This window comes from Meriones unguiculatus, chromosome 16 (assembly GCF_030254825.1).
Source record: "Meriones unguiculatus strain TT.TT164.6M chromosome 16, Bangor_MerUng_6.1, whole genome shotgun sequence".
Taxonomy (NCBI): Eukaryota; Metazoa; Chordata; class Mammalia; order Rodentia; family Muridae; genus Meriones; species Meriones unguiculatus.
In genome coordinates this window covers 62,274,667-62,418,845 of record NC_083363.1, presented here as the reverse complement: position 1 = coordinate 62,418,845, position 144,179 = coordinate 62,274,667, and the positions used below count along the sequence as shown (strand labels likewise).

Here is a 144,179-nt window from a genome sequence, read left to right as displayed (position 1 = left end):
AAGATACTGATGCAGAAGGGAAATGGTGGTGCTTATTCAGTTAATAAAAGAAACAAAAAAAATCAAAAACAGAATATTTGGCCTAATGAGTTAACAGTGTGAGAAAGTCCTGAGGTGAGCAGACAAGAAAACCCCTTATCACAAATGAAACAACTGCTTACTAAAGAAAAACAAAAGCAACTTCTGATATATCTCTTTAAAACAAGAAAAGAAAGGGAATCTAGGGTATAATGACTCAAAAATCTCAATCTCTTTTTTTAATTGAAATTCACTGATTTGAAAGGGTCAAGTAAAACCAAATCTTTTCTAAATACAACTACCTAATTTACTAGTGATTTGTAACTGCACAAATCAAATTAATTGCATTATTTCTGGAATATTACAAGTGTAGAGAGAGAGAGAGAGCATTCACATTCATCAAACCCATTTAGGTCCATTTGAAACCTTTTTTGAGATGCATTAAAAAGATTTAGCTGTTTAAGAAGTACGTCAGGCTATTTGGACACAGTAATTTAAAAGTATTAAAACACATTCTGGCTTCCCCTAAATTTAATAGTACGATGCCCAGGACCTCTTCTAACACCCTCTTACACAGCAAATCCATCAGATGTTTGACATTGGCCTCAGTTGCTTCATTGTACCAAAGTCTCTGGCATCCTAAGAGCCCAGAGCACTTTCTCCTTCAAGAAATATATATTATTAAGTCTCTAATTAGAAAGGAATCAAGGAACAAGCTGTCAACTGAAATTTATGATTACTTATAAAATGTTAAGGGCCACAATGGTTCATGTTAAAATGCCGCCTGCCACCAACATTTCCTCCCTTTTGCAGCAACCACTTAACCAAAAAAAAAGAATTTCTGAGCCACAAAAATTATGTGTGAAAACTTGAAAGAATGATGTTCAGTGAGGTCCTTTGCAAGGCAGAAACTCATCATTATTAGGGGTTGGTTTTTAGGCTCAACCGCCAAGCTCCCATTTTAGGGGCCCCTGAAGATCCTTTTGGGGAAATAACACAGCCATTTTCTCAACTTCCAATCGTCCTGATTGAGTGTCATTAATGGACATGCACGGATGAGGCTGAGCAGGGGCAGAGCAGCTGAGAAGGGCCAGAGCCCAGTTCTGCAGATCCCAAGCATGAGTTCCAACATCCTTACCATTTGTCTTAATGAAAACCACGTGGTAATAGCCCCAGTCACCCAATGGATAGATATGGTACTCTGTCTGGTCTTATTCCAGCTTTCCATTGGGAAACAAACCCTACCTTCTCCCTTCTGCATCACAGTTCACAGACAGAAACACATGAGGTCCTGGCATGGTGACTTGGCTCCAGAAACAACTTTGTTCATCCCTTGGTGCAATGCGTTTCTGCTCTGTCAGAGGCTCACATATGCGGGCAATAGACAAGCCTACACCCACTTCTCACTGCCTGTCAGAAGGCCATCTCAACACTGAGTGGATCTCCTGGCCCGTTCCACCTGCTCCTAGGGACACACTCCGTCATTGCCTCAGCTATTTCTGGGATGTGAAAATGAAGGGGTCCAAGGCTTCTTGTTTTCAAATGAGTATTTCAAGATGTATATGAACCTGAACAAATCATACAGACACAAGTACCAACTTCAGCACTGCCTGCTGTCTATGCTTATCTTCTGATTTCAAGTTTCTCGGGAAATACCCTTATGTGTGTTGCCCCAAGTTCCATAAAAAGACGAGGCAGGAGATGTGGGGAAGTCAAGATGCCAGGTTAGACAGTGTTCCCAGTCTGGCATCTGGTTTCCCAGTCACTGGAACTTCAGGGTAAAGCTTCCAAATTAGCCTTAGTCTGCTCCCTGGCAGCTTTGTCCGTAGGAACAACATTTCTTAAGTGAGAAGTTTGTAATTTAGATGTCCAATAGCTTCCAGTAAAACCAGGAGTGCATCGCCAACTGTTCATCAAGGTGATAGTGTTTCCCCCTCTGAGCCGTGTCCTGATGGACTGGTTGGCCTCTGGAGGGCATGCACTCACTGTGCAGCTTAGGTCACTCACTTCCCTCGCTGAATCAGCTCAGGGGCATGAGGCTGCCATCTGCTCTGCCATGGAGCACAGATAAGCATTTAATGTCCTCTACCCCACCTTGAGTCTCATCCCTGTATTCTGTTGCTCTAGCCTCCTGGAGCCCTACCTGGAGTTTCCTTGTTTGTCCATCTGTTAGTTGATTATTCTTTCTTCTTCTTCTTCTTCTTCTTCTTCTTCTTCTTCTTCTTCTTCTTCTTCTTCTTCTTCCTCTTCCTCTTTTTCTTCACTTACTTCTCCTCTGGGCTCACAAAGATCCACCTGCCTTTGCCTCCCGAGTGCTGGGGTTAAAGGCACGCAACACTACCACCGGACCTCATTAGCTGACTTCTACAAACACTTAATAGTCCTCTTCCTCTCTTAAAGAATCACAGGATTCTAGAACCATTAGTAAAAGGGAAGTCATCTCACCCAAGTTCCCTGATGAGAAAAAGAAAGAATTTATTCATTAAATGAGCAGTCCACTGACTCTCTAAGCTGAAACTTGAGACCAAGGCAAGTACTTTCCATTTGCATGGATGAGTATTTCCCAAAGATTAGTTTTTCATATAGATAGATAGATGATAGATAGATACACATATATAGACATGTATATATATATGTATATACACATATATATGTATATGCATACATATGTATGTATGTATATAGTAACCCATGTGTCTCAAAACAGTGCCAGTCTGCTTTCCAGGAAGAGGTTCATTGCTGGTCTCTTTCCTGAGGAGGACAGGAGAGAAAACAGTAAAACTAAGGGGACACATAAGGAACGGAGGTCCTCGTTCTGGAATCTGGCTGAAGGCTTTTGCCAGAGAAGCCTCAACAAATCTAGCCCAACTAACAAAATTTACTGTAGAAGTATTTTACATGGACATATTTGTTTTACGCAGATATTTCAAGTAAAAATATTAAAATAACAACCAGGCAACCTATGGCCTGAGCGTATATAACAAAGGAAGGTCCTTGTCCAGGGATTTTCAAGGAATTTCACAAGAGCCTCCATTCATAGTAAAAAATAAATAAATAAATAAATAATAAATAAATAAATAAGCCTTAACCTCCTCCTGTGACCCACAATTTTACCTTATACGATTATAAAACTATCCAAAGCCTTGTGGGAACCATGATCTCATTAACTCCACTCCTCCCATGAGACATTCTTAGTCTCCCTTTGAGACGAAGCCTCAGATGCTACCAAAGTCATAACTGCCATTGTTAAGGTGTTACGTGTGGCTCTTCCCCTGAGGGACGGTGCCTGTGCTGAGGAGTGCTACCTGAGAACATTCCATCCTACCAAGCCTCTAGGTGAAACCGCTCCCTAGACTCCGCCTCTGTTCATACTGCCTTGTCGTCAAGTCTTCTCTTCAGGGAGTCCAGGAGCCGCGGCTTCACTTGAGGAGTGGGCTCTACACAGGACTAACTCTTCAGGCTGTGGCAGAGTATCACAGAGCTGAGTCCTTGGCTCACGCAGCGCTGTTTCTGACAGGGGTGAGGAAAATGCTACAAGCCAGGCGGCATCTTTCCTCCATCCTGCTTCTCCCGTTATCCCAGCAGCCTAGTCCCCTGGGACCACTGCTGACTCCAACAAGGGGAAGAGAGGTAGAACCCGCTCTGCATTCTCCGAGGCCTTCTGAACAGCAGATTTTCAGTGGCAATTATGGCTGGTTTCCAACCTACAGCTCAACCCTCAAAAATCTGACCCAACTCCACTGATAAAGAGAATGGGAATAAAAAAGGAATTTCTCACAAAATTCTGAAGAACTTACGGGCCCAGACACTGGCTACAAGGAAGGAGTCACCTAGGAAGAATCTCCCAGCACTAAGCATTAACCTAGCAATATGTGCTTTTCAAATGTATCAAAACAAAGCGTGTTGCTATTTCAATTTTATTTTAGGAACTAGGGAAATAAAATAATAGATACACTGGGAGGGAAAAAAATGAATCCTCTAAAATGTTCAGTAAGTTTTACTTTAAAACTACAAATCAAAATCTGCCTGAGGTCCCAGGCCCAATAACAGCAAATTAAAAGGTTCCCACCTTCCAGTCACCAGGTTTGCCTTCTCTCATTTTCTTCGGAGCTTTGGGTTGAACCCAGAGCCACACGCGTGCTAGGCAAGCGCTCTCTCCCTGACTACCGCTGCAGCCACACCTGCTGAAGAGGCAGACACCGATCTGTGTGTACAAGTACAAATTTGCCTCTGCACAGAAACTCACGTGTGAAAAGGGCTCTCAGCGTGCACAGAGACTCACGTGTGAAAAGGGCTCTCAGCGTGCACAGAGACTCACGTGTGAAAAGGGCTCTCAGCGTGCACAGAGACTCACGTGTGAAAAGGGCTCTCAGCGTGCACAGAGACTCACGTGTGAAAAGGGCTCTCAGCGTGCACAGAGACTCACGTGTGAAAAGGGCTCTCAGCGTGCACAGAGACTCACGTGTGAAAAGGGCTCTCAGCGTGCACAGAGACTCACGTGTGAAAAGGGCTCTCAGCGTGCACAGAGACTCACGTGTGAAAAGGGCTCTCAGCGTGCACACACACTGGCTGCTTCTGAACGTGGCCCTGCAAGCTGACTATATTTTGCCCCTGGCAGATGTTGTTTTTATCGTAGGAGACATCGGTATTTTTACACACTTCAGAAAGGATCGCTGAAATCACGAATGCTTTCAAAAACAAACTTAAAGCAATCATTTACATTCAGGGTCCAGAATAAGATAAAAGCAGGAGATGGTTTCGTATATTGGCACTTTAATGAGGTGTCCTTTCTTCAACGTCCTCAGCAAACGCACACCATATGTAATTTGCTTTCCAAGCCAGGTCACCTCTGAGAGCCCCAGGATGGCGGCCGCCCCAGAATTCGTCGCTAGCCCTCGCCAGAGATGTCTGCCTGTGCAAAACCTGTGACAAAGGACTGAAATGACAGCACTCTGACTCGCTCCTACATTGTGTTTGTTTAGGAAGGTCCTAGAAATTGTATTTCACCAACCACATTCGCTATCAACACACAATTATCTGGCTTAATCATGTGGAACAGTGGCAAATTCACCTGGGGCTTAAGAACTAATGACATTCTCGTCTGAGCTGCTTTAGTGAAATGGCCTCGCACCTGAAGCAGGAACAGCAAGATTGCTCAAGAAAATTTGGTTTTCTGTTTTCATTTCACAGCATAGGGCCTCTGCTCAAATCAACAAACACTCCTGATTAAATAGCTGTGGTCGCCGACTTCTCTGCACTCCTGCTCGTGGCTCGGAATGTGCATGGCGCACCCCAACCTTTACAGGAGAGGAATTGCTTCTCTCCCGCTGGCTGTGCATTGTCTTTTTGATGGTGGGAATAAGTAAATAAATCGGCATTGAATAATTTGGGTATGAACGTGGTCATTACTGCGGGTGACCCCTCTAGGGCTCAAGACAGCTCCAGGCCAGGGGCCCCCTCGAGGCACTTGTGAGCTCAGGTATATATTTTCATTTCCTCTGGCCATCTGCTACCAAGGCATTAACATTCTGCTTACTCCAGAAAAAATCCAGCAGCCCCTACCCTTGGCCTTAAACCCCCAAGGTGTGAGGCTTTGTGGAGTCACTGCTGACGTGGCCGCTAAATCCCATGGAGGGGAGAGGCCAATTTTCAAAAGCTGGTGGTGGCAAAAAAGAAAAAATTGAACGTGCAGATCGCTCCAAAGGCTTTAAAGGAAGGGTCAGGTGAAGTGCTCTTGCGAAGGGTACCGGAGGGCCTTTCCTTTGAATGTTAATGACCATTCTCATTAGGATGCCCAGGCAGACTGAAGAACTACCAGCTCCTGGCTGCCCTCTGGGTGGACACTGTACCAAAGGACTTTTTGCCTATCATTTTCTTTTCCTCATTGTTGTCGTAGTCCTCTTATTAGCAAGAGCGGTCGGTGGGCCCAAGACTGCCGGACAGAAAGGGTGCGTCGGCGCCTGGTAAGCCACTGGCCGTGGTGCATCCTGCGCTGGTGGAAAGTGTTCTGGACAGGGGCAAACCCTGCAGAGCCCACCGGGCTCCAGGTCCAGCTGGCACGCGTTCGCCTTTTGTCTAAGCACTCCTAGAGACTCCCCAGCACCACCGTCTCCCACCACTGAGCACGTCGGCCGGCACACGCGCAGTAGGATACTAACGCCGCTCTGCAATGCAGCCTGGGAGTCCTCATCTAAACATGTCTCCAGAGCGGACATCCGATGAAATGTGGAATACTTCAGGAACATTTCCTTCTTATTTATACTTACACTTTATTTGTCCTTGAACTACATGTATATGTTTGCTTGAAGCAAAAATGTACTTCCCCCTTGGGGTGGAGCCCCAGCCTTCACATACCTGCTACATAGAAGGAGCAGCCCAAAAATCTGAAGAAGCCTATGATCCTAAGCACCTCTTGTCCCAAGAGTTTTGGATAAGGCTATTGAATGAAACGCAAAACACGGAAAGGTCCAGACTAAGGAGAGAGTGAGAAAAACATAGTAAGGGTAAGGATTAAGGCTGTAATCCCAGACTTGTGAACCCAAGGCAGGAAGGCCACACGGCAAGGCACGCCTGAGCTACAGAGTGGGTTTTCAGAGACCACAGGTAGTGAGGATCCTGACAGGGTAGAAGATGGCTCCGCAGTAAGTGCTGGGCTAGTGTATTTGATCCCTAAATTGTGGGATTGCCCACATTGAACAAAACTGAAGATAAGCTGACATACGGACTCTGATGTCACACTTTAAGGAGGAGGCGTCTCACTAGGAGTCTCTTTGCTATAATGAGTTAAAGTGTTGTGTTTTTTTCTTATGTTTTTTGTTTTTGTTTCCCTTTAACCAAGCTCCAACATTAGCCCATCTTGTGGTAGAATGCCTGTGTGTACAGAAACTGACACTAGGCGGCTCCAGATCCAGAGGGAACAGGTTCCCATGGTCAGCTGTCACCAGTGTCAGGATCCCGCACCATTGTTACCGCCTGAACGCTCTGAAGGAAAACGCATCCAATACTCACAGTCCAGTTCTCAAGAAGTTATGCAAACACACCGACCAGAACAAGGCAGCGAGTCTGGCTGGTGGTAAGAGACAATGAGCTGCCAGGGTGCACCGAACTACCAGAAAATTTTCATAGCACGCCGGTGTTTGTGTGATGTGTGATAGTTTTCATGTGACTGCATGGAGCCAGAGGAAATGCTGCCAGTCAAAGCCAAATGTCCCGAGGAGCAAGTCTTCAGCCTGCACTGGCACCCTTCCGGGATGTCTCTGAGGTGTCTGCACAGAGAGCTATCTAGAAAAACTGAAACCGCCTCTTTCAAAACAGATTACCCTCTGCTAGCTGGAGATTTGACACTTTGCTCCTTTAGAATCTGCCCTCCCTCGTCACCTTTCCTCCAGTCCTCCTTCTCGTCCTTCCACAAAGATGATGCCTGTTTACCCACCACCCGTGAGGTAGGCATACAAGCTGCCGAGATGCAGTTCTTCCAGAAGAAGGAGTCTGCGGCTAGATTGTGTCCCTTAGAAATGTCAGAGGTAGAGGCTCACCAACATGGCTGCCTAAGAATGAACTGAACAAGAACAGCAATAGACAGGCCAAAGCAGACACGAGAAAGCTGAGGAGGCCTCAACCCAGCACAGGAATTACAGGTGAGAAAGGAATGCTGGGAGTGGGACACTTGGTCTTCTCCAGGGAAGAGCACACCAATGCTGACCTATCCAACACAAAATGTTCATCCCTGAAAACGCACAGATGCTATACAGAATAAGAATGCTTCCTTTAGGAATATGTCTGTGTGTGTGTGTCTGTGTGTGTGTGTGTGTGTATTTGCACGCAATAACAAGTAATGAAAACAGAAGCAATTAATTTGAAAGAGAGCAAGAAAGGGTATATAGAAGAGCATGGAGGGAGGAAGGGAAGGAGAAAATTATGTGCTTATATTATAATCTCAAAAAAAGAAAAATGTACTTGCAAAGGGTCTGATCATTACTAAGGGTTTTTTGTTTGTTTGTTTGTTTGTTTGCCTTGTCAGAAGGACAGAAACAATACCCAAGCAGAGGCAATAATTCATTCACACATCTACACATTTGTTCACCTTCTGACGAGCTCTGCTTCTAACCACTGAAGGTGGAGACTGAAGAACACTGTGGGCCCTGTTGGTGTGGACGAGAAATCCCCTGGAGGAAACACGTAGCTCCTCAGCTGGGAACTGCGCTGAGTAACAGGAAGGGGGCAGAGTGGGAGGTCTGTAATGGGAGGATGTCAGCCGCCTCTAAGCAGCCGGCCCTTGGTGGCAGAATTCTGGACGGAACCGTGAGAGCCATGCGCAGAAGGGGGTGAGAGCTTCCGAGGGGGAAAGACACTCCATGTTCTGTTATTCTTTATGTTGCAAAGGGAAATGGGCTTCCACAATTTTACGAGCTAAAGAGCACTTATGATAATTCCCAGTCCAACGAAACGCTCTGTTGTTAAAGAGTCTGCCTGCAAACCCACAGGACGAAGCCAGGACAGCAGCGACTCTCTCTGAATTCTGCCTGGACGCTTCCATCGCTAGACAGATGGGACAGAAAGAAAGAAAGAACCAGCCCAAATCATATTGTAAAATAACAAAAGAAAGCTAGAGGACAAAAAACGATCTCCCCAAACCTGCGTCTGTCTCTGGGCATGCTTCTCTTCTACAGAAACGATCCTTCATCCTCCTCAAAATGAAGGTGTCTGTCAGCTCCTGCAGAGAGCTGAATTATAACTCCCGCTCACCACTCAAACTTACACAAAGTACTTGTGTAAAATAATTAGCAAAGCAAGAAACTTTTTCCTTATATGTGAATTTTGTATCATTCTGGAAAGTTCCACAAATGACCTCTGATTTGTGGTAGGGGGGAAATAAGAAGACTGTATCTAACCATTGCTCAGAGAGCGCTTCACTCTGACTGCACTAACATTTCCACCTGCAGAAGGAAACCAGCACTGGTGGTTTGGCGAGCTAAGCCAGGCTGCCGGGAATAGTGGAGATAACTTGTACTTGAGAACGAGGGAGGGCCAATGTCTGCCAAGGGGGTAAAGTTCTGAAGTAAGAACACGGAGAGATTTAGGCTAGCTCATCAGGTGACCAGCCGGGCGGCGAGAGTGAATCATGAACGCTGTTTTCATTTTCCTCAAATTATCCATCAAATAGAGGTAGACGGTCTTCAGTTTTCTGGTTCCCTTGGGCAATGAGAATATCAAATGAACAGCTGTCATTTAAAAAACAACAACAACAACAACAACAAAAAACCCTTAAAGCAACCTCAGAGGATCTCAGCTTCTTCTACCATCATTGTAAGTGCGGTCCCTTAAATCATTAAGATGATTTCAAATGTCTTCATCCATCCAAATGGGAGCAAAGCTAAGAGAACATTTTACAGGAAATAAGTAAAAAGAGGCATTCTCAGGGAACTGTGGGGCTGCTGAGGAATCCATGCTTACTTTGTAAACTGTTCTTATGGTTAACCTCCAAAGCACTCAGCGTGTGTCCCCCAAACCTCACCCTCTCGCGTAAATAAACACTTGCTGTCTCCACACTGTTGGAAATTTTCCAGCCCAGAGATTATTAAAGGGACTCTGTGGTCTGTTTTGGAAATGTAATCCTTCTGGCCTGGCCTCAAGGACAATTAATGAAAGCAGACTGACAGGGTTTGGACACCATGGAAGGATGGAACCACCTTCTCTACATAACAGGAGAGGAAGTGCCCACGCCCTACATGTCACCTAAGTTAAAGAAGCTGAGCTGTCCAGCTGCTGAAGATCCTGATTCAGTTCATGAGAGAGAGTCCTATGGACCTGTGTTTCAGCAAGCACCCAGGTCGTTCTTACTGGTGGACAGATCTGAGGAACTGTGACCCGGGGACTAGAAGAGCTGCCAATGAGAATGAAGCCAGAGGTTAGCACTGCCAGAGCTACGGTGTCATAAAAAGTGTCACGCTGAAGTAAGAGACTGGCTTCCCGGAACCAGGGAGAGAACTGGTAAAATATCCTGTCCAAGCCAGTCTAGCCCAGGCCACAAGAACAGAACTCCAGGATTAGACCCAACGACCACAAAATGACATTCTTTGGGTATCTCCAGTGCCCAATGAAACTGATGAATTTTCTCTCTCAATGCCCCAGTCTGCTGGGCCACACAGCTGTTGCCTCTGGCAGGCTTTGGCCTCACATCATGACTAAAGCTCATGGGATTTGCTTTGAGTATCATCCGATGAGCTGCGTATTTCTCATATAACAACGCAGCCCAATGTTTCAACAACTGCAGTAATGTTTAAATGCTTTAAGTGGGAAGACAGTCTATCTTTTTTACAGTGTGTGTTTGATGAATCAGAACCTTCACTTGGAACTGTAGTATCCAGGATATGCTTTAAAATATTTTTTATGCTGTTATTAAACTTACATTACACTATATTAGCATTTCTCAGTCCTTTCTCAGGGGTCACCTGTGACTACCAGAAAACACAGATATCTACAGTACAACTCATAACGGTAGCAAAATTACAGTTTTGAAGTAGCAACGAAAATATTTTCCTGGTTGGGGGTCATCACAGTATGAGGAACTGTATTAAAGGGTCACAGCGTTAGGAAGATTGAGGGCCGCTGCTCTGTACAGTCGCAGAAGAAGATCATGTTATTATTGTGTCCACCGGAAAACTTTATCAAAGCTGGTAGCTTTTTCAGGATAAAATAGATAACCGTGTTCAAGCTACTGCTGAGGGATAGAGGGGTGGCACACTGGTTAAGAACACTCTGCTCTTCCAGAGGACACGGGTTCAATCCCAGCAGCCAGATGGTTTGTAAGCCCAGTGCTGGAGAATCTGCTGCCATCGTCTGGCTTCCCTGGCCTCTGCACACACGCGGTGCACAGACACACGAAGTTTAAACAACAATTTTAAGATATCGCTGGATAGGATAGCAGAGAACTTTTATATTCAGAGAGATACTGACTCTAAAGGTAGGCATAATATTAGTATTTATGACAAACTAGCATTGAACTCCTCACTTTCATAGAAAAATTCTCATCAATAGCTAAGCATTAATTCTTGCATTATTCCCATTTAAATAATGTGAATATCCAATTGCATTTACCATCCGTACTCACCATCTCTTACATTGTCACAGAACTCAATCCAAACATAAACAAAACCACAATGATAATTTAGTGTCACACTGTTGTATTTTGGAAGAAACAACAATGGCAGTTCCATATTTACTGATGAAGAGCTGTGTCTGTTTTTACATTTTAACTTATCTATTTAGTCCTTCTTGTGTTGAGCATGAGTGACATTATCTAAACCACCTTTACTGAAATATTGGCATTAATTTTAAAAAGTTCCACTTATATATATAATATGACCATTAATATTAATGAACACACAAACTTGCTGTTCTACTCCAAAATCCAGTGCTGGCAAAAGGTAAAATTCAAACAGAGTCTTCTGATATAAATTAGATATGGGTTGTTTCCTGCAGAGACTGGGTGTCCTATGTGGTAAAATGTTGCTTACAATGAGAACTTGGGTTTTTCAAAGGCACGAACATAGATATATGATATGCTTCTCTCTGCCTGCACAGACAAATAAATAAATCAATAAACAAATAAACAGCAAAAAGACATAAGTTATATGAAAGGCTGGGAGTAGTTATGCCTAGGAACTGAGATCAGAGGTAATTTGGAGACTAGTGCTTTTTAAAAAACAAATGTACATTGGTTGAATGATGAAGATTCCTTTTCATAAATTCATCCTTCAATAAGGGATTCCAGAAACATGCATATTATGAACTACAAATTATTCTTAAATAAAAGGTTACAGAAATACATATTATGAAGTCATTTTTGTAAGAAAAAGTAAAACAGTGTTTGAAAGCTAAATGTGTATGTACTGAAATGTTAATGGTAACTGTCCCTGGGCAACGAGATTGTAAATTACTTTCTCGTTGTTTCTCTTTGTTACATGTAATATGTACCCACTAAGCCGCAGGAGTCCAAAGCTGTCCTTCTCTGGCTCTGAGAAAAACTGCCTGATTTTCTGTCCAACCGCAGATGAATACAATGCAGTGCTTGACACTAGGTTTAAAAATGGTTTCTTCTATTTAAGTCTCTCTCTCTCTCTCTCTCTCTCTCTCTCTCTCGCTGTTTTGTGGAACTGCATTTCTTAGAAGGACTGGTGTCTTATTGTCACATGCATAGGCTATGTAGTAAAGGAGCTATGTTCCTGAATCTCAGACAAAGAAAAAAAGTTCCCTTCCCTCTTTCCCTCTGCTACCCCTGTAAGATTCTCATTTGGCCTACTGGCTGCCCCACGTCAGCTTGCCTGAAGCCCTGTAATGGGCTTTGAGCTAGACACACATGGCCCAGTAGCATTCAGTCTCCAGGTCCATATGAGAGGGATGGATGTGGGGGCGGGGGCACACTTGAATGATAGGATCAGGTGGAGACAAGGAAGAAAGAGGGAGAGAATAGCGATAGAGATGGATAAACGTAATTGAGGGCCATTTGAGAGGAAGTATGGAAACACAATGAAGCAGACACTTCCTAAAATATACACATTTCTGAAAGTGGTTTAAATGAAGTCACCAGAAAGTGGGGAAGACAGACCCAGCTTGAAACCTCCTGTTACCAGATGAAGTCTCCAGTGCCAGCAGGTTGCGTCTAATTGAGATGTTGGGCAACGGGGTCCCACGGGAACTCGCAAACAACCCAGACTGTGGCCAAGACCCAGATTGTTCTTCCCAAAATGACAGCAAGGCCCCACTGCAGGAGACAACGCAGACACAGCTCCCTGAAGATGCAGGAGTCGGGCGGGTTCAAACACAGAGCCTTCACCCCGTGTGCCAGTGTCCTTGGTACAGCACAGTATTTGTTCTCCATGCCCCCGAAGGAGAAGCAGCCTCAGACTCTCTGATCTACATGGTGTCCCGCCTGAAAGGCCTGCCAGGACAATGGTGGCACAAAGCTTGCGTGAGTAAACAACCCATTTCTGCTTTGACTTACAGCCAACTCCACAAGATGGAACCCATATGCAATACTACTCGGGAGAGCAAAAACCTAAAAGTAGGTAGCCTAGAGGTCTGGGGGGAGGGACCGAGGGACCGCAAATGCTACCGTTCTGAAAAACAAACAAATGAAAGATGTAGCAATGAAATGACCTCTAATGATATTCTGCCATTCTCATAGATCAGTGCCTTGTCACCGAGAGCCTTCCTCCTGAAGCAGATGGGGACAAATACAGAGACCCAGAGCCAGGCATTACAGAGACTGAGAGACTTTGGAACCCTCAGCCCAGTGATAATCAACCCCCCTAATGCTGTGACTCTTTAATATAGTTCCTCAAATTGCAGTGACGCTCAACCATAAAATTATTTTGTTGCTACTTCATAACTGTAATCCTGCTACTGTTATGAATTCTGATGTAAGTATCTGATATGCAAGATTTCTGATATGTGATTCACCAAGGGGGTTGTGTTCAAGAACCACCCACTCAGCCCTAAGCAGAATGTCTCCATCAATCCCTCCCCGCAGGGATTGGAGAACCCCAGGGAAGAGGAGGCAGAAGGAATAAAAAAATCAGAGGGGATGGAGGACACCAAGAAAACACGGCTTTCCACATCCACACGATGGATGTGCATAGGAACTCGCAGGGACAGACGCAGCTTGCTCAGGACCTGCAGGGGTTTGCCCAGGACGGAGTCCTAGAGCTGAAAGGAGAAGTGCACACGCGCCTCCGTCTGTAACCCAGAAGCTCTCTCCAATTGATAAGTACTCACAAAATTTAGTTTCCTCTAAGGTAGCCTCCCTGGGGAAACAAACTGCTCTTCAAGAGAGGCTGCAGACACCAACACAACATGAGTTCAGTGGTTCATGGCAGGGCTCTCTCTTAATTCTTCTTATTTTTATTTTCTTTATTTATTTCTCACTTCTGTTCTACAGGTCCTTCAGAGTATATCGTGACTCCTGGCTTAGTGGCTTTATGGGCTTTCTTAGCATGTGGACAAGTTGCTTTCTGGTGTGCCTTCTCTTGGGCTCCTTTCCTTCTGTTTGTTTTGTCCAGTTCCAAAGTGTTAGTTTTTGTCCTTATCTTACCTTATCTTACCTTACCTTACCTTACCTTACCTTACCTTACCTTACCTTACCTTACCTTACCTTACCTTGTCTTGCTTTTTTTTCCCACAGAAGCTTTGCTTTCTAATGAGAGACAGTAATGGTGTGTCTCTAGATGAGAAGTGAGGTGGGGAAGGGCTGTGAGGAATAGAGGGAAGGAAAACTGAATATATCATAAGTCAGAATATATCATAAGAAAATAATCTGTTTTCGACAGAGGGAAAATAAACATTAGTATTTGAAGACACTCACTGAATTGCGTGTTCCTATAAGGCAGGAGATAATGAATTGTGCCCACTGAAAATGAACATGTTTGTAATCATAGACGGACGTAGGGTTGATTTGTCAGTCTCGTCCCTGCTTCCTTTCCATTCGTTCTTAGCAGAATCGTAGAGCTGAGAATTACTCAGGATGCCAGGAGTCTGAGCTCAGTGGCCTTGTCTAGTAGGATACGCACCTCTGTCTTCTGCTTCTGGATTCATTAGACTCCCATAGTCGCTCCCTGGTGCAAATGCTTCTTAAGATCTAAACAGTACACTTTTTTTTTTGAGAGAGAGTCCATGCAAAGACAGGACCCTGTGCTTCTGGAAGTTTGCCTCCCCCTCTCCCCCCGGCATTGCTTCAACCATAAAACCCACCCTACCTTTGAGGGCATTATTGGAGTAAGTTAGAATTTTGCAAGAGATTTTTGTCTTGAAACTCATTATCATAATGATATGACAGCGGTGCAGTGGTGGTAGGCAGCTGTAACCCCAGCATTCTAGAGGCTGAAGAAGGGATTCAGGGTGAGTTTGAGATCAGCTGCACAAAAACACAACACACATATTTAATTATCTGTATGTATACAGATAGATAGGTAGATAGATAGATGATAGATAGATAGATAGATAGATAGATAGATAGATAGATAGATAGGTAGGTAGGTAGAGAAAAAGAGAGCATCAATTTCTTAGCAAGTCGTATAATAAATAGATTAGATTCCCCCAAACACCAGGTGAGTCATCTGGTCCTTGTTCAAGCTCTAGTCAGAGACACAGAACCGGGGTCTTAAGATGAGGAGGGAATGATGGGAAACAAGAGAGAGCCATGGGACTGGACATGCAAATAGAGGTATGCAGGCATGTCCAGTCCTGAACTCTCGGCTCTCTCTGCAGAACCATGCAGATACAGGCCTCATCACCGGCCCAGAGTCCTTAGGAACATGCCTGAATCGAGAATAATATGGTAATTCTCATGGTTACAGGGTGGAAAATATTTATGACATAGCAGCTGAAAGGGTCTTTATTTCATCTTCTGGGAATCACGCCATATGATGGAAGCAAAAACACTTTGAACAAGATGTGGTGAGCCCCAGAATCCCTGCCTCCGAAGCGAGATAGCTTTCTGATAGAAAACACTCTCCTTGTTCATCAGGGCTGCTAGCCTATGGTGAGCTTAATTAAAATCAATGGAGAAAAAAATTGACTAGTAAGAAGAACTATTTGGGCTTCATGAAATGTAAATTAGTTAAAATATGAAATACCCAAATGACCTTGGGTCGAGGACTTTGTTGGTGATCAACTTATTGATCCATTGAAGGACGCCCTTCTTTTTCTCTCTTCCACTGTCTCTGACAGAATTAAGATGCGGTGAAGCTTCCAGGCTGGAGCTGGGAATCCTACATTGCCTCCGTTGGCACACATGCTGTCCCTGTTCTTCGGTAACTTCCTCTTAGATTTCTCTATTAGTGTGCCTCCCCCCCCCCCGTCTCTGCCTCTGCAACTCTGTCTTCACACCTACACAGAGGAAAACAAGCCAGACACCTGGAGGAAAAGATTGTTCTCTCCAGTGGCCTGAAACTGAACTCACCCCTAAATTCTAAATGTGAGGAAAACACATTTCTTCTTTTTATAAAAATGAAGAAATGCGTGTGTAAGTCAAGGTCATGAAGGAGGAAGCTGAACTGAAATTGTGCTCAGTTCAAAGTGACCAGCCCTCCTCTATCTAAAGACATTTACTAGCAAACACACAATTAACAGAAATGGCGGACACTGTCTCCCCTGCTGCTGGGTGGTTTAGCATGTGACTGCATGGAGTGAGACACTTCCTTTACCCTTCTTCTGCTTTCATATCACGTGTCAGGTTCACCACGCGTGGGAGCCGAGGTTTGACCTTTCAGCATTACATGCTCTGGTCAAGTGAAGGTGCTCAGAATAGGTTGTGGAGGATGAGGGAGACACAGAGCAGGACCAGATGTCCCGTCAGTCCAAGTGGAAGCCTGCAAGACCCCACCCCTAAGCTGATGAGCCCAATCTATCAGAACCACTTAGCCAAGCCGCAACTGATCCCAGACTCATAAGCACCAAATGCCTCTATGTCAAGGCTACTGAGGGCTTTGCGGTTCCATTACATGGCATTATGATAGCAGTACATAACTGACACTCCCTGGAAAGATGACATCTTCAAGAAAATGATTCAGGAAATATGCCAGTGTCAATTTCACCAGGCTACATTAGTGCTCCTGTGTGTATGTGTGCGTGTGTGTGTGTGTGTGTGTGTGTGCGCGCGCGCACGCACAAAACACTCACATGTGCACACATGTATGATGAAAAGACCAAGTTGTTAATATTCTGTATGAACAATTAAATATGATATCTGTTTCTCTGCTTGCTGGGTAGCTTGCCCATAGAAATGCGTTTACATTTTCCCTAACAATTGTCTATGAAATAGCTATGGCATATCGACACCATGCACCTGAAGGAGAGTCAGCTGGAGAAGTACGGAGGACTGGAGTCTGCTCTGAAGGCCTCTTCCCACTTGCTAACACACTGTAAGATGTACTTGGTGACATGGTGACTGCTAAAGACACACAGTGGCATTTCACTGTAACCTTTAGCTATTACACTTTGTAAATACAATTCTCAGCTTAATCACCTATTAAACATGGTCCAAAAAAAATAGATGGGATTTTTGTATTCCCTAGTCCATAATGTCACATCTCAAGGGAAGATTTCCTTTGAAACATGAAACTCTTGACGTTGGCAGTGTGTTAAAGTGAAGCCCATGTCGCTCCGTGGGTGCCAGGAGCCTATATTATGTCCTACTGGTGGTTACAGAATTTTCAATATTCCCTTATCCTTTTCTGCTACTATGTATGGCAGCTTATAGCGGTGGTAATCATTTCCTGTGTTTGAAAAAGAGATGAAAGCATTCATGGATGAAAGCAAGTTGGATTTAATCTCCTTCTCTCTCATCCAGTGCACTGTACTGATCATTTTCAAAAAGAAAAAAAAAGAAAAAAAAAAACAAGACTTAAGCTCATTTTTGTCATGAAAAAACTAGTTTCATAATAATCAGATGGGCAATTCCTAGTGTATACAATTCTAATATAATTACCAGGAGGAAATGTAGAGGGAGTTGCAGGTTAGAGATAAAGAAAAGCCTGTGAATTTTGTATTAATGTCTCAGACTCTCTTATTTGTGCAAGTAATCAATCTTTCAGGGAGTAGAATAGTAATTCTTTGTGGAAAAAAATGACAAGAGTCAGAGGAAGGAAAAAGATAATCTGAGTTCCATTCGGTACCCAGCAGGTCAGCTGTGATTGACAAAGCTCATCACAGAACTCTCGCTCAGGGAGCGATCCCAGAAGCAGTGTCATTTACAGGCAGAGCAGCGTTAATGACATGTTTAACAGCTGCCTGTTGACGCTCGGAATCTGCATTAACCCGCAGAGCAGTGAACAGAGAAATGAGGGAAGGGATTGAAATCAAGCCTTCGTTACTCTGACAGGCCAGGTGAAAGGCTTGTCTGGAGGTCGCCATGAGCCAGTAAGAAGCCCAGAAGGTGGAGGGTTCAATTGCATGGAAGCACCATCTTGGAGATGACAGGGTCTGATCAATAAACACGGAGGGCTGCAGAGGAACCCCCACATGTCCGCTCAAACAATGAGCCAAGAAGGCGGGCAAGCAGAATGAGTCAGGGCTCCAGACACCAGATGCTATGCCGGCATTTGAGCCGCCAGAGCGGAGCTCAGCGTTGGACCCGATGGAGGCTATAGCAGTGGGAAGACAGAATGGTTCTGTATGTGCAAACTCTTTACCCTTGGGAATATTATTTACTCCTCTCAGGAGGAAAAACAATGGGGTACAGGAGTCATGGCTTCTTTTCTAGACTTTCTAAAGTCATATTGAGTTAGCACAAAGGGATGACTAAATGGTTTTCTCCAAGCATAGTCCTCAGTACTGGCTCATATGTTCTGTGGTGGAAGTGACCCTCCAGCCTGGCAATGGAAGAGGACAACTACCGTTTTGAGCAAAGAATGAAGACATAGAGAAAGAGGCAGGGATTTAGAGGTGGGGTTCCAGGTTCTCCACACCAAAAAGAAGTAATAATGACCTCAGGCATCTTATGCAAAGCTCTGTGCTCTTACTTATAAAACTGAAATAATACATATGTCATAAGGATTAAAATAAATGGCTAAAAACCCAGCATGAACAAACCCTCCACAAAATGAGCGTCATTCTTACAAGATGTGGCCGCTGTTAGAGACTAGAGGCTGCCCCAGTCTGCCTGGAGCGCCTCGCCAGCACACACCGCCACCAAAATGCCCTTGCCCCTTGGAACCTGGTGTATTTTTTGTCTTTATCCACTCATTTACCCCAAATACCAAAAATTCAGCATCCAGCACATAATAGCTTACTCAGAAAATATTTAGGAAGGAACACACTTTCTATACCAATTTGAAGAGTCTTCTTTTAGCTGGCTTTTCGCTTAAAAGAAAATAGCTGGGGTCCCTGGGTTTAGGGCTCCAGAACTAACCTCACTGCCCCATCATTTTGCAAATAATGGTGTGAGACCTGAGAGAGAGACAGTCTTGGTCTATGCAAAGCTCGTTGAAGAATAAGCATTTCACTGACGTTGCAGTTTCTCTCTGTGTGAGCTGCTCAGGCCAAGCACTCACTGGGCCATGGATGCTCTAGGTTCTCAAGTCACCACCACAGATTTCCTCAAGAACTGCTCATCCCCTAAGCCCACTTCACTGTTCAGCTCTTCATCTTCGCTATTCCAGAGAAGCGGGAGGTTGGAGAAGTCTCTGTCTCGCGCATCTGGCTGTGCAATTGAAGGTCTCAGGAGCGATCCTGCATAGGGACATGCCAAACCTATCCGTGTTTGTATCCCCACTCAGAAACAAGTAGCTCTCTCAAAGCTGGGCTTTGGTGCCCCATTTTCACACTAATTCATTTGGAAATAAAGTAGTTCCTGGAGCAAAATGGCAAGTTGCCTAAGCGACATCTGGAGGATTCACCCCTCTGTTCAGTAAGCATGATCAGAACAGGGTCACCTGGCTCTGGTGGTCCTTTCAGGGGGTCCTGGTCCTGCCAGAGAATTCAGGAGCCAGAGAGAAAGACAGAGGAATGTTAGACCAGAAAGGAGAGGGACAGGAAGAACAGGAGAGGGAGAAAACAGGTAATTCTGGAGCATTTTCAAATGTTGGTTTATCGTATTATTTAATACAAATGCATTGCAGTCATGCAGGGTTATATTCTGGAGTCCATCATCAGGTAGCTGAATTGTGTGAAAGTCACAGAATATGTTTACATACACCTAGGTGCTACCAATTACTGCGTGCCTTCGGCTCTGTAACAGCCAAGAGCTCCTAAGCTATGAAACCGAACCATGTGGCACTGTGCTGAGCTCTAAAGGTAACCGCGACGCTGTCCTAAGTATTCCTGTATCCAAACATGGCTACACATAGAAAAAACACAGTAAAATACCAGGAGATAGGGATGGTTCAGCTCCATTATAGTCTTATGGGTCCATCATCCCCTGAGACCATTGGCTGAAAACTCTGGTGCTTTTGACTATATTTCTCTGTGTTCTGAGGAAAAATAGAAATGCTCAGTGCAAAAATGAATGCCCCACGTTGATTATTCTCCCGGTGATTGCAGTATGGGGACAAATGTCATCTGAAATTCTTTTCTTCTAGGACACTAGTTTCCTCCAAAAGCAAAAAGTTTTGGTTTTAGAGATTTCACTTATCTATAGCCAACCATGCTCTGAAAATATTAAATGGAAAACTCTAGAAATAATGTTTAAGTTGTAAATAGAGTGCCATCTTACACAGATTGGTGGGATCTCCTGTGACCCACTCAGTCTCTCTGTGTCTCTGTATGACCTAACCACTTGCCAAATGGTATTATGTCAGCTGTTGTGGTAGCAAATGCTTATAATCAAGTAATCCTCATCTCATTAGTCATTATCTCCCAAAAGAACTAACAATAGCCATCGGGTTATGCCCAAAAACTTGTAACATGCTTCCTTTCAGTGATATGGGAAAAGTTCTCAACTTTGTAAGCAAAGAAAAAGAAAGCTTGAGGTTGGGATAAGAATAAACCTCTTATCCATGAAATTATGGAAAGGAAAAAGAAGCACATGCTAGTTTGGGTATCATACTTCAAATATTACAGCAAGAAGTCATGGCTGCAGAGTGTGCTAAGTGCTGAGAGATTCCCTTCACAGCGTCACATGAGCACAGCGTCATCACAGAGCCATAGGAGGCAGGCTATCCCGACAGGACTTGCCTTCACGCGCCTGTTTTCACAGTACTGCTGTATTTCACTGCTGGTGCTCAGTCTCCTGCCTAATCCATAGAATGACTTTATTGTTGGTACAGGTTTAAGAACAAACTGTTGTGCATAACTGATGCAACCCCAAGTTCCCGTCCTCACCAAGCATCATGGAACAAATCCCTGCAGAAAAGACAGACGGTTGATACTAATACAGCATCAGTTGCCTCAACTGCTAAGGCCTATTGGTATTAATATTCAGAAAGCAAGGACACTTATGGCTCAAAATATACACATGGAACTACTGTTCCCACAGACAGAACCAAATAACTGAAAACACCTCCATAGAACTTCACCACTGCAGCCGAGACAGCACGCATTTCTCTCTTCTGCACTTAGGTAAGAAGTTCAAAGATCTAGCCATGGTCTCTTTTGAACAGTTCACATAGCAGGAAACCACTCAACGCCTAAGTTCCAAGCCAGAATCTAAAGTGCTAAGACGCCCTCCTCTGACTCCATCACATCCAGGCTCATAAGATCTTTTCTGAAATTCTTAAAATGTTTTCAAATGTAAGCACATTTGATTTTTTTTTCACATGCATATACACATGTTGGTATATATGTAAACACTTCACACACACACACATTTGTATGTATTTCTTTTAAAATTTGTCCATGCAGTCCTGTTTCTCATTCTTTTATGAAAATCAAATATGGTGTAGATCCTGGGATGTGTGTTTGGGGTCTCCTGTGATCCCTCTGTGCTCCAGCACACTGCTGCTGATGAGCTGTGGCCTCTCAATCAGCATTAAAGTATGGGGTTCCTCCTTCTCTAGTATTTACAGAATGTTGATGACTTGACCCTGCTACACATTCTGTTCTCTTGGGATCCTCCCAGCAACGACTCACTCACTATTATGTAAGTTTTACAAGAAAAAATATTGGAGGCTAAATATTTTGGAGGCCAACAGAACCAACAAATTTGGGCCTAGAGTCGCGCTGCAGAATCTGATGCACCAGCCATGCACAGAGAGGACCTAGACGCCCTGCTCAAATGTAGTCCATTGGCAGCTCAGTCTCCATATGGGTGCCCTAGTAAGGGGAGCAGAGACTGTCTCTGACATGAACTCAGTTGTCTGCTCTTTGATCACTTCCCCCTGGTGGCACAGGCTTTCCAGGCCACTGAGGAAGAGGATCCATGCAGTCCTGATGAGACTTGATAGGGTAGGGTCAGGTAGTAGGGGAGGAGGACTCCCACACACTTCCTGTGGGTGGGAGAGCAGGAGAGGGGGTAAAGGAAGGAAGGGTAGGACAAGGGAAACATAGGAGAGAACTACAATCAGGATGCAAAGTGAATAAATTATAATAAATAAATAAAAGATATATCAATATAAAGGAAATGATTGATCTTTTAATTTTCTATTGCAAAACACGATGACCAAGGCAAATAATAAAAATAAGTATTTAGCTGGAAAGTTACAGTTCCAGAGGTTTAGAGTCCATGATCATCATGGTGTGGAGCAAGCAGGCAGCAGGTGGCAGGCAGGCATGGCACTAGAGTAGTATCTGAGTGCTTACGTTCCACAGACAGAAAGCAGAGAGAGAACACTAAGAACAGCATGGGGTTTGGGAACATCAAGGCCTCCTCCAACCAAGCCACGCCTCCTAATCCTTCCCAGATAGGTGCACCAACTATGGGCCAACCATTCAATTATAAAATGCTGTGTGGGCTGTTCTCTCTGAGCCTCCTTTTGAATGAATGTGATCTGAGTTCATTCAGCCAAGCTTTACTACCTGCCTCCTCCATGCCAGACTCTCATTCAGAATCAGCATCTCAGACTCAAGAACATATAACAGGAAGCCAAATGTCCCTACTCAAAGAGCTAGTGATCAGGTGGAGGAGACAAAAGCAGATTTCAGAGCTAGCGATCTAGTGGAGGAGACAAAAGCAGATCTCAAAAGAAGGAGCAACGCAGAGATGATAGGGCCCAGTTCTTACTTCACAGATCAGAGACAATTGCCTTTTCACACACCCTCCTGGAAGCCTCATACCTGATGAAATGTCTAGAGGAGAAGGTGGGTCCTAGGGAAACTCATGGAAGGCATGTTGGTCGGTTGGTTTGGGGACTCCAAAGAGCACAACAAATCATACCTACCAAAAAAAAACTAGCTTATGGCTAGTTCTTTCTTATTTTTTTTCATATGAAAGACAAGTTTAATCTTAGAATTTATCAAAACCTTAAAATACCTCACTAGTGCTCAAGCTTCTGTGGCCTTCAGGAGCTCTGATTCTTCAGCATGTATGGACGTAGTTATTTTGGAACATAGTTTCACTCATGAAGCAGTCATGGCCAAAATAGCTGTACCAAATTCCTCTCTAAATCGGATTTTTTTCAGTTCCTTTGGAAAGTGCACTGCTCACATAGACTCCCTAAGCATGCATGTTTTTACCCCCTCACTCTGGAAATATCTTTCTATGTATATGCATCGAGACTGAAAATCGCTATGAAAGTCATACACCAAAGCATACCTGCTCACCTGACTGAGTTGTATATTCAGTATGAGGAAAAATAAAAATAAGTTTTTCTCGAGGCAAAGTTCCGTGCTGGAATTTACCTCTCTTTGCTTGCTGTCATTGTTTCTGCTAGAACAAACTTCAGTTGCATATTTTTACTTTCATTTATTTTTAACATATTTTAAGGAAAACATAATTATAACTTTCTCCCTTCTCGTCCCTCCTCCCGACCTCTTCCATAACCCCCCTCGTTTCTTCTCAAATTCATGGCCTCTCTTTCTCTGATTGCTATTGTTATATAGAGATGCACAAATACAACAAATACATTTGGATGTTTGGCATGTATTGTTTCAGGTCTGACCATTGCACTGTGTAATGGGGACTCATTTCTGGGAGAGGCCAGTTCTCCCTCTTCCTGCATCATGGTTTCTTGTAGCTCTTTGTCTAGTAGTTGGACTCTGTGAGGCTCCCCTTTTTCCCTACTAGCATGTCTGTTGGTAGAGTCACTGTTGAGGTCTTGTTTAGGCAGCCATTTCTTAGAGACACGGTCTCCCAGCGCACTTCCTGGCTCTGATGATTACATTCTCTCTCCTCTCTCTTCTGAACCTCGGGTCCAGGAGTGGAGCTGTGTATTCATCCCTTCTGCCTGGGCTCCCCAAGATCTGTTGGCTTCTGCATTGTGACCAGTTTGTGTTTTCTATAATGTCCTCCATTACTAGTAAGGAAAGGCTTCTTTTGTTGTTGTTTTCTGTTTGTTTTGACTTTTGTTTTTGAGGCAGGGTCTCTCTCCATAGCTGGGTTGTCTGGGAACTCATTGTGTAGACCAGGCTAGTCTTGAACTTACTGATATCTGTCTGTTTCCATAGTGTTGGATTAAAGGCATGAGCCACCATGCCTGGCCATGAGAGAAGCCTCTTTAATGGGGGGTAAGAACTATACTTATCTGTAGACAAAATGATAATTCTTAGAATGAGGTTGGAATCATGCTGGTCTGGTAAAGTGGTGGTAGTAGGTTCTCTTTTAAGATCCACGACCTCACCTGTCCCAGGTAGATGGCTAGCTTTCTATTATTAGGCATGATTCCCTCGTGTTGACTAGATCTTGAGTCCAATTATAAAGTTATTGGTTACTGCCAAAATGTGATTGTCACTATTGCACCTTTACAGATACTGTGATGTGCTGGTCATTGTATCGACAGGTGTCACAGCTGTACAGAACTACCGATTGCTTCTCTCACTTGGCAGATTGTATTCTTGGCTGGTCCTACTTTGAAAGTTTGACATTCACTTTTCTTAGTGAGAATTCTGTGTCAAATGAGGACTTAGTGCAGGGCACTGAAGTGTTGAAGACTTGTTCGAAGTAAAAACTAAATACATGGGATACTAAGTGTTCTCAACCTAGACATATGTTGAGGAGAGGTGGTTGACCTATATAGGTTAGGATGAGGCACCTTTGAGTCATGGACAGGGCAAAGAGTCCTGGCCACTGTCCAAGTTCTGCTCAAGGACGTGACATAAATCTAAGGATCCTATAGATTAAGAAAGCACATAGCAGTCTTGATTTTAAAACATATCAATAGAGTAGCCATGAGATAACAGAAGGGGAGGAAGACAAAGCTGAGTTATTATGTTCTCAAAGAAAATTTCAATCACTTTGACACCCTAACCCACTCCTTGTCAAGAGAACTTTTGAGAATTTCTGAGGCTATCATACTGGCAAACAATGCTATTAGCTAAATAATGTTTCAAGGACATGGTCAGATTTTACTTCCTATTTATTGTGGTAGAAGCAATGATGGTGTGACTGGCTTTGGTCAATGAATATAACCATCAAAGTAATGTCTAGGTTGAAGCTCTAGGATTCCAAGGAAGGTTCAGCACCTCCCCACACACTTGCTGTGTCAATGCTGGGAGCAATGCTCACAGAGGAGTTGGCTCCATCACTGAGCACCTGAACTCAGGCCTCTCCCTCACTGATGCTCAAGGGATGAGCAGCCTCAGGGTGGCTAAGTCATTAAAATGTGAAGGCCCTCTGTTGCTACAGCACAGCCTTGCAGATCCTGCCTGGTTCATCTGGGAAACATCACATGCTCTTGAAGTACAAGCAAAAACTCCATAGGAATATTTTTTATTTTTTTATTATTTTCTGTAATCCTGGTGGGAATTTCTCCACCTTAGCAGTTATTCAAAATGGTAAGTGGATACCTGGGGCAAAGACATTGTGGATCCTCAAAATGCTAATTCAGAAAGTTCATTTTATGGCTCCCTTTAATATGTATGTCATGTGTTTTTGAGCCCACTTTATCCCTCCACCCATAAGAAAATATGGCAAAGAGTCTAACACTAATCCTAAAATGGAATATAAAACTTACATGGGGTAACATCCGACTTGAATGAAATAACTATAATGAAGTTAATCATAGACGATGTCGCTGCCCATTGTATGCATTATTATAGAGAACTGAAGAAATGTGTGCATAGGAGAAATATACAGGGTACTAGGAATTTGTGTGAAGTTGAGTGGGTTGAATTTATAATTCAGGGGTTTTAGAAAGATATTTCCTGAACATAAATGTAGGCTTTTAATTTCCTCTCTCTATAGCTCAATAAAATAGAGGGGTATTATGCATTAGAGTTAACATTTGGTTTTCTTTGAAGAGAGCTGTAGAGAATATTAATGGATATACTGCCTGCTCTCGGCCTTGTGCCCAGCGTCTCTCCACCTGTTGTGCGTCATGAATCATCAGGTGCTTTCAGTTTCTGGAGAGAAAGCAGGTGGCCATGTACTCACTAAGAAAGAGGAAGCTTGCAGCGTGGTGTTAAGTATGAAGTCCTGACTGAGGCCCCAAAGAGTGAAACAAAGTGATGGCAATCTCCTTCCTTGCTTTTCAAGATGTGGCTAAGAGATCTGTGTTGGTTTCTAATCCTGCCCTGACAGATCACCAGCAATTTATAAATACGAGGCAACAGGAGCACAGCGGCTCATAGCTCTGCCCAACCATCTCGGCACGTCGGAGGTTTTCCTTGGCTGCTGGCCCCCTGCCTCTGACCCTGACAGGCTGAATTGTCTAGTAGTCTCGTCTGTCTCATACCGTCCTCTCTCTCATCTGTTGAGACTCTGGTGGGAGCTGTAGCCCATCTTGGGATTTATAAGATGAGATTGGAGAAGATGAAGCAATCCAGGTTTGTGCCCCTAGCTTAAAGGCCATCACCTTAATTACAATTTGCAAGTCCTCATTGCCATAAGCTATTAAAGTATATGTTGTCTCTGGGCATCACAGAAGGGGAGAAGTCATTCTGCATGTACAAAACCATGGCATCTTGCAGTCACACCCCTAGCTGGTTTTCCAATCACCATCCACCAGCCACACGTTAGGACTAGAAGCTGATCAAAGAGAGGTTTACCTGAAGACATGCAGGGTTGATACGTACCTGCTTTTTGGAGATATTTACTCCTATAACATAGCAATCAAAGAGAATCAGTGGTCTAAAGAACTGGAAGAACCTTTGGGAGCATGTGGCCTGTGTCCTTGGAATTTGAGCATCACAGAAACCCTCAAACTCTGAAGACCAAAAGATTTCTTTAGGGACAGTGACATGAAGAGAACTGTAGCAAGAGGTGCTTGCACTCTCAATGCTGGACATATCATTTATAGGTTTTCTCAGATGCCAGGAATGTCTAGGCAGCAGAAAAAAGCACTAAGCCAGAGAGAGGGCAAGGTGCTGGCATCATGGAGATGAATGAAAAACCTGCCAGCCAAACCAGTGACTACAGTATGCAGGAACTCCTCCAACAGGAACCTGTGCGAGTGTCTCATGAGGGAAAATACCTGCATGTATCTATCCCACAAGGGATACCACAATTCAGTTGCAAAACCAAACAAAAAACCTTATTCACAAAGGACCATTCCATCTGGGAGGTCGGATCTGAGTCCAGAGATACTGTTTTCTAAGCAGGCGAAAGAGTTCGCCTTCCTTCAATGCCACTTCAAACTTGTGAGATGTGGGCATGTTCTCCCCGTGACATCTAATGTGCTTCTTGTCTGAGGACCACGTGCTCTCTGGCAGAGACCCGAGGAGGTGCAGGTCCTCCCCATTCTGCCAACCCATTCTGTCTGAAACTGCCAGAAGGTGCTCTCTAAATGCCCAGCGCCAGGGACCACTCCACAAGCAATGTCCATCCTTCTTGACAGAGGCGACCGCTGTTGGACACTGAGAAGCTCCAGTCTGCCTGGAGGACCTCACTGGCACCCATCATCACCCAGATGTCCCGCCCTTTGGGAGAATGCCATTCTGCACGCTTTGTTCATGGGGAGGCATCTGGAAACCAAGGTACTATCACATTTAAGACGCCGAGGATTCCAGCGTTTCCCCTTCTAACTGCTTTGTCTGTTTTTATAAATGTTTATGTAACTATCTGCTTATTGACTCTTTTGTTCAACTCCAAAAAGGGTGTCTTGGACAATATTAGTTGGAGCATTCCTGGTGGTCACAAAAGGGAAGATGTTTTTAAGCATGGAGCAACAGAATGTCTGATTCTACAAGTTATCACAGTTCATTTCATTTCATGTTCTTTTTAAAGATACTACAAAAGACAACAGTATTTGCAGACTCACGAATTCCCTAAATCCTGTCCTGTCTCCCTCGTCCTCAACGTTATTTATAATCAATACAACAAGAGCACTAATGCTGAGCTTACAAAAATGCCGTAGGATTACACAAAATAAAACAGCCCGTGTGAAGGATCAACCACTGTACACGACGAGCTATCAAGAAATGGCAGGCAATACTACAGACAAATCCTTGCTTGGGAATATGTGTGTATGTTCTTGGTGAATAGCTGAAAAGCAAAACCTGAAAGTTAACTAAATCCACAAACTATTATTAAAGCTCTAGATTCTAGGATTATAAGGTTAGGACAATATAAACTGTAGCTTAGGACATGATTTATCCAGAAAAGGCAAACAAATATCTGTTGAGCTCATTTGGGAAAAAAGATGAAAAAAGATAAAATGTGTCCATTTTCATATATAAATGTACAAACTACTTCAATTCACAAATAAAAAAATTCCTAAGCAACACGGTGTTGTAGAAATTTGGCTATTAGTGTTTACTATTAATCCATAGATTATTACAGTAATTAATTTTTAACCTGATATCATACCAGTAAAAGACACAGACACCTGTTAGATTTCAATGGTCTTGAACCCCTGGGGAAGGCAGCGATAAACCCTTCCACTCTTGTATCTTCCAGCCCCACATTCCAGGCCACTTGCTTTAATTATTCCTATCTGGGCTGCTTCCCGTCCATAATTCTCATAAATGCTTGCACTGGGTTTTCACCTGGCTGCTTCCCTCCATCACTGATCCTCAGAGCAAGCTCCTCCCCGCCACATGGTTCTTCTTAATACTAGCCCAGGGTGCTCTCCCCTTTCTCCTTCCTCCCCTGCTGTTCTCCTTCTCTTCCCGAGATCACCTTGTCCTCCAAGCCCGCCAACCTTTTCTCTGCCTGGCTCTCTTCTGCCCTGCCCAGGTGTAGGCTCTCTTCCACCCTGCCCAGGTGTAGGCTCTCTTCCGCCCTGCCCAGGTGTAGGTGTTTGTTGGCCAGTCAGGAATAATTTGGAGGCAAGGTTACACAACACCACTCGGTATCCTTGAGGGTTTGCTCAAAGATCAGTCAGAATCTCAGGGGTCGGGGAGAAGCATTTAATTAAATAGAAAGCACCAGACCATGCTGTAACAACATGGGACATTGTAAAGCAAGAAGAGGGGAGGACGTCAATACAAGGGGGACAAATGGGAAGTCCCCACTGAGTCCTGAAGGACAGGTGAGCGCCATCCATGACAGACCAGAACGACTGATCTCAGAAATTTGCACCGTGGAAGACAGAAAGAGAAGATGGGATCCATTTCTCTGTTTAGACCCTTGCCCGGGCTAAAGAAAAGTCTTCTTCTTTGTGGTGGTTTAAATAAGAACAGCCCCCATGGGCTCACAGATTTGAGTGCTTGGTCACCAGGGTGCAGTAGCTCTATGTGGAGTTGTGGCCTTGTTGGAGGAAGTGTGTCACTGGAGTGGGCTTTTGGGGTTGCAAATGCTCAAACCAGGACCCCCACCTCTCTCTCCCTCTCTCCCTGCTGCCTGCAGATCTGACTTAGATCTTCAGCACCCTGTCTTCCTTTGTGTCACCATGCCTCCCACAATGACGATAATGGAATGAACCACTGAACTGTAAGCCAGCCTCAAATAAATATTTGCCTTTATAAAAGTTGCCATTCTCATGGTATCTCTTCACAGTAATAGAACATTGACCAAAAAAAAAAAAAAAATCTTAGACTGTATTTGGATAGCAAATTCTCATTTCAAAAAAATTGACCACATGGAGGCCAAAAATGTGTTCTAAAGACAGGCAAGGACAGCGTTCTGCTATCGATCGTAGATATGGTGGAGCCTCAAAATTCCTCCAACTTGTCATCCCCTGATTTAGAACCCTGACTCCCCCACAGAGCTGGTCTGCAGTTGCTCTTTGGCCCCTTGCTGGGCTGGGTCCCTTCTGGCATGCTTTTCTGGCAAGTTCTATCCAGCACTCTTCCACTAAATTTGTTCTGCTTTGCTCTAGACATTTTATTTCAGATCCGTGTCATATGTAGGTGCTTAACACTGGGTTCCAGCTGGTCACATCTAGCCAGTTCTGCCTCTCCATGCAGAACTATTTCTCCCCCTCTGTTCAGCCGTCAAACAGGAGAGCTTCCATTTGAGGCCTTCTACACGCGGCACACTCCTCAGCTTTCCTTCTGAAGTTAAGTGGCATGTTCCTTGCCTACAGGGCTGTTTGCTAATTAAACAGATGCTGAACGGGTTCGTTTTCTTATTTTCTGCTACTCGCTAAGACAGTGGCTAGTTGTGGACGCACCGTCATTACTAATTGCTGCTTAGCTAGCTGTGGTAAAGTTGCATCACTGTTCTGAATGTTCTCTCCTTTCCTGGTGGGGAGACTTTACAGCTTCGGTCTGTAGCATCGGAGTTGGCCATGTGACTTAGAACGGATGCGAGTCTTGGCCTTAAGACTGCCTATAACCAAGTGAGCGCGGAGGCCGTGGCGGCACAAGGCGCTGGCATTAGCAGGCACTGGGTTCATTGGGCATCTGGGGGGGGGGGGGGCGGTCCGGGTGCTTGCATCCTGGAACAAAGATGAGATTGGGAAGCGTGGATAGAAGTGGAAACGAGGGCGGCTTATTAGAAGAAGACAGGTCTGAGGGGGGAGGCCACAGAGCAGGGAGAGAGCCGAGTGGAGGACGCAGGCTGCTGACAAGGACTTGGAGCTTTGGGGGCACCACGCGGGGCCGTTACCTGCACGCTCTGCCTGCTGCCTACAGCTCTTCACCCACCCACACATCTTCCGTCTCCAGCCGCATTCTACCGCCATAACGAGGCGCGGTCAGCTGCACACAGCTGAACCGCCTCTGCCTTGCCTTTGGCTGGTTTGGTCGGCTTCAGCTGGGAGATTTCTGTCCCTCCACTCTGAGGGACACCGTCGTTCTTAATGCCGTAGCTTTCTGCAAAGCATTCTGATCTTTGCTCTTCACTTGTTCTCCTGCCTCAGCACCACTGGGCAAAAGCTGTGGAAACTCGCGAATGCTATAGCCCTGTTCTCTTGATGCTGTCCTTTGAACCCGGCAGTGTCCAGAAAGAGGCTCTGAGAAAGGTAGTAGACTTGTAATGAACATACAGAAAGACCTTGGAATTAAAAATAATAATAACACGGCCTTTTATAAGCCTCTAAGAGTGCAAACATTCTAAATTACTAATACGTAATTCAGAACGCATTCCTTGCCGCCATGCTGACTTCGTCTCTCAACAGGATGCTAGTATGACTTTCAGAATGTACATCTCACTAAAGGTATAAAAATACTGGCCAGATCAAACTTTGTGACGTGACAAAGAAAAGGATTACCCCTTCTTTTGTGTAAGTGTATGTGTGTGGGTGTGTGCGCGTGTGCACGGGCATGTGAAAATTTGTTTTCACTAGTTTGTACCAGCACTGGGATCCTCCATGCAGAACACGGAAGTTCTGCCATGTTCACATTCAGTTAGAAACGCCAGGTTCAGCTACTGTACTAGCCTCCTCAAAATGTACCAGCAGGCTCCAAGAGGGACGTTATTCTAAGAGGAACTACATCCTGCTTCAAATAGCCTGGGAGTTGCCCGCCTGGACTGTTTTAAGGATCCTTCTGCCCTGCTGTTCAAATATTACCAAAGAATGAAATGTGTTACTTTCTTTCTAATCCATTCTGCGCTGTTCTTAGAAAGACATTTGTCCGTATTTAAATAATTATTTGTAAGGTGCTAACCCCACTATTCACGTAGGAGAACCGTGCTTTAACATTACTTGAATAAATCTCAGGGGTGTACTTTCAACAACAATGAGGGGTTTGTTTTGTTTTGTTTTGTTTTTAAGATTTAGAAATTTATTCATTTGCTTAAAGTTTTTTGTCATTTTAAAAAATTTACATGAGTGAGGTGGCTTCCAAGAGTCTTGTCAGGGTCTGCTGGTGGGCACTGATTTCTGGGCATATGGCTAGAAGAGGACTTAGCAAAGGTCGCACTCATGTTTTTGTTTTTTTTTTTGTTGTTGTTGTTGTTTTTTTTTTTTGAGACAGTGCTTCTCCGAGTAGCCCTGTCTGTCTGTCCTGAGATTTGCTTTGTAGACCAGGCTGGCCTCACACTCAGAGATCTACCTGCCTCTGCCTCCAGAGCGTTGAGATTAAAGGTGTGCGCCATGACTACCAGGGTAGAAATTTTCTTTTGAAATAGGTTCTCATTATGTAGTCCAGCCTGGCCCCAATCTCACCATTCCCTGCCTTACTGTGCCTGGCTCCCCAAACCATCAACGCACAGAATGTGGGTCTGCTATGGCGGTGCCTGTCTTTGATCCCATCATGGGATCCCACATGAGACGCAGGGGCAGCACATCTCCGTGAGTTTGAGGTCAGCCTGGTCTACATACTGAGTTCCAGGACAGCCAGAGCTATAGAGAGAGACCCTATCCTGACACACCCCTCAAAAAAAGCAGAATGTAGATCAAAGCAGCCTAACATCCTGTTTGCAGGACTGTCCCCATCTTAGGAAACTGTTGGGTAACAATGAGATTTTAAGGCAGACAAAACACAAAGCACACACACACATATGACTAAATATAGCTCCGAATATGTTAATAATCTTATAGAATTTGGTTTATTCACACATATAGAATAAGGCTCCATAATCACACATATGGGATTACTGTTTTCAAATCTGTAAAACTGAAACATAATAACTTATATAATTATAATATGGAAAATCCCAGACAGCCATGAGATGTGTTTGTCTGTTTATTCCCCTCTTTGTCCTAGCAGTGGCTTATTACTCATTCTGCAGGCTCAGTCCAGAGAGCATATCATGCCGAAGGAAACACTGTTGTGTGCTCACCAAGAACGGGGAACCTCACCGATCTGGATGCCTGAGGTTGACAGAAAGCTGAATAGGTTATTTTTTTGTCCACGTTGGTGATTTCCATAAAAATTATCAGCTGTGAGACTGGAGAGTGTATTGGTTTGCTGCACAGGTGTAAAGACTTGGATTTATGTCCCAGAACGCATGGAAAAGCCAGGCCCTTGTAAGCCAGGCACTGGGGTGGAGACAGGAGAATGCCACGGGCTTGCTGGCCACTCAGCCTAGATAAAATGGTGACTTTAAAGTTCAGGTTTCCAAATTAAGGTGGAGAAGAAACTGAAAAAAAAAAAATGCAACCATTCTGATAGGTTACCTATGACTTCCACAAATGCCTTCACAGGTGAGTACCCCCACACACACACACTTAAATCACACACTCACACACACACACACACACACACACATCTTATTATTAATCAGTTTACACTAAGATAGCAACAACATCTGATTCACAGCTGAGAGTTTCTTAATCCACAAGGCTAGAGCCTCAGCCGTCCGTACCTGGCACAAACAAACAAACAAAACCTGAAAATAAATTACTGGAAAGCTGCTAAAGCTTCGTCCGTGGTGGAAGTCTGGAAATGCAGGACCAAATCAAAAAGGAAACACGAGGAGCAGAGTGAAGCAAAAAAGCAAAGAGCAGAAGGCAGATGCTCTCCCTGTGGCCCCTTTATCTGAGAAACCACCTAAGGGTGCCAGAGTCTGGGTGGTGCTCCTGCAGCGGCGAAGGCCACCAGGACAGCTCTTCCCCCGGGGCTCCCCACTCAGGTGGTTCTAATCCATGAAAGATGTTAAAACCAGCCCAGTGGCCTGGCTCTTGCTATCAATGTGTGCCAGCTTGGATGGCATTGGCCCCATGGGCTCACATACTTTCATGCCTCCTTCTTGATGAGCTTTCAGGAAAGATGAGACATGGCCCTGTTGAACTGGGTGTGTCGTGGGGTGGGCTGTGGGGTTGAAAGCCTGGGCCAGGCTCTCCACTCTCTCTGTTTCTGCCTGCAGATCAGCACAGAGCTCTCTGCTAGTTCTCCGGTATCATGTCTGCCTGAGCACCACCAAGCTCCCACCACGACAATAATGAAACTGCAAGCAAGACTCCAATTAAATGCTTTTTCTTAATGAGTTGCCTTGGTCATGGTATTTTTTTACGGCAATAGAACAGCGACTAAGGCAAAAACTTGTTTCAGTTAAATTCTTACTAAAGAGATATAAAAGTGTAAGAGAGTCCTGTTTGGAAAAATTTTAAAGACTGATTTGCTGTGTCCTTAGCGGCTTCATGCTCGTGGTCTGGAAAGAACAACGGAGAGAGGGGATTCCATGAGATGGAAGGTTTCTGTTACGTACATCTATGAAATAAGGAATAAAATTACAGAAAAATTCACCATTGCAATAAAAGTAGCAATGTGTCCAGCATTAATATTTATCACCACACTGAAAGACCAAATTAAGGCATGTGCCCTCATAAAACTGAAACTTCTTAAAATTAAAAAATCCCCATTAGTGTTCAGCCTGTTTGTAGATTTTTTTTTTCAGTAAAAAGCATAACTTGGATCCCTTGAAGCCCCACTTAACACTTCCCATTGCACAAATGGCTAATTTAGAATCATTATCTACTTCTAGAATTTATTAATGTACCATGTCCCAAATAGGAAAAAAAAAAAAAAAGAAACATTGACTTTATGTACAAAAGTAACAGCCTAAAAACAAAAAGAATACTGTCAAAATCAGGAATGAAAATAATAATGAATGCCAAAGCAGGAAATAAGCTCAAATAAGAATTCTCGTGAGGATGCCATCAGCAACAGAAATAGGAATTCTCCCTGCCCTTCTGCACTCTCACAGGGCATGCTTTGCCACAGACTTCCCGGAACACTCTTTACCATTGCTCCAGCCTTGTTTTTCTTCTCTTCTGAGCTAAGGTCCTCCCAGTGGCAGGAACATGAGTAAAACCCCGAGCATCATCCAAAACGCTCAGCTTTGTCCTGGAAGCCAGAGGTCTGGTTACTTTACTCTGACAAACAGGACAGCAGCAGAATCCGGTCCTAGGGTGGGTGGGCGATAAAGGAACAGGCGTCTGTAAGGAGTTAGCGACTTTGTCATGAGAACTGCCTGCTCATACGCAGCGCTGTCTTGATGGGTCATAGACGGTCCGGCAGTAATGGCTGGTGTGTTGCTCTGCTGTTGATGACGATGATGCTGACGCTGCCCTACACGGTGTTGAGGGGTCATTTTCCTCACACTGCAGGGAAGGAGATTTCAGCAGTGGTCCATGTGCACAACTGAAGGTCAAAACTGTTGACATTAATTCAGAGCTAAAACCCCAATCTCATGTCTCACAGCGGCATGGTTGGTACCAGCTCCACCCCGCTCTTCCTGCACACATCGCCAGCCTACTCTCCCATGACGTCCCCTTGGGATGCTCTGCCTTGTCTCTGCTGCAGTCTGGAGAGGGGAAAGGCAATGGCAGTCCTGGGGCTCATGGTAGAGCCTGTAGGGAGGTCTTCAGGTCAGCAACAAGTGTCAGTGAAGGTGCTGTGGGTCTCTTCCTCTGTCTGTCGCTTTCTGGACACGAGTGAGAAGTTCTGCTCCACCTCTTGCCTCTGCAACGGTATGCTGTGTTTTAACAGGCCAAAAGCAACAGGGACAACTGACAGAAATGTTTTCTCTAAAAAGCTGGTTATCTCAGATCCTGGTTAAGCCAAAGTTGACCAACACACTCCCCAAATGCCCTATGGTGAAGCTCTGTCCCCAGTAAACCAGAATACAACTATATGTGAACATAAAAAAAGCAAAGAAGAAGTCTGGTTAAAGAAGGCCACTGGCGATGCTGTCTGGACAAGAGTGAGACGGTGAAACCTCAGTGTCTAAGGCAGCCAGCCAATGGAACGTGACCAAAGCAGCCCCAGACAGCCTCCTCTTCAAATGAATTTAATAATTCTCAAAGAATATTTTCTTTTTATTTTTGTTTCTAAGATTATAATTAAATCATTTCCTGTTTCCCTTTCCTTGCTCCTAATACTTCAAATACGCTTTTCTGTTCTTTTTCAAACTCATGGCTTCTTTCTTTGTTACGCGCGTGCGCACACACCCAAACACACACATACACACAAACCCACTCCTAAATAGAATATGACCTGGATGTATGTTGCCTGGATGTACGTTTTCAGAGATGACCTCTTGGCACTGGATCAGCAATTGCTGTGCTCTTTCCTCGGGAATACCGTCTCAGTTTTTCTCTACTTTTCTCGGTCGCCTGTAGTTCTTCAGGTACGATTGGCACCTCTTTCCCACTTGCACTTTTGCATGCCTAGTGTTGTCGTCCTCATCCAGCTGGTGTTTGGGCGGCCATGATGGTGAGCCTTTATGGGTAGATCTTCTGATACACAGAGCCTCACAACAAACTCCTGGTTCTCAGGCTCTGACAATTTTTTCAGCCCTCTTCTCAAGGTTCCTTGAGCCGTAGGTGAGGAATGTTCTGTAGACGCAGCATCCATTGGGTCAATGACCCACAACTCCACGCTTTGAGTGGGTGCCGTTTTCTATATTGCTCTCCATTTGTTGCAAAGATAAGGGTCCTAGATGGGGAGTGAAGACTACATCTGTGGGTGTGGGGACAAATATTTAGATCATGGAAATGGATTATGCTGGTTTAGCACAGTGGTGGTCATAGGTTTTCCTCCAAGCTTCACGGCTTTACTAGCTCCAGATAACTGGCCAGGTTTCTAGTACCAGGTGACTTCCCTTTTGTTGAGGGGCCTTTAGCCCAGTTAGAGAGCTGGTGGTCACTGCCAAAGAATGCACGCCGCTGCTTCACTCTTAGGCTTCTGTCACGCTGGGCTTGTTATGGTTCAGAGCAGTGTACTAGTGATCTGACTGGGGACCGGGAAAAAGAAAGGGAGTTCTAATTAAGGGGTGGGTAAATACAGAAGGGAGAAGATCAAATAACAGTGAGGATGCCCAAAACAATCACAAGAAACCATTCTATCAACAATCTACCAAAAATAAAACCCTACAATATATGTAAATCTGTGTATAAATATGCACATATAGTTGAAATAACACTTTCTCATCTGGGCTGATGCTGTTCTCTCCAAGAGTCAGGGACCAGCTAATAAAATCCCCTCTTTTGAATCGTTGGTCAGAGTTGTCTAAGAGTCTTCCAAAATATTACAGACCATCGCTAATGTCCTTGGTTGACCCTGAAAATGTCACCTCTTCCTGGTGACACCTCGCACTTCAGACGCAGAGCCAAGAGGCCCCTGAACTAACATGAGCACCACTTCCCTGAGAACTTGCTTTCATGGTAGCAGAAAGCAGCATGTAATCTTCTGAAGGAGGGAAGCAGCCAGTTGTCCTACCCGTCTATGATGTCTAGGAAGAATATTTTCTGGGTCAAAATTGAACAGGACCGCATAAGTGCTTTTCTGGTTAGTTTCTGTCACCTCATTAATCACCTCATAGAATCATTGGGGAAGAGGCAACCTCAGTTGAGAAATTGTCTCCTGATATCAGATTAGCCTGTGAGCATATCTGACAGATAGTTTCTTCATCTTCATTGCTGACTTCATTGCTAAGAAGGCTCCGCCCACTGTGAGTGGCGCCATCCTCAGGACAGTAGGTCTGAGCTATATGTAAGAAAAATGGTATTTATTTGTTTGTTTGATTGATTGGTTGGTGTTTTAGTTTTTTTTTTTTTTTGGTTTATCAAGACAGGGTTACTCCATGTAGCCTTGGGTGTCCTGGACTCACTTTGTAGACCATGCTGGCCTTGAACTCACAGAGATCCACCTGCCTCTGTCTCCCTGTGTGCTGGGATTGCAGGCATGCACCACCACTGCCCGGCTTGTAGATGAATCTTTTAGCTGAGGGGATATTTTAATTATATAATAATTATTAAGAGAGAGACAAAGGGATTTTTGATTTTTGAAGGAAAACTAAATGAAAATAACAATCCTCACCCTTACAGGAAATGCTAGGTGAGCAGGAGAGATGGCTCAGCGGTTACTGTCACGGGCTGCTCTTCCAGAGAATGTGGGTTCAATTCCCAGCATGGACATGGAAGCTTACAGCTGTCTAAAACTCCCATTCCAGGGGATGTAATACCCTCCCACAGACATGCATGCAGGAAAAAGGCACATGTACATAAAATAAAAGAAATAATTGTTTTTTAAAGGAGTATTTAAATAACAGTAATGTGATGACGTCACCCTGATCCCCTGTAGTCCCAGCAAATTTTACCTACGGATTGAGAATTGTTACAGATTCTTTAGAAGCGTTTTTAACCACAATAAAATGTTAACACATTATTGCAATCAGTTTGGTTAATGGGATAAGACTTATGCTAAAAAGTAACAAGTACTGTGCTGTTAGCTGCCAAATGCACCACACGATGCCATACTGAGTCTCAGAAGCAAAGGGCACACTGAAATGAAATCACGCTAAAGTGCTTTTGCATGTTTGTGCCCTACAAAAGCAATCACCACCTTGGTCCAGGCGTTTCTCAGGAAGTAGTGAGCAGCCGAGGTTAACTGCCTGGAGCCCAGCTGAAGGTCACAGCTCCTCACAGCTACTCATTAATCCCCAGGAAACCTCCTGCATTTTCGTGGTTATTGTTCAATCTTTAATAGACAATTTTGCAAGTACTCCAAGTACTTGCTCTCTCCTGGAACACCTGCAGCCAGCCAGATCCTGTTTGTACAGAGAAAAGAAAACTCTTTTTTTTTTTTTTTTTTCTTAAAAGGGGATTGAATTTCAGCTTCCCTATAAAGAACACTTATGGGCCAGTGGCTCAGAAAAAAAGGCCAATTTAATTGGGTTTTGGCTTTTCTTTCTTTCCTAATGGGAAAAGAGGATGAGGGGAGGGAAGTGAAGGAATGGAGAGGAAGGAGATGGATGAGGCAGAGGGACCCAGCTCTCGGGTTCTTCAGGGCTCCCCTCCAGGTTCCTGGAATGAGCACAGGACAGTAAGGCTTCTTGGGAGAAAGGGCAAACCCAGATGGATCCATGCTCTGGGTAGGGCGTGGTGAAGAACACCTTGGACAGGACCCGGACAGGACCCGGACAGCCTGGGCACAGACCGCAGCCAGAGGGCCTGGAGCCCAGGCGCAACGCCAACCACCTGCCTCTGAAAACCTGAACAGCCTCTACCAGTATAACCCGCAGATTCAGCCTGAGTCGTTTGTCAGTAGAGGGCACTGAAGCAGGCTGCGGTTTCATTCTCTCATTCATGTAAGATAGACCTTTGACCTCGGCACTTCAGGTCTTCTAAGTCAAGTTCTAAAACGTAAAAGCTGTGTGGAGAAGAGAAGTTACACCTGCTCCCCAGGACGGCTGCAGTTATACGGTGCTTGAACTCCTAGATTTAACTACCATGTCTGCCAGCCTGAAGCAGGGTGAGCGCCTCTCCTCATCGACCTTCCTCCCAAATGGCTTCCCTGACACTTACGGTTCCCATAAGAGAAAGGACATTCTCCAATTTTATTGAATGGTTTCCTGAATAAACACTATGAAAAGTCAATGTATCTCTATTCCGAATTCGAAGACTTAGAGTCTATCACTAGTCTCTTATAGTCTAAGATGAAATCTAGAGCCATGTGATGGGGGAAACTCATCATTTTGTGTATAAATAAGTCAGAGCTACTCCAAATTAGCCTAAGGCAGCAAATAAATATCAGCTGGAGGACCTCTTACATATGAGAAATTTAAAGTACAACTGAGGTGGTTAAATGCAGAGGGGATTGTGGGAGTTCCCTGCTTTAGCATGGTGGAGTCCGGTGAATTCTTTAAAGCATTCCCAAGCAAAACAAGATGCATTATTCCCACATTTTCGGTGTGGACAGAAACACAGTTCAGCCTGGCAACGTGCTGTTGGTCCCGGGCTCTGCAGAGCTGCATTAGCGTGCCTTTCTTCTCCAAACGGCACGGAGCTGCAGCTAAAGTCATGGTGTAAGACGTGCTTGCACCAGAAGCCTTTGTGATTCCTGAGGCAGAGCGCAGTGAGCAGTGCACCTCAAAAGCATTTCCTTTGCCCAGAACACCGCCTGAATCCCCGAGCTGGACAGAGGAACACTGTGATGACAGGCTTCCGTTTTCCATAGGCCACGTTTCCCTGACGGCTATCAGGCAACAGGCTGAACACGGAGACCCTGGTGAAGCCTGCACAGCTAGTATAAAAACAGATGGACCAGGACTGCACAGTTGCTGTTTCGGTGGGCAGGTATATAGCTAATTATTATGTTTTCATTCACCCTTTCAGAATTCATAAACTGCTTCTCAAGGTCATATCATGGTTGTTCTGTACTTTTTAACAGGTCATTTATTTCTAAAATGTTTTTTAGGCATTTTTTTTATAAGAGAAATAGCTTTATAGCTCTAAGGGAAACTCCAACAGCCCAGTAAGAAGAAACAGCGAGTTACAGAAAAAGTAAAAAAAAAGAAAGAAAATGCTGAAGAAAAAAAATCCTTTGCTTAAATATATAATTGTTTTGTCCATGCATAAGCTGTGTTTTGAATTATTACTGTATGCCAAGAACACTTTGGAGAGTCCTGCTTTTATGCTCTTTATTTTCACAGTAATCTTATGAAGCAGGTGGACATTTCATTGTCAATCTTGTCTCCTTTAAAAGTCAGAAAATCTCACAAGCTCTTACTGAGGTCAAAGAATGATTAAAAACAAAGGTAAATAGGTTGATGTGCCGGTGCGTGTTTTAATCGCAGCACTTGGGAGGCTGAGGCATGGGGATCAAGAGTTTGAAGCCAACCTAAAATAAACAGCAAGATCCTGTCTCAAAAACAAACAAAAGACCAAAGCTGAGATTTGAACTCAGGCTGCCTAGAGTCCTGATTTCTGCATCTTAACTGTTGTGGACTTTGGCAGCAGAACTTTATTTTCCAGGCAGATTGACTCGGACGACAAGACAGATTTGTATCCTCTCCCTAGGATCATGCTCAAACAGAAGGTGGATTCTAAATGCTGAAGCCTCCTCTATTCTGGTCTTTCGCACCTCAGTTCTATCAACCCTTGAAGGGAGAGATTTGTAATCGTGTGTTTGCCCAAGTAAAACTCCAGGACAACCAGCAGAGCTTCATAAAAACGTACTAAAATTATCCTAACTCTCTTCCCTTTTGGGGCTACTGTAGTACAAATGAGAAAATGCACGTTATCAGTGCTGAAGTTGAAACACATAGAATGACTAAACTGAACATGACTGTTTGCACCTTTGTAAGTAAGGCTTTTACTTTTTCCCTCCAGGACTCCTCCAAAAAAATTATATATATATTATATATTATCAAATCGCTGCTTCCAAAATACACATACACACACACATACAGCGAGAGAGAACTCATTCATAGAAAGGAAAAGTATAGCACTTGATTAAGCAGCAGCTAATTAAATGCTTTGAGCCTACACTCTTCGCAGCTCTCTGTTCAGCTTTAACATATGTTGCAATCAAGGACTGCACCTCAGGCTGTCAACACCTCAACCCAAATAATCAAAGAGTTTCCCACCCAATAAAGAAACAATATGCAAACAAAATATATCTCATAACCTCATGAATTTATGTATGGCTAGAAGTTTTCCAATATGAAGTTCTGACACTATCATTGTGGCCTTAAAAAGTACCTATGTGATATTTTATGGCAGTTATTAATAACACTCAAACGTTTACTTAGTAAGCTCCTTGTGTGTTTTTAAAGAGCCCTCATAACGAAATGTGGCAAAGCAGCCCATGCAGAGGAACAGAAGTGTCCTCCTCTTTTCCCAAAGGATGCCTTCAGAGGTAATGACCACTAAAATCACAGCCTCAGTTGTTTGAATGTTTTCACCGAAAACCTCTGTCTCTATTTGTTTTATAAATATAGTTTACGCTGATTAACAAATCCTGATCAGCCTAAAAGGTACTGTGCGGGCAAGCCTGGCAAAGGCCATTAGGGCTCAGGGCCTGCAGCAGACTCTTCTGCTGTGACGAAGGAAGTAGTTAGGCGGGCAGGAAGTACGTGACCTGGTGACCTTATGTTGGAGACTCCGCCCAGAGATGAACAACCAATGGCAGGCTTGGAGAGGGTGTGGAGGAACCTGATTGGTCGCCCCGAACTACATCACCTGCTCTCTCCTCCGGAATAAAGGACTCCGCATCCAGCGGGTCTCGGATTGCATTCTTCCGACTCCTGGGGTCTGTGTGGTGACTCCGCGACTCTCACCCCCTCTGCCTGGACCTCCCATCCTCATCCACATCCACGGGCTGGACCCTTAGGAGGAGGAGCTACAGCACTGTTTCACCCATCTGCAATAATCTTCAAGTTGACGCCATCCTTGAGAAATAAATGCATACTAGAAGGCATTTTGTAGCGTGACCTGAATGCAAGCTTGCTAATGGGCATGTGACTTGTGCACGTGTTTACATTTCAGTTGGCAGCAGATAGGACGGAAGTCTGTGAGCTGTGCCGTTCCTCGACCAAGCCCCAGATGCATGAGACAGAGCGAAGTGCCCACTGATGGAGCAGTGACCGCCACAGACACACTGTTGTCAGCGGCGAACAGGTCCTAGGAAAACTCCCTTCTTAGACAAGCAGGTTTCTATCTACGGGTTTACCAGTTCATAGGACAGGCTGTGGGTATGGGCATGGCAAGCACTCGGGGCGCACAGTCCTCTTAACAGACATGCTCTGCCCTGGGGCTTGGACAGCGATGTGAGGGCAAAGATCAGAGAAAGGTACTAATGCCCGAACAAGTGTAAAACAAAATCCTGAATTCTGATGTTTTACCTGAAATGATTGGTGACACAGGCTATCACAAAACCAACCTTGTAATCTCAAAAGGATCCAATCTCTCTCCTGGTCACACAGCATTTAAAAATGCGCCTGGTCTTACTGTATCTTCTTACCTTTGGGAGGTGTTCCTGGGAGGCTTGTTCTTTTCTGAAGGGAAATGGAGGAGGAGCAGAGCTGGTTGGTGGCGGGGGGGGGGGGGGGGGGGGAGGGGTAGAGAGAGGGAAAACTGCAGTCCGGATGTATTGAAAACCGAAAACAAAAGTAAATAAAAATAAAAATGCCAAAAAGATTGTGCTTTGAGACAACTAGAATAGACTATAAATCAAACTACCAAAATCACCCTTAGAAACTTCTCTTGTGAGTCTCTGTCAAGTTCACATTGCCCAAGGACCATCTGGAAACCTCTCCACTCAGTGACCTGTATTTTGAAACATTGGTCATGCCTTGCTGTGGGATGAGTCCTGAAGAGTAGAGCTTGGGGACTCGGTTTGCGTTGACTTAAAAGAACAAAGAGAACTGATTCACTGGGCTGGGATGAAATGTATCCATATCATGGCAATATTAGAGCGTTTTAATCGTCTTCTCGTGGACAAGATTAAAACGCCTTAGTTACGTGAGATTAAATGCTTATTCCGTAATTGCAATGGACAGTATGCTTTCAAGGTGGGAGAATTAAATTAAAAGAAAGACAACTCTAGAAAATGTACTAGTGGTAGAATTAGAGAATGTTTCATCAGCTCCTGATGTCTCTACAGTAATGAATCTGCCAAAAGATAATAATATTTTAGTGAAAGGTATGATTGGGTAAGTCACATTATTTATTAACTGTTACCCTAAAATATCACTTTTGTCTTATTATTAAGAATGGTTAGAGGGCAGTAGCGATGCCTGACACAAGGAATTAAAATGGATTGTGTCTATCAGAGATCCTGGAGTTGTGAATGACTGGGTGACAGCCAGCACACTCATGAGCCACAACTAGAAAGATCTGTTATGTTCAGGATCAGCCAGCAACCGCCTGGTCCTTCCCCAGTCTACCAAATGTGAGCTGATGTTAAATTTCTAATATTTTTTTAAAATATCAACTGAAGAGAAGTGCTTGAAAAATCAAATGACCAGATACATAAAGGTTATGAAAACTGGTGGGGAAAATCCCCTCAAAGCCATTTCCAGAAGTGGTTCATGCTCCCCTTCACAAACAGGTGCTGCTTGGATTCCCAAGAGTGTGTATCATAAGGACTACCATGGTGGAAAGCTGACCTGGGCGAAGAACAAAGACCACGTGTTACTTCACAGAAGGCCGAGGAAGCAGCAGACAGACAGTCCACCATCCCTCACGTTCCCAAGATCCCAATACTGATGGCACACATAAAGAGCTCTCCCTCTCTCTCCCTGACACACGTGAGCACACGCGCTCATACCCCACTCAGACCCCCCTTTTCTGAACTATTGGGTGGGACTTACATTCGCATAGGTCTCCCTTCAGTGTGGTGTCCCTTTCCCTAAGGTTTAGAAAGGTAACAAACAGCACAGGCCCAAATTCACAGTCCTTCCCTGCGTGTGCGCTGTGTGGATGGGGTAAAGGTCACCTTTACCCTGTGAGGAAAGGGTCCTCTCTCACGCTTTGCCTAGCTAGACACAGAGCAGGGTGACACGGCACCTACCCTCGATCCCACGCTACCAGTGTCACCACGCCGCCGCACGGCACAGCCACAGACCACAAGGCTGCTTTCGTCTCCCTGAGATTGCTCACAGCACTTTCTCCCGTTTTGCCCACACTGTGAAATGTGCCTCTCGCCCTCTTGGATCATTTTGTTAGTATGTCTCTAATTACATACTTCTTTCCTTCAGAGCACAAGTTCAAATACTGGCTCATACTTCAGACCAGGAGCTTCCTGCCTATGTGAGATGCTGACTGTCACGGGACAGAACCTTTTATGGTTACAGGTTGTCGCATCAAGAGCCAAGGTACTGAAACACTTACTGAGTTATCTGGCCACCAAACTAGAATGAAAAGCAGCTATCTCTCCCTCCCCAGCACCAACATTGTTTTGTGGCTTTTTGTGTTTTTTATTGTCTTTCCTAAGACAGCTGTTTTAATTTTAATTTTATTTTTTATGTGCATGTGTATTTCCTCTCCTTGTATATCTATGGTCTATTATGCATGCCTGGTTCCCACAGAGGACAAAAAAGGATTACATGAGATTGGGAGTAGAGAATATTAGGTGTCACCATGGGGTTGCTGGAACCCCAGCCCAGACCTTCTGGAAGAGCACCGGCACTCTTAACTGACGAGCTATCTCTATAGATCACAAACACAGCTGCTTTAGAACATGTCAGCACCAACGGCTCTCAACATTTCTATGTCAAAGTTTCACCTTTTCTGCATTGTCAGTGGGACAAATTTTTTCAAATTCAAACCCTGAGTCACGTTTCATTTTCAACAAATCTGCCTCGTAAACTACCTTTCTTTAAAAAAATTAAGTTTTCTGCAATTGTTTTCAAAGGAGCATTAATTTCAGTTGCAATGAAGCAGCTGATAGCAATGGCAGTTAAAACGAGAGAAGCCCCACCAATCCTCACCTCCAGGTCAGCAGCATACTCTCTAGAGATTGACACAGGGAAAAAAAAAGTGAAACCTTGGTTCAAAAACAAAGCCAACTTTGCCTTTCCTTCCACAGCCTTTATCTTTAAATTTTATTCGTTTTGGGTTTTTTTGGTTTTTGTTTTTGGTTAGGTTCTGTGATTGTTTTATTGTAACATGTTTAAAAAATCTAAAGTTTCAGAGATCCCTGAACATCTGTGAGTTGTGACACAATTTTTAAGTTTCTTTTGTTTATTTTCTTTGTTTTTTTTTATAATTTTTTTTTTTTTTATATTACTCACAGGTTATTTACTTTGTATCCCAGCTGTATCACCCTCCCTCATTCCCTCCCAGTCCCACCCTCCCTCCCTCATCTCCTCCCTGCCCCTTTCTGAGTCCACTGCTAGGGGAGGCCCTCCTCCCCTTATATCTGACCCTAGCTTATCAGGTATCATCAGGACTGGCTGCAATGTCCTCCTCTGTGGCCTAGCAAGGCTGCTCCTCCCTCGGGAGGGGGAGGGGAGGTCAAAGAGCCAGCCATTGAGTTCACGTCAGGAATAGCACAATTATTTTAACAGTGCTAAGGCAGCAATAGAGATTCTTGCCAGCTGAGTGTGAGCAAGTGTGTAGATTGCTCTGCAGTTCTGGGGCAACAAGAACTTGATGACCTGGGAGGCAAGAGGGTGGGATGAGGCCAGTGACAAGCCTTCCACAGTCACTAGAGGCAGGTGACGAAGAAAGGACAGACACACGTACAGTAAAGCGAGGTGTGGGTAGTCCGTGCTCACCCTGGTGGAGCAGCACCGCCTCCGTCAGGACAACCCAGAGCCTCTGCACACTGGTCATGTGATGTGGAGAAGGCAGGGTCGGCTGGTCTTGGCAGGAGGTCTGTGGAGAGCAGTCTCAGCTGCAGGCGTCCAGGAGGGTGTGGCTGGTGATTTATGTTCACCGTCAACATTTGCACACGGACAGCAGGAATGCTTTTCCGATTCCAGAGCAGCTTTCTCTACAGGACGAAGGAGGCCCTTGTCTCCTTGGGAATAGTACATCCGGTTTTTATGCAAGGGATGTTATGATACCCACATCACTGGCTGAGAATGAGTCCTAATTAGTCTGTAAGCAATTATCACCTCTGTGAAGAGCTTTAGACCATCGAAGAGGACATGAGTCTCTATGATGGAGCAACATGGCACCCACACAGGGACAAGAGCTGGAACTTGTCAGGTGTCATACATCCTGACATGCTCCTCACAGTACCATGGCGGCCACATCACTACAGCACCTGGGTGGTGCCCTCCTCAGAGAGGGTTGACCTTGTCCAACAGTGAAGAAATGGTCATGGCTCAAGATCCTGCTACATCCCTCAAGATACTTCAAAGCCTTCTCCATCTTAGGTTAGAAAAGCACAGGGTCACCGAGGGGGCAAGTGCTTGCTTTGGGGCAAGAAACATCCAGAAACCGAGAGTGGTAGGTGACACCCACATGGGTCCTAAATCTAAAGGCAGTGCTACTAACAGAATCATAAATGCATTTCATCCCAGATGACAATGAAAAGACCTTCCCACATCTAGCCACACAGCAGCAGCTGGAGTCATTCTGTAAATACTGCTAAACTTTCCAAGACCCCACTTCTTTCAGAGTTCTAAAAGAGCTAGAATCACGAGGGAAGAATGACGAGTCGAGTATTGGAGGAAAAGACAATGGGGAGGCATTGGTTAAAGGGGCCACACTTCAGTTGCTCAGGATGGGTAGGACGAACAAAGCCCGGCACATTGCTGTTAGGTAATGCCGACAGGCTCACCAAGTGGATGAAATAGCAGAAAGTGTGCTAACCATTCTCAGAAGCAAGAAGCAGTGACAGCAAATAAAGGAGGCAGAAACGAATTCAGGAGATAATATGTATGTAGAGATGGTGGATATTTGAAAAACGATGGTTATGTAGAAGACTACGGGTATATTTACAGCATACTGGTATCAACATATTTCAAACTTTCCAAGTAAGTATGTATTAAATATGTACATATTTTGTTTGCCAATCACAATTAAATGAAAAGGACACCCTGAGATCATTGGAAGTTTGGGGACAGACTGCAGGCTGTACTATATTTTAGATTTCCTCAAGTATGACCATGCTGTAGAGATTATGTGGAAAATCTTGGTGTGTTGTGTTTTACCGCCCCAGCAGCGAGGTCCTTTTCAATGATTTGATGAAAGATTGTGAGGGAAAGATGAAGGATGGCAGATGGGAAAGATGCCACCAGTGGCTGAATCCAGTTGAAGGGAATGGGGGGGGGGGTTCTCTGTGTTACACTGTCAAGATTCCTGTGTGCTTGAACGTCTTCAAAGTTTTAAAAAGTATAAATCAATGATACTGAAGCCTGTGTCAAATCAATTCCTAATTTCTTCATTAGGCACCAGCCAATTCGACCTCTGGCCTCATTGCCCTTCTCTGACCTGACCCTCTGCCCAGGCCTGTATGTGGAACACTCTCTTTCTGCGTAGCGCCCACCGCTTCCCTCCACCAGATGCTGTCCCAATACCCTCCCACCCTCCCTGTGACCCAGCATGAAGAACACATTCTTCGTACATGTTTTTGATGTTGGAAACCGGATGTGAGCTGCTGGTTGCTCTCTTCCACATCCAATGCTAGGTTTTCTTTCCTACAGCAGTCATTACACTCTGCTTTAAGAATCTTACAAACAGAGACACAGACCAAAAATGTATTCATCTTTCTTAACTCCTCACAACACTTCATGCGCAATACTTACGGAAAGTCCCAGTCAGCCACGAAATTCTCACAGGCCCCGTGTGGCCACGCTCTCAGGCCTATAGGTGGGTAGATCACTTCTCTCTGCTTGACAGATGTCTTGGTGCTAACTCCTCTGTAAGTCAAATCCAAAGTTCCAGGAAGTTCTGTCGGAGTATGAGCATGTCCGTCAGGAATCTTATCATGGGTTCCATGTTGGCTGGGGATATCTGAGCTGGTTCTCAGGAAGACTTGGGAAGCAGCATCCCTAGGACTCTGTCCGGTGATTGCTCTGAGCTAGCATGGACATCTCTCCTCTTCCTTAAGACACAAGCCTCCCACATGTGGTCATTAAAATATGTGGTGTTATATGAACAAAACTTTTCTTGAAACTAAAAGTTGTGGAGGAAAGAAAGAGGTAGTAAAAGCCACAGCCCCAGGAGAACAGAGACATAGAGAAAAAGACTAGAGCAAAGGAGAAAAAAGGTAGAATACATAGCAGCTGAGGTTTCATGAGGCCAGCAAGCATTCTGGAGCTAAAGTCTTCGTGAGAGGAAACCTGACTGTGTCTGTTTATTTCGCCAGGTCATTAGCAGAGACAGGTTCTGGAAGCAGATGGCAGCTCTGCCGCGATGGACAGCACACCAGCTGGTCCCGTTATCAAGGTCAAGTGAGCTCCTGTAGTGGGTATGTTATCATTGCCCTTGTGGTCTGGGTACCAGGTTCTTTCCCTGCTCTCAGCCTGAGCAGCCCTGCTATGGGTTACTCTTCCAAAAGGCCCACATTGCCGACATCATGCCTGCCCTTGGTATTTGGGCATGGCAGTATACACTCTGAGGGCCCCTGGACCCAAGCAATGCCTCTCCTTTCAGGGTCCAGCTTCATTGACACGAAAAACTGAAAACGGTCTCTGGCCTTAGATCAGTCCCCCTGAGCCCTAACTTTTGCTTTGTGGTTTTTTTTTTGTTGTTGTTGTTGTTGTTTGTTTGTGTTTTGTTTTGTTTTCTAAAACAGGGTCTTACTATGTAACCTTGGCTGGTCTAGAATGCACTAACTACATAGACCAGTCAGTTTCATAAAGATCCATCTCCCTCTGCCTACCAAGTGAGTGCTGGGATTAGAGGCATGCACAGCCACATGCAGCTATGGCTTTTTAGTAAAATTTTGCATGTATACAAAGAAAAATATCCTATGACAGATTTTAAAAAGTTTAAATCAGGGTGGCCTTGAACTCACATCCTTCTGTGTGAGCCTCCAAGTGCTGAGATTATTTAGTGAGCAACCAAGAGAGGTCCAACCATTCTTGAAGTCAACCAGCTTTGCTCATGGCTGCCAGTGGATATGCTTTGATCTTTGAAAAAGCCAAAGCAAAATAAAATAAGGACTCCTTGCAGAAATACCAATACCAAAAAACAAAACAAAACAAAACAAACAAACAAAAAAAACGGTTGTATATTTGGGTGCTACTGCACAGCTAAGCTGATACAGCAGTGAACCACCCAGCACTCAGACATGCCCATCGCTTATAAGTGTGGCTGAATACACAGAGCAGCAGCCTTCTGCTCAAAAGTAAAACTGAGTTAAAGTTAAATGAAGGGAAGAAAGTTAACTTCCAGATTAAGAACTCCTCTTAGTCTCCCAGCTGAAGAAAAGAAGGTACCAGAAGACCAGGGTCTTGGGAAGGTGGTTAGCAAGATGGCTCAATCTCGAAGAGCCCTGGCAGTTTTTCCAGAGGACCTCCGTGGCTCACAACTGCCTGTAATTCTAGTTCCAGGGGATCTGACACCTTCTTCTGGCCTTTGAAGGTACACACACACAAATTTTCTTTTAATTCTTTCAAAAAGATCTCTGAAAAATAGATATTTCACATAAAAAAATCACTTCAAGCTTTCTCAAGTTAGATCAAATAAGTAATGGAAAGAGAAAAAGAACATTTTGAAAGATATTAAATGAAACTCACATAAAAGTTTACAAGAGTTTGTAATAGTGATTTTGTTGTTGCTGCTGTTTTTGGCTGTGTGAGCCGTGGGCACACCACAGCCTGACATCTGCTGGAGTGTACAACTGCCGATAGTCCACACTAGCCAGGGCCGTGCCGCCCCTCCCCCACACAGAGGACGAGCCCCGTTCCTCTGGACAACTCCAGATAATACAGATGGAGGGCAATTTATGGCATATTTGGGCCCAGTATTCAAAATATTTTTCTTCCAAAATAGAAGTGCAGCTGGCTGTTTGAGAAGAAGTTAATTTCCTCCCATGTTATGTAATTTAGACATCGCAACTGACTAGCCTGCTCCAGGAGGAGAGCACTGAGGACCCGGATTCACACTCTCCACACACCGAGACCTTTCAGAGAGTCTGCACTTCACCCAGCAATGGCGTCTCTTGCTTCTTTATAGTCAAATCGCTCTGTCTGCTTTACACTGAAACTGTAACCCATTTACACAGCCTCCTATGTAGCCAACCAGTCGTGGGCTGCTGCTACAAAATGGGTAGGTGGTGGACATTCTCGAGCTGGAAAAGAAAAAAAAAATTAGAGCAATTTGGCCAACCCACTTGCCACCTGGCTCCACACTCCAAAAGCCAGCTTCAAACTCAAAATGATGGCGCCGAACATTCGAGCGGTCTCTAACTCGGCTGGCAGGGTGATGCAGGCAAATATATGCATACACAGAATTATTAAAGATTTGTTTATGTGGGACTCTGATGTTTGCCATGAAAATTCCTACAATTAAAATTTGATTAAAAAAATAGAAATATTTTCCCCTTTCAAAGTTAGTTTCAAGAAACCCTTGATAGGATCGGCTCATTAATTCCTGGCCTCTTTCACTAATACCTCATCTGAAGTCATGTGTTATAAATCAGTTTCAGTTGAGATATTAAAATCAGATTATAAGAGAAAAGCCTTGTAAATATTTGCCTCCAAATGAGTTTAAGAATAAATATATATTCAGTAATCCATCCATATTTAGCAGATATTAATAAGACAAAGCATAGCTTTAGGTTCACTTATCATTTAATACAAAAGAGGAAGTAGGAGCCTGGGCCTGATTAGCTTGTTTGTTCTTGAGCTTGGTAATACCTAATTAAAATTTGAACTTCAAAATTGATATAATCAGTCAAATGTCAGCAGAAGTATTTATTCTGTAAACGGAGCTTTAGTTAATAGAACATTAATGTGAAGTATTTCACATGCTCTTGCCTACAAGGAGAAGGACAAGAAGGGTGAGGGGCACTTATGGGAGAGGAAGCTGACTCCCACTTCAGACTGTCCTTCTAGGTGTGTGCCAGCGCCAGAGGCCAGCAACCATCCAGTATGACACAGGAGTCGGGCCCTCAGGGATTTGGGGCTAGAAAGCAGTTTTAATGCCCTGATTTTGTATCACCTTAGAGCTAAAGTGAGCTGCTGAGGTCTCTGGACGTGGCCATCTCACAGCTACCCAGGTGTAGGACTAAGCGTGTGACGTCCTTATTGATAATGCTCAGGAGAGAGGATTGCAGAGGCCCCCCGGATCCAGAGAAACTGAATGCAAAGCTCTGCTGTCAGGGAATAATCTGGAAAGTGTTTGAAGGGACAGACTCGGAGAGGCTTAGTCAAGTGTAGGCCTTGGAATGCACACGGGAATGAAAAGCGCTGAGATCATGCAAATGGCTTAGGATGCCCACGGTAGAGATGCCTTGCGCTCTTCTTTCCTGACCTCTTCTCCAGTGAGTCCCAGGGCTTAGACCCTAATCCCCTTATTTCCAAGTCCCAGATAAAAAAATTTCATGGTGACATTGACTCTAATTTCTGACTAGCTTAGATCTTCATGAGATTGATAGTACTGGATACTCAGGAGCTACCATGTGACCTTGAGGTATGGATTCTTGATGCACAGGAAGTTCTCTGGGAGATCAGCCCATCATAGGTGAGACCACACCCTCCTTTGCTGCATCACCACTCAGAGGCAGCATCTGTGAAGACGGAGAGATGGCTGTGCAGGGCTGCAGGAGCCCAGAGTCGAAACACTGCCCTGACTGTAGTTATGTAATTTCCCACACGTTACAGACATGTCCTATTGTATGGTCCCAAACGGCTCTATATATGTCACATAAAATGTTTGTTTACAATTAGAATATTCTGTACTCAAAATGTTTGGGACCAGAAACACTTCTGAGTTCATACTTGGGGATATTTTCATGTGCAAAATGAGATATTGAGTGGAGGAAACTCAAGTCTCAACCTGAAAGGTATTTACGTTTTGTGTCTTCCACGCCTGACTTGAAGATAGTCTTAGTCTCTGCCTTTAGTGCCTGTGCACTTCTGACTGCACCCTGGTGTACAAAGCCAGTGTGTCGTTTTCTGCTTGCACTGTCATCGCGTTGACAAACTTTGGGATGTTGGAGGGTTTTAAATTCATAATGGGTACTCAGCCTGGAGAACCGGCTTCTCTGTAACTTGAAAGAAAACTGATTCAAAGTTTCCTACTAAGTTAATACAAGAGTGAGGCGTAGGGGCACAGACGTGCTAGGAGAGGACAGCCCCGGAGCGTCCGCGCAGCAGCTAGCTCATTGTCCAGAATATTCTACAGTTGTTCCAAATGCACCATTCCTTGATGGACACCTGGGCAAAGAAGTGACAAGATTGGGATGTGTCTGCGAGTGACACACTAAGTCAATAGTCACCTCTAGTCTTTGCTGTTGCTGTCCTTACTCTGAGTCACACTTCCTGGCCTCCTGGCCATTCCACTGCAGAAAAGAAAACAGGTTCTTGTAAGTTAACGTTTGCATCCACGAGTAACACTGTAGATTTGTCCTTGAATTCTCCCAACCTTCCCATTTTGCTTAACATTCTTGTTATTTTCTCATCCACTTTCTTTTCAAACAAGTTTAAATGTAAGACTTCTGAAAACAAAAGTTAAATGCTATAAACTCGTACATTTGATGATGATTTTCAGAAGAAAATTATCCATTATCACAAGTCAATAAAGTCAAATGAGCCAATGCAAATAAAAGTTACTGTTTAGTTATGGAAGTGGATAAACTACAAGAAAGAGAAGTCATAAAATAAGCCACTTTCCAGAAAGATCCATTCATTGTACTTCCTGCATCACAACAGGAACACGGCTCAGCAGGTAAATGTGCTTACTACCCAAGTGTGAAGACCTGAGTTCAAATCCCCAAAAGCCACATAAACACCCACAAACACACAGTAAGGGCTCGGTGGACAGAAGGGTCACAGTGCTTTGCTGGTCATCACTCTAGTATCAGTCTAGTTCAATTTCAATGAGAAAAATGTTCTCCATGATTAAGTTAGAAAGTGATAGGACATGTCACCTGTGTCTTCCTCTGGCTTCTGTACTTGTGTATGGGTACATACACTCACACACATGTGGGCACACAGACACACAAATGTGCACACACACAATAATACACATGAAAGGGAAGAAGGAAGGAAGGAAGGAAGGAAGGAAGGAAGGAAGGAAGGAAGGAAGGAAGGAAGGAAGGAAGGCCAACTCTCAGCTTTCTCGATGGATAAGTGCTTTTATGAGACCAGGTGTCTTAAGATGCTTGCATATCACACACATTTATTGACATCTGTATTTAATTTTGCACCTCTGCAACCTTTCAGTAATACTATCAGTTGAACTTTCTTTATTGAAAAGAAAATTGAACTTTGAATAGAAGCAAGTTATATCACTTTTGTTTCTAATATCATTAATGAGGAAAGCAGAGATTTACATGTAGCAAATCAATGTCTCAGAATAAACATCACTTTGCAGAATTCTCAGACCCTTCCTTCTCCAGACACTGCACCCTTTAATGAGAATAGTGGTTGTTTCTGCTTCAGTGTCTGTAATGCTTCTTTGAAATAGGCATGTGTGAGTTATAAGTACACTGTTAGAAGTACACGGTACACTGCGAGTAATGGTTTAAGCCCATTTCTTACTGCTATCAAGGACCGCGGTGTACTGGCTAAAGAGGTCACAACCTTAACTTTCCATGCAGTCATCTCTGATATTCATAAATTTGCTGGATCATTATGTCAGCCACAGTGTTAAGTAAAGTGTGCTGAACTGGAGCAGACGGAGCTGGTTCAGAACAGCTGTGCAAAGCTCACGGGATGGACCCAGCACACTGTGGTGACGTTTGACTTAACATTTCTGTGGCTGTTGTTGCCAAGGCGGAGAGGAGCTCGCATTTGCCCTTTCCTGTATTGCTGCCTTCCCACTGAGCTTTCCTTAAAACAGAACAAAAATATAAACCCTTTAGTAATACTTCTTCCGTATATCAGTTGTCTTCAAGTGCGACGTGATTGTGTAGAATTCACTGCTCTTTAATGGTTTCCAGAGTACAAGGGTAGGAAAAATATTTTTCAACATGTCAGCCAAATGAGAGCTCAGCCCGGGACCAGGCAGCGCCCTGCTTGTTAATACTTAAACGGTGCTTGGGCTCTGCGTCTCGGCGCCTCGTCTGTGAAGCGGAGGCGGTAGAACTTACTGTACATAATTTGTGGGAGGGCTGCATTGTGTGTGCTTAGTGGTTGTGGTGGACTCACATGCTTTCCATGGACCAGCCATCATGTTTTTCTTCCAAGGCTCCTTAGAAACCAATGACTAGTTCATCCTGCAGGTCGCTTCTCAGCACTTATCTGCCACAGCCGTCGCCACAGAATCCAGATCTGACTCATGGCTGAGTGAGGAAGTTTCTCAGCTTGGATTCTACAAGCGCCTTTGCCGCTGTCGTGTACATTTGGCCTAACTTTTCCCTTCTTGGCCCGGCATACTGGTGAATGTGCCAAGGAGCATAAGCCAGTAGCAGCGGGCAGAGGCCTGTGAGGTGTGCACAGAGGCCTGTGAGGTGTGACAGTGAAGGAGGCCAGTGAGGTGTGACAGTGAGGAGCTGTGGGCAGAGGCCTGTGAAGTGTGACAGTGAGGAGCTGTGGGCAGAGGCCTGTGAGGTGTGACAGCGAGGGAGGCCTGTGAGGTGTGACAGGGAGGGAGGCCTGTGAAGTGTGCACAGTGAGGAGCCATGGGCAGAGGCCTGTGAGGTGTGCACAGCGAGGGAGGCCTGTGAGGTGTGACAGTGAGGGAGGCCTGTGAGGTGTGCACAGAGGCCTGTGAGGTGTGACAGTGAAGGAGGCCAGTGAGGTGTGACAGTGAGGAGCTGTGGGCAGAGGCCTGTGAAGTGTGACAGTGAGGAGCTGTGGGCAGAGGCCTGTGAGGTGTGACAGCGAGGGAGGCCTGTGAGGTGTGACAGCGAGGGAGGCCTGTGAAGTGTGCACAGCGAGGAGCCATGGGCAGAGGCCTGTGAGGTGTGCACAGCGAGGGAGGCCTGTGAGGTGTGACAGTGAGGGAGGCCTGTGAGGTGTGACAGCGAGGGAGGCCTGTGAAGTGTGCACAGCGAGGAGCCATGGGCAGAGGCCTGTGAGGTGTGACAGTGAGGGAGTCCTGTGAGGTGTGCATAGTGACTAGGGAGCTGAGAACCACTGCATCTCCCATGGCTCACAGAGTCTCCACGCCAGGCCTGCTCTGTCTATCCTCAGGCCTCTGTGTATCTGCAGAGAGCAGAACTCTTTCAGGTGTGAGGGGCTGGGTTTCTCAGACGAACCTTTTATTCTCCATTTATAGCTGGTAAGTTTCTTTCTGTGTGCACGGGTGTGCACGTACATGCAGATGCCCTTGGCGGCCAGAGAGGGCATCAGATCACCTGCAGGTAGAGTTGCACGTGTTGCTGAGCCACCCGGTACGGGTGCTGGGAACCAAACTCTGGTCCTCTGACAGAGCAGCAAGCGCTCTTACCCCTGAGCCTGCTCCCCAGCCCCAACACAACAATTCCAAAAGCATCCCATAATCATGGAAGCAATTAATAGTACACAAATGAAAAGCACCAGCCAAGAAACACAGGCCCCTGTCCTTTTCTGGAGGATAGGTCTTGAGAGAGACGGGAACTCAACACGCCGCATGCCTGTGAGCCAAGCACGCTAGGACTGAGACGCCTTCCCAGCCCCAAATCCATGTCCTTAGAACCATTCAGCTGCTTCGGCTAAATCCAGGTGCTCGGAAACACACAGCAGTAGCTGTCTACTGCTGAGTAACAAACCAGACACAACTGTGCTGGAAGGAGAGCATGTTCACTGCCACTCACTTCCTGTGAGCCGGAACCCGGGGAGCCGGGGAAGCACACAGAGCGGGAGTGATTCCTGGGCTGCAGACATCGCGTCACCAAGCTCCTGGAATCACTCACTCTGCTCCCGAGGTCTCCGTGAGTCAGTCTCCTACCAGGCCTTTCTGCGACAGGGCAGCCGGCTTCCCCAGATGGAGCAGCAGGATTGAGAAATGAAGAGATAGCGGGGAGGCCAGGAAGACGGTTCAGCATCGTTAAAGTGGCTGTCACACAGCTGCAAGGACTGAGTTCAGATCCCCAGAGCCCAAGCAAAGCTCTGGACTGGAACCCCAGCGTGAAGGGGATAGAGACAGATTTCTAGAGCTTATGAACCAGCCAGCAAAGCTGATTTGAAAGACTGTGCCTCAAAATGATAATTAATAAAGATACATGATAGATAGATGATAGAGAGAGGTGGACAGTGATTGAGGAAGACAACTAACATTGGCCTCTGCCTGAACATATATGTAACTATACCCACACACTCACATGTAAACCCAAACATACATACACACCGAAAAGAAAGAAGATTAATCCAAGACAGAGAGGTCACTGTGCTTTGATGGTACAATATCAGAAATAGCCTCCCACCACGTCAGTGTTCATCAGAAACGAGCCCTCAAGATCAGGAAACAAATTAAACCCAGGGTACATCTGAGTAGAAGAGATGGGTTAAAGTCCACTGACACTGGGATGTATAGTTCACATATTACCATCAGGGAGTCATTCCAGGGAGCAGAATGCCACTCCTGGATACTTCCAGAGCATAGCATCAGGGGTTAAGACTGAGAATTCCCCCTGGCTATTGTATCTCGGGTAAGGAGCGTCTCTGCAGACGTCCCATATGTGGCACGCTAACTCCCCAAAGCAGCGGTGTTCATAGCTGGGACTTTGGACGGACCGCGAGCTCTAACTTCATCATCGGAGTAACGCGCTGCCACCACGCCAGGAAATCACAGAACAGGGCGCGAGGCAGCTCAGCGGGACACCTGCCACACTGCTCTGCGGCAAAACCTCCTCAAAGGGGCTGCGGAGACGGCTCTGCAGTCAATATGCTTCCTGCTCTTGCGAGGACGCTGGCGCAGTTCCCAGCACTCATAGCTCACAGCCCCCTGTAACTGTAGCTCCGGGAGAAGTGATGCCCTCTTCTGGCCTCCTCAGAGATCTGCATACACGTGGTATAGATGAACCCATGCAAGCACACGGATATACGTATAAATAAATAGCCTGATTGGTTTTTAAAAAACTACCTAATAAATCACTCTTGTAGCATATGAAAGTTCATAGATTTTTCATCATTAAACATCAGTCAGAATCTGCTCTTACAACTCCTAAGAGGTTTTTTTTTTTTTTTTGTATTCCACAAAAAGGGGGAAGGGGGTTAAAAGGCCTGGCACTGGGGTATACATTCCATACCATCAGGCTTTTATTCCGGGGAGCAGCAATATCATTTTTTGATAACTCCAAGGTACAGCATTAAAGGCTAAGATTTAGAGTTCTTTCTGGCTGTGGCAGCTCAGAAACGAATTGTCTCCCCAAACACCTCTCGTGTGGCAAGCCCGTGTCTATAGCTGGGGTTTTGGAAGGGAGCGGATTTTGAGAACTCTAACTTCATCAGTGCATTAATGCACGGATAAATCCACAAGACACCGCCCTTAGGAAATCTCGGGAGCTTTACAGAGCACAGACGGTTGAAGGAAATCAGTCATGTGAGACACGCTTTTGAGGGCCCTGTCTTATGCTAGCTCTTTCCCCTCCCTCTCTATCTTTCTGCTCCTTGTCAAGTGAGCAGCAACACTGCATGCTATTCGTAGGATTCCTGAGAAAAAGTGAAAAAAAAAAATACAAACTATAAAACTGAAGCCAAGAAACGAAACTGAAGGTCTCTTTCTATCCTCCAGGCACACTGTGTTGCATCTAATTCCCACGTGGAAGAAACGCCCTCAAGTAGAGCACCGCATCTGCAGCCCGGCAGCTCCCCGTGGCTAGCCACTTCAATGCCAGCGCTCCACGGTGCACTCACACTCCGGGGAGGGAACTAGACCTCCAAGTCCACACGAGACCTCCTCAGCCCCCTTCTGCAACAAAACAGAACCCAGGAGGGACTGCCTGTCTGCCTCTCGGCAGCTGCCATCAATGCTCATTTGCGTCAGGCAGAAGGACGGAGCACTGCCTCCTACACCCTCTGTCATCTCTTATCACATTCGTGTGATATCACATTAGTCTATTAGAGTGTCGTGACAAAAAGGTGTGAGAGCTCGCAGCACCTGTCACGGTTGTGATTTGAAATGCCGGGTTTAGCGGGCGCCCGGTGGCATTAGGCTAGTGACTCACCTGTGCAGACTTAGTTCATTTATTTACACTACGTAAATGAAGGTGTCACAGACGGGCTGTCGTTGAAGGCAACTTTCCCCTTACGGAGTCGTTGGAGTCGGAAAATCCTCGGATTAGAGGCCCTGCCGTGGTGGTCCTCTGCAGAAGAGCCTGCACCTCCCTCCCCTGCCAGCGCTGAGCTCACCACCTCCTTCCCCATCGTCGCGTTCTGCATGTTTCTAGGGACTTGGGTAAAGATAGATACTGTCACTAGCTGCGAACAGGGATTTAAAGGTTTTCTTGTAACCCAGCCACATGTGCACTTGGTTCCTGAACATGGCTGGGTTACCTTGACAAGGTAGAAGGAGTCTTATCTTTCTGTTCACAACAGCGTCACCATCTGGACTTCCTTGGGCCAAGAGCATAGAGAAAACTACGCTCTTGCCTAATGACCTGGTACAATCTCTGCTCTACTGGATGAGGAGACCAGTCAGCAGAAACGTATTTGCAGGTGAAGGGACTGGGTAAGTCAATCGTCTCTACAGCACACATTCGCTCATAGCCTTGAGTCATGGTCTCACTCATGAAGATTGTTAAGGAAGCGAAGATTAGGCCTTTAAACAAACAGGAGTGGAAATAAAGTTACCAACCTAGATCCTGAACATCTGGATTGTAATTGATATTCCTAGGTCTCTGAATAATAAAGGTCTGTGTTATTTCTACACTGCTTGTTAAAGTGTGGTGAAACACTAGGAGGTAGCAGGTCCTCAAAATTGACAAGCTCTTTAGCTAACAACGCCATTGACGATGATGAGTACCGGGCGATGATGGTGGACAACTCAAGGCCTAGGGAAAAGCAGGGGCACAAGATACAGCCCAGCAGAGTGTAGCCACCGGGGACAGCCAGCCCTCTCCTATTTGGTCTTCATTTCCCCGTTCTGGGATGCTGAAATGCTTAGAAGGAATGAGAAGGTATTTCCTAGCTGTTAATTTCAGGAAGCTACTATTCTAGGTCAGTTTGAAAAAGCAGATGGATCTTCAAAACCAAACTCCATTCACTGCAATCTTCTTTAGATGCCTTATATACAATTTTATAGTTAGATGTTCAGGGAAATTCTTGTTTGATGAATGGTTATGTGGTATAGTCATAAATGGTGCTAGTGCCATAAGTGTACAGGTGATAAAATTCATTTAATGCTCTAATGAAATACTGTTGGTAACCTATAATTTATTTATGAATATATTACATACAGTAAGTTCACTTTTTGTGTTCTTATGTCTGTATGGTTTTATGGGCTGAATGACCCAACATCCACATAATGGGCCCCAATATTTATTGAGTATCTGAGGTACAATTTTAGAAATTAATTCTGTTTAGATTAATTCATGAACATCCTTATAATGGGATTAATGTCTTTTGACAAAGTGGGAGAGAGACTGCCCAGAAATGTTAGGGTGAAATGGCAGCTTTCAGGTCAGGGAGCTAAGTCAGCACTCACCGCGAACGATGTCTCCCCCCCCTCAATCCTGGACTCCCAACCTCTGGAACTGGGTAAATAAGTGATGTTTTTCAGGCCATCAGTCTATGGTGTCCTGCTGTAGCAGCCAAGACCGACTCAGGCATAAGTCCCCAAAAGCTGAGCTTACTTATTAAGCTTATTAATTATTATTTTATTAATCTCTCCACAGATTCTCCAGAGAGTCATGTAATTCTATCGTGGTACTATATGTGTTCTATATTCTATGTGTATCTGTTTCAACTACTATATCTCTGATTTACTCTCCATCCCCCACTCTGCTCTGCAAGTACACCCAGCACAATGCTGAACCAAAACAGAATCAGTAAAACTCTTGTCATTTTCTTGTCTCTGAGGAAAGCTTTTACACTTGACTCCTAAATATAGTACTTGCCATAGGCTTTTTATAGATCTTCTGCAAGTTAAGGAAGTTTTTCTATTCCAAGTTTGTTGAGTTGGTCTAAAATTATAAATGCATATTGATTTGATGTTAATACGCCTTCATCTACGCAGATGATCTTGTTATTTTTCTCTTCTATTCTATTAATATCACGAGTTGCATTGCTTTCTTTCTCCAATCTTAAGTAAACTTTACATTTCTGGAAAACGCCCAGCCTGGTGTACTTGATTCTCTCTTTTGTAATCGTCAAGGTTGGATTGCTCATTCACTCTCCCCTTGTTTAGAAATTTCTCTACTGCATCTGCAGCTGGAGAATGGCCTGTGCATCGCCTTCCTGACTGGAGATTCCTGAGTGGCCACAGGCCTGTGCAGGTGCTCCTGGACTCTTTCTCTCATCCTCCCTACTCATGAGCATTGGCGGGAAATGAACAGCCCCTGTTTCTTTGTTGCTGCTGTTGTTTGCCCTAGAGGGTCTTTGTACGCTGGGCAAGTGCTCTACCCTCAGCATCTCTTCTTTCAGTGTGGGTTAGCTGCTGTCAGACATCTGGATCTGGAGTTTTGTTGGGGGGAGGTTCATAATTACTCTTCAGCTTCCCTTAAAGATGGAGGGGTTTTAAGGTTTTACACATCTGCTTTAGTCATTTTGATCCCCTCCAGTTTCCCCACAGTTCAGCTATTTCACAAATTAATTCAAATTAATCGAGGTAAACATGTTTGGATGTTGTCCTGGGAGCTTGAGAGCTACAGACTAGTACCATGGTCTCTCTTGGTGCTCCTGTATGGCTCACTGTGCTCCCCCTTGGTGCTCCTGCACGGCTCACTGTGCTCCCTCTTGTTCTCTAGTTCCATCCCAACCAATGTTGATGTCAGTGAAAGCCCTTTTCAGAATAAACATTCATCATTAGCTGTACTATTTCAGTCAACTATTACCCTGTTTTAATTTTACGGTGATGGAGCTTCACGCTGTTGCCCTGGGTAACAGGGAGTCACTGTAAACTGGGCTAGCCTACAGCTTGCCTCTGCTTCCCACGTCCTGAGATTAAACACTTGCACCACCTCTCTTGGCCTATATTTTAAATTTTTAAATGCCTCCACTTCTATGTTCTTTGCTTCTCCATCCAAAATCACTTGGGTGTAAACTGTTATCGGATCCTGAGTGTTCAGCTGAAATGTCTAGTGTGTAGTTCTGGAAACCTACTGCAGGGGCTTAATGCTATAAATTTCCAAGTATGGCTTTAGTTGCATCCCATACAGAAATGTACTTATTTATTTTCTAATTTTGGAATTCTTTTTCTCTGATATATGAGTTATCCATAACGACATTTTTTTCTAAATTTCCAGACATATGGGAACTTTGCATTATATTTTGGCATTGCTTTGTGGCTTAATTGTATCATAGTAAATATAATTTATATGTATGAATTATATATCTATATGTATGCATGCACACACATATATTAAATGTCTGTCTTAAACTCTCCAAAGCTTGCTGGGGAAGACTGAATTAATGTTCAAAATATGCCCCTGTCTTTGTACTTAATGCCTCCCTCTGCAGGAGAATAACTATCCTTCCTGTCCCACTGATGTCGTCTTGAAATCACGTTGCCTGATGTGCTCAATTAATTGCAAGTGGAGAGAGTTCAAAACTCTTTCTGCCTGTCATTATCCCAGACAGCAGCAGCCCTGTCAGGCTAACCCACTGGGCGATGAACACACACAGAGGAGATTTTGGTGGCTCCTGAAATGGTGTCCCTACAGTCCAGAGTGGTGATGAGTGTTAGGACAAGTCTCCTTGATCTAGACCCATGCCACCACGCTCTGTGCGTCTCCCCTTAAGACCATCCCTCTTCCCCGGTGTTTCTCTCCTTTCTCTTCCCCTCCTCCTCCTCTCCTTTTACCCATCCCTCTGGTGGGCAGCACACTTCATACAGATGACCACACTGTGAGGGTGTTCGTCTGCCTTCTGATGATATAACACAGTGTCTGATGTCATTAACTTAGAGAGAGAAAGGTTACGGGGAAACTTGAACTTTTAGAGGGTTTAGTCCACGGTAAGTTGACACTGATGCTTTGGAATGAAGGCAAGTCAGTGCATCAGGGCATGAGTGCATGGGAGAGCAAGAGAGCGGGGGGGGGGGGATGGGAAAATACAGAGCCAGAGAGCACCAGTCCCTAAGGCGTAAGGAAGCTCACCAGGCCCCATGCCTACAGGTTAACCAGCTCTCATGTGGATGAAGCCTGGGTTTCCCTTGGAAACACTCAGCACTTGCTTCAGAAGTGTTTGCTGAACGTAACCCCAAACTCCACAGTGAGGTCACAGTTGCTGAGGATTTCCAAGGAAGTGACAAACTTTCAACACTTGGGCAAAATTTCCTGCTGTTCTGTGGCAGGTTGTAGCATTCTAACCTGAAGTGACAGGAGATGAGCAGGAGGTGAGATCCCCACGGCATCATCCAAGTCTCACTCCCATCCTTTTTGCCCATTATAGTGAAATGACAAAAAGAAGCAGGGGGGAGTAGGGAGAAGGGAAAGGAGAAGAGAGGAGAAGGAGGGAGGATGGAAAGAGGAGAAGGAGAGGGAGAGGAGCAGGAGGAACAGGAAACTGAAGAACCCTTGGCCACAGAGTAGCCCGGACTTCACTATCTAAAGCTTCTCAGCCCCTCAGTACTCCTGAGGGTCAAGTTAAGAAATGGCTGTGGAAAGAAAGTTGATAAAGGGCACAGGCAGTGAGAGTGATCTGGAGAGAAAGCTCATGGTGTGATCACAGTGTTTCCTGTGTGGAATGGGCCTGTTGCACAGATCCTGTGAGGAGAGTAATGGCCTCTAAAGGGCTGACAATACCTAGGAGAGGTTCAGAGGTTTGTCTTCATCTAAGCCACAAAGAAATTAGACTAATCCACAAAGAAATTCTGAGGCCAACAACCACCATTTGAGTCCGTGAATGTTATGTTTTGTTTTGTTTTGTTTTGTTTTGTTTTGTTTTGTTTTTTGAGACAGAGTTTCTCGGTGTAGCTTTGGCTGTCCTGGACTCCCCTCATAGGCCAGGCTGGCCTCGAACTCACAGCAACTGGCCTGCCTCTGCCTCCCTGAGTGCTGGGATTAAAAGTGTGCACCACCACACCCAGCTTGATTTTGTAACTGTTGTCACCCATCACAGAAGGAGAAACAGAACAGTAAGGGATCTGAGAGTGATGCCAAACGCTTCATTCACACTGACATTTATTACAGTGAATCGTTATCACTACATTGTGCTTATGAATATCAGCTGTACCTAGAAATTAAATGCTCGTGTGTGTGTGTGTGTGTGTGTGTGTGTGTGTGTGTGTGTGTACAGAGAAAAGCATAGTATATAGAAAGTTCAGTACTGGCTATGACTTTACTCATCTTCTTAGGGTTTTCTGTAGAGGAGTTTAAATTCAGAGCCTGGCTGCTCCAGCAAGAGATTATATCCAAAGACCTTCTAGGCCTGTGTGATCCAAACACACCTTTAATCCAGGAGGCAGAGGCTAGCAGATCTGAATTCAAGGCCAACCTGTTATTTGAGTTTCAGGTAAAGAAAATCTTAGGTTCGGGTGTGATGATACACGCCTTTAATCCCAAACAAGGAAGGTAAAGTTAGGAAGTGTCCACATTTGAAAGTGATGTCTAATTGAGGGGCAGAAACGGTGAAAGAGTGATGAATCAGGGACTAGGATGAGCCCAACTCTCATGAGAGGAAAGAGAAGCTACTTAAGGGAGCAACACAGAGAATGAAAGAGAGAGGAGGCAGCCTTACTGGGACAGTACAGACAGGGTTGCAGAAAGAAACACAGGTGAAGATGGAACAAGCCAGGGAACGAGGAGTCGGGAGAGTAGATTGGTGGAGTTGATTTGAGGCCAAGCAGAGCCATTGAAGAGAGAAACCAGGTTAAATCAGTCAGCTGGGAGAGGACTTTGAGCCAGGACAGCTGAGTTGCACCAGCCAGCCAAAGTTCAGAAAGAACAAGAAAGGGTGAGCTTATTCAGCAGTGAGGCTCAGACGCTGAAAACATTCTTGGAAGATTGTATGGAGGGTGGAAGCTTCTAGGACTAGGCCTAGGTTAGCAGACGAAGGTGATAAGCCTCCAAGGCGACAATTGAAACAGAGGAATAAACGTTCTTTGTAATACAGTTTCCAAATATGTTCTACATAGATTACAGTGAAATGGGATATTGCAAGCCACAAAGTTTTAAGAGTTTGTTCTGAATGGTAGGATAAACGTCTACTCTAAGCCAAGTTAACTGATAACATTGGTGTATGTCTCAAATGTAATTGTTTTTGCACATGTTATTTGCATGGTTAAAAACCACCCCAAATCTTCTTTAGCTTTGGAATGGAATTTTAAGGATTTCTTTTTATTTATAAGCACATATTTGCGTCTGTGTGGATACACATAATGAATGCAGGTGCCCACCGAGGCCAGGAAGGTGCACTGGGTCCCCTGAAGCAGGAGTGGGGATGGTGGGCTGCCCACTGTGGGTGCTGGGAACTGAACTCTGCTCAGCCTACAGAGCAGCAACCCCTCTTACCCACGAGCGCCCTCTCTCCAGCCCTACGGATGGCTTTTTAATCCATACAAAATTGTCACACATGAGCCAGCCCAGTTTTGTCCCTCCTCCATTTCTTCTTCCTTTCTTGTCAGGCACCAGTTCCCAATTCCAGACTTTATGGTACAAGTGCTATCTAATCTCTTTTTCTTTATCTTTTATCTTTCCCTGTGTGTCTCAGATAAGGGTCCATCCTGCCTCCCGACAAGTTTGTCAGGAGGAACACCATGCATCGTCCTGTTCCATTATCTTCTTTATGAGTTCTCATTTGTCCTGTGGAAAGAAAGAAAAAATGCTGAGCCAATGGGCTAGCCAGCTGTCAATCACTGGGTGAAACTCTCTACAGTCTCCTTAGAAGAAGCATCTATTTGTGTTCTCACATCTGAGGCATCCATTCCGCCCTGCGTGGTCCTGTTTGGGGCGGATGACGAGGCCGAGCAGTATGCGGGACAGTGGTGGATGGGCCCCGCTCACCTCAGGTGGCCAGAGAGCAGAGAGAAAGAAAGGACCGAATCCACATGCCCTCCCAGGCCAGCAGCAATGACCCAGCTGTCCCTCACTAAGCCACCCTGAGGCTTCCGCTTCCTCCGCTTTCCATAGACTGGGACCTAATCCTTTAGTACAGCTGCCTCTGCAGGGAATGAAGTCCAAATTGTAGCTACCGATGTCAACTTTTTGGATTTCCCCTTTCATGATCCCAGGTCATACTATGGATTAATAACCACCTGATTCTTCTCCTTGTTATGACAAGATCCCCTGACAAAAGCAACTGAAGGGAGAAAGGGCTCATATGGGCTCAGTTCCGCCTTGGACGGGCAGACACAGCAGGGAGGCAGGAGGCAGAGTCTGAAAGCTCACATTACTCACAGAGTCAGAGAAGACAAACAAGGTGAACAAGATGTGAGGCCCAACAGTGAAACCCTCCGTCCTTCCCACAGTCAGACCACAGCAGTAGCTCATGGCCAAGGCGTTGATACGATTCATTCAGCTCATACAGAAGAAAAGGATAGAAGCTGCAATCTGTGAGCAACTAACAGAAATCATGTGTTTATTCTATGACATCGCCTGTGTCCATCCATATTAAAGGTGCTTTGAGAGGTAGTTCGTTTATCCTTGGCTTTAAACATGAGAAGCCTGAAATTCCCAGGGAGTAGGGTCATGTATGTTATCATGTTTACCAGAAGCAGAATTTACAGTGTACTTCTGTCTGCAAAAATAGTTCCCTCTGTGTTAAGCTGCCATGGGCTTGCCTTGGCTGACATTAGGAAAAAGGAGTCTTGGAGCCTGTGATACACAAACAAGAAAGTGACAGCCCTGCCTGTCGGGACACTAGAACGCATTCGTCTTGTTCTACATACGAAAACCATCCACTGCACACCTCTTTGGATCTATTGATTACACACCTGTTTGTGACCGATTTATTACACACCTCTTTGCGACTCGTCCTTTCGAGCTGAGCCTTTGACTAACTGGCATTTCATTTGACATAGCGTTACCTTTATGCTCTTACGGTGAGGCGAGGTGACAAGTACAAACGTTGTCAAACACCATCTCTCCTCACGCTGCCAGTGGCACTCTGCCAACAAGCTGGCCGTGTGCTCTTCCTGGTGTTGAAAAGCGGGGTCTAGAGAGAAACGTGGCAGATCTCCAGGGGCTTCGGTGGCATGTCTGCATGCGTGACATAGGTCTGTGGGTGCTGACCCTCTTCAACAGGGTGGACTCATCCAGGTGTTTCCCTTAGCCATGCAGGAAGCACCTTGTGCCAGCCAAGCACAGCAGGACAACGGAGGCAGGCAGAGGGGAAAGGAACGCCTGTCACTCACAGCAAAGCACTGGCTGGCAGCGGGCTGCCCTGGTTGGGAGCTCTCGCTTTTCTCATCCTGGCAAAGTCGGTCTTCCCAGCACCCTGGACAGTCCCGCTGCTGCCAGTGCCTCACCTGCCTGTGAGCCGGACCCTGTCCGCGGAGACGGAAAAAGGAAGGCATGAAAGTGCAAGTAAGGAGGCCTGCTCCAGCGCCAGGTGGTGGCTGAAGACGGTGGAGCAGGGAGAGCAGGCAGACAAGTTGGTTTTTTCTGTCTTCTTCTCGGCAATCGGCGAGTGCACACAGAGCAAGGGCTATCTGCACAGCTCCCTAACTCTCCCAGTCGGTGTGCCCTGCTCACATGGCCCTTCTTACTCTGCTTCCCTTTCCTTGAGCTTGTACCTCACTGAGGCCTGTAGGACTGAGCTTCTCTGTGGGGTTTTGGTTTTTGTTGTTTTGTTTTGTTGTTTTTGTCTTTTGTTAGCTTGTTTTGGAAAAGCTGATAAAAACACATACATACCCTGGGAAGCAGACGGAGGGAGAATAGTTACGCTCCTGCTCTATACCAGTGCCCAGCATGACAGGTGTGGTGTCATCCACAAACTGTGAGAATTGCACGTCCCTGTGTGTCACCTGGTCAGGAACTCCGGGAACGGGACCCAGCAACCTGGGTCTTAGCAAGGTCTACATGCTTCTAGTTTTGCAGGTGTGAGAGTCAGGGCGTCACGATGCCTCTGAAAACTCCTAAACATGCGTTTGGGTTTTTACGTTGGGGATTGGACGTCTGACCTTCACGGACATTCCACAAGCCCCCTCTGCTGAGGTGCCAGCCCCTCCTCCCTTCTGTTTTACCGTGAGACCGGAATCCCTGAATGCCAAAGGCTGGCCGTGAATCGGCTACCCTCGTGCCTCACCTCCTGGCACGGGGCATTGCAGACCTGTACCAACAGACCAGCATGGTCACTTTGTAGTAGTGATAGGCGTTAGATGGACAATGGTCCGACTCTTGAGCGTGTTCACAGTGTTGGCGGACAGTCCGGTAATGGCGTTCTTGTCATATTACCAAACTAAGTGCCTAGCCGAGACTTCTTATTTTTCTTTTCTTTCTTTCTTTTTTTTTTATTTTGAAAGCCATTCTTTCCCCCACCCCCTTTTATTGAAAATAGACTTTTCATACCATACATTCTGGTTGTGTTCTCCTCCCTGACCCTGCCAGTCTCCTCACCTACCTTTCCACCTGGAGCCATCCCCATTAGTCTCTATTTCCCTGAACCATCTCTTTCATTCCTGCTATTTCTTCTTGACTTACACCCACACAGAGGGCGCCCAAGCCTGTAGATCACAGATCTTTTAGAACGGTTAAGGTTTGGTCCTGGTCTCATCTTTGTCCTGTGTGTTCCACACTTCCGGGGTGCTGTCTTAGGTGGAATTACTTTGTTTTTAGGAAAGCGTTATAAAGTTAATTTTAGACTTCGGCAATTCAGCTGGAGACCGCATGGATTTCCAAGAACATGCCCATCTCCAGACCCCGCCTGCAAGTTCAAATCAGCCCATCCTGGGGAAATTGATTTCGCCTCTGGGAAGAAGGTTTCCCAGTATTAGCTACTTCAGATCCCTGAAGTGATATTCTAACGTATAGCCAGGGACCGCAAACACTTTGAGGACAACTCCAGCTCGCTGCGTGTCGGAATTTTGCTCCTTGACCTCATAAACCCCAGAGCAAGCAGGAGCTGCTGCAGAAGTCACTGCCTTTCAAAGGCAATTTGAGAAGACAGCCGCCGTGCTCAGCACCTCGCAACAATCAGAGAGAAAGAAGAAAATTACACTCTGGAAGCCGAAGTCAAAGGACAAACCCAAGTCTATTTAAAGATACTCTCAGACTGCACCTGCAACAGACACGGGACTTTGGGTTACAGAGAAAATGGTTTGCAGCTTTCCTGTAGAATTTGGATCGCTTCCTTCTTCCCTATCCCCAGCTGCAGTCAGGGCAAACTCCTGTCTCCAATCATCAGAGCCCAAAGAGGGCTGCCCGGTGCGCTCTGGGGTCCGTGGCGCATGCTCAGAACTTGAGCTATCAAGCTGGCCGCCTTCTCAGAGGACCCCAGCCAATGCTCAGAAAGGCGCAAAGGAACATGGACTCCTGAGCCAGCTCTCGAAGCGCGGCACCCCAGCTTCCAGCCTCCTCCTGCAGCTGGCCTGTGCTGGAATTTCTGTTATTTGAGTCTCACCTTCTATTCCCTTAGTGAAAATTCCATTATCTCAAACAGCTGTGTGTCAAGAAAAGACATGAATTCTGTGCCACAACAAAGGATCTGATGCGTGTTTCTCCGGGTAGCCTTAGGCGAAAGAACCATTTTATCTCACTTTCTTTATTTATAATACAAAGACTTAACTTGCTGCTGAAAGGGGGTGGGTGCCTACGGCAGGGTGGGAAAAGTTTGAAGGTTCACTCAGATCTCCCCTCTGTGAGATTTATAATTACATGACATATGCATGTATTTAGTATAAGAAATGTAAGTAGCCAGACCCCCTAAAAAAGTTGTGCAAGTATGACATTAAAATATTATTTGAAATTGACCATTTTAAGATGAACAGATAAAGGGAAAGGCAAAGAGTAAGGTCACATGCCTACCACGTAAAGCTTGAAATTGATTTCAGAAGCATCAGAGCTCACCACGAAAGAACCTCGCTGTTAATTAGGATGGCTCGGATCCAGCGTCTATATTTAGGGAAAACGAGAATTTACAGTGTGGAAGAAAGAATCACCCAGCAGGAGTCTAAACTAAGGGACAGAGGACCGTAGTGGAAGAAGCACCACGGCTTTCCTCAAACCGTGAAATGTCTTAACTTTTGTATTTCACCAGACACAAGTCATTCCCAAGATCTCTCTTTCCCTCTCCCCTAAGGACTGTGTTCTGACTAAAATCCCCTGAGTGTTAACTTTTCAATTCGCCTTCATCTGCGTTTCTCACGGTTCCCCTCATACCTGAGACTGCAGTATAGACGGATTTGGCACCCCACCCGGAGCACATCAGAAGACGCTCATTAAGATTCCAAATGTATAGAAACATATTTTATAGCATTAATATTTTGGCTTCTTTTTGTAAGTGGTTGGCAGAGGACTCATGGCACCATATCATTAATTCCTTAAATATTCCTGTTTTCTTCTCATCATTGATGTATCATCAAATAAATTAGTTCAGACCCAAAATGTGACAGAGAGAAACATATGATTGATTTTTTTTTCAAGTTCAGAACGTGTACTGAATGATTTTGTACAACTTACCCTGGCTTACCATCCCATAATCTTACAGAGGATCTCATGGCCATCTGTGCTGAAAACTGATCTTCAGGTGTTGAGTAAGAGCCTTTTACATTTGCTCTTTCCTCGTCTTCCCCCTGACCTAGCTCTGAACTGAAATGTGCTTGTCCATTAGTTCACTAAACGCAATTGAAGCAACCCAGATAATAGACTGAACTGTGAGGAAAGCCAGTCACCAGCAACCACACCTTGTGAGGGAAAATGCTGTAATGTGCAGAACCACACAATCACGGACACACTTGGAGGACCCAGAGCTCCCAAAGTACAGTTTGAGCTTCCTTCAAATCACAGTTAGTTGCCTGGGCTGAAGATTTAATTTCCAATTACAAGGAAGAAAACAGGCCAAGTGCAATAGTTCTTACTGAACTTAACAAATGAATTGAAGATACACAATTTGGGGCTTGGGGCTTAATTCCTGTTTTACCAGGATGCAGTCCCCTCTGCTGTACTCCGAGACTCTGCCGTCAGGCCTCTCATTCAGGCTTCCAAAGAGTCACATGATCCTCCGTGGGCAGCCGCTGCTGACTTGATTGAGACCCTTACTGCTATAGTCTGTTCTGCTGCCCAACAGCCGAACGAGAGGGGCCCTGACCAAGCCTTCCGTCTCGGGCACTCCGTCTAATGCTTGCTACATGCATGCTCTTGACAAATAAGCTGAAGCAGGGTCCAGGGACTTGGTGCAGAGCCCTGTGCAGAGCTGAACTTCCCGAGCAGTCCCCACAGCCCTGGAGGCCATCTTGGGAAGGTGAAGTCCAGCCACTGTATAATATTCACATGCAGAACAAAAGGTGCCTTAGAGGGGAGGGGCATGGGGGAAAGAGGAAGGGAGGGTGGGATTGGGAGGAGACAAGGGAGAGGGACACAGCAGGGTTACAAAGTAAATAAATTGTAATAAATGATAATTAAAAAAACTAAAAAATATAGAAGTCTTTCAAAAGCCAAGCTCGTAGTCCACGGTTCTGTTCTGGGGGCGACAGTGGGCAGCGGTGAACACTGTATGCTGCTCTTAGTGTGACTTTTTAATCAAATTATCTGCTGTCTGAAAGCAAACACTGTGATTGTTTTAGTGCAAATTGAAAACCCCAACTCGTAAACAGAGCACCAACAATAAAGCCAGCTCTCTGGCATATTTTTTCACTAATAGAAAGGTGGGCAGGAAAGCAAACGAAGTCGCTGGGAGAGCACCCCGCCCCCAGCTGATCTGTGTGCCCATAAGAGCAGAGCCCTGGGGAGAACCCTGGGCACCAGCCCACAGGTTGGCTGGAAGCCCATTCCTGAGCCGGTGAGGTAGCCCTGCGCTCAGCAGGCCAAGAGCTCTAAGTCACAGGAAGGCAAGGTCTTTTCTAACAAACTCCAGAGAACAAAAACGTGACCAGCACTGCCACCAGGTGGTCGTGGCTGGGAGAGGCGTCCCACGTGAAAAGCAGAAAGCTCCTGAGAGGTTTCCTAACCTAATCAAGTCTCAGGTCTCCATCAGTGTTCTCTGCTAAAAGATGCCCGAGCAGCCAGTCAGCCAGTCAGCCAAGCCAGGAATTTGAAAACTTCAGAAAACTGTATTCCACTGTCTTCAGCAAATTAGTGGTGAGGAGGAAAAATGATGGATGGGCCGTGCTGGGAAGCAGAAGGGAAAAGTCCTGCTTAAAGGACACTTAAGGTGCATTCCCTCAAAGGACACAGATGTGGGGGTCTCCTCTGTGTCCTCACTCTAGCAAGCAAACCCTGAAACGGGGGGTTCTGAGGGGTGTGTGGAAACGGCTCCATACAATGTGCGCCCCACAGACATAGGCTGAGTTCAGACCCCCAGGACTCACGTGACGAAGCCGTCTGTAACGCCAGGCGGAGAAGGCTTGGGTGGTCGGGAGTTCTGGAGATCACTGGCCAGGCAGCCTACGCTAGTCGGTGAGGCCCAGGTTCAGTGAGAGACCCGGTCCTCGGAAATAAACCGACCGAGGAAGACACCCAACCCTGCCCTCTAGTCTACGCACATACCCAGAGGATCATGTACATATGTGCACACGCCATACCAGCCAAAACACTGCGCCAGCTAGATGCATCGTGATGTCTGATGAAAGGAGAAGGATGTCGATTTTGTGGTAAGGGTGCTGGGGATCCCTTTAGGAGAAGGCCTTGACTGCTAGATGTGCTCACACACCAGGGAGGGGCTTCAAAGCATTCCAGCAAGGAAAGGGCTTAAGAACAGGTTAGCGGAGACCAGACGAGTTTCACTGTCAGAGCTGCAGGTGCGTACCTGGAGATCCAACACACTTTCCTTTGGACTTGTGTAGCTGAACGCACCTCTAACATATATCATAACGTCTGGGACCTACACGGGAAACCACTGCTGATTTCAACCAAAATGCTGCGATAGACTCAAACATTTCCACCGCGCTGGAGGAAATTTCCTGAGCCTCTCACGCCGCTCCACGCGCAGACACAGGCGCGCCCCATCGCGGCGGCTGCTGTCCATGGTTCAGTATGTGGTGGTCATCCCTCCTCACGTCACACAAGGGAAGGTTGGCTTTGGGGTGATTAATAGTGTGGTCACGAGGCACCCACAAGTCCATCTCAAAAGCCTCGTGATGTCAAGAGTCTGTGTTGTTCTCTCTGCTTAAGGGCTTTTCCTTGACAGCAGGAAAATCCACATGGAGGTAGCATTGGTCCACAGCAGCTGGAGTGGGTTCCGACACGGGCTGAGACTTCCACAGCTGGACCCTCGTTGCTTTTTATATAGTAAGCAGACGGAGCAGTGGGTTCCTTTTACGGCATGATCTCACAGTCACCACATTTCCTCCCTTACCCTTGCCTCCCCCTCCCTTCTGCCAATAATCTATATCTCTCCTCCAACAGCTCTCGTCATTCACGGTTATACATAGACACAAGAACGAGTAATAGGCGGAGACGGCTAACCTTTCCAGGTCCAGGAAAAAGCAGGCCGTGCTTTTCTTTTTAAAGAAGCGTCTACAGGGCGAGCTGGGCTGCGAGCATACCCTGTTTCCCCCGAACGCCGACCTTCCCACGGGGCACACCACAGATGCCCAAGGCACGGGGCACACCAAGGCCTGGCTCACCCCTGCGCAAGGCGCTGATCCTCCCGAAAGACCCGGCGACTGAGGTGGCACCATCTCATTCTCACAAAGCCCCTCAGCCTTTTCTGTGCCTTAAACGTTTAAGTTACGCGTGTGAATGTGGGTCGGCGTGGGGCTGTGCACAAGTAAGTGGCGGTGTCTGGGAGTCCGTAAGAGGGTGTGAGGGCCGCGCTGCTGGCGTTACAGACGGCTGAGGGGATGTTGGAGAGGGACCCGGGCAGTGAACGCCCTGGTTGGCTGAGCCACCTCTCTAGTGCTCGCCTTGTGCTAGCGGCATCACAGCCCTGCGGAAAACACGGCGGCCTGCCGGTCTCTCCGCTTTAAGCTGTAAACGCGACCACCCTTCCTAAAATCCCAAGACACATTTGCGAGACGGAATGCACAGTGCCCTCATCCCAAGCAGACGTGATGTTCTTCCTTCTTACTGCGTTGTTTTCAGTTTTCGTTGACATCCTCTTTCAGAAAGACCCAAAAACAGACATGTGAGTGAGAAGTCTACTTCTCCTTTTTAAAAAATAGCCACTCCCTAGATTCATCCTAATGTATTCTGCTACTCCCTGGGGAGGCAAAAACCCTCTGAAAATCATTGATCTTCTGTATTTAAATTTCAAATATGTGGATGCCCGTGATCACCTCGGATTTATTGGTTCAGCACGTAAACCGAGGCAGAGTCTTTTCACTGGCACCGGTGTCCTCTGGTGTCATGACTGTATTCTGTGAGAAGATGGTGACCACATAGTGTGTAATCAATGGTTTATAATATGTTACAGATCTGAAGGCGGAAAATGTCCAAACAGGACAGTAATAAAGGTTTTTAACAGAGTTTTAAATTTTCCACTAATATAGCCATCTAATTACCTCTAATTTTTGCAAACTTCTTTGTGTTCTTTCTCGTATGGCTCGGTGGGGAAAGGTAAACGAACCGAATCCGGCAGCACCCTATAAACCCAGCATTTCATGTCTGAGTCAAGATGACTTCGGGGTGTGAGCTGGAAGACTGCGGCTGCTTTGATGATGGGCAGCAGTCCTTTCAGGCTGCCCTGGGGGTAAGGGGCGCTGTCCTGGAAGTGTCAGTGTCTTCTTGTTTGAAGCGTGCACCGAAGCCGCCATCAGCTGGGCGACACTGCTCTGCGGCCTGGGCGCGGGCCCCAGTCAGTCCTTACTAAGCTGGTGACCAGAGAAGTCAATTCCGCCTCTCAATTCCTCGTGTTTAAAACTGCCGTACATCCATCACCCCGGTGTGGGTACGATTCATGCAACAGCAGAGGTCCAGAGCACCTACAAAGGCCGACCAGCAGGGGGCACCCCTCCCGGTGTCACCTCCCAGCCTCCATACCTACCCAAGGAGGACTCAACTCTACCTAGAGTGAAAACGCAGGCAGGATGCCTCCCCCTACCTCATACCGCAGGCACCTTCCTATTTCAACCCTCTACACCTCCTCCTAACTCCTGGGCCGTTGGTGATCCTTGGCGGGTGACCAGCACTTGTTTTACTCTAGGTCCTGTGTCCAAGAGGTCAGGGACTTAGGCTCCTCTCCTCTCCTCTCCTCACAGAGGGCTGGGACTGCCGGTCACCCGCTGAACTGCGTGAGTCTGGAACATAGTAGGTCCAGAATAAACATGCAGAGCAGAAATTTACACTGTGCAGAGAACAGACACCAGCCGGAGCACCCAGCCGGAGCACCCAGCCGGAGCACCCAGCTGGAGCACCTGGCTTCTCTCCCACCTGAGTGGCGGGAGCAGGGGCCGTTGGGGCGGTTTCCAGAAGGCACGGAGTACTTCCCTTCAAGTGGAAGGCAGCTGTGCAAGACCAAAGGGGTATGGAAAGATGAAGGGGTTGGGACAGAGAGGCCTCTGCTGCTGACTCACTGTGTCCACGCCGCTCCTAGCAGCCCTTCCATGGTACGGTTCTGTCCCTTAAACAGCCAACTGAATTCGTAGTTACAACTGGCCCTTTCTACAGGTGGTATGATTGAGAGTCAGAGATCAGAAAGGCAAGGCGACATCGCTAATGGGTAGTGGACAATCCTGACCAGTTTGGGAACTGTTCTACCCGCCTGGACCTCCTCCACCCTGACGTCCACGTGTGTCCTACAGGTGTTGGAACTTCCAGCCACATGAAGACGAAGGAGGAAAAGGTCCTTCCCTCGCCTGGAAGCATCTGTTCACTTTCTGACGGGTTTCACCCAGCCTGTGAAGCTGGGCTCCCCAGTGATAAATGCTCAGGAGAGAACTCTGGGTTGACAAGGCCTACAACCTAACAGTGGTGAGCCGGGTCCTGAAGGGTAACTGTGGTTTGTGTCCTCCCTAGAGAAGGGCTGGTTAGGCAGAGGACTTGCAGGACTCGGGCATTACTCTTGTAAGGGTGCTTGGAGGAACAGATCCCTTGAGGCTGTGGGCGAGTCATGTCTGTCGTCATGTTATACCATCTCATCCATGTGCACTGGTATGATGTGTTAGCTCCCCTGTGTGAGCACATGTCTCAGGTAGGGTTTCCATTGCTGCAATGAAACACCACCACCGAAAAGCAATTGGGGTAGAAAAGGGCTTGTTTGGCTTATACTTCTACCATTGGAGGAAGTCAGGACAGGAACCTGGAGATAGAGCTGATGCAGAGGCCATGGAGAGTGCTGCTCACTGGCTTGCTCCCCATGGCTTGCTCAGCCTGCTTTCTTACAGACCCAGGACCACCAGCCCAGTGATGGCACTGCCCACCACGAGCTGGGCCCTCTCCCATTGATCACTAATTGAGAAAACGCCTTACTGCTGGATCTCATGGAGGCATTTCCGCAGCTGTGGCTCCTTTCTCTCTATGACTCTAGGTTGTGTCCAGTTGACACACAAAACCAACCAGTACAGCACACCCATTCAAGCACACCTCCTCCGGCTCCTGAGGACCAGGGACATTGCCGGGGAGGAAGTACGGATACAACAAGAGAAGCTTCCCCTGGCTCAGATCAAAGTCCTTTATCGCCATACGTGAGCTTCCTCCCAACTCATGGCCCAGGCATTGCTGTTTTCCAAGGACCCCGAGAAGATCACAGCAGAGTGACTTTGGAGTTTTAGGGAAGGGGAGGCAGGACACACACCACAGACTCACAAGAAGGTGAGTTAGGGGAGAGACAGGCCTGTTTGCCTTAGTGTGGCTCCAAGTCGCTGTAGGAAAGGATAGGCCCCCTCTGTTGTTGCCATGCTAGCTCTGGAGAGACATTCTCAGTCCGGGATGTCAGGAGAGATTATAGCAGGCCCAGCCAGAAGGCAGACAGCCTCAAGGAGCACAAAACATTTGGCCCAAAGCTCTGGCCTGGAGTGACCATCCCTTCCCCAGCCATCCCCAGCCAGGAGGGATTGGCAGGCAAATTGGGCTTCCCGCCTGGATGCAATTAGCTGTGGACGGCCTCCAGAACTCCACATGCAAAGATGCCCATAACGTAACCTCAGCTCCTCTGCAAAGCCATCTTTTTTTTTTAAAGCCTCATATGGGGATAGAAATATCTGAGACAAGGCGGCCTCAGCTGACCACTGGGTCACCACGAAGGCTCCTGGTTACAAACCACTATCCATTAATCACTCTGACAGGGGTGGTCACAAAGCATGCATTGTGCAAAGAGAACACTGCGCTTCCGTGTTGCATGGGAACTGGGAAGAGGGAGGATAATTGGAGGCATTTTTTTCCTTTGGTGGAAGAACTATTATTCCACTTCCCAACTCCCTTCCCTTAGAAATACAAACAGGTCTGAAGTTCATACATTCATTTCATGTGTAAGACCTGGTGCAGGAGAGAAAGGCTTCAGCGTTCAGAAGAAACAGAGTGCACGAACATTCAAGCATTAATCAATTAAGAGGTACAACGAAGAGCATTTAAAAGCAAACATGAACCTCAGAGTCTGCTTCTAAATGGCCTGTAACCAGCTCGGCAGATACGCTGTGCCCAAGTGTGAGGGCAAGCGGGGCTCTCCACTGTATTCGGGAAATGTTGGGTGAACGGTTGGTCCACAGCTGAAGGCTAAAGAAGAGGCTGGGATATGAGGCCTTTAAGAACGTTGGAAAACAAGAACTTTCGTGCAGAAAAGAGTGAAGTGTGTTGACAAGGTTGCTTGTTTTTTCAGATAAGAAAGTGGATCAGAAGTGTGAGAAATAACATGAATTTGGTAGATCAGACACGACCAGACTCCATGCTCTCTTCTGTTAGCAAGAGGCAGTGACTCACTGGGGGCCAGGGACCTTATCTTGGAGTACATTTGCACACTGAGCGTGAGAGCCCTGCAGATGTGTCTGGGAGCCTCACCGTCGCCAACTCCTGAGCACACAGCCAACACACTCATCTGAGTCAATGCCCGTAACTTCAGGCCCAAGCATCTCTCCATCAAACTGTGTATTCCCTCTCTAGCTTAGGGCTGTGTCCGGGTCCTCTCTGTGTCAGGGAGGTCTTAGCAGGAGTGGACCGACCGCAGCAGGCAACTCTCAGGAGGTAGCTTCTCTCAGAGGAGCCCACTGCGGGCCAGACACTTCTCCGTGTGACACGTGAGACGCACGCTAGCTATCATTGTCTACACCGAATCTAGATTCAAATGATTTTATTTAACTGTGAAATGAAATCTGCTGTCCAGGAAACACAGAATGAGTAGTGGAGAGGTTAAATTAAGAGGCGTTCCGACAGTAATGGCTGCTTCAGGTCTGAAGGTAGATAGGACAAGGAGTGAGAAACTCGGGGACAGTGCTGCCCAATCCAGAGTGTGTTAAGGCTGCATTCTCATGGCTCCCCGGTGCCTTTGAGGCCGGGGATCTGAGTAGAGCCTGGGACAGGAGTTTGTGAAAAGCTTCTCAGGACACTCTGAGGTAGGACAACTGACTATCAGTCATGATAGAAATGAATGCTGGGAACTGCGTTTCCAGGTCAGGAATCTGTTTGCATATAGAGCAGAGTGATGAAGGAAAAGTTGAGGCAAGCCCAAGCTAGGATCGGGAAAGAGGGCCGGCACCATACACCATCGAAACAGAGAGGCCCAGAATAGGATGGCTGGCACCTTTCTCTGAGTCCCACGGTCCAGGGCACCGCTGGACCAATACAAACCAGGCTCAAGGAGCCGTGGGTCAGCCGCTGTTGGCACCGGCCCTGTGGTGCCCATGACAGTCCCGAATGTGTTAAATTTATTCAAAATAGAAGTGGAAATATTAAAATCTTGATGAAGCAGAAGCAGTAATTCAGGGACCTTCAGAACTATATACATACATTATATGTGTATATAATATATATTAAATATAAATATATATTTTATTATATATTTTTTATAAATATATATTTAATATATGTCTTACCTGGTCATTCTACGTTCAGATACAGATGTGTGTCTTTATATTGCCTAGGAAGGAGGGTGACCCGGTGGTTGTGGTATGAGTGTGTTGTACACCTGTCAAAGTGCCCTAAAAATCGTAACTTCGTGTAACACCACCGATGAACACCAACAAGAACTGCCTTGTTAGCTCCTAGCTGACTTTTTCAGACAGATGCGGTGTGCACGAGGCGCTGGGGCGCTGGAGAGAGGCTTTTGCCCAGTCCGCGTTGCCGCCTGGTTTCTGAGACGCGGGCCTGCTGGGTAGCTTTGGGCAGCCTGGTATTCAGTCGGTAGCTGGGGCTGTGCTCAGACTCTTTGCTCGGAGTTTAGGCTTCCGCTGCGCCCCCCGCTGGGGAGCGGGTTTAAAGTCTGCAGCCGGTTAGTGCTGCAGGACCCGGTGCCTTTGGGACCTTTGTCTGGGGCGCAGCTCCCCATCTCCCCGGCCTGCCCTGCCCGGCCTAAGAGCTCCGCGGCGACGCCTGCTGGAAGCGGGCGCACGTCTGTCCCTGCGCGCTCGGCCCAGGAGGGCGCGCTCGGCCCAGGAGGGCGCGCGCGGAACGCTGAGCTGATTGTGCCGGCGTTTCTGCACCGGTTCGCTTCTCTGCGCCGCTCCAGGACTCCTGACTTAATAACCCAGCAGAACTGGAGAGGCCCCGGCGTGACCCAGAAGGCGACGGCTCTGCAGAAAGTGCCACCGTGTTTCGCCGGGTTCACGGGGAGGCGGAGGAATGTGTGTGATGTGGCTTGTTTGTTTTAACCGGGAGGATGAACGGAGAAGTCACTTAAATATAACGTGAACTGGAGATTTGTCAGCTCTGGAGTTCGTGCCGTGGCAAATAGAGGAGTGTGTGTGCGTGTGCGCGTGTGTGTGTGTGTGCGCCAAGCACCAGCCCCTGCCCGAGCCCTAGCTCCCCGCGTTGCTGGGGGCTCCCTATTGTTTGGCGCGATCTCGTTTCTGAGAAAGAAATCTAAAGCTGTCTGTGGACGCCCCCGAGGCCAGGGCTCCTCGTCTGCTCCCCGTCTCGGCTGCTGTTTGGCTTTGTTTTGATGTGGTGTGGTCTTTGTCACAGACACTGGTTTCGGGACAGCCTGCACCCCATTCACCAGGCTCAGACACCCGTGCCGAGCCGAGGTGCAGCCACGGGAGGACCAGCGAGACCGGGCTGGACAGGAACAACCCAACAAACCCTGAAAGCCGCGTCAGCGCTCGCGTTCCCACGCCTTCTGCGCTGCCGCTTGCCCACTCTCCCTTCGCCCCTTCCCTGTCCCGCCAGACCCCAGGCATCCTCAGCAGCTTCGTGCTCTTCCCCAGGCAGGAGTCCCTGGCGGGCGCATCGCGCCCTCTTGCGGCCACCGTAAAGCTTGCAGCCCGTGTGTAGCAGTTTTGAAGCTGTGGGTCAAAGCTTCCTTCTCAGGACTCAATAGCCAGCTGTCCTTAGGCTCTGATTCTCATCTCAGCCCGTGACTGCCTTTCGTCAAAACAAAGCTATGACTTGTTCCAGTTCGCAAGCTCCTTACGGGTCTTTCTTTTGCCGAGACACCGCCCTCTCCCTGGTTCGTTAGCAGAAAAGCACCAGCAACTCCCTGGGCTTCTCCACTGAGGTTTCACTTAGGGCCCCGAAGTCCCCTGCGTGGAGGGAGGCTGCCCTTGGCCACCAGCACCCATCTCCTCTCTTCCTAGCGCAGGTACAGCCGGTTTACATGCTCACGCAGCTGTTCGGAGTGGTGCTGGCTTTCTGCGCTGTCTCGCTGCCCCCGTGCTTACACCTGAGGCCTGTCGCCTCAGGTGGGTCGGGCTTGCACGGATTTTTTCGTAGCTCACCAATAAAAGAACCATCGTGAGGATGAATTTTGAATATTCATCATAGGTCCCGAGAAACAGTAAAAACTTTATAGACGTTTAAAGCCTCTTGATTTAATGATTCCACAGCCTTTCTCGCTGTGTCCTGTAAATATGTAATCATTGCTTGTTAATTAAAACAGGAAAGATAAAGCAAGTGAAGCCTCCAGAATTAGCGCCCTATGAGGTGGTGACGTCAGCTCTGACCCAGATGGACCTGCCAGCGGTAGCAGGTGTATGTCTTTCGTCTCCCAAGCACCCAAGTCAGTGTCAGAAAGCCAGTATCTGTGTAAAGGGCTTCCATGTCCCCCCGGGACCCCAGTCAGCCAGGAAGTGGAACCACCAGCTCAGTGCCTCCTACTTGTGCCATGTGACACCAACAAAACCACAACAGAAAAAATTCTCTCCACGTTGAACGTGTGATCAAGCAAGAGACAGAGGAAAAATAAGCGGCTGGAAAGCGGGTGAGAATCTTTTCATCACATAAAAGCTCCAGCATGACTCTCCCAGAGAGCCCACGCATCTGCGCTATCTATGCACACACAGAACTTCGTCTCCCTGTGGGCTGTCTGCGCACACACAGAGCTGCATTTGCCCTCACCTGGAGTAGACAGAGGTTCCTTAACTGCCCTTGGACCCATTTCTGTCCCTCATTTTTCACATTCGTGATGTGTGTCAAATTCATTGCCTTCTGCTTTTCTTTTGCCCGTGGTGGCATGGTTTAGTGTTGCGGTGTCTGTGCCTGAAGAGCTATGAGCCCCTCGTAGGCTCACGTTTTCTGCACTCATGTCAGTAAGGCCTCCCCTCAGTTCTCCATGCGTTGTCAAAACTGTATTTCTAAAATACGCTCTGATTCGGTCCCCCCCTCAGTGTCTGGATCTATTACACACTTAGAAAGGTTTAACCAAATGAGCCACCCCTGCAAAGAGCCAGCCCAGGACACAGACAACACCAAACTCTGGTGAAGCTGTGAAGCAGGGCCATTCCCGTTCACTGCGGTTTTTCAAGACAGTTTGAACATTTGCTACAAAATTAGATCTAGTCTCAGGCTACGATCCAGTAATTGCTCTCTTTTTCTTTATCCAAAGGAACTGAAAAATGTATGTTGCCAAAACAGTTGACCATGGTGTTTGTTACAAGTTGATTTCTGATTGCCAGAATTTACTAACAATCAAAATGTCGTTCAATATACCAACAGATAGAAAGAACTTTAGATCATCCAGAAAATACAAGATTATTCATTGCTGGTAATAAGTTGCTATCGGGCCATGAAAAGATTAAAAAAAGAGCACTTGCCTAGCAGATCTGAGCGCTTATTTTGACACTTACCACCACAGAACTGAACAGAGAAGGATGAAAAAGAATTGGCAAACCATATTTATGCTAAGTAAAATAAAACAATCTCTAAAGGACACATACTACATATGTAACATACTGAAGAAAGATGATGAAGAGTTAGAACACAAAATCAGTGGTTGTCAGGCACCATCAGGAAGAGGAACGCAGTAATAAATAGGCAGACTATAGGAGACCTCAGGGCGAGATGTTATTGGGTTGCAATCATGAACTTATCCGAAATAAAATGGACAACCCACAGAGCGAAGCCCGGCGTGACCATGAGTTTGGATAATGATGCGCTGACCATCATTCACCAGCTCCAAGTTCGTGTCTAAGGACAGAGAACAGGAGCAATGTCTAAACCTCCCATCTCTGCTCCGTATAACCGTGGCCCTACAACCGAGAAAAAGAACGGTGTCTACCCCAAAGTCCAGGCCACTGTCACACCCCAAACCCATCCCTCCTTAGACTGGGACATTCTGTGTGGCCCACAGTCTGTTGAACTAAGTTAACGTTTGCCAGCTGCCTGTGTTCTCCTGCCTCTGTGCGGAGTTCACAGGGACAGCCTAGTTCTCACTAGGGCCTGAGGCATTTCTATAAGGCTGTTCTCCCCTCTGGCTTCCTTCGGCTTTTCTCTGAGCTGCTCCAGTTACTAAGCCTTTCCCATGCCAACAGCCAGCGCTGCTTTGTGCACTGCTGGTTGTGCTCATTAACCTGAGCTCCAAAGAAGGTGACAAGCAGAACAGTCCCCATCTAGGAGCTGTTATTTGGGCATCAACAACACCTCGGGTGAAACAGGTGACGGGCAATTTTCATCTCTGCACTAAATTAGAAGTAGACCCCGGGAACGTTTTATTGCAGAGCAAACAACCACCACGTGGAAGCCAGAGCGACTCTCTAAAGAGCCTGGCTTTTGTAACAGCCTGCTAACAAATGCAGAGTGCAAGCCAGCCGCTTACATATTGGACTGTATTCTTCCTCGAGAGACCTCGCTTCTCTTGCTGGCGCAAATCAACAGGCAAGTCAGGAGTAAACTGAGCATCTGAGGTCTCACTAGCCAGTGGCTCTGCACTCCTTCCCAACTGACCTTGGCAAGTCCTTGAACCTTCCTGGACAGGTGTTGTTCACTTGTTGTTGCTATTTCTTTTCAAGACTTACTCATTATTTTCTTCTTCAGTGTTTTGCCTGAACATGCTAAGCGCAACACATGCCGGAGGCCAGAAGAGGGCATAGGATCCATCAGAACAGAATTTACAACTGTGAGATTCTGTGTAGATGATGGCATCAAATCCAGGTCCTCTGGAAAAGCAGTGTTTACTCTTAACTGCAGAGCCAGGTCTCCATCCATCCTAGCGAAAGGACCTGGAAGTCAGCACAAGACACTCATAGTCCAGGTTCTCAGCCTAAAGGACATTTATGTGCACCAGAGGGACAAAGGCAAGGAATAGAGACAAAGATGGGAGACAGAGGACAAGGAAGGAGGGGAAGGAAACAACGGAAAGGGGGAGAGGGGCGGGTACAGAGGAACAGGAGAGAAGGGGACAGGAAGAGGGGAAGATGGGAACAGAGGGACAGGGGGACAGGGGATCAGGAGAAAGGGAGAGAGGAAGACAGGGGAAGAGGAGGAGAGAGAGATGGGGGATGAGGACAGGGAGGGAGGACTGCCTCTGGAGAAAGGAAACAGATGTGACCCATAGGAAAACTTCAGTTTATAAAGGCACAAGAAGAAACCTTGTGTTACAATAAGGTTAATTGGGTGGGTTAATTAGGTGAGCCAAAGGGGGCCTTTGATTGCTGGACTTCAATATTTTGATGGCTGGACCTTAGTAGTCAGTGTCAGGGGGGAGGAAGTGGCCAAATAAGGGAATAAATTGGTGGCTACCTTTAGGATTGGAATCTAATCTTCTAACCCTTTAGCAAGGCAGGGCGAGTGGGGGAAGGGCAAGGCCTGCCAGAGCCGTTTGCCGTGCTCCAGTTGCTAAGGCCCCTTCACCTAGTGTTTGTCCTTTTTAATTTCACGTCGTTTGCTTGTCGAGACAGAATCCCCCCTGTCATCCACGCCGGTCTCCAAGTCCCTGCATCCTCTTACCTAGGGCCTGCTCTCCCATCCCAACTCAGACCTCACAGCCTGACATCTCTTTCCCTAGGTGCGGACAAAGCCCATTGGTGGGTCTTATTCTCCTTTAAAGGCGGGGTCAAGTGAGGGCTGGGAAATTCCCCGGTCTCATGCCTCAACCTCCTCAATGTCCTCAATGTCCTCAACGTCCTCAACCTCCTCAACGTCCTCAACGTCCTCAACCTCCTCAACCTCCTCAACGTCCTCAGTGTCCTCAACCTCCTCAACGTCCTCAACCTCCTCAACGTCCTCAACGTCCTCAACCTCCTCAACGTCCTCAACCTCCTCAATGTCCTCAACATCCTCAACCTCCTCAACATCCTCAACGTCCTCAGTGTCCTCAACCTTCTCAATGTCCTCAACCTCCTCAATGTCCTCAACCTCCTCAATGTCCTCAACCTCCTCAATGTCCTCAACCTCCTCAATGTCCTCAACGTCCTCAACGTCCTCAACCTCCTCAACCTCCTCAGTGTCCTCAACCTCCTCAACCTCCTCAACCTCCTCAACGTCCTCAATGTCCTCAACCTCCTCAACGTCCTCAACCTCCTCAATGTCCTCAACCTCCTCAGCGTCCTCAATGTCCTCAACCTCCTCAACATCCTCAACCTCCCAGTAGGTGGACACAGCTTGGATTATCTTTTCTTCTTTCTTTCTTTCTTTCTTTCTTTCTTTCTTTCTTCCTTTCTTTCTTTCTTTCTCTCTTCTTTTTCACCCACTTGTAGAGATTATAATTTCCCTGAGTCACCCATCTCCCCAAACCCATCCGTGTCCATTCAAATAACAGGAGTGGGGTGGGCAGGAGGGGAGGGCGTGCCTGCATCCTCTTACCTAGGGCCTGCTCTCCCATCCCAACTCAGACCTCGCAGCCTGACATCTCTTTCCCTAGGTGCGGACAAAGCCCATTGGTGGGTCTTATTCTCCTTTAAAGCCCATTGGTGGGTCAAGTGAGGGCTGGGAAATAATTTGCTGAGTTGCTGTGCATACTCACATAATGCCCAGACACTGGAGCAGACCTGTTTATTCCTTGATGGCCTCAAGTCATGAAGCAGGAAAAAAGAGACTGCAAGCCTGATCAAAAATCCAAAGCACCGGGTCCCTGTTTACCGAGCATGCCTGCTAACTGACGTACATGCCACTGACCTAAGGGCACCAGGCTGCTTCTCTGACTCCAGCCCATTCGCTGACAGGGGATGGGTTGGCAGGTTCGTCTGTCGTGTCACCTCAGTGTCATCATGGCTGACACACAGCATGGTCTCCGCGTGAGCCCTCTGACGTGATTCCCTGGTGAGTTAGGACACCGCCACAGAAGCCCTTCACCAAATCCACAGCTCCAATCTGCGAAAGCGCCTGAGAGAGTTGATAAGTACTCAACTAGTAAAATCCGAACTGTCAAGGTCACAAAGACATGGGACTCCGCTCTCAGGAATAGAGGAGACCGAGGGGACACCGCAGCTCAGTGTGGAGCAGGGCTCGGAGTCTGACCTTGTACAGAATGTTGGAGAAAAGACTGGGCAGAGGCTAAGCAAGGCACAGTCACGTGCCCATACTGCTGCAAGGACAATTTCCACCTCGGAAAGGTCCCCCCAGGTTTCGAGAGCTGCCAGCTGCCCCTCCCCCAGCACCCCGGTCCCCCACCTTGCTACTACTTCCTAAGTGGAAACTTTGATGGCACAGAGTGCGTGATCTGCCTCTCTAGTCTGGAACTCAGCTCTCCCAGGAGAAGAGAGAGCATGGTTGGCTATGCCAGGCAGTGAAGGGCCCTGAAGTGGCTGCCCCGATCAACGGGAGCTTCTCAAGCAGCACAGTTGTTCTTCCAGCAAGAAGGACATCGTGAGTGACTCACTCCTGCCTGTGAAAGCTTAAACGAGAACCTGATGACCCCCACTGGCCTTCTTCTCCCCAGGCCACCCTCCACCTCCCTGAACCTCCCTTTGCCTAAAGGGGGAGCACCCCCTCCAAGTCCTCATATGCTCCCATTCTGACACTGCCCAGCACCCCCTCTTCGCTTTTTACATTGTCCCCAGGAAGCGTGCTGTTAGGAGCTCAGAATAACAAAGATTGCTGTCACAATTAAGCTCTGGGATGTGTTTCAAAGACTCACAGACACGAGGGATGAGAAGCCCCGGCAGGTCACCCAAGCTTGTCTGCCTGCCAGTGCAGGAGGCTGCGTGCAATTTGGCGGATCTGTTATCAGGCTATAAAAAAAAAAAAAAAAAAAAATACTAAACTATTCAAAAAATTACCACATTGTATAAATTATAATGAAAAGTTTACCTTATTCCTGGGTGGGGGTGGGGTCACTGAATAGCTTTCTAAAACAATTACTGTTCTATTTAGAATAGATTTTCCAAGGTGAAAACGTGGCTATTTTCCTTTCAGTGTGACAGCCCACGCTTATTGCTATGCAAGAGCCATCTCCCTGCATCTGGTGGTTTAAAGTTTAGCGCTGACCCCAGCTGTCCCTCCAGTGATATCATAAACACGGCTCGCAGGCTTCCAGCTTCTTCTGGCTTTTCCTAAAGGGCTGAGCTCGAACACAGTTGACCCATCTCCTCCTTCTCTTCCACCTCCTCCTCCTGTTCTTCCTCCTCTTCATTCTCCTTTTCTTTCTCCTCCTCCCAGTCTTACCCCTCTTCCCAGTCTTCTTCTCCCTCCTCCTGGTCTTCCTCTTCCTGTTTCTCCTTTTCTTCCCCACCCTTGCTCTGCTCCTTCTTCTATTTGACCCTCTTCCTCCTCCCCTTCCTCTTTCTACCTTTTTTTTTTTTAAATGAAGTTTGCAGTGACATCTTCCAAGGGCCTCCCCATAATGACACAATTGTCATCTCACCTAGTTAAGCTGGATGGAACCCTCCTGGAGGAAAGCTGTGGAGCCACTGTCATGTCCATACTGATGTGTGATGTCAACAGAATAGGCCAGAGACACCATAGCTGGAAGTCTTTTCAGGGTACAGGGCTTGGGAGAATATTGAAGAAGTCTTTCAAATGAAGGACTGATAGGACTGATTCTGACCTAGCCCCACCTTTCGGCATACGTTTGTTCTGTGGGCAAAGTGGAAACACAGAGCTCAGGGCACAGGCGAGACGCACTGAAGCATGCACTCTCTTCCTCATACTCGACAGTCCTCTGTCGCCATCACACCGGGCACGGGAGACAGGAAAGATGCCAACACATCTCGGTCATTTTCACTGTTTGTTGATAGGGTGATGAGTTCTGAATATAAGGTGGTGTGCTCTACCGTGATCCCCAGGCTAGCCCTAGCACTCCTGTTTTCTCTAGGGTAGCCTCTACTTGGCCCACACAATGACCCTTTCCGTGGGTCATCAGAAAATGTGGGTCCTGTGGAGAAGCAGCACCATGGCCAGAGCTGCCCCAGCTCAGGACACGTTATGTTCACAGTGGGTCATGCTGGAAACCTACATGGAGTAGCACATTCCAAGAAGCCAAATGCATCCCTGTTCTCTACGCAACGACTTGAGAAATGTGCATGGGCTGAGCCCTGTCTCTAAATGGAAATGTCGTTTGTCAGGCGGATAAATCAGCATGTGCTTTCCCAGCGTCCCTGTGTGGTTAGCAAGCCTTACTCGCCACGTGTGCTCACAGATCCAGGACTGGCTCTGGCGCTGCCTCCTTGACCGCGGCTATAGATGAATGCTTGATACCCATCCACTAAAAAACCCCCCGGGTGGTTTCACACGCCTCCGAGTGCCGAGGTGGGACGCCATTGAGGAAAAGCGGTCCACTGAATGAAATGTTTGTCCAAAATTGATTGGTCATTACGTCTGAGGATTATGGTATTGAGAGTAATAGGTAAAGGTTTAGGTGAAACCAGAAACAGGGATAAGGCATCACAAGGGCCGTGATGAGGAATGAGAGATGGATTAAAAGGCAAATCTACCTCAAGGCACATAAGCCTTTGGATAGAACAGAGCGAATCGTGATTTCTGAGTTACCTCAGAGAAGAGGGCACCGAGAGCCTCCAGGCTGCCGCCTGCTGAAGCTGCCGCTGCTCACCTCCCCCCTCTCTCCTCGCTCTTTGGGTACACGCTCCACGAAGCTGGATGGGGACCAGTAGATTAGACAAAATTCACACATGCAAATTGGAGTCACACAAAGACAAGAGAGGAAGAAAAGCACTCAGGCTGCCGGGAACCTGGTGGTGGGAACCTCAGGACTCTCAGAAGAACACTCCGGCACACTCAAGGCCACACTTTTTGCTTATGTTTCTTTTGTTTTTATGAGGACCGAGTTTCTCTGTGTATCCCTGGCTGTCCTGGACTCGCTCTGTAGACCAAGCTGGCCTCGAACTCACAGAGATCTGCCTGCTTCTGCCTCCTGAGTGCTGGAATCACAGGCATGTGCCACTGTGCCTAGCTGCCTTCTCTGAACTCTCGGTGGGTGACTTGGCTTTCTCTCTCTCTTCCCCCCCCCCTCTCTCTCTCTCTCTCACACACACACACACCTTGCAGGGCTTCTGCCTGTTCTAGCATGCCCTGCATCCCTCCCTTCCATGGTGGCTGTGCATATACCCTTCACGCTTTTGTCATCCCTTCTAACACCATCGGCCTTGTCCCCAGTTTATGCTGGTGCCAGTGAAGAGGATAAAGAAGGGAAGTAACTGGGAGAGGGGGAAGAACCGGCCTGTGTCACTCTTCTTTGCTCCCCTTGTCCTCAGACCAGGAATCTGGGTGCAGTTAGTGCATTGGCTATGTGGCATTAGGATAGGAGAGGGTGGGGGTCAAGGTGGGGCAGCTAAAGTGGGGGCACTGTTCCCTAGAAATCACATGAGACCTTCTCAGTATCCTTTCCCAGGAAGTACATTCCATCAAAGTGCTCCGAGGAAATGAGAATTACCCGATCCACTAACTGATCCTGCAGCCTGAGCCGTGAGTACGGCCTGCTCAGAGCCCCGGGTTTCCTTCTCCTCGGCTCTCTCCCTGAGGCTCCTCATGCTGGGAAGAGATTCTTTTTAGATACAGATGAAATGTCCAAAGAATGAATTTTTAAAGGATATTTTTATTGTTAAAAAACAATGAAAATTGGAAAAATCGTTATGAAGATAAGAAAAAAGCTGGGAGAACATCCAGGTTGGACGGATGCGATAGAAGAGTGGAGATGAGAGAGCTCCACAAAGATGAAGGTGTGGAGGAAGCCAGAGCACTGATGAACAGAGCGAGCTCGGTGTGCTCGCAGTTCAGGCGCTAACCTGACCACATGTGGAACTAGCTAAGACCCAAACGCCTGGGTACACCTGTGAAATGTTCAACCATCTGATTCAGGAAGAGCCGCCTGCAAGCTGGGCCACACCTCCTGGTAGAGGCTTACATGAAGGGCACGGAGGACCGCTGTTTGCCCTTTGCCTGCTTGCCCTCACGCTGGCTGGCTGGCCCAGCCCTTCATTAGCTCTAGAGCTGGCTTGTCTGGATTCCAGTGTCTACTGAAGACCAGCCCGGATGTCTGGCCTCCTGGACTGAAACTCTGCTGGATTCTTGGAATTTCCATTTACAGGCAACTAGCGGGGCCACAGCCTGTGAGACACTCTAATAAAGCTGTGAGTGTGTGTGTGTGTGTGTATGTGTGCTGTCTGTCTGTCTGTCTGCCTATGTCTCTGTGTTTCTGTGTATCTGTGTGTCCATTAGGTCAGTTCTCTTTCTCTAGAGAATCCTCACTAACGCAGCCAGACATAAGCTCTGGGGTTAGAAATGGAGTGTGGGTGGAAAGGACCACACCCCACAGCTGGGGCCTTTACCCTTTTCCCCTGCTCACTGGACCACTTGTACTCTTGGAAGCACTTTGCCCTTCGCAGTAACTACCTTTTTCTCTTGCTCAAGCCTTCACGTGACCACACCCATTTTTCTGTTAACTGTCAGGGATGCTCCTTTTCTGTCCACTCTCGGACCTTTCTGTGAATGGGACTTACACATCCAGAGGGAACCTCAGTGACACTGGTGGCGTTGGCACAATCGCCCTCACCCTTCATCACAGCTCGCCACACAGCAGACACATGTCAGGGCTGAGCATGAATTCTCATGGACTGGCTGCTGGTCTGCTTTAAACTTGTCACAGAAAAATCTTTGCTTTTCTGAGAAAACACCCCGTTCTTTACAGAGGTATTTACACACCCCTCGACCTATCCCCGCACCCTGGAAATCTGTGCTCGCTCCCCGGTTCCAGGTCCAGCTGTCAGCATTGCGGCCTCCTTAGGTTTTCCTTCTCAGGTCTGTGCTAAGCTGTGGGCAGAGGGCTTTGTGTCACACATTCACAGCAGCACAGCACACTGACCTCACACTCACCTTCCTTCCCCGGCGATTCCTGAGTGTGTACTGTGTGACACAGCCAGGAGATTTTCACAGGCACACTCTAGAATGCCAGCGGCGCTTCCAGACCTGATGGTCACCAGGATGGGAGACTACGCACTGTGTCTGTTGCCTACACACCCACAACCGAACAAGAACAAGAGCCTGTTCCCAGAAGAAGCTCCGCTCGAAGAAAGAAACCGCAGAGGCTGTGCCTGCAATTTCAGGGACCAGGACCCAGTGCAAAGCTGAGACCAGGAACCTACCAGTTGGCAACATGGGAGCCTGGCACAACCACAGTTCCATAATCTGGGTTTTAAAGACCTGCCAGGAAGGCCATTTGGGGGCTGGTGGCTGCCATGGGTGGCAGAGAGAGGGCCAGCTTCAGAGGAGGCCACATAAGAGGTGGCGGGGCCTGCCGAGGGCAGAGCTGGGCTTCATCACCATCCTGCCTTTCCCTGTTACGCCCACTTGAGTGCCCACTTGAGCGCACCCTGTCTTCAGGAGCTGTCACTCCACTAGGAACTGTGTTTGGCAAGCCCATCCAAACCAGGGTGCTTTCTCTTCCTTGGTGGTCTGCTTCTGCAGGCATCATATGATGAGAGTCGCCTAGTCCTGAGGCCCAGTGGGGCAGTGTGGTGCCTCCCTTGAAGAGCCAGGCATTCTACCTGAAAAGCCGCTCTCCTCCGGGAGCCGTGAGTCAGGCTGGCATTGCTACAGCCCAGCGTGCTCTCCAAGGAGTTGGCTTTCTAGATCGTCCTGTGCCTGAGGTGTTGTTCCAGTGGCTTCAGGCTCCCCTCTGCCTCGCATCAATGACTCGGCTGGTCACTGGGCACACCACACGGACAGACTGGTGTCTCACCACCCCACATCATCCAGCGTTTCCCACTCCAGCGCTAACTCACCATGGGTCAAGGATGTGGAAGGGACTTGCTTTGTGCAACTTTGCTTTTCTTTCATACAACTAATCTAATGTAACTCCAGGGGTCTGCTTTACCTAGAAAGGCACAAGGCAGTTTTATTTCACAGTCTCGGAGAACACGTGGGAAAAGCATGGACCTCAAACACCTGGAAAATTACTTTCTACGCTCCTCCCTCCTACACATCCCTTCTGCCCCCGTTTCTTCTCCCCAAGAAAAATGGCAGTACCAGACAGAGCAGGCAACCTCGTAGCCACCAAGACAGCACTCAACCTCATCACCTGCTGTTTTCTGCTGGGTTTTAACTTTCATTCCATGGATGTTTAGAAAGCAATTTCCAGGTTCCCTGTGGGAATGCTCTGGTCCATGCTCTCTACCTCACAGTCACCCTAGGCAAGCTCCCGTGGCCCCGCGTAGTGCACAGGGGCACTCGTAATGTGGTTAAAAATGTGAGATAAGGACAAGGCGCTAACAAGGCCAGCATGCATTCAGAAGTACGGCTCAGCTGAAAAGTGTCAATCATCTTCGAAACATACTTCATAACACAAAAGTGGTAAAGTATTTAACAAAAGTGTTGTTAAAAACACAACTTGGGTAGGAGAGATGGCTCAGCACATCTGCTGTTGCAGGGGACACGGGTTCTATTCCTAGCACCTTTGAAGTGACCCACAACCATCTGCATCTCCAGTCTTACGGTATGTGATGCCTCCTTTTGGTCTCCATAGATACCAGGCACATATGTGGCACACAGACAAACATGCAGGGAAAACAACCATATGCCTACAACATGCATACTCCTTAAACACACACACACACACACACACACACACACACACACACACTAAGTATACAAAACTTTATTCTGCAAAACCTTCCGGTTGCCTCGTAGACCTGCTCCTGGCTCCTAGTGGCGGAGGGCAGCTTCATTTGTTGCTCCCTCGCCATTCTTTTCCAGCAGCTACCTATGAATATGCATTAAACAGCCTGGAGAGTTAAAAGATTTCATTGACATTTTCCCTCTGTCCTCTTGTGTGGATTAAGCAGTCACCTTGGAAACTATTTTTGAGAGAGCTTGTTAGGTGCTAGAATCTGGGCTTTAAAGCTGAATATCTCATGATGTAAACAACACCGCAATAAAGCGACCAGGCCCAAACCTTCACTCGGAAGACGGAGCGACTTGTGGACTGGGAGGTGGCAGAGGCTGTACCTGATGCCAGTGAGTCAAAGCTGTAGCATGGCAGAGTGCAGCCCTCAAGGACAGTCACACAGAAAGCCCACTTTCCTCCTGCCTCCCCTCGGAGGCTCAGAGACGGTTCCAGCCTGCACTGGGAGCTGTGGTAGACCATCTGCCCTGCTTGTGGAGGCCCTGTTTCACTCAGCTCTGCTCAAAATGAGTGAGCTACAGAGTAAGGGCTATGAGAAGTTCTGTGAATCCAACTTAAGCCCATATTTAAAATCCTCCTTCATGTTCTTTCGCCTTATCCCTCCCTTTTGGTAAGCTATTTCCTTGTATGTCAACCATTTTCCTGGGTCACAAATGGGCGACCTGCGGATTGCAGAGTCTCTGGATGGGGTGTGGCGGGGCGCTGCAGCGAGCCTTCAACTGTTCTCTCGACTCTTCTTCTCCTTTGAGACAGGGGCTCTTTAGGTGACCCAGCCTCGCCTTGAACTTGTGACGCTCTCAGCCCAGCCCCATGAGATTTATAGGAATGCCTTCAGATTGTCCTCAATAGGAAACTGAGCTCTCACCAGTAGGAGCCACTGTGACTTGTCTAGATAGGAGTGAAACTCCAAACTTCAAAAGTAAACCACAAATTTCTTCTTAAACAGATCTAGAGGAAGACAAGTCAGGGAACGCTTAGCTGACTATGGAAGATGGAGTACCCCAGTCACACCAGTATTCTCACACTGAGTCTCCTGTTGATTTCTGTTAACAGATTTATCTTCCAATTGTGTTGACTCCAGGATCTACGGAGGCACTTTGCCAAGAGCAGTGTAGAATGTGACATTCTCTGCTTCTTTTATGTCAGGTGTTGTTTCTCATCCTTGCACAGGCCCTGCACTGAAGAACAAAGATGGCGGGTCTGTTTTATTTGGTATTACACACGACATGCTATATATAGCTCTAAGCACCATTAGTGACACAGTGCTCTCATTGTTGAATTAACAAGTTAAACAAGCTGATAGAAAGTGGGGTGCAAAAACTTGGGGATCATAAATTTAAATCCCAGGACCAGGGCTTTACAGATGCTGCTGTCTCCTCAGCCATGCTCAACTCTTCTGTGTTCTTTGACATCAGGGCCAATGGCCAGTCCTTGGGCCATGTCTCCTTCAAACAGTTTGCAGACAAAGTTTCAAAGACAGAAGAAAACTTTCATGCTCCGAGCACTGGATAGAGAGGATGTGGTTCCTCCTTTCACAGAATGATTCCAGGATTCATGTGCCAGGGTAGTGACTTCAAACGCCATAATGGCACTGACGGCAGGTCCATCTGCAGGAGAATTTGAAGATGAGAACTTCATCTCGAAGCTTACAGGTGCTGGCATCTTGTTCATGGCAAATGCTGGACCAAACAGAACTGTTCCCAGTTGTTTTGTTTGTTTGTTTGTTTATCTGCACTGCCAAGGCCGAGGGGCTGGATGGCAAGGGTGTGTTCTTTGGGAAAGTGAAGAAGGCATGAATATCATGGAAGCCATGGAGCATTTTGGTCCAGGATTGGCAGGACCAGCAAGAAGATCACCATTTCCAACTGTGGACAACTCTAACTCTTCTGACTGAGGCATCTTACCCAGCAGACCATTCCTCCTGCAGCTCAGGAGAGCACCCACCCTATCTGCTCACAGCGCCCTGTGATCTCTGCTCTCACTGAAGTCCTTTGGGTTCCATATTTTCCTCCTTCCCCTCCAAGTCTAGCTGAATGCAGAATTAAGTTTGTGAATGTGACTACATACTAGATAAGAAGAAAAGAGAGGACTGGGAAGCAGGTGGTCAGACCAAGGCTTAACACTCCCCCACTTACACACATATGTGGCCCCCAGACACGCAGTTCACAGTGAATCCACCTGGCCTGGTCTTCTGCAGAAAACCTGGAAGGACAAACAAGCCGGATATTCTGCTCTGGAAGAGTCCAAATTGTTATAAGTATTAAATCAATATTTATCACTACCAATTGCTACATGGTACCCAGATGTTTTTGAAATGCCATCATTCTCACTGGGGACTTACAGGGAGACATTATCCATGAACTCCTCGTGTAACACAGCACATATGCCTGGATCCGAGGAGCAGAGAAATGCTAGGACTGACATGGCCTCACTCTTCACTCATCATGAGGACAGCCAAGCAGATGTGTGTAGAAACACGTATTAATCCAACTTTATACTTGATCCCTAAGACATTTAGTGAGACACTGCATCGATATCTCTTTTATCATGAGTCTATAGGTCCCACTAACATACAAGGTAACGCAAGGCAATGGTTCTATGTCTATCGCTCCTTTTAAGCTGCCCAGTTTAAACATCTGTGTTTAGGAAGTTTAATGTCAAGACAACCTGAGGTACTGATGGACTGTTTCAACAGTGGCAGCTTCGGTTCAAGAATAATGGAAAAGGAAATTTAAAGAGCAAGAGAGAGAAGAGAGAAAGGGAAGAACGAAGAAAGGAAGGGAGGGGAACGTAGGAGCTGTGAGGTAAAGGAGACTGCCGTGTGCCCACGGGTTAAAGCCACACTAACTCTGGGTGCACAGATGCAGGAGAGTATGAAGATCTTTGCTGCTTGCTCTCATCTTACCCAAGAGAGCCTCCCACCCCGCGAACAGCCGGGTGCTGGATCAGGCTGATGTGCTTCGCTCTCTAGAGCCAGGCTGGACTGTTTTGTCACATGTGTGGAGCAGGAAAGCAGCCATATTCCCATGTGACCAGGAGGACGCACAGTCATTCTAAGCAGTTACTATACAGGAACTTTATAAATGCGTTATAAAGTTAGGACCTGTTATGCCCGGAGCCAACTGCAGGGTGACCAGCAGAGGACAGGCGACGTGCAAAGGCCCGGAGCTCCTGTGGAAATACTTCGTAACTGAATAAGCCTGTTCCTTGGCTCGCCAGCTGGCACCCAACATGGAGCCACATGCTGCCTGCCCTTCTGGGAGATGGACAGGGCAGGGCAGCTGCCCGCAGGCCGCAAGGACAGAGGTTAAGCCTGGCGAGCCCCCTGGGTGCAGAGGTCAGGGGCCGGAGGCTGTGGCAGCGGGAGCCCTCGCAGAGCCTGCCCGATGCCCTGCCTCAACCTCGCCTGAGTCTGCGCAGCTGGGGGGTGTTTCAGAAGTGTCCCGGCCACGGTTCAGTGATTATGGTGCTTCAGAAACCAGACACCCTGAGCCAGACCATCGACTCGGCGAAACGAACGTTTGCACCATCTGGGAAAACCCTACGCTACGTGACGCTCGGCAGTTTCCGGTGACGCTCGGACAAATGGGTGTGGAGGTAGGGAAGACAGAGGAACAGAGCAGAGAGCGCAGGGAGGCGGAGCCTCGTGGGCTGTGAAAGGTGTGAGCAAGGCGGGGCCCAGGGTGCGGACCTGCCGCTGCAGGTCCAATGGGGCTGTGTGCTGCAGCCCGGGGCTCGCGCTCCAGCTCCTTCCCTGAACACATGCCCAACCGCAAGACCGTTCTGAGCAAGGACAGAGTATCCGAGACGAGAACAGTTCGTTTTCTGGATTGGACCTCCTCAAAAGACCTCCGTGGTCTGGGCCGCCCCGGAGGCCACGCTGAGGTCCGTGACGCATGCTGACCCTGTAGCCAGACACCGCGTGCAAGTCCACGATCTGTGCGCCCACTGACTAACGGCCGAGGAAGCTACTTGTGCCATGGTGTTGGTGACTGCAGGCTCACAGCTGGACAGAGGCCCAGAGGAGGCTCCTGTGACAACCCCTGGCCCACACTAACCCACCATTAAAAAAAAGGAACAGCCCAGACAGAAAGCCGCCGAAGAGAACTGCTGAGGTTGTGGTTGTTGCTGTTCTTCCTCCTCTTCTTCCTCTTCTTCCTCTTCTTCTTCTTCTTCCTCTTCTTCTTCTTCCTCTTCTTCCTCCTCTTCTTCCTCTTCCTTTTCTTCTTCGTCATTTTGAGGTTGGGGTCACAAGAGTTGGCATGGACCTGGGAGGACTGGGAAGCTAGTGTGCTTGGGATTTGTGATGTGAAATTCACAAATAATCAATACAAATATTATGAAAAAATAAACAAATATATCATGCAACTACAGCTAAATTGAACACAACTCAGTTTCCCCCATAGACCAAAGTATATCATTTACGTAAACATAGACTTACCATATGCATCTATGCACAGGTATAACGTTTTCAAACTCACTCTCCCAAAGCTTTCTGAAAAATGCAAGGCTAGAACTCAGGTGCCAGCCATGCCGTCCAAAATACAGGTGGCCCCAAAAGGAGTGCACGGAAGCCAGCTGCTCAGCTGGCCCAGGAGAGGGACGGGGAAGCTCTAAGTCACGGTAGGTCAGCCATGGTGTTCTGCTTTGATTTCAGCATTTTCCCTGGTACTCACCACCCACACACTGAACTTAATGCCCGGGGACCACAGCTCTGCTGCTGTCAGCCAGCTTAGAGACTCTGAGCTCCTTTCCCCATATCGAGGGGTTAAACAGGACTCAGCACACACCGGGCAGCACCTCCACCTCTGAGCCATATTCCCCAGACACCCCTCTCTTTTTTATTTAAAATAAGACACTGCTAAGATGCCCAGGCTAGATTTGAACTCACTGTGTGATGGAATGGGCCGTGAGCACAGAGATCTACTTCTGCTCTGAGAGGCCGGGATGGGGTGACAGTGGGGATCACCACCTTTGTCTATAGGTGTTTTCCTCTGTCTTCTCTCCCCTGCCATCCAGCTCAAGGAATCCATTGCTTGGTTTATTTTGTGTTATGATATCAAAGACATGAACTCTTCCTATGCCCTTCCCCCATTTTGTGCATGTAAGACACTGTCTTCCCGTGTTCTTTCTGGAAGTTTCCCCCCACATTTGACCATTACTGAAAAGTCTCCACACATTTAATTACTTCAGACAATCAATAGGAATTCAGTTCTCTATTCACCTCTGTTCAGGAACCTCCCGTTCCCAATGGAGACCCACCAAAAGCAAATCTTACTTTGAGTTTTCTCGTTACTATGTCACCCAGCACTGCTGGTGTCTCCTCTGATTCCCCTCACCTGTATCTCCAAAGGTCCAACTATCGTTGAGTCTGTGTCTGCCGCTAAGTTCTTTTCCAAGACCGGTGTGGTGACTTTCATGAAAACACAGATCAAGTTATGGCAGTGTTGAGTAGCTCATCCTCAGGTGAGGGGCACCTTTAAGGTGTCGTCCGGAAATGATGTCAGTACTATCCAAGAAAACAACCCTGTGCCCAGCTCACTTACACTGACCACAGCAACCAGTTTCCCTTTCCATGCATTCCCGGAATCCAACATTCTCTCTTCATCTGTATCTGTCTCTGAGTCTGTGCCTCTGTCTCTCTGTGTGTGTCTGTCTCTGTGTGTGTGTGTCTCTGTCTCTCTCTCACACACACCTGTATCTTTTAATGCTAATTACAAAATGGTGCTATTTTCTCTACTGTATTCCTTCACAAATAAATTTAACCTTTAAATTCAACACAGTATTTTGCAGATTCTTGGTAAAATGACTGCAGACGGCAGCACGCCAGATAGTGAGTATGTCATTTCCACTTCCCTACCATCGGGACCTAAACTGAACCCCACCATTAACTTGCACTGTGTAGGTTCTCCAGCTGGCTTTAGTTAATGCGTTATCTGCTGCTGACTGACCTAAGGCCACTGAGAAAGTCCAATACGCAGAGACACCTCAGCTGCCAGAAATGTACGGCATTCCTCACTGCCTTCCTTACTCTCTTCACCTGCATCCCGAAGAGCTGTCCTACTTGTTAAATGAAAAAGTTACAGTACAAAATCAACAAGAAAGCTTAACCTTTCCCTTGACTGCTTCCAAAAGGAGCCAGTGTACCCCAAACAGAAACAAACAAATGGTGGACAATTGGAGCACAGTGCCGCTCAGACGTGAAGCTGTTGCACTTATTTTCACACAATAGTTTATACACTAACCCAGCAGGCACAACTTACCCAATTCTGTCCACTTCTTGAGCACTTGAAAATGGTGCTTACCATCAGTGTGAGCGTCACAGTCACCTTACAACCCAGAAAGACTTCTGATGTGTGGAGCTGTGTAAATCATCACACCCACCAGCTCTCTGGCCAGTTGCCTTATTATAAACACACAGTAGCCACACAAGTGAATTAAAAAGTAATAAAAACAAAAAAAATGGTGAATAAAAAAGTAAGGGCGACCATCTGAAATTTATAAATATTCAAACTTTTACTAGAAACAGCTTGCATGTGAAATGTAAATGGCATACAGTCCTGAAAAAGGTTCCATTCCAAAGTTCTACAAAAAAGAATTGTAGGTTCGGATGACACAAATAACCAGATACATTTAAGCATCTCCTGGCACAGTTAATGGCATGCCATAGCTTAACATCACAGGCTTAATATCACATAGCTTAATATCACTTAAAGAACCCAGAATTACTTTCCTGATAACAAGCCAAAGAGAGCAGGGGAGTAAATGAATCAATATCAAAAGGAAAGGAAAGCCAACAAAGGGAAGGGAACACGGAAGTGCACTGAGGTCCTCGAAACGGTTTGCAAGATGAAGCAAGCCCCTGGAGCTTTACAGAGAGCTGTTAGCAGCTCAGGGAAGTCCGGCCCTGAAACGCCTCATGCGGACGCTCGGGCTCCTGCTGCCCTTCCAGCTGTCCCTGCGTGTACGGCAGGCTGTGGAGAAGGCTGGGGCAGCATCACACTGAACATGCAGCAGCTGAGAAGGCCAAGCCCTCCTGCGCAGAGCACCTGGTGCTCATTCCCCTGCCCCAGTGCTGCCCTCCCTTCTTGCTCCAGCGGCAGAAAGCAGCAGTGGGTCCCCAGCAAAGCTCAGTGCTGTTTCTCTTGGCCTCTCTAACGCCAAAAACCCTTCTGGATGGAAACTTTCAGAATGCAAGTCCAAGGGAGGAAGCCTTTCAGATATGGGCTTGATCTTAATCCACAATCCTGCAAAGGAACCCCTTTGCTCTGCAAAATGCCTGTGCTAGTGAATAATAAAGAATTGCATTTCCCCACAAAACCTTTTCTTGCGTGAGGTTAGGAGAAACTGTGCAACTGCGAGTGTTAATGCATCTGCTGCAAAGAGGAAGAAATTGCAGGACAATATGGGAATCAAATGATCAGACGAACTGGATCAGGTAACACACCGGAGACAGTTAATTCGCCACGGTCTTCATAAAGCAAGGCTGTTCCGATCCTCACGTGGAGGTATCTGGGAACGTTACAGATGGGCAGTATTAAAAACACGTCCTTTCAATAAATTCAAACATGCTGAACATCTTAGCAACGTAAGTTTTAAATGGGAATTTTAAAACATCAAATATTTTAATTATGTGCTACACTGGGGCTCTTGGCTTTTACAAATTTTAAAGCACATTACAATCCGGGTTAACACCCTTTAACTTCACACATTTCTAAGATGCACTTTTGCCATGTGGATTTGCTGCTTTCCAACAGTGTGAGGTTTCTGTAAGCAAGTAAAATTAAGAAAAAAATCTCAGGTGATGCACTTGGTAATAAATTAGGCTGCGCACATTTGGCGTAACTGCTGTGGCCCATTTGAGCCCGGGATTTCGGGGTTCTGATAGTAGGAACAACTGCTGTCTATTTTTAAATAATGAATCATTTGCTCTCAGAAGTCAGCGGGTGGGTGTGTGGCTGTGATGGGCACGTAGGTGGAGAAGAAACAAAATCAGTCGCCTGACATTTGTTTTCCATTCGTAATTATCCTCCTTGTTAGAAAAAATAGCAGAAGTGAATGTCAAGGAGACATTCCACCTCAGCTTGGGTTGCTGTGGGTGATCACATTTGCACGCTACAAATTACTCCAAACTGAATGATGGACCCAGCACCTGCTCCCTAGAGAACGCGTTCCTTCCGGCAGAGACAGCTTTGGGTTCTGGGGAAGTCAGAGGACCTCCGTGTGCGGGGAAATCACAGGAAAAATGACTCATTAGAGAGAACAGCTCTAAGTGCCCATCAGCTGACACAGAGCGGAGAGGGAAGGGTGGTGCTCTGAGAGCTCTCCCGGACACAATTGGGCAAACGTTAGTGATGTATCTGGATGTGCCGTCCAACGACGAGGAAGAGCAAGCCAGCCAGCAGAGAAAAGAAAATGCCGGCGGGGGCCAGGAAGAAGGACCAGCCGTACAGCACGGAGGGTGAGAACTCCCAGCAGTCTTTCATCTTCGCGGCTCTGTAGCTGTCCATGTCGGCCACCGCCTGGACCCAGATGACGTACAGCATCACCACGAGGGAGAAGAACACACCTGAGGAGGACAGAAGACCGGTCATCAGCCTGGAGGTGTGGCCCTCTCAGACCCCTCAACTACCCATGGACTGAAGGATAAATGCCCCAGTTCTGCACTAAGTCAGACACTGGGCTATTCTTTCTCAGCTTGTGCTACGAGGACCCTTTGGGGCGTTGCAGAACCCTTTCACAGGGGTCACCCAAGACTACCAGAAAACACAGGCATCTACAACACGATTCATAACGGCAGCAAAATTACACTTTTGAGGTAACAATAAAACACGGCTATGGTCACCACGACACGGGGAGCTGTATTAAAGGGTTGCAGCTTTAGAACTGCTGACCTCATCAGACAGGCTGTGTATTTTAAAGTGGAGACCTGTACCAGCACTGAGACAGCAGCCACAGTTGGTAGGCATTTATCGAGTGTTTGCTGTTTTCCAGGTACTGTGCTGAGTGTGTGAACATTTACGTTAGACACTTACACACTTTAACAGATGCTGAGATTGAGGAAAGCATTGTGACCATCATGACTTCTTTTAACATACACGTGGCACAGTAGACAGTGGCCGGTGGAAGTCAGCCCCAGGCATTAAGGGTGTACGGACATGGCTCCTGGCTTTCTTCAAGCCCTTTCTACACCATGGAAGCCCATCTATCTCTATACAGCCACAAGCAAACATGGCCACGGAAGGAAAAGTTATGTGAATGCCACACAAGGACAGGCGTGGCCCCTTGAATGTAGAAACTGTGTAATGGCTATCAAAAGCGGTATTTTTATTTCGTGTGTGTGGATGTTCTGTGTGCATGTATAGCTGTGTACCACGTGCTCACACACAGTGCCAGAGGAGGCCAGAGAGGGTGTTTAATCCCCTAAGACTGGAGTTGCTTGCACATGGATATGTGCCACCATGGGGGTTCTGGAAATCAGAAGAGCAACCAGTGCTCTCAACGCATGAGACACCTCTCCGGAAACCCCATCACCCAGCCATTCATGCTAATGTACTAAATGCACTAAATGCACTAAACACACATGTGTGTGTCTTGAAAGAAAGATGGAAGAAAATTGATGACAAGAGTCTGAGAAATATAAGAACTATATAAATTTGATTCCACAGGCTTTATTTAAATGAAAGAAGGGAGGAGAGAGGAAAAGGGAAGGAAAAATGAAAAGAGAAATGGGGAAATAGGAGAAAGAAGAAGAGAAGAAAGGAAGAAAACATGTGAAAGAGAAGGGAAAGGGGTGAAAAGAAAGGCAGAGAAGAGGAAAGGAAGAAAAAATGAAGGAAAGAAAGAGAAAGGGGTGAAAAGGAGAAGGGAGTGGGGAAGTAAGAGAAAGGAAGAAGAGCAGAACATAAGCAGGAAGAAAGAAGGAGCAGGCAGGAAAGAAGAAAGGGCAAGAGAAGAGGGAGCCAAAAAGTGGAGTGAGAGGAAGAAGAGAAAGAGAAGAGAAAGAAGGAAGAGAAAGTTGGTGGGTCAGAGAGGGAGGGGGGAAGCCAAAGAGGAAGAGGGAAAGAACCAACATCACAGTTTATCAACACCCCTACATAATCCATCAGTTCAAATCACTGCTAGAACACTGACGAGACCTGACCGTAACCACTGAGAAGAGAGACGCTGGTGGATAGCGACATTTGAGAGCAGCTTTGGGAGCATGCTCTTCAGATGGAACGGCTACTCTAACCACCAGGCAGGAGCTCATCATTGACGTTATCAGCTTCTGATGACGACAGAGGTTTCTGATGTGCTAGTAAGTCACACAAACTGCACAGCCTGCAGGGTTTGGACCAAGCCTAGCACTTGAGGGGCATTTGCTGTTGCCCGAAAGGTTGAACCAAGCATAACCTTTACAGTTATGCTCCCTGAAGTAGTTGGTGAACTAAACAACCTGCACTGTGTGAAGCCCACTGATGTGTCTATCAGTCTGCGATACTGAATTTCTAAAGAGGACGTGCCTATTTTGACTCAGTTTCAGAGGCCGGTCCCTGTGGCTTTAGGGCCTGTCAAACGTTAAAACATCATAGTGAATCATTGGGCTGAGGACACTGTTTACTTAAGAAGAGCAATGAAGCACCAAGAGAGAGGAAAAAGAAGGAGCAGGGTCCCAGCGTCCCATTAAGAGTATGTCCCTGATAACCTAGCTCTCTCCCTCTAGGCCTTGTCTCCAGGAGATTCTGTCCCTGAGAGGAAAGCCACGGGCTGGTGTCAACGCCTTTAACGTGTCCATTGGAGAAGACTTAAGATAACAATGATAGCAAGCATAAAATGTTCATGTTTTGATTGCTGTGTATCTAAAAGCTAACCTATTTCTACTAATAAGAGCAGAAACGGCAGCATGCTGATGGAGGAGAATGGCTTTTAATAGCTCAGCCCTCCAACTTAATCGTTGTCTCCTCCACGGAGGGGGTGAAATGCTACCACCAGCCCATCAAGTTCAGAAAGAATCTTGAGGCTTAGACTCAAAAGAAAGGTTTGCAACTATGTTGCTATGTGTTGGTGTCCAAGTTTACTCCTGCTCACACTGACCGTTCCAGCTAAAGATCAACGTGAAATCAACCTAAGTGTTTCCCCCAAAAGACACATGCTTCATGCTGTGATCTATACTGTAATTCATACACTGGCCCACAGGATGAGGCAACCACCACTGAGTAACAGCTGCATCAGAGGAACAGCAGAGATGTAGCCAGAGGGCAAACTCCTGAGGAAGCTTTACTTGGGGTTTTGGCAATATGGCTGTACAGTGACTCCGTGCCTACATTATACAGCAACTGCATACACAGTGTGCTCTGTGAGTCTAAAGGTGCGGGCACTTGCTTATCATCTTTTGCCTCCTGCAAACACAGTCACAGTCTCCAGGTTATTTGTTGCTATGGTTTTGATCTTCCTTCCATCACAGAAACATCATCTTTTCAGATATTCTTATTAAGATATGAAATTGCCTTTGTGAAAAATCAGACACCTTATATGCATTTTTTTCAAGAGCCATGATTGGATTTAGAATGTTAAAAAGTACATTGTAAGCAATAATGTAGATGATTTTTAGTAAGAAATAACTTATACCTAAAGAATGCTGTTATTTGGAGAAGGATTGCATTATGAAAACATTAAAAATACCCATTTCTTTCATTTGTTATTCTGTTCATTAATAGATACAAATTAACATAGTCCATTTAATTTATATGAAATCAGTTTATGATTCTATCTTACCCATGGGGCAAAACACTCCGTACCTCCCTCCCCATTAAATTACAAGTGATAAGTGGGGGTGGGAAATTCGGGTGAACGCCTTTAACTGCTGGCGCGACGAGATTTAACCATAAGAAGCTGAACAAGGTCTGCGGTCAAGAGGAGAGTCGGGTGGCTGCTGCATAGGGCTAAGCTAATCAAACAACAAAGCCTTAATTGTGCTACAAATGTGAAAAGAATAGGAATCGGGTGATCTCGGTCGTGTTAGAGAGAGATCGAACGCACCAGAGCAAATGCTCAGTCGCCGATGGCAGGTGACAGAGATGAAGTGTGTAGGCCAGACAGCAAATACTCCCGCAGGCTCAGACCGTCCACAAAGTGTTAACTGTAAGGGCGGGAAAGGTACATTTTACTAAAGAAGCATGTCAAATGCCACTCTACTCCGAGTGGTGACTTGTGTGTGTGTGTGATGGTGGGGGTGGTCACTGAACGGATGAGATGCCACACCAAGATGCAAAGCCTGATCCAGTCACGAAAAAGCATCAAAACCAAGTCCAGCACCGTCCCCAAAACACAGAGGCCTCTGCTCTTCCACAATTCCAAGGTCCTGAAAGTTAAAGAAGATCCAGATCCAGTTTGAGGGAGACCCCTGTGACACAAGCAAACACAACTTGTGCTCAAGGTCAGATCCTTTGTTGTGAAGGAAATTAAAAGTTACAAAAACAGTAATGGAGGGAGCTGGATGAGAGCGCTTGCAATTTTTCTTCATAAAATTGAAGGTCGTCCTAAACCAAGAAGAAAAGGAGTTTAGGCGAGGTGGGGCAACCCTGTGGCCACGTGTGCTGAGAGGAACGTGGGTGGGGAAGATTTATTTATAGACTGTGAACACCAACAGGATTGGGTAACACACTGCCTTTGGTAGAGTAGAAATCAGTGCTAAGATCGGGCATCCATTTGTTTTTATAATAATAAAATTATTGTTAAAGATGACCATATAGTTCAAAAGCCAAATTTTGTTTACAATTACATTTTATGATACCTGTTTTCTGGAGTCTAATTTTTAAAATTACAAAATAGCTCAGCAAAAGAAAAAAAGCCTAAGAATGGTCTCAAAGACCATTAGTATTATGGTCCCCCTAAACAACAAATAAGGAGCTGAGCAGCCAGAAAGGTACAAGGAATCCTTCATAGACAGCATGTCCTAGTGTCATTTAACCTGCACATTTCACATGGGTCATCTCACACACGCACACACCCATGCCTGAGCGTGTGTGTTTTATATGCCTAAGTTCAATTTCAGAGCCTATCCCGCACTACCCAGAAGCAAAAGGCATACCATCCAGTTACAGATGGACACTGGGCAGAGCTGTTGATGAGGGGAGTAATCAGAGAGAGGCTAAGCCTCACCAGGACTCCCCATGGCCAAGGCGTTCTACGCACAATGCTAGTTCTGTGTCACAAGAAAACAAGAATAAAAGAAGCACAGGTATAAAACTTCTTATAACCATGCTGTAAAAACAGATTTATAAGCACATTTGTGTGCAGAAAATTGAGAAAAAGACATAAAGATTTTTTTAAAAGAAGTTCTATGTTCTTATCTCTCTCTCACACACACACACTTTGTGTGTGTGTCTTTGTGTGTGTGTGTGTGTGTGTGTGTGTGTGTGTGTGTGTGTGTGTGTGTGAATAAAGAGAAGGTACCTTATAGTCTCAGGCATTGAATCCTTGGTCCCAGTGGATAATCTGGGGGAGGTTTAGGCTTGACCTTTCTGGAGGAAGTATGTCTCTGGGCTCTGAGAGTAGGATGTCTCTCCAGCTCCCGTTTTGCTCTCTCGCCTTCACCTGCACTCCCTCCACTCTCACCTGCCTCTGGAGATAGGATCCCTCAGCTTCTCGCTCCTGACACCACACCTGCCACCTGCTGCCCTGTCATCCTGGCAGGATGAATTCATCTCCCGATGGCCATGTAAGCCAAAATAAAGTTTTTCTTTCACAGACTGAATTTGGTCATGGCGTTTTATCATAGCAGCAGAAAGGTAACTGATACCGTGTATATGAATTTTTAAAGATGTTTGAGAGTGACTTGAAATGACAAATTGATCTTCAGCTGTTAATGAAAAACTGCATTGCCTGTGTTTTAATTTAAATTGTAGGTGGTGATGGGCTACTGTGGGAGGAATTATGAATCCAAGATAATTCTTTGGTTAATTGTGAGGATAGACAAGTTCATTGCCAAATTATTTCAACTTTTAATGGACATAGGAAAGACCATGAATGTCATAATTTTAAAAAGTGCCTTTCCAGGGAAGTTAAGGCAAAAAGAAAACTAGAATCATGACAAATGTCTCTTTTTCTCTCTACTTGGAGATGCACACACTCCTTTCAGTGGATGGAAATGATGCAGGATGGCCCATGCATTATATCAGCTCTCACGGGGTCAAGCAGGAAACTTGCCACAAATTCAAATGTGGTTATGTAGTGAGTCACCAGGAAGAACAGCCAGACATATACAGTAATTCCTACCTCTCAAAAAAAAGAAAGAAAGAGAGGAGGGAGGCAAAGAGGGAGAGAGGAAGGGAGGGACCAAGTGATGGACAGACAGAGGGATGGAAGGACAGAGGGATGGAGGAACAGAGGGATGGAAGGACAGGGTGATGGAGGGACAGAGGGATGGAAGGATGAAGGGACAGGAATGGAGGGACAGAAGGAAAAGGGTATCTAGAGTAGTTAAGTGTCCACTAAGACCAAACATTACCCAAGGGGTTATTTCAGACTGGAGTCCATTGGTAAATCTCCCACACTTATCTGGTAATATCCCCCAAACACCCAATAACAAGAAAAATATTCCAGTAAGATACAGAGAGACGTAATGGAGCTGTCTGGAGGGCTGGCAGAGGCTTTCAGTAAGAAGAGAAAAGAGCAAAAATCCGGGCTCATGGGTCTGTTAAGGGAAGAGCAATGGGCAACCTCTCAGCCAGGAGACCCAAAAGGAAGTCATCGCTGTCCTTTTATAGTGGAGAGAGTGACTCGTCATGAGGTGAATTCACCACGAGTGCTGTGCCACAAATGCCTACCTTAGGTCTTAGGGCACTGAATGATTCGGGAGGGAGCAACTCAGGTTTTTGCAGACAATATACAAATACTCTTCATATAGGCATTTAGTAACTTAGCTCCCACATGGTATTAAACTCTGGTACTTTGGAGATTTTTCTCATGTATACATTCCTTCTAGTTCTGTTGTTTCTTATGCTCATGTTTTTAAAAGTAAGGTTAGATGGGCTTTGGAAAAAAGTAACACCAGGAGGACACAATATATCTCTCACTTAGAGAAATCCTTTATGCCTGCCCTTTCAGCATCCCGTTCCTGCTCTACTGAAGTGTCGGGCTATGACTTGGCTTAGACGTTAGAAGCTCTTCCAGTGGAGGCTCTATGGTGTTTGGGTTTCCCTGGCACACTTTACCAAGCCTGTGCCACTGCGGCCCCTAAAGGCCATGTTAGCAATGAAGTCCAGCCTGTCCATCCGCTCATCAGCCTGTCAACGTCTGATCGATTCTAGGTTGGACTCTTATGAATTAGGCTATAATAAATAAATTGTTTTGCAGTACATTGGCATACTGATAGAGTTTGAAATGACAGGTAGCATTTGCTTAGGTAAATAGTTTTGCAGGGGGGAATGGCAATAAAATCTTTAGTGGGTTACCATGCATACTGACAAAATGGCCCTGGATTGGGCTGGCACTTGGCGGGGTTTGCATGTACCTTCTCTTCAGTCCCAGAACCCCAGTCGCCCTGCAGCCCAGCTGAGGACGCAGCTCTTGAGAAGCAGCAGAATACAGCCTTAATTTCCACACTAACTCTGGTTTCTAAGCAGAGTTCTTGATGGCTGTTCACGGTGCTACTGAACAGTTAGACGGCTAAAGCCTTGTAGCACGGGAGGTTCTTTGTGGTCAGTTGTTTTGGGCTTTTTCTCTTTAAAAAATTCAACATTTGACTTGGCAAACATAGAATAACATATGAATCAGTATGAAATATGATGAGGCTCAGTTGTAAAACACGTGTAAACTAGTCGCCAACTAGGAAATAGGACATTGATCATACTTGCGCCCCTTTGGCTGTGATTCCTTCGGAAGGAGTTATGCTCCCACAATATTTCAGAAATGTTTCTAGCCTGTCATTAAAAATACTAATATTTACAGCTAAGGAAAAGAAAAAAACCCAGGTGACACCAGGCCAGCAGCCTGAGGCCAGGCCACCAGTGGAGACTAGGAGGATGGAATCTCAGGGTCCCCTCATCTTAGCAGGTTAAATTTAATATTAACTCACTAAATGCTAGCAGCTTAAGATAGCGCAGCACTTACAAGCCTGCGGTCATGTGATTTACAGTGTAATGTCCTGAGTACCTAAGAAATGTCCATGTTTGAGGCCTCAATGCATTTCCACAAGATCTGTGTGCCTAGCCAACAGGGACTCACACAAGCTGACCCTCTCACACAGTTAGTTCTGTTGCCAAGCCCATCACATCTATCCTGTCCTCTATACAATACAAAAGGGAAATGGGAAATCCGCCAGCTTTCTAGATGCTAATACTTCTCATTACAGTCAAAAGCATTTCCTAAGTAATTTCATGAATATTGCGTGCATTAAAGCCAAGACTGTTTTTCTGGGCACACAGCTAAATGTCCTTTAAAATATGTTAAATCGTGTTTTGTAATAACTTGTTGTTTCTTTTTTATACTAATAGGTACCGTTTCCTCTTAGAATCAAATGATGCTCTTTTATGTATTGCATTCCGGAAATCTGGGACAACAAACTCAGTGTGCCCAGCACTCTCGAGCTTCCCCATCTGCTTTCTTAGACTTCTCTACCGGCATTTCTGCAGTCCTCTGAGTTAGTCCTAAGTGTTCTTGCAGTAACCAGTGTACCATCCACCTAACTGGCATTTGCCACTGACGCCCCACCCCACCACTTCCCGAAGTGGTCACTCAGGGACTGACTCTTCCCTTTCTGGAGTCATGATTTTACCTAGTCAGCTCACCCTATGTACTACATACAGGGCTACCCAAACACTTACAGTGATTTTCTGCATTTGACATCCATGTGCTCAATACAATGAATGCCAATGAGAAACGAGAATTAACAGAGAACTATCTTCAGGCAATTAGGATTTCACCTGAAGAGCTGAGTTTCATTCACCCCTAAGGGGGGCTTTATACACAACCACTGAGCTTCCAGAAGTGTTTGAAAGGCACAAGTCTGGATTCTGACCGCACTGGCTTTCAACACTCTCTACTGGCTGGAATGCTTTCTGCTGCTAAGTAACCCTGGGCATGTTTCTCCCTTCTCCACCTGTTCCTTCATTGGCAAAGCAGTGATCATATAAGATCCCACATAAGAAAGAGGTCATGGGAGCGAGATGACACACACAGTCAGCACTGTGCTGGGAACATGTTATTCTTAAGAAGCGTCAGCTGTCATCTTCATCACCGTCATCATCGACACCGTCATCATCACCATCATCATCACAATCGTCATCATCAACATCATCATCACAATCGTCATCATCACCATCATCATCACAATCGTCATCATCACCATCATCATCACAATCGTCATCATCAACATCATCATCATCACCATCATCATCACAATCGTCTTCATCACCATCATCATCGACACCGTCATCATCACCATCGTCATCACAATCGTCATCATCAACATCATCATCATCGTGGTTTGGCATGAGCTTCTGCAAATGGCTAGTAATGTAATTCCCAGTGTTCTAAGGCATCGGAGAATTTCATGTGACCCCGCTGTTTCAGAGCTGGTCTGGAAGCAAAGAATCGACTCCTCAGGGTTTCTTCCAGCTCTGAGATCTTACAGCAGTGGTCTCAACCTTCCTAACGCTGTGACCCTTTAAACAGTTCCTCACGTTGTGGTGACCCCAACCATAAAATTATTTTGCTGCTACTTCATGACTGTAATTTTGCTACTGATATGAATCACAGTGTAAAAATCTGTGTTTTCCGATGTCTTAGGTGACCCCTGTGAAAGGGTCCCTTGACAGCCTGAGAACAACTTAGAGGGTAAATGGAAATGTTTGCCTCCAGTGTTCTGCCAGGACTGTCCACCAGATGGCACCATTCTCCCCATTCTTCACCAAGGACTTTGAAAAGCACAAACCGATCCAGACTTGAACTCATCCATCTGGAGGGTGACGCTTCGATTTTCCAGCTAATGACAGCCCCTACCCTCCCCACCAGCCCTCTCATTAGAGGAGGTAAATGCTTTTTGTAGAGCGGCCTCCTGGCAAATATGGTTGTCCCAGTGGACCGGGCTAAAATGTGCTCCCCACCAAGCACATTACCTGTGATAGCAGGAAAGTGTAAGACGTTATCAATGTTAGTGAAGAAACGAACGCCACACTCTTCGGCCATTCACTACTGGTTCAAAGAACAGTGTGGAAGGACCCCCTCTGGAATCCTGTGGGGCTCTGGCTTCCTCTTAACAGGGTCCTATCACTTATGCCTATAGTACCCCATCAGAAAGGGCTTATGAGGCTGCTACCCACATGTACGCATACACACACACCTATCACAGAAGCCTCTGGGGAACAGCTGTCATATTTTAAAATATTTTTGAGATAAAAATCTCTCCTGTGTCGGATTGGGTGAGGCTGACTTACTTTAGCTACTACGTGGCATTTGTGCAAAGTGTCAGACCCTGGGGAGCAGAAGGTGCAATCTGAAGGGCGCTTTCCCACATGACAATAGTGTCAGCACCGAGGAAGTGTGCGGAGGCAAATGAAGGCATCTCTGGAGGGAGATGAGGTCTTCGCGCTCCCCTGAGAGCACTGCTCTGGGGACTTCCAGACTTGTGCTCTGCTGACTATTGGCTGGGACGGAGTGCTCCCTTTCAACCCCAAGGCCACGTGGCAGGCATACGTCAGAGTGCAGATTCCATCAAGCTTTCTTCCACAACTGCCTCCAGCACAGCAGGAAAGATATGTCTGAGGTGACTTTGGCAAAGCCACTACTGCCACAGAGCCCCGTATGTGCGTCAGGCCCAGGCGCTGTTTACAGCCTGGAGAGCCCTGAGTCTGTCAGCAGGCCCCTTCCTAACCCTCCTGCCCTGGGTCTCCTGTCCCCTCCTGCTCTGCTCAGGGCCTCTCCCTGTACCTCTCTGCTGTTCCTTCTATGGACGATACGGCTGTGACAAGGGGTGCACAGAGTCCTGTCCCCGTGAGACCTCATATTCATCCTCAGCCAGAGCAGAAGGAGCGTCTGAGCTAAACCACCAGCTTCTGGTGGCTGCTTCTTCTCCCACATAGGGGAACATCTCCAGGACAAGGTTCCTGTGAGTGCTCCCATCACGCAGGGAAAAAACGTGATTTCTTAGGAAGCTTGGGGAACTTTGGCAGTATCCTTGAGCTTCTGCAAGAAAGGAAGCCATAGACCCTACTGTCTTCCAAGCCAGTCTTCGCTGGCACTACATTTCCAAAAAGGCTCACATTCAAACCCTTTTATATGGCAATTCTTCCAGTACAGGAGAGGACACCGTAAGCCACTGAAGGCTGGGGTTTGGCCTGTTTGTCCTCCTGATGGGAGATTTACGTAATTTCATGTCAAGTCACTCTGCTCAAGCCTCTGCTGAGCAATGAGAGCCCAGGAAACAGCTGTCCTGGAGGAGGGGCACTCTATGAGGTCACAGAATGAGGCAAGGCACACAAGCGTGTGCAGGCCACAAAGTGAGCTTCTCCATCCGGGAATCTTCTAGAATCTCCTAGCAGGGGTCTCTCTCGTTTCCATTCAAAATGCTCAGGTCACCACCCTTTGATTGACAAGATGTTTACAACCCAAGAGCAAGAGTTTGGCCTAAGCCTGGGTCTCCTTGCTACTCCACCAGGCAGGTGTGCGGTGCCATCTGCTTCCCCTGTCAGCACAAAGCTCAGGATTCACCCCAGGCAGCACTCAGGACAAGGCAGGCAGATGACTGTACGATGGGAAGAGAGCACACGTTGATTTCTAACTAGTGAATTAGCTTCTGGTTTTAATTTTACAACCATTTGCTTTTATTTTACATGTATGGTGTTTCGCCTGCACGTATGTCTGTGTTAGTTTTCCTTCTATATCAATGTGAAGAAAGAGACCATCTTCTCTTTATCAGAGCCCTCCAGCAGGGAGCTAAGGTTTTCTTGGGTGTGTGAACCACTGAGGCATAGACTGAGGGCTACAATACCCTGGCAGTTAAGACAAATTTTACTCAGAGCTGCACCTCCTCAGAAAGCATGTGCCCAGGGTGGGCAGGTGAGGAGGGTACCTGCCCAAGCACAGGGTGAGGCCACACCCTCTCCCCATGCCCTGCCCTGAGTGGCACAGCATGGAGATATCATGGACCAACTCTCTGCTCCCACCCGACAGCTGCAACTTCAGTGTCTATCTGCCAAGCATGGAACACCCTACAGAGGCCTCTGCTGCTGACAAAAACCCGCTGTATGCACACGCCCCAGAGCGGCCGCTCGGAATTCAGCTGTGCCCTTCCCGGGTTCCATCTTCCCAAGTAAATAAAGTGCTCAGCCCTGTCTGTGGCCCTGGTAAGTTGGCCACGGTACCCTGAGGCCGAGCTGCACCTGTTCCTAAGTGCTGGGCAGAGGACAGCAGAGAAGCAGAGAGGTTATAAAGGCCAAGAAAGTGAGGGTTGGACAAGTCTAGAAAGACTGCGAAGTTGGAGCCATGGCCCATAGGCTGAAATTCCTTTGTTTCAAATTTTATGAAACCTAACTAAATAAAGTGTTAGAAGCTCAGTTCTGTACAAATCTGCAGTCCACATAGCACAAAGAAATTGTTCCTAGCTGATGAGTCTCGGGCAAGAAAAGCAGTCCATGTTCGCATGGTTCCCCATAAGATAGCATGTAACTTTGAGAGAATAAAATTGTCAAATCATTAATAATGGACGTAAGATTCTAAAGTTCTTCTGTCGATAATGCTCAGTGTTACCCTTTGGTTGTTGGCCTCACAAGTCCTTAAAGACTGCATTTTCTGGTAGAACTTTATGGCAGGAAGTCAGCTATAGTTGTCTCTGAACACACGACTCTTCCAGCCCCAAACGATATGATGTACTGTGGTGGTTTCTTTCATGCGATGTTCATTTTCTTTATATTCTTGCAAAATCATGCACACATGATTTATAACTGTGCTATCAAGGAAATTAAAAGTCAAAGGATCTGTTCTCATAATCACCTACTTAGCTTTCAGAATAGGCACTGTTTCGGTTTGGAGAAAAATGGTATTTGTTTTTTAAAATCTCTTCCAAGGAGCATGAGATGTCCTTTACATAAAACATTCCAAATAAGCAAACACATAAAAACAGGTAGCAGATTAGTAGTTTCCTATAAAGGGGAGGAGGAGGGAAGATGGAGCTCCTTCGCAGGATGGCTAAAATATTCTGAAATCACTTAGCAGTGATGCGTGTGCAAGTCCATGGCGACTAAAAATTCCACTGAATTACTTACTTAAAAACAGCAGACTGAACAATATGTGGGGTTTTACCTTAGTAAAGACAGGAAGAGGCCAAAGGGCCTTGAGCTCTGGCGGGTGCCTGTAGCCCAAGAAAGGCATCGGAACAGAAGGTAAAGGAAGGGCCGAGCCGTCGGCGAGGCGGCTCCTCAGAGAGGTGCTGTGTGAGCACATGGGTGAGCATCCATGGGTGAGCACGGTCTTCATTGTGAAGAGCCGTGGCTGTCCTGTGTGAGTGATAACGGATCCCTGGCTGAAGTGTGAGGAACAGCATCATGTGCTGTCACACAAGTCTCCTAAAGACAAGCAAATCTGTCATCAGCTCCTCTCCTGTGCCTTTCGCTGTGGCCTCACATAGAAACACTCCATGATGCCCCGGTACAGCACAACCACGGGGAGTTTGGCCAGCTGTGCTCAGGCCCTCCTGTCCTGTGTGGGGTTTTGTTTGTATTGTTGTTGTTTGTTTGCCTGACACACCCTAGAGTCATCTTCAAGGAACAAACTGTGATTGAGAAAAGGCCTCTGGAAGATCGGCCCATAGGCAAGTCTGTGGGGGCCTTATCTTAATTAGTGCTTGATGGGGGACTGGTCAACCCACTGTGGGTGGAGCTGCCTTCAGAAGGTGGTCCTGGGCTCTGGGGAAATGGGGCTGAACAAGCCTGTGCGCTGCACCCCTCCGTGGCCTCGAATTCAGTTCCCGCCCTGACTTCCTTCCGTGATGCGCTTTGGTGAGGAAGTATGAGTGAAATCATCTTCATTCCTTCCGGTGTTTAATTCTATCACGGTGGTTTCGTCATAGCAACAGGAACCCTGACTAAGACATTTGTCATTGTGAATATCAGCCTCGCATTTATACATTTGATAGCGTGTAGCAGACGGGTCACAGATAAAAAAGGATAGACTAGTATCCTTCACCGACGCCAGGGTGGATCATCAGCCTCAGGGTTTTCATTTGTCTACTGTGGATTCAATGGGCAAAGGCTGGCAGCTCACGGAAATGGGAAGTCTGTGAAAAGGCCAGGAGTATAGCGAGCGTGCAGGAACTCCAGTTCCTGAGCATCGGTGTATTGCTATTAATAAAGGCCCGAACTCTGACGTGTGTCTAAAACACAAACACAGGGAATGCGACTAGAAACCACGCCTTGGGTGTTGCACCTACCTGCGGCAATGTAGGAACCTCCTCCAACTTTATAGAGGAGGTGACTGGAGAACGGGGCTGCACAGATGATCAGGAAGCTCGCAGTCACGGCGGCCACGACCCCCAGGAGCAGCAGGACCGCCCAGAAGCCGCGGTAAACTGGAAACCAACAACAAAGACAGAAACAGTTAGCCCTGCTTGGAGCGGCTGGCACTCGGGACCTAGCTTCTTGTTCTAAGGCCATGCAGGGCTGCTGAGCAGAAACTCACACAGTGGACCAGGCATGATCTGGAATCCTCATCCTTAGCTGGAAACCAAGCTCGGCCACACCCATATGGACACACTTCAGCAATGCTTCTCGCTCAGCCTTAGCACCACCAACATTCTGAGTGTATCAGCTCATTCCCCAAACCACAGGTTTTCCTTTCTAGAAAGGGGAATAGTTAAGGATCTGCCCAGTGTGACTACAGGGAAGGCAACCCTGTGACTTCTAAACACCGCCTCATCTCACCGAGATGGCATTTGCACACTGGTGAGCCCCTGACAGCCCTAACCAAAAGGCTGGCTTCTGTTTAGACCACGGCTCTCATGGAGGGTATTGGTACACAGGATAATAAAAGTTAAACTGCTAAGAAAGGCTTGTATCAACAAAATAAATAAAAAGAATATAAAAGCGAAGAGGTAAAGTCAGCCGTGTGTGGAATGTGGCTTTCATTAAATGTTTGTATTACAGGAAGAAAGTGTCAGCGTGAAGTCATTCGGGAGCCTCTTGCTCAAGGACAAACAAGCCGAGAAACTGCTTGCAGCTGGTGATTAATGGATTGTGGGTCTGGTGATTTATAGTAATCAAAGGAAAAGGCATCCTAATGATCATTTTTGAGCTGGATAATTACCAATCTATTAAACAAATTCATCATTTCCCTAAGGCAAAAAATGCTAAAATGCATTCTCTTTTTGTGTAAATGGGGTAAGCTCAGAGAGATATATTAGTCAAATTATAATTTTCTTAAGGAAAATATAGAATCTTTATGGGGAAATAAAATTTATTTTTCTCAATCCTGCCTCCAAGGAAGAAGTATGTCAATCAACTGTGATCTTAAGAAACAAAGGGCAGGGCTCTAGAAAGCTGAGCTATCAGCCATCACGGTGCCAAGGGAAGAAAGTTTGCTGTCTTGGGGTTGGCCAGGCTCTGGCTGCAGTGGTGAAGAGGTCAGCCTTCATCCTACTTCCCGGTGCTGACTCTTGGCCATAGCCCCCATGCCTGCAGCCCCCATGCCTGCTGTGATGTCTGGCTTATAGCTGTAGTGAGGTTGGCAAAATATTCAGTAGCCAAGAAAGACAATTCTCCCCCAAGTGTGTCTCTGAGTTTCTACCCCAGTGAACAATAGCACCCAAAATCTGGAAGATGATCCGTGGAGGAACCTGAAAAGGAGATCATCGTTCTCCAAAGCGTGGGGGAGTCCTCGTTGAATGCTTCCTTTTGGTTCTTGCTGTTTTTACAAAGATCTATGCCACAGGACCGGGTCTACCGAGAGCTGAGAGAACTCAACCGAGAGCTGAGAGGGGATGGGGGCACTGTGCTGGGAGAAAGCTGGGAGACTGCAGTTCTGTGCAGGAACCAACACTAGCATCAATCTCACTCCCGAGTTCCTCAGGCACAAATGCCCAGGGGAGTGTGGCGAAGCCTTTGAGAACCATATTCCAGTACCCCAGAGCCAACCCCAGGTAGGGCACACCAAGCGCAGGATCCCAAGTAGGCACACTAGTGCAGGACCCTGGGTCCTCTGGAAATTCAGGTGATGTCAAAGCTTCCAAGACAAACATAAAGAACAGGATGAAAAGACTGGTTTCCTGGCATGATAGGTTAATATTTTCTGGATTCTTTTAAAAATATAAAGTCAGAGAATATGCTAGTCAAACCTGCCTAGGATACAACTTAGGATTATTTTGTACACCAGGACCACGAAACTCTGACCAAGACTTTGGGGAACAGGCAGGGAGCCAGCAAATGGGAAGCCAGAGATTTAGCTCTCGGCTCTCGGACAGAGTCAGGCCGGTGCTGGGAGGACTGTGAACAGGGATGGATGCTCTTGAGATGCACGAAAAGAGCGGAGCAGCCTATAACAAACTAAGTGGAGTCTCTGCATCTGCAGGAACAATTTCCGAAACTGTGACATCCTGAGGTGGCTCTTCACCACCATAGGAGATGGCCTTGGTGACTACACAAAGAAAACACTGACAAAAATGAGCTGAGGAAAATGAATGGTGTTCTGGATCCTTGTGTGACCAAATCAAAGGCTCTCATGTTTATATACAGAGACTCCTCAAGCAGAAGCAGATTTTGGCGTAGAAACAAAGTTCTTCACAAAGCAAAGCCAATTATCTCCACAAGTGTGGGGAAAGACAAGTCTATAGACACAGGAACTCCAAAGTTTGTGAGGTCAAAGAAATTCTCTCAGACAGCTGAAAGTAAAGTGACTGAAAACTATCGCTCTCTTGAACATATCTAGGGAGAGAAAAATGCCACATCCAGGGAGCGGTGACCACAAATCCCTCATCAGAGAGAGCGGGAGATAATATATAGTCTAAAAAATAAAAGATCTAATTAGGAAAGCACAGGAGAACACTTTAAAGTGCCAGACTCTCTCAGCCTGAGAGTCTGCACCTAGCAACATCAAAATACAGATGTGAGAAAAGGGCATTTGAGACTCGGGAATGAAGCATTTGCTGCAGCAGGCCCGTCCCGTGTGAGCTGCTGCTCAAGTGGGTTCTTGAGACCCACAGGAGTCAAAACAAGACCACGCTTGAGAAATCAAAAACAAGAAAGGAAGTGACAAGGAACTGTGAATGTGACGACCCATTGCTTTCTCCTCTGCGTGCCTTAAAACGGATTTAAACGTTCAGATTTACAACCACAGCAGCAAACTCAGCAGCTAGGGCCCTGTTGCTGGTCCTGAGGAAGCTAGAAGATGGTTTTGAATATGCAGAAGGATTCTGTGGGCAGCTGTGAGCCACTGGACTTGGTACAGGGACTCAAACTCAGGTCTTCAACTAGGTTTGAGATTCTTAGATATGATGAATTGAGGTAGTTTGTTTTGGTGGTGTTTTCTTTTCTTTTTTTTTTTTTTGGTGTTGTTGCTGCTGCTGTTTGCTTGTTTGTTTAACTATACTGGTAAAGTTTTCTGCTTTCACAAAAGCATAATAGTTTAGTTACAAAAACACTTCAGTATTTTTCCTCCCATTGTTCCTCAGCATGCCAGTATCACATGGTCATGCCTTTAGAGTGTCTTCTGTCAGAAAACTTGATTTAAAAAAAAATACTGCACAGTGGCACACATGTAATCCCAGCACTCAGGGAGTCAGAGGCAGGTGGATTTCTGTGAGATTGAGGCCAGCCTGGTCTACAAAATGAGTCCAGGACAGCCAAGGCTACACAGAGAAACCCTGTCTCAGAAAACCAAATAAAAACAAAAACAAAAACCAATTTAAGTTGTTTTTTGAATTTCATTAAAAATGTTGAAGGTATTCTGGCTTGAGATAAAAACAAAGCTCACAGCAATTTTTAAAGTGACCATAAACATACTTTTTGTCATGTTATTACATTTTTTGGGTATAAGGTGACATTCTCAGCTTTGGCAACTATAAGATCAAAATATTGATCAACTCTGAAAAGCACTGAAGATTCTCTAACACTGAAATATCAAATATTAAGTCAAGAATTAATTTTTTATTAAAAAGGTAAATAGGCACCTCTATCTCAGTATGTATTTTTTCATCTTTAATAAACGGTGTGTGTGTGTGTGTGTGTGTGTGTGATGTATGGAAACATTTCTTATTTCATTCACACAGTTTTTGAGTCAGGTTTCATTAGCCCAGGCTATGCCCTTGAACCTGCTATGCAGCCATGTTTGATGTCAGGATTCTCCTGCTTCTACCTCCCAGTTGCTAGGATTAGAAGGCGCTGCCACCAAGCCCAGCTTAGGCCACATTGGGAATCAACCTCCATGCTTCCATGCTAGGCAAGCAGTGTCCGTTCTCAGCTGTATCTCCAGCCCCGGACAAACTTTTGAAAATAAACTTCTTAGTAAATTATCTTCAGCAAATGTCTGTTTTGTATGTTTATTTTATACACCTATAGGTTGCACAGAAGTTTCGCTGGATAAAAGAAGCCACAGTGGGAACCTTTAAGGAGCCTTGCCACTGTATGCAGATAGCTCTACACAGCACAGGCTCCTTGCCACTGTATGCAGATAGCTTTATACAGCACAGGCTCTGCAGCGTGGCCTTCTGGTAGCTCTCACTTGTGGATACAAACGTCTTTGTTTCACAGAACAGACAGTCTCAGGAAGCTCCAGCCTTTGATCCAAGATTGTCCATGGAGGTGGTGATGTCACACAGGACAGCAATCCTAACACCTACAGTTCCCACTACAGTGCGGTGACAGCAGTGTGAAATTTGTTTTAATGCGTGTGTGTGTGTGTGTGTGTGTGTGTCTGCCTGTGTGTATGTCTTGGGCATGCAACCACAGCAAACACTTCCAGAAACACCACAGCATATTTATGCACTTGACTCAGAGTTTGGTGCTGGTTGGTGCACATTCAGAATAAGGTAGGGGTACTGCTGCCTGCTGTTTTAACCAACAGGAAAAATAGAGCAATTCCAGGGCAGATTCCTGGGTGATGTTGCCATGTGATTAATTTTCCGCATAAGCTTCCAAACTTCTGGAGTGGATGCCTTCAAGGGCATCACAGAATTCCCTGGAGCTTCCTGCTTCTCTGACACATTGTATCGCATTCTTTTTACATGTGCCACACTTTCCTCCCAAAGTCAAACAAGCTTTCATAATGAGAACCTGCTTTGTGGAATTGGGAAGAGCATGGCCACGATCGATGGTAAATCTAAGATGATAAAGGATCGGTCAGCAGAAGGTGAGCCGCGTGTGAGCCGGGTGCGAGCGCGTGTGTACAGAGGCTAGTCTGCTTTGTGACGACACGCTTCCATGGCTGCTTGCGTAGCAGCTGAAGCCGTGTCGCCTGCATGCATGTGAGGACGCGCTAGGATCATTTGTGAAAAGTGGCTGCATGAGTTAAACCCTCAGATACAGAGGCTGTGGTCGTAATTATCTACTGCACCTTGCAATAAAGCGTTCTTGTCAATACCACGGTCAACACTAACACGCATTATCTAAGCTCGTGGGTCAATAATGGAGCCATCTTAGCAGTTCTAATACACCTGCTCCTGTGCGCGAGTGTGTGTATTTATGGGCACAGCTGTGCACTTCAGTAAGTTGCCACAGACAGAAATTCAATAGCACAATGAGCATAAACCCTGAGTCCCTAGTAAAGAGAACACAAAAAGCTACTTATTTGCTACTGTGAATCAGTAAACAGGCACTAAAATCTCCTCATGTGAAGGATGGTGGGCAGAGTCACCCGGAGCTTTGATTGTGGGTTTGAGAATAAATTCCTTCCCATGGCACTCACATTCACCAGGAACTCCGAGAATGCCCCGGGGGTTGCTGGTAAGCAGAGACTACCCGACTTAGCAGATGAAAAGGGCCCCGAACAGATAAGGCAAGACACAATCCTTTCTCTCCAAGTTCACTGCAGCTGGGAAAAGCAGCTCATTTGACACCAATACTTGTCCTGGGCGACGCTGCCCATCACCTCGTAGGCTTTAACGCACACCGTGGTATCACTTCAGTGCTGAGCGACAACGACAAAGACACGCTGTGCTTGGCCTCGATGCCCGCCTGGCCGTTTCAGGAAGCCACAGGCAGAGTCCGGGTCATTCTAACTGGAGGAGGCGAGAACTCCATGGGAAACTAGGAGGAAGCGCCCCCCACCCCCCAGCGGCTGTTCTGGCAGAACTGGTGACTCGGAACTGGGAAGGGCAGTGAAGCCTACATGACATGGCAGAGCTGGGCCGGTGTCTCCACAGTGCTGGAGAGTCGCAGCAATCACTGACATCAGTGCTGAAATACCTGTATCTTTAAACTGCTAGGAAAACATGGCAGAACACATGAGTGTGCCAAGGTGGGGGGGCGTGTGAGGGGCTGGTGCATAGCTGAGGTGCTAGAGCAGGGATGAAAGCAGTGACTTCTGCGGTACCACCTGATGAGCAAGAAAAATGAACCCTCGCTGCCTTGTATCCATGCAGCCACCCAGTTCATTCTGTCAAGTTACAAAATGTCCTCTTGACACTTTGTAACACTGTAATCTAGACAGTGAAACGTCTTTCATCCGCCTGTACAGAGGGAGAAGTCAACCCGAAACAACCCCAATCTCAAATCTGTCCTTTTTTGCACATACCTATCCAGTTACCAATATTTTACCTACAGCTCAAAGATAACTGTCATTCACTCTCCCACCCATGCGGGGGCTTCAAATGCTGCCAAGGAGGCCAAGGCCAAGCCCACAGCGCCCCTCCCTCCAGGGCAAACAAGTACCTGCAGTAAAGGTTGCTGCCGCCTGAGGCAAGAGCTTGACTTGCAGGCCAGGAATCTTGTCCTTCAGCTCCTTGAGCTGCTTGCCTTGGCAGCGACAGGCAGGGCTAAAAATACAGGCTTGCCTGAGCCAAGGTGGGAGGGCTGTCTGTACAGCATGTCCACACCTGCGGCCTGACCCGGCGCGGGCAACCGCGTGTCACTCTCGGTTCCCAGGGCGGCAGGCGCAGAAAGCGACGTGGTGAATTGTTGGTCTCCCTCCTGCACTACTAGCTGTGGGGGCGGGGGGGCGGGAACGTGCTGGGCAGGATTGCCAGGGCTCCCCTCACGCTGGCTCGGGGAAGCCTGCGTGTTCAGGTGTGCATGCGTTCATTTCTAGTATCCTGTTAGTGCCTTAAAGCAGACTGAGGGTGGAAATGGAGCCTTCTCTAACAGACCCTGGACAGGGAGAGTAACAGCTACAGTAATAGGAATGTGCCTGGTCCCCAATTTACAATGGTCCCATTTGGAAACTTCCGCCTTTAGCCAGGGGCTAAACGGTCTGCAGTCAGGACATGCCGTAATCTGAACAGGTCTTTGCCCAGGGCGGTGGCTTGGATCTTGTCTGCTGATGGCACGCCACAGCTGCGGTTTCCAGTCAGGCCTGTGGTCAAGGATGGGCAACAACCTGTGCCTGCAGCTGGCCCTGCTGCACTAGCAGCGAGCCAGCTAGAGCGGTTAACGCATCCTTCATGTATGGTGGCTTGGTCAGGATGCTGGAGGGCGGCAGCACCCAGAACGCTGTCAGGGCAGTGAAGGGCGAGACAGTGTACACACAGTCCTGGGATGCCCAAGACACCACATGAGTGCCCTGGGCTTGCCCTTCAGCCTGGAGGAGGGGCAGTGTTCTCAGCAGGCTTCAAGGACTTGGCGAAGATCTTTCTGGGCAACAGCCTTCCTCCTTGTGAGGGGCCGCGTGCTTCTCTTTCCTGCCCCAGATCCACAGGCTGAAGGTCTAACTGCAGACCCAGAGAGAGATCACTGGAGGCAGGGGGCCTTTGGGGAGGAAGTGAGCTTGGATGCAGGCATGAGGTTGGGTCCTGTAACGGAATCAGGAAGACAGAACGGGTTCCTCTCTGCCACACGAGGATGGTGTAAAAAGACAGGCAAGAGAGGTCCTCCCTGAGATCCAGCCACTCCTCCCTTAACCACCACAGACGTGCCTCTTACCCTCCAGGACCTGATCGCCGCCCTCCTCTCTTTGAAGGGACATAGCAAGTTTTCTCCTTGCCTGTACATAAAGGAGGTGAGTAGGCCAAGTAGGTCAAGAGATGGAATGTCCGTCATCATTTGTATGACCTTGGGCCTGTTTCTTGGCCTCTGCAGGCCCCAGGTTCCTTCCTTAATGTGTGACAATAACTTTGCCTATTTTGGGTGCTATAGTCGTAAAGCAGGACACCTGACCCGAGGCCTCATTTATGTTCTTGACACATGCCAGTCTCTACAGTGATTGCTTTCCCTGCAGTCTCTGTGTGCCCCCATTCCCACCCCGAACCAGGAACTCCTTCCAGGGCAGAGGGAGATTCATTCCTCTCTAGCTCACGGGAAAACTACTGCTTGATGTGAACTCAGTAAAATATAAATGAGCAAACGGTCAGCTCCTCCGCTGCGCTTCATCGGAGTCTCAGGGTCATGCGGGTTTTGTGGAACCAGGTGAAGCTCCTTAGTGCAAAAGAAAATAAACCGGCTGCCCAGACCCCTTTGCCTCAGTGGCCGGATTTACACTGGGAAGAAACAGCCTCCTGTGAAGGCTGTCAACGGAGCAGGAGCTGACAGCTGGGACCTCAGCACTGTCTTGTCCCTGTTTCCTCGTCCCTGCACACAGCAGCGTGACCCTCTGAATCCGGAGCAGGGAGGTCTCTCGGGCCTCCTGCCTTGACTCCTGTCCCACTCTGAACACCTACGGTCAGCCAAGCTCCCTACCCACCATTCCCTTCTCATCAAACACACAAACAAACAAATAACTCCTACTGAGGTCTAAACAGAAAGAGCCATTGTCCCTAACAGCAAGCCACATAGGGAATGTTCATAAACAGCTTTATTCACGTTTTTAAATACAAAATTTTAATCTCCTTGCCCAAAATTGTTGAACTGATCCTAGGAAATCTCTAGCAAGGGCTCCCCAGCAAGGATTCTAAGTGTCCTGTGATCTTGGCATCTTTTGTTTTCTACTTCAGATGGCTCTATTCTGAAAATCCCTAACATCCTGGAAATCATATCTTTTCAGGAGATTTTGAGGCCCTTTATTAAGGAAGGTGATTATAAATACAGTCTTCTTCTTGGGAAGTGACTCGAACGGTGTTTCTATGATCCTGCCAAAGAGAAAACTATTTAAGAATTACCCGGTGTTAAAATGCTTTGCTATCTTCCTCCATGTGTATAATAAGATACGCAACAAAAGAAGTGATCAGCAACTAAATTGAATCCCATCCTTGCAGTCACCAAATTGAAACTCTGTCTTGTGTCGGGTGCTGAAGCAGATAATCAATTACTGGTATTGCACCATAACATCAGAAATGCATAAAAGGTAGAGAAACGCTCCATAGCATGGCATCGGTGATCGTCTGCATGACAGGTGGATGGCACATTACACAGAATGTAGGAAGGGTGCCAGGCCCCATTTTAACACACTGCTTAAGGCTTCTTGGTGCAAGGAGGAGAGAGCAGGCATGGCCAGGAAGGAAGGCAGTCCTGAGACAACATGGACAAGAAAGATGGAAGTGGAGGCATACAGAAATACCTGACGGGGTTTAGGATGAAGGTGCAGGACAATGGCAAGCTTGATGCCAGACAAGGAGCCCGGAGGAAACAAGAGACACCTAATGATGTGCCTCGTAGGATGTAGTCATTGTTCTCATAGTTCTGCCTCAAGTTCTATGACTTTCCTCCAGAAATGTTCTTTTTTAAATCACTAACTAACTTTTAAAAACTTGGCTATAGATCCCCTCAGTGTACTGGTGTCAAAACCATCCAGGAGACAGTTTGATTCAGCATGAGAAATACAAAAAAAAAAAAAAAAAAAAAAAAAGGCAATAGTACCCTGCCTCCTTTGCATTGTGTAGAGATTTATAGTCCCTTACCCAGAAGCTAAATATTTTGAAATAAAGCACTGGAAACCTGAAATTGTCTCCCGGAGAAAGTGAACAAGTTGGAAGTCTCCCAAGGAATGGACGCTAAAGAGAAAGGACCACAGAGTTTCAGGAAGAAGGTAAAAAAAAAAAAAAAAAAATAGAAGCAGAAGAGGCACGTGGCTGCTGGGATGGCATTTTGCAAGTACCGGGGCTTGAACCCACCAGCTGATGTTCCTGGAAGAGGCGTGGCCAGTGAAGACGAAGGAGCTGGGTGAGCTCAGGTGTGAGACACCTGCGCAAGGAGAAATGACTCCTCAGAACAAGCAGGAGAGCTGGGGCACCACTGGCCCCGACACTTACCCCGTGACAAACTTTCTTACACTGAGTGTACACAATTAACGAGTGTGGGGTCTGTCTTCATCAGCAAGTCTTCAAGGGGCCAAAAGAAGGCTTTTCTGTGGTCCTTATAGTGAACTCACAGCACCACACTTCCCAAGAAGGGAGAGGCCTGGTCCAGGACCTTCAAAGCCAGCACAGCCTCAGCAGTCACCTCCTGATCTTCTGAGTACCATCAATTCACCCTGAGATGTACACCCTGAACTTTCAAGTATCTGCTGGAAAGAAGCAGCTTACTCAGACTGCGTGCGCATTTGTAAGGAGAAAACCACCTCAAAGAGCCAGCACAGGACAGCCACAGCTGCTCCCTCAACATCTGTAGGGAGCTTGCCTTATGCACTTATCTGCCGTGAGTGGACACATTTTTGGAAGACTTCCCTCCCTAGCTACTGAACATAAGCAGCTGTTACAGCAAACACCCTCTGATTGAGGAACAACTGCCATTGCTCTGGAAACAAATGAATAAGTTGACTTTCATAAATATTCCACAGGACATTAACAGCACTAAAGCAAACAGCTGTAGATGCAAACATAGTCTTGGTCGTGGACTGGCAGGAGGCCATGGCTTAAAAATACTAGAAATCCCACTTTCGACAAGGCAAGCCCATTTTAAAATTCTTGTATTTGTAACTCAGCTTCATTTTATCTCAGTATGCCCAAACTAACTTATGAAAAGCAGAAATATAGCAAAAAAAAGTGACATCAACTCACTATACCAAAACTAAGAAGAAAATTTTCAATCTTCTAAATTAATTAGCATGTTTGTTTTGAAGTGTTTATCATGGTGAGGAACACACAAATGTAACAGAGAACTAAAGTTCCCTGGGTATTTTTTTGAAGCCACTCCCACACTGAAGATTCCACAGATTCTTCAGAGTGTGGAGAGTTAGAGTGTTGCAGATGGGGAGCCAAATCTGTGATGCCAGCTTTATGATATTCTGTTCCAGACCACAGACAATACCTGGATGATTCCAGTGACTGATGATTCCATAACCCTGAAGGCCAGCCACTCCAGCCTTTCTGACTGGTTCTTCACTCTGAGTCATCCTGTCCTCCAGTCCCTTGAATTCAACAACAGAATTTGTCCAAGGAAAAATCAAAACTCCTCACTTCCTTACTGAAGACAAGCCACTCCCTGCCCCAACCTGGTATCACAATCAGCCAGATGTCACCTGACCAAAACGTCAAGGCCTCCATGCCTTTGACTCTCAGGACATCACCCTAGAACTTGCTTAGTCTTTCAGAGGATTGACTTCAGCCATAATTGTGCTGCTTTTCTCCTATATTGAGAAGAAATTCTTTTTCTGTCTTCTTCTCAATTGGCCTCTGGGAACTAGGTGGCTCTTCCTGGCTCCTTGGAACCCCCAGAATTAGGCCTCTGGGCTATGAGTCTAGTTAGAACTAAAAGAGATACAAGAGGTAAAATGTTTCATTAAACACACTTTGCTGTTGCCCAAGACTAAGCTCTGAGGTTCCCATTCTGAGTGTTAGTATTTGGGCAGCCTGCTTCTGGGTTGCCTAGCAACCTATGATGTCATCATATGTAGACTGCCAGGTGTCACACCTGGCAGGTGTGGTTCAGTTGCTCCTTAAAAGAATCAATCTGCCACTTTGTTGCTTGCTTGCCCTCTTGCCTTCTTGTTCTCTCCGCTTTCTCTGTTGAGGCGCCTTCTCCCTTCCCCCATCATGTCTCACTCTCTCCTTCATCTCCATCTAATAAACATCCTTTCTATAAACTCTGCTGTGCACATCATCATTTCCTTGGTCCTAACATTGGAGTGTTGGCTGGGAAGGCCTCTCCTGGTAGCACCTGGTCTGGTCATGCCAGGACCCCTTCAATCAGACCATGATGCCTGCAACAGATATTTTTTCTGTTCTCCCTATCCCTAACCACCACTCAGCCATATATGCCTTAAAACCCGCACTCTCCCTCAACTGCCCTGCCCTTACCGTGCACACCTGTCCCTCTGCTCATGGCTCCTCAGACTCGGCAGCCTGCCGTGAGCTCCACGCATACAGAACAGAGCAGACACTCACGCTGTGCCTAAATCAGCTTGGGGAAACCAAATGCTCACAGCAGATGCTGAAACTGCCACTTAGACTCAGACACAGCCTGCTTCTAAACTTTGCTGTTAGGTAACCCATTGCTGGGGGCCCAGCACAGGGATAGTTGAAGACTGCCTGCTCTGAGAGGCTGGCTTGCAGAGGAAGGTTTTCAGTTGTGCAGCCTTCTCATCAGTGGTGCCACACACACACAGAGAGTTTTGAACCAGGCCGGGACAGCCATCCCACCAGCAGGCACCTGGTCTCACTATGCCACTGTGGCCGAATGCCACACATGTCTAGCCGCCATGTTGATCCTGGGATAAGGTCACTGCCATTTCCACTAAGGGCAAGCACATGGTTTTCCACCATCTTAACCTAGGGCAATCAAGGGCAGTCATATGATTGGCAGCCATCTTGGGTATAAAAAAAAAAAAAAAAAAAAAAAAACAAAATACAAGCAAACAAAGGAAAACCCCACGGTGCTTTCCCCCACTGCCAGCTGCTTCTGCTACTTTGTTTCTGCCTGACTGTTTTCGGAGCTGCAAAACTTCAGTCTCTTGTAAACCCTAAAAGGCCACTGCGCCCCTTCCTACCTCCACTCTAAAGCTGCCTATCTGCCCCTATCCTTTCCCGTGGATGAGAATCCCTCTACAAGAGCTCGGCCTTACTGCTGATAAAGCCCTTATACCAGGCATCAAAGTTCTTGGGCTTAGCTGGGCCAAACCCATGACCTGTTGTATTATTTGGTTGGCGAACCATTAGCCCGCATGGTCTATTTCCATTTCCCCTTTCTCTTGTGCAAGAACAGCTTCCTCGTATTCTCCTCTGTTAGGGAAACCTCTAACTTCCACACCTATATTTGTCCTACTCAAATGTCTACTATCCAGTAACACTAAGAGTATCGTGAAGTAAAAACATAAGTCCCTTCTCTTTTCTCAAAGTCTTGTTTGTTTCTCTCTGCCTGTTATCTTACTATATAGACTCTCTGGTTTATTCTCTCAAAAACATCTTAAAATTAAACCTTAAGGTGACTATGTGGTATGCATAATTTTAATCATAATTAATTCTCTCCTTTTAGAATAATAATTTATCTCCTTTTAGACTAATAATTTATCTACTTTTAGACTAGGACAGCAACAACTCTCATCATAAATTGGTGTGTGTGTGTGTGTGTGTGTGTGTGTGTATTCAAAGTTACATTTTACAAGAATAAAAATAATTTTATATAATGCTAAAATTTCAAACTTATAAAGGTCTATTCAAATTAAACTAATTTAAAATGTATGTCTAACTGCTATGTCTTTATCAATTCCTAAATTAATAAATATTGTTTCTCTTGCCGTGAGCTGCCTATGATCCAGATTCACCACTATGCTTTCTGGCTAATAGATTTTCTATAATAAATTCAAATGTAATTTTAAAATTGCTTATAGTTCTGCCATATTGTTGGTTTTAAAACTCATAACTCAGGGGTTACTATGTACAAGTTTTTACCAATACTCTAAATTAAGATCTATTAATGTTAAAGGAATTTATTTATGTTAAAGCTTGATCATTGTGCTATATCTTTACTATCAAACAATTAAAATATGCTTGGTTTTGTTTTCTAAAAATGGTAATATTATTAATCTATAGTATAGCCCTAGACTTCTATAAGCTATGAACTTTTTATATATTAAATCATACAGAAAACTTTTATGTTTTCACTTTAATGGACCATATTTATGACTTTTAAGGATTGAACTTAAAAGGGACAAAATCTAAAGTTCTTTTTGGTGGTTAACAAATGCAAGTTCATAGTCAGTCATCTCATGGATGATCAAGTCCTTTAATATGGTCAAGACATATTTATAGTCCTACAGATACAGACCTGGTCTCACTGCCATCTTTAATAAACAGCTGAGGGTGGTCCCTGAGTCACCATACAGGAGCTGGTAAAAATAATAAGGAAAGAGCCTTCCTGACAGGCTCATCTACAGCAAAAACTATGCTCCAGACCTGGGCTGCTGCTCTGAGGCTGTTGGCATTCCTGCACAGAAAACAAGAGGTCTGCAATGCCCCCATCCTGCCAGGGTATAGTGAAAAGGCAATCCTGCCAAGTGACTATTTCAAATGCAGACAAAGGGGATGCTGGTCCCACAGCTGCCTCAACAAGCCATGGCTGCCTGCTGGCAGACTGGCCTCTGGAAGTCAAAATGCTCCCATGCAGGCTTGTCCTCTGTGCCCAGCTCAACCAGCACAAGAGCCACAGACACTTCCAGCCTTCCAGCTGCTTGGCCTGGTGGAGGTCAAATGGCTCCTAGATTCAGTGACCTCTACCAACCTCGCCCAGCCCAGGATAACATTACAGGTCTGTTTTGGCCTCACACTCAGCCCCACGGACATATTGCCAACATCTGTCTTTGGAGACTTCAGATGCCTTCTCAGTTCTCTTCATATGCAAGAGACCAGGCCTTAAGCTTGAGTCCTAGAGTTGCTATTGTCAGGCCTAGACACAATATGCCTTGTTGCCAGACTCAAGAAACGGACCTGAATGTAACCTTTTACCATCCCTTTAGCTAAAGGACAATAAATGTTCAGAGTAGTCTCACTTATGTCTCATGGTAAATAACTAGATACAAAGCCTAAGAATAATATTATTTGAGGGTCTAAGAAAGTGTCTTAAGGTTGGTAAATGCAAGTAAAAAAGGTTGCAAGGTCTAAGGTGATTTAAGGTATCCTAAATAGGCAAAAATGCTTAATATTTTCTCCTGTTGCTATGCTACTATTATATTGACTGTCCAGAACTTTGACCTTTATCAATAGAGCTCTGATTTATTAATCTAACTCTAATACAAAACATTCCACTATACCATCCACTATCATGGTTCCAAGCTCAAAATTTTAAATCTCCTTTAAATCTCCATAATATGTAATTATACTAAAGGTTAAAATCAAGTGTGCTTTTGTCCCTTCTACTTCACGAGAGGCTTCTGCTTTATCAGAGCTCACTAAAGAATGCTTATGCTGTCAACACAAATGCATCTGTCCATTGCCTTTTCTACAACGTATATTTCAGTGCAGATTACAATTACATCATGTCGTGATGCTAACATGTCTAAAGTTTTATCTCCTTTGTAAAACTTAAAAATAATTCTTGTAAGCTTCAGGAAATCCACCTGAATCCAGCTCAGGTCAATTGGGCTCTAGATAAGCACTGCACCTATTGCCTATCTCAGAGGGTGGGATTCCTCCCCTTTCCCTGGTTTTGGGACTTCCCTTTCCTGGCTACTTGATTGCTACATTCCTACATCCAACACCAGCAGATTGCTGAGTCTTCCCTTCCGGTTGGTATCAATTCCTGGCTACAGATTGCTACATTCTTACACTCAACATGAGTGGATTGGAGAGTCTTTACTTCTGGTTGGTGCAAATGCTTCCTACTGCTCTTGCCAACCTACATCCAAACCCTTCATCTAGGACCGTCTTCTCCCCTGGGTGAGATTTTCCCTTTACTATCACAGTTTCTCTCCCTGCCCCCTTGCTCATCTACGAAAATCTTAGTGCTAGGTAAACCATGTCTGCTACAGGCAACTGTGCCCTTGGTCTCTGGCCAATGCTGATGCGCTATTGGAACAGATTTTACTATACTACTCTACTGAGTCAAACCTTGCTCTTGGGACACCTTGACAGTTCGCTGACTCCTACCTGCCTAATAGGAACAGTCCATGTGTCCGTTCCTCCAGATTCTCCTCTGGGATGTCTTCTGGAGAATTTCAGATTTCTGTACCTACTGCCCTCTTTAAGGGCCTCTAATCGTACACATCTCTGTAACCAAACTTGGCCTCAATTTCCTTAGATGAGAGATCCAAAGCAAAACCTTTTTAATTACTGCCAATGATTGGGTAAATGGATGTTCCCTCAGGTAAATGGAGGTTTCCATGTCCAAGTCTCTTTGATTGAAAACTTCCACCTCTGTTTGCTCTCCCAAAAGTTTTAAATATACACCTAAAGCAATTTTCTCCATAACCTACTTAACTTTGTCTTCTTCTTATAAATAACTTTCAGTATCCTGCCAGACCCAGGTGTTTCCTATATCCAAAGCAGCGCCAAAGCATTTACACCAGTGCTCCAGGCTGACCTCACAGACTTCCATCAAGCTGGGCCTGCACTTTCCCTCCCAGCCATGGATGTTCTCACAGACCCTGGATAGCATCAAAACAGCCTGTTCTTCCTGGACTTGGCCAGCATTTCAGCCTTTTGACCTTCCTACAGCGCCCCCAGTGTCAGCAGGAAGTAGCCAGAAGAGAATATATGCCAGTTATTCAGTTATTATTAACAAAAGGATGGAATGATGTGCTTCAGGCCCAGGACAAGTAGATCCAAGTTATCCCAGTATTCCTTAGTCCCTGCCTGCTGCCTTGTGAGGAGGGTAACACTCTACCCCCAGCCCTCTACCCTTAACTTTCCAGGGCAGGGTCTTCCCCTCCTCCTCTTGACCATGTAACTGGACATGTTGTTGCTATTTCTCTGTCTCTCCCCCCCCCCAACCCCCTTGCATGGCAACCAAGAGCCACTTCCAATGAACCTACACATATACTTTAACTTTCTTTACATGAGAAACAGCCCAAGCTCCTCATTTTTTAATTATAGAAAAAGGGAGGAATGTTAGCATTTAGGCACCTGCTTCTGGGTTGCCTAGCAACCTACGATGTTACCATGTGACGACCTCCAGGTGTCAAACCTGGCAGGCATGTGGTTAAGTTGCTTCTCCCTGATCTTGTGAATGGAATTTCCTAGATCTGTTCCTGCACTGACCTGTCCTTCTGCCCTTGTTCTGCAAAGAGTTTCCTCTTGTTTCGAAGCTTTAAAGTGACCTTCACACAATGATTGCCACAGGTACGTTCTCTGCCTTCAACCTCAGACTCTAAGCCCAAGGCTGACATAATAGTCACTTAGCTCGAATGCTTGCAAAGCCTGCCCTCCCTTCCTCATCTCCAGTACTTGCTGCTCCATCTCCCCAGTTGCTAAGGACAAAAATGAGTTATCAACCAGTGTCCTTTCTGTCACATCCCACATCTAATCCATCAGTAATCCAGCCAGCTGTCCCTGCTCGGCATAGCCAGATAAAAAGTACTTCTGCTTCCAGGAAGATGAAGTAAACACACTTGTTTCTATTCTTTCTGCCCAGCACAACTAAACACCCTGGATGTCACACGGAAAAGGAGTGGCAAAAATACCCATAAATGTGGCTAGCAGAAGGCAGGCTAGCCAGGGACCTTGGACTCCAGGGACAGCACGGGGATGATTTGCCTGGGCTTTCCCATTACCCTGTGTGACCCAACTTGAATCGAGGTGCACAGATATGTGAAAAAGAAGACAGAAGTCTCCTGCTCAGAACACGAGACAAGTAGTCATGCAGCGAGTCTGCAACTGGCCCATGTGCTCTGTCCAGTGCCAGAGGAGGAGCAGAGGAGCTCCAGAGTCACTTTCGCCAACCGCCATGGGAGAGACGCTGTCTCAGTTCATCGACTCTGCATGGGAGAAGTCTGGACACCTGGCCCCTCCAAGGGGGCGTCAGCAGGACTGCCCTCCATGCTGACAGGAGAGCATGCCGGGTGCCAGAACTTCCAACCATCACAGACAGGGGCGAAGCACAACTCTTCCTACCAGCATAGAGTTACAGGAGGCCTACGAGAGGCAGGACATTCGCCACCTTGCTCAGCCCTATGCTTGGGAGGGAAGGCTACGGGCGGAGCTGTAATGGGGCCTCAGATGGCCAGGCCAGAGTCAGAGGAAGTGTAGGTGAGACCAAGCCCTCACTATCTGTCATCATAACAGGGAACACACATACAGCTGTCACAGGTTACAGAGGAGAAGCTTAGACTCCAGTGCATGTAAATAAAGCCATGCCCACTCTTTTCCTCCCCAGAGTAGTGTGGAGAAAAGTTGATTTAAATGACAATTTTAAACAAGGTCCATGATCACATAGTGGTCTGTTCACTAATTCAGTTCCTATTTAAACATCATCGGTAATGTCAAGGTCAGGGAAATTGTGACATTAGTGAAAAGCAGAGACCTCATACACCAAAGCCAAGGTGCAGACATTTTTTTTATCTTATGAGGGCTTTGAGGTAGTTGCTATGAAAATGCTTCAGGAACAAATTTGAAAATTCTAGAATCAAGTTAAAACCAGAAGAGACAATAAGCATTTTAAAATGCAAATTGAGTTATCTGAAATAACTGAAGTGAAAACAATCAATAAGTATGTTATATAGCAGAATGAAGAGAGACGAGGAAACAGTCCATGAACTCTGAACAAAGCAACAGAAATTCCCTTATCTGAACAAGAATGGGTAGACTTACAAAACTTAACAGAGCCTAAAAAACAATCTGTGGGCTTATGACAAAATATTGAGGATGCATGTATTCTGTGTTTCACAGGTCAGAAGAAATAAGATCAAGCTGAAAAAAAATATCCAAAGAAATTATTGCTGAAATTTTTCAAAGTTGCCAAAATAAATAAAAGTATAGATCACAGTAAAGCTGCAACAGCATGAAGCCAAAGAGCTTCACAGCAAAACTAAGACACAATGGCAAATGCATCAAACTCTTGACAGAAGGCAAAGAAAAGTAAAACAAAACAGGGATGAAGGGTAACTCCTTATACAGACAACAACAACAAAAAAAATCTAACACAAGGGATGTTTATCACAAGGGAGGGGTCGGGGCACATTCCTCAAGCCCCAAAAGATAACAACTGTCAACCTCAGACCTAACACAGATTGAGGACAGCATTTGGCCATGAAGGAGACATCACAACACTATCAGAGGACCAGAAAGTGTGAAACTAGGCATCGAGAGAACTGTTTAAAGGGAACCTTCTAAATAAAAACAGAGCAAGAGCATTTTAGCTAACTCTAACCATCAGAACCTGCACAAAATGTCGGGCACATTAGAACATGTACTCCACAAACAATAAATTTCAGTCAGATAAAGGCCAGATGTTGGCCAGGTCACATGTAGATGAGGATGCTACTATCAGAATGGTAATTATGGTGACTACCACAGAAATTTACTGTGTGAAAACTACCAAGTGTCTGATATGGACACACACAGACACAGAAGACACTGCACTGGAGAGGAGTCATGATGAGTGCTATGGTCTGATGGTGTCCTGTCTGGGAGTCCTGAACAGGGTTAGCATCACAGTAACAGCTGACATGTATTGAACAACACTATGGCAACTGTATGCTATTATCTCTGTTCATTTTACTCACAACTGTATGAAGTGGCTTCTATTTCTGTGTCTCTTTCACAAACCAGTCAAGCTGCTGTCAGTGCTCTTAGCTCAAGCGCTTGGGCCAGAGGCTGAGCGCTGGCTAGAAGCTGGGTTCCTAACTCCCCACAGCAGCTGGCCACATGCCAGCCCCTAAGTGACTCCTTCTCTGTGCATTACCTAGTCCCCAAGAGAGGCACGACATTTCAGCTGCCCAGACGGCTTCATTCCAGTGCGGCCCTCCCTTTCCTATTGCTTAGAACTTACACTCCCCGCCCACTTTGCAAGCATCCATCACAGTGCTGTGCTGGGTGGAGCTGGTTTGTGTCTGGATTTTTGTTTTGTTTCATTTCGCCTTATCCATAGGATGTTATGTTTATGAGGGCTTATCCTGAAGCCTATCCTGAAGCACTCAGAATAGTGCCAACCGTACTGCCAGCAATTAGTAATTAAAAAAAAAAATATTGCCTTTGCTACTCTCTTCAAAGGAAAGGCCCCAAACAGAACCCACATTTTCTACTCAGTTTTGAAGCATTGTTTTTTCTGCTTAGGTAAATTGGAAGTGCTTATAAGACTTGTGAAATTTAGAATGGTGTGCAGAATTGATATCTAGGGACAAGCAAAAAAAATTAATAAACGAACCAGAGACACCCCAGAAAGTTGATCTACAAGTGGAAACTGGGAGACATCCCAGTAAGAGGATTTGGCACCAAGGGTTTGCCTCTGCATCTACTACATACGTGAAGCGTTTACTTGACTCCACTCAAACTGAATTTCCGAGCTAGAGAGAAGAGCCACATGCCCAGACGTGTATTTCGAAATGCGATGTTGCTCCGTGCAGTACAGCAGCATGAGTTTGTGTGGCTGGTTTTGGAAGGCCCCCAGTCATGCCGTGTTCTTGTGGTCTTGGCTGGCTGCATGACTCTCCCCTTTCTCGCTGCACACGCCCTGCCATCCCAGGGAGGCTTCACATTCCTGGAACCCTGAGGCCCCACCCTCTATGAGGGGCTTATTAGGCTGTCCCTTGGGAGAAGGAGGAGGAAGGGCCAGCCTAGAGTGGGACTTGGCTCTGGTGTGGATTAGGAGGTGATAAAACGTGCAGGAACTGGAAATGAGTTCCCCAGGGGCCGAGAAGGGCATCAACAGAAGGAGAGCCTCCATTTCAATTTAAGAAGGCGGAGAGCCAGAATGCCCTGTAGAGCAGAGGTCTGGCAGGCCAGAGTGGAACCAGCAGGGCAGGCAGGCTTAGGGGAAGAAGCAGGAATCAGAAACGGCAGTCTTGATGGACACTGGCAGCAGAGCGTTGTTGAAGATGGGCTGCTTTGGTCATTTGGGCATCATTAGCTCATGACCCGGTTCCAGCCTGTGCCTCTTGGTCCCCTTTCCTTCTGCTTTTGTCACTGGATACCATGCCTCCTCGCTCTCCTCCATGGCCCCTCTGCTCATGAATGTGTCCCCAGTTCTGCTGTCCCCCACTTTGGGTTGTTTGTCCTTTTTGCTTCTTGCCCTCACACATTAATGCCTTGGTTCCCAGGATTATTTTCCAAAAGATTGCACACAAAAATCAAAACCTGCTCCTGCTCTTTCTCATCACAAACTGCTGTGCTAACTGGTACCTTTCAGGAACTCATTTTGTGCCTCAAGCTACTCCTTCCAAACTGGTTCCATGATCAGCTCAAACTTAACACATCTGATCCCAAACCTCTGCCGCATCTTTCACTTCTAAACACACCCTCTTTCTCTTCATCCTCACATTTCTGTTGTTATTTAGTTTTCTTACTTGAACACCATTTGGTGAGGAAGGGGGCAGGAAGGGGGAGACAGGGAGTGAGGGAGGGAAGGAGGGAAGGAGAAAGAAAGGGAGAGAGAGGCAGGGCAGCCTGTGTGCAGCCTGATTCACTGATGATTGCACATGCTAGGAAAATGCTCTACCACTGAGCTGTCTCCAGCTTCTAACAATTAGTTTGATATAAGTCATGGCTCCACAAATTATCACCATTTCCCAGTTAAGAAGTAATAGTAATTTCTAGAAACATCACTGTGAATAAAAATCAAAGTAGGCGGTGCTCTGCCCTGCTGCAGAGCTAGAGGAAGCCAAGGGAGGCGACCTCAGGCGCATACTGCTAGAGGTGGGCAGCGAAGCCAGTGGTGATGGGGACACCCACAAAGGAAGCTGCTGCCCCAGTCAGAGCTGAATCATACATCTTGAAGACAGAAGTACATCTAGTCTGTCACCACCAGTTCATGGGGACAAGCAACTGTGGCGAGACAAGCTTCAAGCAGCCAGGACACTAACCCCTGGCAGGACGCCAGGGGGCTGGTTACTCAAGCCTGTTTAAATTAAGAATTAAGCACCTTCACTAAGCTTGGACAACCTTTCTGTTACATTAATTTGAGAATGAACAATTCTCTCAGGCTGTTGTTGAGAGTTAAAAATATTTAAAGAAAACACTGATTTATAACCAAATGTACACAAAGCTTCGGTTCAGATGAAGTCATAAAAAACACACTTTCTTACTGCTGATTGCTTGATTTTCTTTTTGTGTCTCTGAGATGGGGAATGGCTGTGTAGCCCAGGCTAGACGTGAATCCCCCACCTGCCTGCTAAATCCAGTCACGTGACACCAAACTCCTGGCTCTTAGCACTAAGTGCCCACACTTGGCCTTGTCTTTCACTGTAGTTTATAAAATTGCAATGGAACGGAAGCCAGAGACGGGGCTGTGTGTTAGTTCTGCTGATAACTGGCTATGTGAGTGTGTGCTGCTCCATTTTCACACAGAAACCAGCGCTGACCCACGCCCATCCTAAAACTCATGTGAGTGGAAACTCATATCAGCAATTTTCCAGGCCATGATATTTCAGATTTTATAAACCATACCTCCAAGTTACTGAAAATGGCTGTCATACCTGGTAATTACTGAACTGCTTAGAGCTGCCTACAGAAGAGCTTTGGGGTCTAGGGAACGCAAGTCTCATCAGCTAGGGAACGCAAACACAGACGTCAGGCAGGCTACACTCAGGAAATCTCTGCCATTTCCATGAATGGAGGAAACAAAGGACAGCTTCGTTCCTCATTAGCCAACACATGAAACATACAACTCAGTCCTGTTCCAGGCCATGTCTTTGCTCAACTTTGTCATTTTTACTCAGTGTCCAATTAGGCTCCTTGAAGAGAGCATGAAGTTACGTCTGGATGCCAAGCAGGAGTTTGGTATGGTTTTTAAAAATTGGATACGATTTTTGTCACTGGGTCCAAATTATGGGCATAATAATTATACCAAGTGCTACATAGTAATTCTGAGCATAATTGCAGTGGGATTCCCAGGACATGCACTTACTCTCCATCTCCAGCATAATTATTATGCGCAGCTCATGATGCGCCATTTCCATAGTTCTCCAGCACCTCCTCGGGGTGCACAAGCTCTCAGTACGTGGTGTCTGTAAGACCTCTCTCACTGAAAGACCTCGGCACAGGGATGATAGTGGCAACACTGACATTAAGGTAATGACCCTGAGTCCTGGAAATCCAACCCCATGTTGCCTCTTAGTTCACTTTCTAAAACTAAGAAATGTGGGGAAGGGACGGCTGTGTGAGTGTCCTGTAACCAAATACCTTCCTATGTTCCTGCTTGTCTCACCCCTGTCCTCTGCTGTCAGTGAGCGAGCCTGCTCCCTCCAGGGCACAGGAGCCTCAGATGCAGGAGATGCCTTCCTCCATTTTCGTGGGAGCACACATCAGAGCCAGCATTGAAGGCCACAGTCCTTAGGACTGTCTGGATGCACCCCGCTGCAGGAGACCTCATCCTTGCCTTTCTTCCCGTCCAGACTAGACACTTCTTCCATAAATTGTCAAAGGGGCTGCCACAGAGGCAAATGCTACTGCCTTTCATAAACACAAAATCAATCATAATGAATGTATTTTTGACAGAAAGCAGAAAAACAGTTGACTCATGAGCCTTGTGAAGTTCTCTTAGCTTTGAGAGAGTTAATGCTGTATCACACTATTGTTCCCAGGTCATACATGAGGCTGGGTACTCCTGCAAAGATTTCGGTTTTAGATCTCATTAGCTCCTGTAGTCAGCTGACTTCTGCTGAGTGTAGCACAGGTGGGCTTCACTCAACACTGTGAAGGCCTTACGAGCAAGGACGGGGTTCCTGAGGATGACACTCAACAGAAAAGCTTTATGGGTGTGTCCACCCTTCCAACGTCCTCAACAGGCCTCAGACTTCGCAGGCCCACAATTACCTGGGAATATCCGTAAAATCGATAGGCAGACAGGCAGGCAGACGGCAGTGGCGGATGTGTGAATGACAGGCAGTGTTTGTGCGGCTCTCCGCTCTAAGCCTCAGTTTGCACACCTATGGTTTCGTCCAGCTGTGAGCTATAAACTCTCGGAAAAGCCGCCTGCCTCTACCAACTCACTTGTCTCATGCTTATTGGCATTCCATATATGACACAGCTGAGCACTCATTTAAATAAAATTTGCATGCTCATTATGTAGTATAGGAAATCTAGACTTGGCCTGAAGTGTTTAGACAGAGGCGAGCGGGTTACCTGTGAACCAAGGACTTGGGTAGCTATGGGGATTTCTGGAACCAGTCCACCAAACATACAGCAAAAGATATATATTCACTGTTTCTGCTCTGCAGAACTCTGGCCAATATAATTTCATTCAAAACGTTACACGGATTGGGATTTTTTTTCAGAACAATACATTCGACTTTCTGTAAGGAACTGAGAGTTCGCACTGCTGCTCCGATTACTGGATTTCCGGTTAACTCTGTCTATGGTCAACCGCACTCAATAGGCTTAAGTCACGTCTATGACCAGGGTAGTGGACCGTGTGCAGCAAGCAGCCCTTTCTGGCAGACACGCTACCTTCTAGCTCAAAGCTGCACTTAAAACCATTTGCACAAGTAGGCAGTACTACAGTGGCTGCAATTTTAGACAAAGATGTGTCTAATCGGACTTATAGAGGATGTGCTCGAACATCGATGCTTTACGTTTGCCAAGCAGATGGAGCGCTGTACTTAGAGGTGTTAACTGTTTTTCATTGTAAAAACTGTTCAGCCAGGGCATCCTGGGAGCCACGCGGAGGCCAGGGGTACTCACTGATCGCGGAGTCGTAGGAGGTGGAGTTGTGCTCGCCCCTCAGGAAGGGGTACGGGGACAGGTACGCGTGTGTGCAGTTCTTGGATGGCGGCTGATTGGCTGGAAAGAAGAGCAGAGCAACGGTGTCCATTACTGACGGCTTGGAGATGACACATGCCTGATGGAATGAGAACCCGGGAACCAGCAAAACACACAGGCAAAACAAAACTCCTGGCCCTTCAACAAGTGCTGGGCCCTGCCAGGAGACAAAAACTCTACTGAAAAACATGGAGTTCTTGGAACGAGGGTTTTCTAAAACAACTGGAATTCGATGGAAGGAACACAGATTCCCACAGGGTCTGAAAGTACAGGCACAAAACTGCAGCCACTTTCATATAGTATCTCTACCAATAGGATGTCTGGCACACGATGGGTGTTCAGAAATGCCTGTCTTGGGAACCTAATGCAGTTAGGGATGATTTTGACTTGTTCAAACTATCAGAAAGTTTCTTTTGCATTCATTCTAATGTTAGAGAAAAGATACAAATAATGGGATATTAAAATTAAGAATTCAAACAAAATTCTAGCATTTGAGGAAACAAGAATAACTCTTATGTCCTATAAAATCTTAAAATTTGTCCCATGTGCACTGGGGTTTCAAGATCTAAGTCTGTATTCTGACAGTGGCTAAGGTGGCAGAATCTATGAGGAGGATGTAAGGTCACCAGAGCTTTAGTCAGTCTAGGGACAAGTAGCAGCACGCACGCACACACACACACACACACACACACAAACACACACACACACACAGAGCAAGGGACTGACAGGAGAATTTGAAAAGAAGACTATACACTCAAGCCTCGCTAAGGTTTAGGCTAATAACTAGCTCTCTTATTGCTGAGGATAACAAATGACAAGTAGCTGTTTTTGGTGAATTGCTTTGCAAAGATAAACACAGCAGAAGGAATACAGTTCAAGGAATGCATCACAGTCTTCAAGTTCCTGGGCTTCAAAAGGGGACTTTAAACTTCCCTGTAAGAACAGAGCATCAAAAGGAAGGCTTTCTTCATGTTGCCTACAAACTTGGGTGAAACCCAAAGAAGGCGGCATTCACCTGCTACCGCTTGTAATTAAGTTTCATTTAAAAAAAAAAGATTAAGAAAAAAAAACTTAAGCTACGAATACAAAATAATACCTCTATTTCTGGGCCTTTGTATTTGAAATTTTAGTTTATGGCCAAAGGAATTTCTGAAACACTTATTTGAAACATAGCAATAATGGACACTTGAAAAGAAACCAGTGTGGACAAAAATCTGCTTTTTTAATTAGAGGCAGTAGATTTTAAATATGGCCAGAGAAACAGCAGGTACTCAAGTTTATTATAAATAATCAGACTCTACTCTTATGACAGAATAGAAATTACTCCTAGAGACGTTTCTCCTTCCTATAAAAGGGTGGGTTTGTGACCCTTTGATGCTACCCTACCGAGAATGAACAATGAAGGAATCCATTCCACTTGCATGTGACAGGTACTACCTAGGAGGCTGTTTGCCTTTGTCTCAGACAAAGAAGGAAAAACAGGCCAGCTGCACTTACTGTACCAGAACTTCCAGATGCCGGAGTCGTTCTCCTCTGCCACGCCGCTGAACCAGCACCTCCAGAAAAAGCCTTCGTGGTGGAAAGTGACGTTTTCTATCTGCACGGAAGACAAGTGGCCCACGGTCAGCCCCTGAGTATAGTCAAGCCTGCTACCTCTCAAAGCCTACAGTCCCAAGAATGATGACCGCTACCTCCCTACATATCTCTCCCGTGAAGAGATAAACGCCCACTGCTGTCCTTCCAGATAACGCATGAAGCCGCTCTCATTGCTATGAAGTACATCGGTATTTTGAAGAAGAAACGCACATTCTGTTCACCTGAACACCTGCCCACTTCAGTCGCAAGAAGCCAGTAATCCGATCCAAAAGCTACCAAAAACAGCAAAACCCCCAAAGCTCCAAAGAGAGCTCCAAAGAAAATGGCCACATTCAGTCTCATTTTCCAGTTGACTGGTTTCCTTCCAAATGAAGGAACAAACTGTGAACAGTCAACTTCTCAGAAACGACAGAGGAAGAGTGGCACTCTTGAGCCGGCAAGCTCTGGGGAGCAGGTCCTCGCTGGGCTGTGGTGGCTTCTCACTTCCACCCTGTCCCTTTGCTCCCCCTGGAGGGGCTCCAGGCCAGCAGCTGAGAATGGCTGGCTATTTTAAGACACTGATTGAGAAGCTTTCCTTCTCCCTTGGGGATCAAAAAATAGCTGACCTTCCCATGACTATAAAGAGACGGAGGCGGGAACAGGTTCAGATTATCACTGCTGCTGTTGGGCAATCCATACAGGTGGAGAGGGAAGCCCAGCCTCTGGGTTCTGTTCTGGCCTCCTCTTGAGAGTCAGAACAGGGCCCTCTTAGGCTAAAATGAGCGTGACAACTTGGAGAGGCTTGAGAGGCTCTTGGAAATGTAAATTGCCACTACCCAGAGCCGAGAGAGAGCTCTCAAAAACAATGGAATTTGTAATTAACCTCTTAATTACATGTGGACATTCAGGGGAAGAGAAAATGTAGGTTTATAACTCATACATTCACATGATATCTAAAAGATCATTTAGAGCCCTAGAAACAATTCCTGGAGTATCATGGAGGGACATAACAGCCTGTTTTTGGTGGCTCACAAACTAATTTGTTCTGAATACATATCCCAAAGCTGAATTTAAGTTTCAGGTACATTGTTTTCTGGGTTGCTTTCTTTTCTTTCTTTCTTTCTTTTTTTTTTTTTTTTCATTTTCAGTATTGTATTTTCTTAAAATATAAACCATGCCTGCTATCCACAAAGACAATGCAATAGAAACAACTGTTTCTTTCTGCCCTTGTCTCTTCAGTTCCTCTGTTTGGTTTCATATCTAAACATGCCAGTGTGCTTTTAAAATGTACTCTTGAGTTGTTTATAACTTACTTTCCGTTTGGCCACTGTTGCTCAATAGGCACACAGCATCTTTGGTCACCTACCAAGGCCTCTGTGGACTGCCAGCTTCCTACCTCTTCTGATGAGAAACCCTGGAGAAGGAATTTGTGGGCACAAAAATCCTTAGAAAGAATGACAGGTCCAGGTTGGTTCTTCCTACCTGCAACCGGAGGTATCCACGGACCGTGCACTCTGGCTCAGCCATACTGAAAGTTTCTCTGAGCTGACCTCCAGCGAATGCTCAGATTGTTTTCCTGAGACAGCAGCACCGCCTGCCTGTGGCCTGTGTTGCCTGGGATTTGTCTACGAGCAGCATCCAAACAGCCCTGCCCTGTGTCCTGCCCAAAGCGGGGGCTTAGAGTTTGCTGACCCCGGCTGCCCTCATCTCTGAGATCACACAGTGCAAGACAGAACTTATGGGTCCTTTGTACTTACTCCTTAAACCCTAGTCTCCACTTCAGTCCCAGTGTTTTTTTAAAGCCTCCTTAGATCTCACTATGTCACACATTTGGTTGGGTTCTACCCTACACTTCCCCAGAACCCAGCTGAAATGAGGCGAGGCAGAGCAAACACAACCACAGATACTGTGGTTGCTGCCTGATCTGTGGAGATGCTCCGTTACCCAGGAGGGCCCGCCTGATCTCCAGGATCCTAGCACAAACAAGAGCAGAACCATCCTGGCATGAGGTTGCTGAAGGCTTATGAACACTATCACAACTGTTGAGAGTTCGCATGCCCTAGTGTGTCCGGAAACCACTGCTTCCTTGCAGTCACCTACTGCCACTGGCTCCTACAGTCTTCCTACCTTCCTCAGTGACTGCTGAGCTTTGGGAGGCAGGGTCTGTGAAATGGACATCCCGTTTAGGGCTGTGCTGTCTGCTGTCACTGATCCTCGGCACTTTAACTGTGGATCTCTGTGTCAATCGCCATCCCAGCAGGATGAGATTCTCTGAGGGTTCAGAGCTGCATTTACCCACTGCACAGAGATGGGAATTAAGAAGTGGCTTGATGCATTTAGTAACAGTAGTTGGTCTCTGGCCATGAGCTCCCCAGCCATGGGTTCTTGGCCAGGTTTACCACACCAAGTCTGGTTTTTGTCATGTGGAGCTGACCTTAAATCCAAGTAGAAAGCAGTCCTCAACGCTTACCCGGCTCTGAAGCCTGGAAGCTACAGCAACAACTGGACACACACGCCTGCGGGTACAGCTGCGGTAGGAGAGACGGCGCTGGAGTCTGAAAACCAAGGTTGATGGGATTAGCTTACAGAGGAGGAGGATGGAGGCCCTTAGTCACCTGGGCTTTATTTACAGAAACGTAGGTGTGAGCAAAGCCAGCGCAATGCAAATGGAAGAGACAGGGACTACGGAAAGGCCTGGTCCCACTGTCGGCCTCATGGCCTAGTCTTTGCTCAGCAGCCCAGCACACTGACCTGCTTCCTTTCTCCGGGGAGCTTTCCATTTTTAAATAAATTGTCTCTGTGTGTAACCATGTGTCCACAGTTTAATCGTCGCCAGGAGCCAGGTGTCCTCTGAACTCAGTATGAACACAGTTTTTCTTTTTCTTTTGCTTTTCTCAATCTCTTTTTCAGACATGGACTTAAATCTCCAGCCTGCTTTAGGCCTTCTCCCAGCTTCTCTGACCTCATGCCTATGACAAATGGATGTTTCTCTACCTCCTCTCCAGAAGATGCTGGGAACTTCAGCTTGCTTGTTTCATTGTTTTCCTCTGAAACTTTTACTTGGGCTTATTTCTGAGTACATTTTAAACTTCTTTTATTAATGGGACTTAGTACGTACAGACAGACATCGGGTTCCTGTACCACATCATTGACACTGAAGTATCTTCACAGCTACTCCATTATTGTATGATTATATTATATGAGAAAATAACAACTAATAACTCTTCGTGGGTCTGGGTTAACTCCCTGCCTTTCGAACAACTGGCAGGAAATGGTAAAAGATTGCTCAGCAACCAAGTTGTCAGTCTTGATGGATACTGACCAGAATTGGTTTGAACACTGCCATCTGCTGGCCAGAGGCAAATACTGCCTTCTCTTTCTTGCTGTCCTCAAGGGACGTTTTTTTTTCCATAATTTTATTTTTCTCATTAGTTACATTTTGTTAATTCTGTATCCCAGCTGTATCCCTCATTCCCTCCCCAATCCCACCCTCCCTCCCTCATCTCCTCCATGCCCCTTCCAAGTCCACTAATAGGGGAGGACCTCCTCCCCTTTCATATGACTCCCTTTTGTCAGGTATTTTCAAGACTGGCTGCAAAGTCCTCCTCTGTGGCCTAACAGGACTGCTCCTCCCTTGGGAGGTGGGGAGGTCAAAGAGCCAGTCATTGAGTTCCTGTTAGAAATAGTCCTTGTTCCCCTTACTATGGGAAACCAATTGGTTACTGAGCTACCACGGGTCACATCCAAGCAGAGGTTCTAGGTTTTATCCTCTCATGGACTTTGGTTGAGTGTCCATCTCAGAAAAGACCCTGTGCCCAGATACGTTTGGTCCTTGTGGAGCTCCTATCCTTTCCACATCAAACTCCCCTTCTTTCATATGATTCCCTGCACTCTGCTGAAGGTTTGGTTGTGAGTCTTAGTATCTATTTTGGAGCACTGCTAGTTAGAGTCTTTCAGATGCGCTCAGTAGACTCCTGTCATACGTTCAATGCATATCCCATTTGTCTTTCTAAATGAGGATTGATCATCATACCCTGTGTCTGCTTTCTTGATTATCTTCTTTAGGTGTATAGATTTCATTATGTTTATCCTATCTTTTAGGTCTATATAAGC

The 144,179-nt window shown here is 46.4% G+C and overlaps 1 protein-coding gene across 1 annotated transcript; it reads right to left on the bottom strand.

The window, feature by feature from the left end:
• Positions 1–98,165: 98,165 nt before the first annotated feature.
• Positions 98,166–140,629, bottom strand: Tmem182 (transmembrane protein 182). The gene is made up of 5 exons (XM_021634826.2): positions 140,298–140,629; positions 139,989–140,088; positions 138,414–138,512; positions 114,066–114,203; positions 98,166–100,226 (listed from the first exon to the last, which is right to left on the bottom strand). The coding sequence occupies exons 1-5, from the start codon at positions 140,427–140,429 to the stop codon at positions 100,006–100,008; spliced, it is 690 nt and encodes a 229-aa protein (XP_021490501.1). The 5' UTR covers positions 140,430–140,629; the 3' UTR covers positions 98,166–100,005.
• Between the last annotated feature and the right edge of the window lie 3,550 nt (positions 140,630–144,179).

Coding starts and splice junctions, on each gene's coding strand:
- Tmem182 (XM_021634826.2), bottom strand. CDS start 140,429: ATGAGACTGAATGTGGCCATTTTCTTTGGAGCTCTCTTTGGAGCTTTG. Junction 138,513..139,988: donor CATCTGGAAGTTCTGGTACA/GTAAGTGCAGCT, acceptor TCTTCTTTCCAG/CCAATCAGCCGCCATCCAAG. Junction 100,227..114,065: donor AGGTTCCTACATTGCCGCAG/GTAGGTGCAACA, acceptor TGTCCTCCTCAG/GTGTGTTCTTCTCCCTCGTG.